At 41.6% G+C, this 144179-nt stretch overlaps 1 long non-coding RNA gene across 2 annotated transcripts; it reads right to left on the reverse strand.

Annotated features, from left to right (window-relative positions):
- Positions 1-58948: 58948 nt before the first annotated feature.
- On the reverse strand, positions 58949-63212 carry LOC140849402 (uncharacterized). Of its 2 annotated transcripts, none has more exons than XR_012131150.1 (3): positions 63149-63212; positions 61738-61832; positions 58949-59078 (listed from the first exon to the last, which is right to left on the reverse strand). It is a non-coding gene; the product is annotated as an uncharacterized lncRNA (long non-coding RNA). The 2 variants fall into 2 exon arrangements; XR_012131149.1 differs by lacking the exon at positions 58949-59078 and adding an exon at positions 59941-60054.
- Positions 63213-144179: the final 80967 nt, after the last annotated feature.

The raw sequence follows: 144179 nt of genomic DNA on the forward strand, positions 1-144179 counted from the left end.
TGCAGATACGTTTGAAAATCCACTGCAGTGTGCCTCCACATGGGTCTCTAATACCTCTCCGCTGAGCTAAACTTAGCTCCAAGCTGTAGTCTCACCCTTTGCAGTGGCAAAAACTGCCACAAGAAGCTCACAAAAAGCTCACTGTGGGCAGGCTAGGCTCTGAGAGGATGCTCAATTTCATCTGCAAATTCGTAATTCAGATCATTTGTTCCTGGGTTGGGTGATAGGGATGGGAAAGGCAAGGCCTGGTACACTAGGAGTCTTACCAGGGAAACATGAGACCAGGGGATGGGGATAACCTCTTTATGGGCAACTGGATTGGATGGAACTCTTTTGATTGAAGCTTTCAAGAAAAGATGAGTTTTGATACCTAAATGTCGTATGTATATTCAATTGTAGAACAACTGAACATTTTTGGTAGTTCCTTCCCACAAAGGGAATAGGGACATTTTGTCCTAAATATATGCAATTTAAAAATTCTGGGGGGGCGGGAGCCAAGATGGCGGCGTGAGTAGAGCAGTGGAAATCTCCTCCCAAAAACACATAGAGCTATGAAAATATAACAAAGAAAAATCTTCCTAAAATAGAGACCACAGGACACGGGACAACATCCAGACCACATCCACACCTGCAAGAACCCAGCGCCTTGTGAAGGGGGTAAGATACAAGCCCCAGCCCGGCGGGACCCGAGCGCCCCTCCCCCCGGCTCCCGGCGGGTGGAGAGAAACCGGAGCAGTTTTTTTTTTTTGGCAAGCGCTTTTTGGAAGCCTTGAAGGGACGGGGACCCCAGTGCTAGGGAGGCACGGTGGCGGGACTGGTGATCGGGTGGCTGGGACCGGCGCCTGAGGACAAAGAATATCCCCCGTTTTTCCCTGCGGGACCGGTGGGCGGGTGCCTGAGACCGGCACTTGAGGACAGAGGAAATCGCGCGTTTTTCCCCTTTTTTTTTTTCTCTTTTCTGCGAGTGCTTTTTGGAAGCCTAAAAGGGACAGGGACCCCGGTGCTAGGGAGGCAGGGCGGCGGGACTGGTGAGCGGGTGCCTGGGACCGGCACCTGAGGACAAAGAATATCCCGCATTTTTCCCTGTGGGACCGGTGGGTGGGTGCCTGAGACCAGCACCTGAGGACGGAAGAAATCGCGCGTTTTTCCCCTTTTTTTTTCTCTCTTTTTGCCAAGTGCTTTTTGGAAGCCTTGAAGGGACAGGGACCCCGGTGCTAGGGAGGCAGGGCGGCAGGACTGGTGAGCGGGTGCGTGGGACCAGTGCCTGAGGACCAAGAATATTGAGCGTTCCTTCCCTGCGGGACCGGTGGGTGGGTGCTTTTTGGAAGCCTTGAAAGGACAGGGACCCTGGTGCTAGGGAGACAGGGCAGCAGGACCAGTGCGCGGGTGCCTGGGACCGGCACCTGAGGAAAAAAAAAAAAAAAATCGCGTGTTTTTTCTTTTTTTTTTCCTTTCTGTTCCCTCTCTCATTGTTGCTGTTGTTGTTTTGGTTTGGAGAGTGCTTTTTGGAAATCTTAAAGGGGCAGGACAGGTCACTTAGACCAGAAGCAGGGAATCTGGGGATCTCTGGGCACTCTAACCCCCTGGGCAGCAGGGAGCACAGAGGCCCCTTACGGAGATAAATAGTCTCCTGGCTGCTCCCCCTCTAACGGGGCTCCACCATTTTGGAGGAACAGCCCCAGCCAGGCCAAGCCCACAGCAACAGTGGAGATAAACCCCAAAGCAACTGGGCAGGAAGCAGAAGCCCTGTCTGCGCACAGCTGCCCAGCACAAGCCACTAGAGGTCGCTATTCTCCCAGGAAAAGGCTACAAACCAACAAGAAGGGAAGCTCTTCCAGCGGTCACTTGTACCAGCTCTGCAGACTATCTCTATCACCATGAAAAGGCAAAACTACAGGCAGACAAAGATCACAGAGACAACACCTGAGAAGGAGACAGACCTAACTAGTCCTCCTGAAAAAGAATTCAAAATAAAAATCATGAACATGCTGACAGAGATGCAGAAAAAAATGCAAGAGCAATGGGATGAGATGCAGAGAAAAATGCAAGAGCAGTGGGATGAGATGCAGAGAAAAATGCAAGAGCAGTGGGATGAAGTCCGGAAGGAGATCACAGATGTCAGGAAAGAGATCACAGAAGTGAAACAATCCCTGGAAGGATTTATAAGCAGAATGGATAAGATGCAAGAGGCCATTGAAGGAATAGAAGCCAGAGAACAGGAACGTATAGAAGCTGACATAGAGAGAGATAAAAGGATCTCCAGGAATGAAACAACACTAAGAGAAATATGTGACCAATACAAAAGGAAAAACATTCGTATTATAGGGATACCAGAAGAGGAAGAAAGAGGAAAAGGGATAGAAAGTGTCTTTGAAGAAATAATTGCTGAAAACTTCCCCAAACTGGGGGAGGAAATAATCGAACAGACCATGGAATTATACAGAACCCCCAACAGAAAGGATCCAAGGAGGACAACACCAAGACACATAATAATTAAAATGGCAAGGATCAAGGACAAGGAAAGAGTTTTAAAGGCAGCTAGAGAGAAAAAGGTCACCTATAAAGGAAAACCAATCAGGCTAACATCAGACTTCTCAACAGAAACCCTACAGGCCAGAAGAGAATGGCATGATATACTTAATGCAATGAAACAGAAGGGCCTTGAACCAAGGATACTGTATCCAGCACGACTATCATTTAAATATGATGGTGGGATCAAACAATTCACAGATAAGCAAAAGCTGAGGGAATTTGCTTCCCACAAACCACCTCTACAGGGCATCCTACAGGGACTGCTCTAGATGGGAGCACCCCTAAAAAGAGCACAGAACAAAACACACAACATATGAAGAAGGGAGGAGGAGGAATAAGAAGGGAGAGAAGAAAAGACTCTCCAGACAGTGTATATAACAGCTCAATAAGCGAGCTAAGTTAGGCAGTAAGATACTAAAGAAGCTAACCTTGAACCTTTGGTAACCACGAATCTAAAGCCTGCAATGGCAATAAGTACATATCTTTCAATAGTCACCCTAAATGTAAATGGACTTAATGCACCAATCAAAAGACATAGAGTAATAGAATGGATAAAAAAGCAAGACCCATCTATATGCTGCTTACAAGAAACTCACCTTAAACCCAAAGATAAGCATAGACTAAAAGTCAAGGGATGGAAAAACATATTTCAGGCAAACAACAGTGAGAAGAAAGCAGGGGTTGCAGTACTAATATCAGACAAAATAGACTTCAAAACAAAGAAAGTAACAAGAGATAAAGAAGGCCACTACATAATGATAAAGGGCTTAGTCCAACAAGAGGATATAACCATTCTAAATATATATGCACCCAATACAGGAGCACCAGCATATGTGAAGCAAATACTAACAGAACTAAAGAGGGAAATAGACTGCAATGCATTCATTGTAGGAGACTTCAACACACCACTCACCCCAAAGGATAGATCCACCGGGCAGAAAATAAGTAAAGACACACAGGCACTGAACAACACACTAGAACAGATGGACCTAATAGACATCTATAGAACTTTACATCCAAAAGCAACAGGATATACATTCTTCTCAAGTGCACATGGAACATTCTCCAGAATAGACCACATACTAGCTCACAAAAAGAGCCTCAGTAAATTCCACAATATTGAAATTCTACCAACCAATTTTTCAGACCACAAAGGTATGAAGGTAGAAATAAATTCTACAAAGAAAACAAAAAGGCTCACAAACACATGGAGGCTTAACAACATGCTACTAAATAATCAATGGATCAATGAACAAATCAAAATAGAGATCAAGGAATATATAGAAACAAATGACAACAACAACACTAAGCCCCAACTTCTGTGGGATGCAGCGAAAGCAGTCTTAAGAGGAAAGTATATAGCAATCCAGGCACACTTGAAGAAGGAAGAACAATCCCAAATGAATAGTCTAACATCACAATTATTAAAACTGGAAAAAGAAGAACAAATGAGGCCTAAAGTCAGCAGAAGGAGGGACATAATAAAGATCAGAGAAGAAATAAACAAAATTGAGAAGAATAAAACAATAGCAAAAATCAACGAAACCAAGAGCTGGTTCTTTGAGAAAATAAACAAAATAGATAAGCCTCTAGCCCAACTTATTAAGAGAAAAAGAGAGTCAACACAAATCAACATAATCAGAAATGAGAATGGAAAAATCACGACAGACTCCACAGAAATACAAAGAATTATTAAAGACTACTATGAAAACCTATATGCCAACAAGCTGGAAAACCTAGAAGAAATGGACAACTTCCTAGAAAAATACAACCTCCCAAGACTGACCAAGGAAGAAACACAAAAGTTAAACAAACCAATTACAAGCAAAGAAATTGAAACAGTAATCAAAAAACTACCCAAGAACAAAACCCCGGGGCCGGACGGATTTACCTCGGAATTTTATCAGACACACAGAGAAGACATAATACCCATTCTCCTTAAAGTGTTCCACAAAATAGAAGAAGAGGGAATACTCCCAAACTCATTCTATGAAGCCAACATCACCCTAATACCAAAACCAGGCAAAGACCCCACCAAAAAAGAAAATTACAGACCAATATCCCTGATGAACGTAGATGCAAAAATACTCAATAAAATATTAGCAAACAGAATTCAACAGTATATCAAAAGGATCATACACCATGACCAAGTGGGGTTCATCCCAGGGATGCAAGGATGGTACAACATTCGAAAATCCATCAACATCATCCACCACATCAACAAAAAGAAAGACAAAAACCACATGATCATTTCCATAGATGCTGAAAAAGCATTTGACAAAATTCAACATCCATTCATGATAAAAACTCTCAGCAAAATGGGAATAGAGGGCAAGTACCTCAACATAATAAAGGCCATATATGATAAACCCACAGCCAGCATTATACTGAACAGCGAGAAGCTGAAAGCATTTCCACTGAGATCGGGAACCAGACAGGGATGCCCACTCTCCCCACTGTTATTTAACATAGTACTGGAGGTCCTAGCCACGGCAATCAGACAAAACAAAGAAATACAAGGAATCCAGATTGGTAAAGAAGAAGTTAAACTGTCACTATTTGCAGATGATATGATACTGTACATAAAAAACCCTAAAGACTCCACTCCAAAACTACTAGAACTGATATCGGAATACAGCAAAGTTGCAGGATACAAAATCAACACACAGAAATCTGTAGCTTTCCTATACACTAACAAAGAATCAATAGAAAGAGAAATCAGGAAAACAATTCCATTCACCATTGCATCAAAAAGAATAAAATACCTAGGAATAAACCTAACCAAGGAAGTGAAAGACTTATACTCTGAAAACTACAAGTCACTCTTAAGAGAAATTAAAGGGGACACTAATAAATGGAAACTCATCCCATGCTCATGGCTAGGAAGAATTAATATCGTCAAAATGGCCATCCTGCCGAAAGCAATATACAAATTTGATGCAATCCCTCTCAAATTACCAGCAACATTCTTCAATGAATTGGAACAAATAATTCAAAAATTCATATGGAAACACCAAAGACCCCGAATAGCCAAAGCAATCCTGAAAAAGAAGAATAAAGTAGGGGGGATCTCACTCCCCAACTTCAAGCTCTACTACAAAGCCATAGTAATCAAGACAATTTGGTACTGGCACAAGAACAGAGCCACAGACCAGTGGAACAGATTAGAGACCCCAGAAATTAACCCAAACATATATGGTCAATTAATATTTGATAAAGGAGCCATGGACATACAATGGCAAAATGACAGTCTCTTCAACAGATGGTGCTGGCAAAACTGGACAGCTACATGTAGGAGAATGAAACTGGACCATTGTCTAACCCCATATACAAAGGTAAACTCAAAATGGATCAAAGACCTGAATGTAAGTCATGAAACCATTAAACTCTTGGAAAAAAACATAGGCAAAAACCTCTTAGACATAAACATGAGTGATCTCTTCTTGAACATATCTCCCCGGGCAAGGAAAACAACAGCAAAAATGAGCAAGTGGGACTACATTAAGCTGAAAAGCTTCTGTACAGCGAAAGACACCATCAATAGAACAAAAAGGAACCCTACAGTATGGGAGAATATATTTGAAAATGACAGATCTGATAAAGGCTTGACGTCCAGAATATATAAAGAGCTCACACGCCTCAACAAACAAAAAACAAATAACCCAATTAAAAAATGGGCAGAGGAACTGAACAGAAAGTTCTCCAAAAAAGAAATACAGATGGCCAAGAGACACATGAAAAGATGCTCCACATCGCTAATTATCAGAGAAATGCAAATTAAAACTACAATGAGGTATCACCTCACACCAGTAAGGATAGCTGCCATCCAAAAGACAAACAACAACAAATGTTGGCGAGGCTGTGGAGAAAGGGGAACCCTCCTACACTGCTGGTGGGAATGTAAATTAGTTCAACCATTGTGGAAAGCAGTATGGAGGTGCATCAAAATGCTCAAAACAGACCTACCATTTGACCCAGGAATTCCACTCCTAGGAATTTACCCTAAGAACGCAGCAATCAAGTTTGAGAAAGACAGATGCACTCCTATGTTTATCGCAGCACTATTTACAATAGCCAAGAATTGGAAGCAACCTAAATGTCCATCTGTAGATGAATGGATAAAGAAGATGTGGTACATATACACAATGGAATACTACTCAGCCATAAGAAGTGGAAAAATCCAACCATTTGCAGCAACATGGATGGAGCTGGAGAGTATTATGCTCAGTGAAATAAGCCAAGCGGAGAAAGAGAAATACCAAATGATTTCACTCATCTGAGGAGTATAGGAACAAAGGAAAAACTGAAGGAACAAAACAGCAGCAGAATTACAGAACCCAAAAATGGACTAACAGGTACCAAAGGGAAAGGAACTGGGGAGGATGGGTGGGCAGGGAGGGATAAGGGGGGGGAAGAAGAAGGGGGGTATTAAGATTAGCATGCATGGGGGGGAGGGAGAAAGGGGAGGGTGGGCTGCACAACACAGAGAGGACAAGTAGTGACTCTACAACATTTTGCTAAGCTGATGGACAGTAACCGTAATGTGGTTGTTTGGGGGGACTTGATATAGGGGAGAGCATAGTAAACATAGTATTCTTCAGGTAAGTGTAGATTAAAAATTTAAAAAAAAAAAAAAAAAGAAAGAAAGAAAGAAAAGGGGGATTACTCCTTAACAGGATAAAACTATTGGTAAATCAAAGATCAACGCATGCTTTAAATATCCTTAATGTTGATCACTTAAAGGGTGTCAGATGATCAGCTATGGAGGTACTCTTTTCTGATAATATTCCTTTCTCTTAATTAAAAAAAAAAAAAAAAAAAAAAGCAGTTACTGTGTGCTGACCTCCAATGAGTTCTCCACAGTGGTATAGAGGGCATGTCAAAGTGTGGGCAAAGGGTCTGTTTGTTTCTACGCAGAAGATCAAGGCCTAGCTTGGATACCCAGAAAATGAACTAAGATACGATATGAGGAGGAGCTTCCGGCATCAGCACTCTCTGGAGGACTCGTGCCGGGGGATGATCATCAAAAAGCCTCCACAGGGATCCGGACGATGCTGCGGTTGTGGCTGCATCCAGCCCACCATCTCCTGGACTTGCCATAAGAAGGAGGAGGGAGATGTCTAGGCTGGCATGTGCATACAGTGAGACAACGAATTTGACTGGATCTGTACTGTTGGAACTCAACCAGGAGTTGGGAGGGGTGCAAGTTGTAGCACCCCAAAATCTCATGACTATAGACTATCTATGGTTAAAAGAACATATGGGATGTGAACAGATCCCAGAAATGGGCTGCTTTAATTTGTCTGATGGTTCAAGTACAGTTGGAAAATATCCATCATATCATAGATAAATTTTCACAAATGCCTAGGGTGCCTAAATGGTTTTCTTGGCTTCACTGGAGATGGCTGGTAATTATAGATTTGCTTTGTTTATGTCACCGTATTCCTATTATGTCAATATGTGTGTGCAAATTAGTTAGTAGTTTAAAACCTATACATACTTAAGGTACTATACAAGAAGATATGTCAAAGAAATAATCAATCCTCCCAAGTTTCCTTCATATGCTACATCTATAGCTTTTCTTCTTCCTTCCTAATTACAAACTTTAAATAGAATTCGTGCCTCATATCGAATTTACCGAGTATCATAATTCCTCCAGGTGGTAAAGATACCTCGAGACAAGTGCTGGGCATAGAAGCCACAGGGCATAAATCTGCAAAGAAGTAAAAAGCTAACCTTTGCAAACAATATGGCTTCTCTCTCACTTACCAACTTTACATTTCCCTGTATGGCCCCGGAAGATGACTGGTTAGCCAGAGACGGGTAAGATTCCTCAAGGGAGGAACAACCTAAGACAGGCACAGTCGCAGGGGGGCCATCAGGTGAGAATTTGGGGGTCAACAGAGGTGAGGCTCAGAACCTCACCCCCCCTGCTTTGAGAGAAATCTTCTGCATCCGTGGATGTCTTGCTGCCCTTGTCTAGCCTGGATTAATACTTAGTCCATAGGCACACACCTGATCATCTGTATCATCTACATTTGCCTTCTTACAGCACTAAACTATGTTTTCTACCTTTATCTTGCATCTACCTACCACTTCAGCATTTTATTAAAAATAAAAATAATAATAATAATAGGAGAAATGTGGGATCAACATATAAATCAAGTACAAAAATCAAATGAATATTCATATTTGACCTGATGGTTTAAAGGTCATATTGCATGATCAAAACCGAAAGTTTCTGTGATGACTGCCCTTGTACTGTTCACCATGTAAGAATTTATTCACTCTAAGAATTCGTTCACCATGTAAGAACTTGTTCATTATGCTTCAGAAGATTGGAGACTGACGAGAATTAGGCTTGAGATGGATTAATGATTGTACATTGAGCATTGACCCCCCTATACTGAATTTTATTGTTGTTAACAACCATTTGATCAATAAATATGAGAGATGCCCTCTCAAAAAAAAAAAAAAAAAAAAAAAAAAAATTCTGTCTATTTATTTCTTTTTCCTTCCCTTCAAACTAGCTTTTAAAAAATTTTAACAGTTATTATTGAGATACAATTCACATACCATCCATTCTGCCCATTTAAAGTGTATGATTCAGTGATATTTATATATTCACAGATGTGTGTAACCATCCCCACATTTACTTTTACAGCATTTCATCACCGTTAAAAGAAATTCTGTACACCTTAGATATCACCTCTCTGTCCTTCCATCTCCTCCAGTGCTAAGGAACAGATTATTTATTTATTTTTCTGTTGGTTTCACTGAACTTTCTCTGCTGGTTTTCTATTCTCTATTCCATTGATTTTCATATTAATCTTAATTATTTTCTTTCTTCTGTTTGATTAGGTTTGTTTTACTCTTTTCCAGTGCTGCAAGATGGAAGAGTAGGTTATTAATTTGAGGTCTTTCTCTCTTTTATATCTAGGCATTTACATCAATAAATTTCATTCTAAGCACTTCACTGGCAAAATTTTATAAGTTTGGAAGGGTGTGCCTTCATTTTAATTCATCTCAAAATATTTCCTAATTTCCCTTTTGATTTCTTCTTTGATTATTTAAGGAGTATGTTGTTTAATTTTCACATATTTGTGTATTTCTCGAATATCTTTCTGGTATTGATTTCTAATTTTATCTCATTGTAGTAGGAGTACATACTTTGCATTATTTCAATTTGTGTAATTTATTGTTTGTTTAATGGCCTAACATATGGTCTTTCTTGGAGAATGTCCCATGTACACATGAGAAAAATGTATATTCTGCTATTGTTGGATGAAATAGGCTAAAGATGTCAAGTCTAACTGGTTTGTCAATTTTATTTTGGGCTTGATATTTCTTATATTCCAATGAGACTAATGATTATTATTTTCACTTTTTTTGTGGGTGCTAGTGCCATGATGAATCTAATAGATACCCATTGTTTATTGGCCCAACTTCTTTTCCCCAATTCTGCTTGTAACATCACCTTGGTCAATCTTCCCTACTCTCAGTCATGGACCTCGGATAAAGTTTACTTCATCTTGATTCCAGGAGCGGGCATATGAACAGTTCTTTCCAATCAAAGCATTGCCTCCTCCAACACAGTCATTGGCTCAGGAATCTGCATGTGACCTGAGCCTAGCCAATCAGAGTCAATTCTAGACTGTTACTTAAAGCAGGGGAAAGGATGTATTCTCTTCCTGAAGGATTGGCACTGTGAAGTTGTAAGCCTGAAACTCCTAGGCATTATCATGACAGCAGGACCCAGCCAATAGGAAATGATCTAAGAGATAGAAAAATCTGGGGTCTAATGATATCCTTTGAAACCTTAGATCAAGCTAGATTTGAGGTCAACATTATACCTAGACTTTAAAATTATGTACACCAAGAAATCCTTTTTGCTTATGGTAGTATGGTTAGCTTTCTGTCACTTGCAACCAAAAGAGTTCTCAGTGATAAATGAATAGTGATCATGGTTAAAGATAGGTAAGTGGCCAAATTTGAAAGTAAATTAGAGTTTATAGACCAGTTTTAATTCTCTATTTTTAAATATTAAGTCACTTTTTCCTTTGTCTATTATCATTATGTCTCTGAAAGGACATTGGTAATCTACATTTATAGTGAAACACAAAATTATTTTTATTATAGTATTATCTTTTTCTGTACTCCTATTTCTCCTTCAGTACTGTCCATTTTGTTCTGGAATTGCAATCACCCAAACTGGAAACTGGAGCCTTTATTTATTCTTTTCTCTCTTCATGCTTCACATTCAACTGGTCACTGAATCTTACCAAGCCTAGTTCAGAAATGTCTCTCAGACCCACCTGCTCATCTCTGCTTCTACTCTCTCTTCACTAAAATCCATTCCCCTCACTGTTATCTGGGTTTCCTGATGTTATGTAACTTAGTCCTGCCCCTAACATTTGCAGAGCCCAAGGGAGAGTCAAAATGCAGGTTTCCAAGCCATTGCCCAGCCCCTCCTTTTCCTAACCCATTACTCTGTGCCACTGCAAAGGCTCTCACATACACACATGTAGATACCCTAGCTTATGTGTCCAAGCTCTTTCTCACATTCCCACTGTGGGGAAAATGGAAGTGCCTATGGCCAGGATCCTCACCTGACACTAATCTACCTGCCCACTGCACATGTACAATGATGTAATAGCTGGTCTCCTGTGCAGGCACATGCTTGCACATGTATTGGCAATGAGTCATTGTTTCTGTTGTTATATAAAGGCCTGACCCAGCACTCTCCCTGACTGTCAGAGACAGAGGCTGAGGTGACTTGCAGGTTGCAGATTTGCCAGGTGCGGACATGATTCTAGACTCAACCTGCTGCCACAAGAATAAAGCTTTGTGTAAGATCTTTTACTCCCAATACTTTGAGCTGAAATCCCCCTCCAATGTGACACCCACAAACAGCCATTCTTTGAGCCAGGTGGATGGACCTATGGAGGTTTGCACAATTTAGAAACCCTAAGAGCAGGCTTGGGATTCTTTGAGAGGAATTTCAATTCCTGAGCACCAAGATTGTGATCTAAGGTCGGGAGAGCAGACTCTGGGTGGACACATCCCATTGGCCCTGTGGACTCCTTGCCTTGTAGAAATTGGTGTGAGGGCCAATTTCTAGAGGATAGCCAGAGTGGGATCTCCCAAAGGGTAGGTTCTAGTGGAGGGCCCTCTTGTCTCCATCTAAGGGTGGTACTATGCCACCTCCCTGCATAAAATTCTCCTATACATCCTATCCTGTAGCCCACTGTATGTGTCTAAAGTCTTTAACTTAGTACAAAAGGCCTAGGACACCTCATTTCACTTGCAACCATAAGAAGTTTCTTTCACTTGCAACCAAAAGAGTCCGAAGTTTTTTAAAGCTGGTCTATAAACTCTAACTAATTTTCAAATTTGATTTCAGCCTATTTTCATATTTTTGCTCAGTCCTCCATCAACTCATCACCTCCCCTTTATAGTTCTCCCTACACCTTTAAGCAGAATTAATTGTTTTCTCATGCCCTGATGACCCTCAGCCTCACTCTCCAAAGTACTTCCTTTAAGGCACGTACAGCACTGCATGTTACTACTTGCTCGCACGACTGTCTCCCCTATGAACTAGTAATCTCCTTGAGGTAGATGGTTGGTCTTTTGTCTGTCCAGCAGCCATTCCTTATTCAGGGAATACTGCCTCCTTTTTTTAGGAAATTTCCTTCTTCTCTCTCTTTACAGAACACTCTATTCTTAATTGGAGATTCAAAAGGTAGCTCATGTGCAAACTCATCAAGTTATACACATGAAATATGTGCAGTTCTTTGCATATCAACTATACTTTAATAAAGCTGCTTTTAAAAAAAGGTAACTGGCCCTGCCCCTGTAGCCACAGTGACTGACAACAGGAGTCCTAGCCTAAGCCAATAGAATCCTTCCCCAGGATTTTGAACCTGCTACTATGTGAAGGAGTCTTTTCCTTTTGTGTGGTGAGTTAGGAACCTAGAGTTCCCGGTTGTTATTATGTCAGCTTCATGGGGAGAGTTGCTGAAACAGAAAGCAAACTGGGATAAGAGATGGGAAGAAAGCACCTGAAAGGCATTAGAGGCTCTGGTTCATGTTGCCCCAGCCATTTCTGCAGTTTGGATGTGTGAGTTGATGAACTTCCTTTTTCACTAGCTAATTTAAGTTTGGTTTTTTGTGATTTGCAACCCAAAGAGTCCTGTAGGGGTTTCCTCCAGGTTGGAGGTAAGGGATTTTTCATTTTTGTATCCTAGAATCTGGCCAGAGTAAGTACTCAATATGTTTGTATATTGCTTTGAAAAAAGTATAAATTGGCTGAGTTAATTTATTAAAAACTGTGCTGGCCAATCTAAAATGAAAAGAAAGTATCCAGTGTTACTTAGGTGTATTGTGAAAATAAAAGCTTGATAGTTTGTATAACTAAATGTGGAGGAAAAAAACAGTGAAAAAGTAAAACAGTTCCAGTGAAAGAATAAATCTGCTGCCAACTTTGCAAAGTGAACTATAGGAAGCTTGAAATATTTGTTTCCCTTCCCTCATCTTCAATAGTTTTCAAATGGAAACTTCCTTCTATAAAATAATTGCAATTTTGCTTATTAAAGATGGAAAATTTAGAGTTTAACCTCCCTTCCTGAGCCTTGTTGCATCTCACCACCCCAGTTTGTGCTTTTGAAAGCAGGGTAAGAGAATATAGTGAGGGTGGATAACTGGGATGTCCTTTACAAACTCACAAGTGCAATTATTCATTCCCAAACAGAATGGAACCTTCATTGTATCTACCCTCAGGCACTAAGCAAAAAGAAATGCTGGCTATAATAGTAGCAGAAAAATGCAACCATATCTTCACCAAGCAGGTCTGGCTGGTTTAGGAGTGTGTGTTCTGCCAACTCAAATGGTTGTAGCAACAATAAGGTCATTAAGAGTCCATTGGTTGTGAAAACCAAGTGTCATTTACTTCTGAAGCTATTAGGAACCTCAGAGTTCATCTGTTTCCACCACCATCTGCTGTTTGATCATCTCCACACTGCCCTTGAATTGATTTCCACTTCCTTCTTGAACACACTCACAAGGAAGACCTAGGTGCCCAGATAGCCCATTCCATCTTTGGACTATTAGAAAATGTGTTATGTAGGCTGGAAGCTGTTTTATGAAACTGTCTGCCATTGATCAAATATCCTTGCTTAAGTTATTGGAAAATAAATCTAGTCCTTCTCCCAATCCTTTAGATACTTGAGGCAGCTATCACATATTTCCAGGCAAAACATCCCACGGTCCTTTAGTAGTCCCTCCTGGGGCACTAGGGTTTTAATCCTTGTTAGGGTAGGCACTGGGTCATGCAAAGGGCCTGCAGCCAGATAAAACCAAATCATAATCCTTGTCCTCAGTGCACCTCAAGTCTGATATGTGACTTGTGTACATCACTTAACCTTTATTGACTTCAGTTTTATGATTTCTAAAAGAAAGAATCTTTCTGATCTCTAGTATTTTATTTGTAAAATGAAGGCAATAATAGCTACAGTATGGGTTGCCTCTAAGATCATGGGAGGTAATCTATATAAAATGGTTAACACAATGTCTGGAACACACAAAGAACATAATTGTTATTGTTATTATTATAATATTTTAATATTATATATAATGTAGTAGTCAAGTCAGGCTGCCATAACAAAATACTATAGACTGGGTGGCTTAAACAACAGAAGTTTATTTCTCAGTTTCAGCAGCTAGAAGTCTAAGATCAAGTTGACAGCAAGGCAGGTTTAATTCTGAGGCCTCTTCTCCTGGCTTGTAGGTGGCCACCATCTGTCCTGCTGTGTGCTCCATGACCACTTATTTGTGCATACATTGAGAAACAGAGAGAGAGAGAGAAAGAAAAAGGTATTGAGTTTTTCTTCTTATGAGGACACTAGTCCTATCAGATTAGGGCCGCACCCTTTGACCTCATTTAACCTTGATTACCTCCTCAAGGCTTTCTCTCCATATGAAGTCACACTGTAGTGTTAGAGCTTCACTATATGAATTTTTGGAGAACACAATTCAGTCTATATCACATAATATTAGTTTATACTTTCAGAATTGAAGAGAAGTATGCATCCCACCAAAGGGGTTCAGGGTCTATAGAGGTCATCAGGTGAAACACTGAATATAATCTGGTATAGCTGAGGCAGAGAACATAGGAGAAAGATAAAGTTTAAGAAGAAGCAGGGGTTAGACTGTGGTGGGACTGGTAGTTCATGTTAAGGAGTTTGCTTTTTTTCCCTAAGGACAATGGGAAGACTTTAAAGGGTTTTAAGCAGGAACATGACCTAGTAAGATGTGTGCTTTATTAGGATTATTTTATTTGCCATGCAGAAAATGGGGATTTAATCCTGTGAAAAACCTAACATGCACATATTAAAGGGTGTCCTCAGAGTGGGAAGAGGAAAGAAATATCAAGAACCTGGTCACAAATCCCAAGGATGGAATTTGAACTCAAACTTTAGTGGTTATTGTCCAGTCTTTCTAATAACTAGTAGCACCCCATGCCCGCCTTTCACCCCCCTCTTACAGCCTTTCTCTAATCTCCAATTTTCTCTGATGGTTGTGGAAGAGTGAATTCTGGGTGCTGTTACTAATTAGCATCATGTAAGATAAGCAGCAATTTGGTTGGAACATTTTAATAATAGTTATTTTCTCTTTGCCTGTATTTAAAAGTTCTAATTTAATGAATAAATTATCTTCAGAGATCTAAGTTATTTCTAGTTTTGTTGTTCCATCTGATATGTTAATTTCATCAACAGATTTATTTTAATAATGGAAGAAGAAACTTTAAAAAAAAGTCTTCCACCTTGTAGTCTAAAACAACTTATGTACCCCCAGGAAGTCTGGTGAAGTAATAATGTCTTTACCCAGAAGGGTTTGGGTGATGAATTTCACAGAGTATTTTCATACCCAAAGATAGGGCATTACTGGGTCAAAGTCACCTAATTTCTTTTGAACTATTTTCTTAAACTGCTCAGGATGAGATTGCTTTTCCTTTGAATAAACAGCCAGGAGGTATAAAAGAAATAACAGTGGACCAGAAGCTCTAAAACTGAGTCCCAGCTTTGGCCTCATTCTTAACTGGCTCTATGATGTGTACAAGTCAAGGTTTTTCTGGATGTCAGTTACTCTCAGAAAACAAGGGAGAGAGAATAGGTCATTTCTAAAACCTTTATAAGCATGTGCCTATTATGTCAGGCTCTGCTTAAGGAATGAGGGAATGAGAAAAAACATAAGATCCTTGATCCCACTGAGTGTTCATTCTCAGGGAGGAACAGAATTTATGAAACTTCCATATTCATTAAACAAATAGAACACATTCAGATAGGATAAGTTTAAGAAAATGAAATGGGATAATGGCATATAGAGAGACTGTGTTTGTTGGGAGCAACTATATAGGGTGGTTAGCCAGGCAAACTTCTCTCATGAGGTTCCCTCTTCTCTGAGACCTGAGAGATGAGAAATGGTTATCCATACAAAGATCCACAGTTAGAGCACTTAGGCAACAAGACTAAGTAGAGCAAGTCCCCCAGACAGGGAAGGAGCCTGGTGTACTCCAGGGGTAAGAGATCAGTGTGGCTGGAGTGCAGTGAATGCAGCAGAAAGTGATACGAAATGTGGTCTCAAAGATGGACAGTGGCCAGATCCTGAAAGGCCTGCTTGGCTATGGAAAGGGTTTGGATTTATTCTAGTAGTCAGGAGCAATTTTGACCAGTAGACAATTTTAGGCTCGGGAGTCATACGGTCTGTTTTTGTCTTGTTTTTCTTTTAGAGATCAAAGTGCTGCATGCAGATGAACTGTATTAATGAGTAAGAATGGAGCAAAAATACGAGGTAAGGGCCTGCTGAAGTAATCCAGCTCAGAGAAATGTAGCTGTAGAGGTGGCAGGAAAAACAGAACTGGGTTATGTCAGAGCTAGAGTCAAGAGTACTTGCTAAGGAGTGGAGGTTTATGACTTTTTGATCTATTGGTCTACAAGATTCCATTTTTCTATGTTCCTATCTGAATTCCTCTGTCTCCCCTCCAACATCAAGAAGGTGGTTGATTGGAGTGAGAAGAGTGGTTTGTGGTTATGGAGCCAATTCGTATTAGCTGCAGAGAGACCACAGACTGACCTTGCATCTGCTAGCATGATGCTTCACTTCAATGACTCAGTGGAATGTTCAATGGAAGAAATAGCTCTGAAAGGAAAGAGAGTAGCTGGAGGCATTGAGACAAACCTGAACCCTCTGACAAAGCAAAGACTCTTTTCTGCTTTCTTTCCCTTTCAGATTTGTTCCCAAGAACTTGGTATATTCAGCTTGGCTATAGTGGAGACAGCTGTTTCAAACAGAATTGAATCCAATTTCCCTGACATTTTGCACACATGCAGATCTTGGCATTCAAATGATTCATGAGTGCAATTAATAAATGGCATTATTTTGGAACAGTTAGAGCATTATATCTTCAGGAAATGCAATCTCCCTAACTTTTGATAACTTATACTCCACCTTCATTTCTACATAGTCATGACACTGTAGTTTTCGGCTACATATCCCTATGACATAATTATATGCCTTATCAATCTGAACAGTAAGATATAATTCTCTTCTTGCCATGACCCAAATAATGGGATCTGTCCATTTCTAGAGAACTAACATATCAAGCCCAAGATCCTAGAAATGCCATGGTCTTTCTGAACGTGTGCAGAATTTTGTCTGTGTCTTTGGGATCTGGTTTTGTCAATAATTTTCTTGCACAAGTGACTCTGCCCAGGATATCTGGGAGACCTAGAGACTGGATCCATTCATTTAGCAGATATTTGAGCCCCTTACTCCATACAAGGTACTGTGCTGGACACTGGGGGAATCACAAAACATAATGACATCTGTGCCCTCCATCTAGCTAACATCCACTTGGGAAAGTTGTGCAGGAAAGTTTAAATAATAACACAAGAATTAAAAAAATAATAATAATATAACACATTTCAAAACAGTAGGATATGATCAAGTGATAAATAATGGTTTATAACTGTCCTCAATCTGTTACATGTGTGCAAATCTCTCACGCACCTTGTTCTGATTCAGTAGGTTGTAGGGGAGAATAGTAGACTGGGAATAGATATGAGTAAGTTCTTAATTGATGCCAAAGCTGATGTCTCATGCTGAGGCACTCCAGGGAGCCACAGTGGATTTACAAGAGTACTATGGGACTTTTTAAATTTAAAACATACGTACACACACACACACACACACACACTTGAGTTCATCATTTGTGAGCTATAGTAGTTCATAGTTTCATCATTAGATCATGCTGCATTGATTTGAGCTTATATCTTTGCAAAGCCGGATGCTTGGCAGTAACTCTGATAAAAACACAAACAGTGTACAAAATCCATGTGAATGCCAAGGAGGGTGACAGTGTCCAATCTGATTTCAAAGTTTGAGAAATTGTGCCAATGGCACATACATCCATTAATAAGTAATTATGGTTATATAAGAATAAAATGTTAAACAGCAGTTTTCTTTCAGCTATGCACTATTTCTTCCCAACAGCTGCCGAGTCTTTAGGACATGATTTATGAAGTTGTTTGGACATAACTGCTATATGAGGAAGACTCTTTGGTATTTCTTTTGGCCAAGGGTCACCACGAAAAACAACTGGGGGACACTTTAGATGCTGTGAACAGCAAAAGTTGGGAAATCTCTGGGCTAGATAATAGGTATTACAAATTCAGAGAGGTTTGGAGTGGTCAGAGAAGGTCACATGGAGGTCATAGAATGTGAATCAGGTCTGCAGGAGACACAGCATGGCTGCACTCCCCAGACTTTGTGAAATGTCTGAACACGTGCTTAGATTTACTTATTGATTCAAAACCTCCACTTCCCTGTTTTTTGTTTTTGGGTTTTTTTTGGTACCAGGGAATGCACACAGGTTTCTACTCACTAGACTTCACTTGTGAAGGGCAATGCCACTTGCTGAGTAGCCAACTACCTCAAATCAGATTTACCTCCCATATCTTACAAGACATGTTCTAATCTGGAGAGCAGCTGGGTGCTCCGGGTTACGGGTTAGGTGCCAGTACAGTCTTCCCTGGGTGAGTAACACCAATGCCACCTGGCATTCTGAGTGTCTGCAGACTGCAGTATGTTTCTGTGAGTCAAATTTTTCAAAGAACGAATTTTTATTTCCATTGTGTTACAGGCATCAGATACTTCAGTGGATTTATTTTTTATGGCCCTCTTTTATTAGTTTTGTTTTGGGAACAAGTCTGTTTTTTCTCCACAGAATTATTTTACATATTTCTAAAAAGTACTTGAACATGAACATGTTAATAAAATTTGTATTTGATTTCACTAATCATTTTTCTCCCCAACCTAAATGGTGTTGAGTTCAGAGCAATAGGCACCAGAGCTGGTACAGACAGCGATGAGGTCAAACAAAGGATTATTTAGGAAGGACTGGAAGGAGGAAAGACCAGGGAAGCTGGTGGCAAAGCTCTACCTAGTGTGCGTGAAAGAGATGGCTACAGAAGAACAAGAAGGGGCTCTAGTGGCTGGCTGTGTATGAGGTGAGGCAGAAAGATCACGCTGAGGCCCCCGGAGGCCTGGGTGACTGGGAGACTGATGGAGAAATATAGGAGGCTCAGAAGAGAACAACCCCTTTTGGAAGGAACAGGTGAGTGTGGTTTTTGATACTGGATTTCAGGTGATGGTGGAAATATGTCATTGCAGTTAAAACCAGAGATATCGAAAGACAGGGAGCAGATTTGGTCAGGAAGGAAGTGAAGTACTGAGAATGGGTACATCCTCCGAGGAAAGGGTGGGGGAGTTTGAGGCCAGTCACTGCTGAATCTGGAGAAGCATCTAATCTGATAGGGCAGCAGGATAAAATGGAGCCAATGAATTAAACAAAGTAGGAACAGTCAGAAAGCTTTGAAGAGTGTAGTAACAGGAGCCTCTGGAAAGAGGCGTGTAAAGGTTCATTGAGTCAGTGCCTCACAGGTGCAAAGAATGAGCTTAGGTGCTAACTTGTTACAATGAAATACCTACAACACATTCTGAGATGGATATTATCATCCTCATTTTACGGGTGAGGAAAAGGATGGTCAGAAACACTGTGTAACTCGGTCAAGGTCACTCATTCCCTTAGTAAGTGGAAAGATTTGAATCCAAGTCCTTAGTTGGAACCCAAAGTGCTTGCTCTTCCCATAAACCTTTCCAGAATGGAAATGAAGATGATTAAGGCTGCTGTGACCTGTTAGAGCAAAGGTCTTAACGTTTGGTCTTTAGAGGCTCCCTGGATGCGCTTCAGAAAGCTTATGCATCCCTGAAGTTACATGAAAAGTTTTGTTGTAAAAAAATGACATTTCTTTTTTTGTCTTGATGAGATAGATGGTCTATAACTTCCACCAGGTTTTCAAAGAGATTTTTGAATCCTCCCCCAAATACAGGAACAGCTGTTCTGGACAGTAAGTTTAGTAGTGCCGTGACTGCAGAGAGGGTTGTGGCCTAAACCGGTAGTGAGGAAGGCGAAGTGGCGGGTGGTACGTGAGAAGTTTGGCTCTGAAAGAAGAAAAATGCTACTGTAGTTGGAAGAGGGAGAAGAGGAGGGTGAAATGTGTATGTTTTTTCTTTAGTTGGGGAGCTGTGAGCCTGTTTGGCACCAGACGGGCAGGATTCAATGAGAGGCACTGAGAACCTGGGGGCGCGGCAGCGGCGAGCGCCAACTGGGTAGGAAGTTCGCGGAGGCAGGGCGGGCACTCCGTCAGCTTCAGTGATACTCCAGGAGCGTTCTCGTTCAGAAATACTGTCCAAAAAAAACAATGAAGAAGAAAGGAAGAATGCAAGAAAGAAAGAAGACAGGAAGGGAGGAGGAAGGAGGAGGTGAGAAGGGGAGGAGGGAAAAATAAAGCTGGAAATGAGATATTCCTACACTCGTCTTCATTCCTAAGCATCAAGGCCAATTCTGTGACAACGCGCGTGTAACTCGTGTATCAGGAGGGGGTGGGGACTCCCAGGGATGAAATCCACACTCTAAGCTCTAACTGAAGAGCCCATGTGGGCTTCCAAGGACACTCATTTCGGAACTTGGAAGGAAGGGGAAGGGATCCAGCTAGCTGGTTTTTATTAGAAAATTCTTCATCTCTTTTTATCTCCTGGATTTCAGATGCATTTAATTATTCCCAAGTGCCATATTCTGCTTTTAATGAAAATCTTTTTTTTAAGCTTCTTGATACAGACGCAAATTAAATTTGGTGTTTTGTTTACATGAAGGAAAAGAAAAATAGTACCTTGTTTGATTATGGACTATGAGCACTGTGTTTTTGAGCTTGTTTTTAAACAAAAATAGGAATTTATCATTATCATTAGATGCTCATGGAACATCAAAAATCAAATTTAGCCCATGTTTGCAACATCTGGGTATTAAGGACTTCATTAAGGAATCCACAACTACAGAACTTCCTAATCAACACGTATATACATACATACATACATACATATGCATATACACACACATGCATGATTTTCATTAGCATGAAATATGTGTTTAGATTCCATGATATTCTAGGCATTGTGTTGTCCCTAATTCCAAGGAGCTCAGAATCAAATAAATGAAGATAAGCAAATTAATAATTACAATAAAAATCACATCTACTGAGCATTTACTACATGCCAGGCACTGTTCTAGTTTCTTTGCAAGTATTAACCCATTTAATCCTCACAATAAACCTACGTCATAGTCGCTATTATTGTCTTCATGTTATGTGTGAGGAATCTGAAGATAAAAGAGTTAACTTGCCCAAGGTCATACAACTAGCGAATGGTGGCTCTAGGCAGCCCACATTCTTACCACAAAGGCAGTTATAGAGACAGATGTCCAGGACAGAAGGGGATGAGAGGAAGGACAGATGGGGGATAGAGCTGTTCCTGGTGGAGGTGAGTTTTGAGCTGGGTTCTTGAGGATGAGTTGGGTGAATACAGGCAGGAAGACGTCCAAAACAGCAGGAAGAGTTCTGGAACTCAGGTAGGCTGGTGTTATGGACTCTGTTGTAGGAGGGGTAAAGATAGGGTAGAAAGAAATTAGACAGATGGTCAGAAGGCAGATCATCAAAGACTTTGAATGCTGTACCAAGAGGCTTAGACTTCATCCTGTGGCTTGTGAAAGACTTAAATGAAGACATGCCATAACCATGGGCAAAACACCGGAGCGGGGCACATGAGTGGCTTATTTTCTGAACTGCTCTGGATTCTTAGGTTCTTGTTTTTCTACCATACTAAAAAAAAAAAGGAAAGAAGAAAAATTCCCAATGCATATTAAAACAATATGTTATGGGAAATTTTAACTTACTGTTAACTCCTTGATTAGTAAATAGCATTCCTCTTTTGTAATCATTCAAACAAATAAAAGGTTAATAAGATTAATTAATAAGATTAATTAAGAATGGATAAGAATAAAACAACAGTGAGAGTAAAAAATCATTTATAATAAAGCTGATTGTCCTTCAGGCTTTGGGAAAGGGTTTATTTCTTGAGTGTTTATACAATAATTTACTTTATGATTTCATTTTAGATTCTGCCTCCAAACTCAATTTTAAGCTTTATCCCAGAGCCAAATTTCAGTCCTGTACATAGTGTATTATTTCCTGCCCATGTGCTTCCAGCCCTCCACCTTTCTAGGGACATGCTTTCTTTGAAAATACACTTTAAATAGTATGTGGCTCCATGCACTGTGGGAAACCACACCTTCTCTGAGACTGCCAAAGCTTCCCAGGGAGTCTCCCATTATCAGGGTCACCTCCTGTTTTGAATTCCAGCTCCTACTACATTTCTTTCATTTTCATGATACTTCTTAATTAGGTACCCTCTCCTGCCAAACAAAAAAAGGTGTTTTTTTCTTAAGAATTTTGCTTTCCTTTTGGGCCAACCAGTGCAAACTGCAAACAGCTTTTGAAGTAACAATGTTTTCTTTCTATTACAGTATACCTTACATTATTACATGTATTATATAATTCCATAGCACATTATAGCTTTCAAAACATTTTCACGATTGAGCAGGTATGAGTGTTCTCGTTTTAGAGGAGAATGGAGGCAGGAACTAACATTCATAGATTGCTTTTCATGAGCTAGGTGTATGCTTCTGGCTTTACATGATTTAGCTCATTAGCATATATAATCTAATGAAGAATATTTTCCCAATCATTCTTCACAACAATTTGGCAAGGTAGATATATTAGTTATCTATTGCTATATACAAATTATACCAAAACTTGGCAGCTTAAAACAACAGTATTTATGATCTCACAATTTTTGTGGATCAGAACTCCGTATGGCTCATCCAGGTACCTCTGAGTCAAGGTCTTCAGGACATTGCAGTTCTTCTGTTAGTCTGGGCTATGGTCTCATCTGAAGGAAAGGGTGGATCCACTTCCAAGCTCACTCACAGGGCTCTTGGAAGGCTTCAGTTCCTAACCTGGCTGGGGTCTCTCTCAGTTTATTGCCATAAATGGTGGCCTCTCCACACCAGGGTAGCTAGCATCCCTCGTAATGATTGAACAAGAAAGTAGAGAGAGGTCTCAAACTGGAAGCCATAGTCTCTTTGTGACCTAATTTCAGAAGTGATATCTCATTACTTTCACCACAATCTGTGTTAGAAGTGAATCCCTGGGTCCAGCCCACACTCAAGGGCAGTGAATTATACAAGGGTTCGAATACCGGTAAATGGGACCATCAGGGGCCATCTTAAAGCTTTTCTATGATTGCATTATAATCCCCACTTTGCTGTGGCAGAAAAAGAGAGGTTACAGAGATTGGGCAACTTGACCAAGGTCCTAGCCAATGGAGAAACCAGCAGTAAACTCTGATTTTAATGTTCTAAGTAGAAAACACATCTGTTGGCTCCAAACATATTTTTTTTTAAATAAGGAAAAAGAGGTAAATCATAAGGGAGCAAACCCATATTAACAGTTCATTAAAAACAAAACAGCCCTTCCTGTGACTTCCTGGGGCCTGTACAAATTCAGCCACATTCCTTACTCCAGGGGTTCCCAAAAGCTGGTCTACATCTAGGAAACAGTTTTGGCCAGTCTGCAGCAAACTAAGAAAAATAAGAACTGTGGAAACATTTTTCATAAAGATATGTATTCAATTAAAAGGGCTTTTCTTTTTTATTGTGATAAGAACACTTAACATGAGATCTACCCTCTGATAAATTTTTAAGAGTACAGTACAGTATCATTGATCAGAGGCACAATGGTGTACAGGAGAGGTCTAGAACTTGTTCATCTTGTATAATTGGCGTTTTATACTCACTGCACAACAACTCCCGATTTCCCCTTCCTCCAGCCCCTGGCAACCATCATTCTGCTTTCTGTTTCTAAAAGTCTATTTTTGATACCTCATGTAAGTGAAATCATGCAGCATTTCATCTTCTGCGACTGGCTTATTTTACTTAGCATAATGTCCGAAAGGTTCATCTATGTTGTTGCAGGTGACAGGATATAGAAAACCCTGAAGTTTCCAAAAAGTAAGAGGGCTTTATTCTTATTTTAATTCTTTCTATGTTGGGATGTTAAAATGATCATTCTCTTATAATGTGTTGGCAGTAATAGAACAGTCATTTTTCTAAGAAGGTATTGTTCTCATTTGACAAAATGAGTAATATGCAAGGCTCTGATAGATGCCTAGGTTTTATTTGAACTTTTACTGGTCTTTGAAATTCAAGAATTTAGATCGTTTGGCTTGACACCACACTTAAAGGGCCTGTAAAGAGGCCCTGATAGAATGATGACCCTAAGTTTGAGCTAACCTACTCAAATTTTACAGAAGATGTCGTGTTTTAGAGCATTTAATAAGGAAAGTGGAATTTTATTTACAGAGTCAGAAATAAAATATTCACCCAACTTTTTAAAAATAAACTTAAAATTATTATAGTATTCTTAGATTTCTAGAGTGTGAAAGTAGTACAGAGGGTTCTCTACATCCTCACCCAGTGTCCCCCCTTGTTAACCTCTTACACCGCTATGATTCATTTGTCACAACTAAGGAGTGAACATCGGCACATTACTAAGTTCCACTGCTCATTAAGATATCACTAGTTTTTCTCTGATGTCCTTTTCTGTTCCACAATCCTATCCAAGATACCACATTCCACACTCACTGTGACTTCTTAGCTTCCTCTAGTCTCTGACCGTTTTCTCAGACTTTTGTTTTTTATGACCTTGACAGTTTTGAGGAATATTGTCAAGTCTTTTGTAGAATTCCCCTCAGTTTGGGGTTGTCCAGTATTTTTCTCATGTAGATTCAGAACTCCAGGAACGTGAAACAGTTAACATTGAGACCAAACTCCATTTGTAAAAGATAAAGAATCTGATTTCCCTCATTTGTGGAGTATAACAACAAAGCAAAACTGACGAAACAAAACAGCAGCAGATTCACAAACTCCAAGAAGGGATTAGCAGTTACCAAAGGGGAGGGGTTGGGGGGTTTGGGTGGGGAGGGAGGGAGAAGGGGATTGAGGGGTATTATGATTAGTGCACATGGTATGTGGGGGGGATCATGGCAAAGACGGTATAGCAGGGAGAAGACAAGTAGTGACTGTGGCATCCCACTACACTGATGGACAGTGACTTCAGTGGGGTATGGGGAGACTCGATAATATGGGTGAATATAGTAACTACATCGTTTTTCATGTGAAACCTTCATAAGAGTGTATATCAATGATACCTTTAAAAAAAGATAGGGAGTCTGAGTTCTAGATCCTTAGGATTAATCTCTACAAATCTGAGTTCTGCAACAGTGTTCTTTCTAAAGCACAAATCTTGTGTCTCCACTCTCAGTTTCTTAAAATCGTTCAGTGACTCTCAGAGATCATAAGATTATAGTTATTTATTCAACAGTTACCTATCAAAATCCAGGGACTGTGTTATTCACTGGGGAATCAAAAAGATATACACTGTGTTTTGGATCTCAAGGGGCTTTCAGATCCTCCCTCTTCCTTTGACTTCTGGATCTGCTATGTTCCTTTGGCAGTGGTTCATTCCATTCCTCCTGCAAATCAATTTAGTGGCCTCCTTTATATTCTGTCAACTTCACAGCTCTACCCATTACCTTGACCAGCACAAAATAGCTTATAATACAAACATAGATAACTTTTAAGAAAACTGGATTTGTACATGGAGGTGGAGAGAGGAGGAGGGAAATCCTTAAGGTTGATCCTTGAATAGTTTTTGATGCTTGACTATTTTTATAGGGACAAAGAGAGTTACAGGCTGTAGGTGACAGAATATTGAATGGGGTATCAGAAGGATCACGAAAAGAGAGTAGCCAATTCTACCAGCAAGGGTTGGATCAGAACATCTTCTCTAAAGGTACCTTTAAGCTAAGTGTCTCTCTTTTTTCTTAAACAAAATTTACCATTTAACCATTCTAGGTGTACATATTTCAGCACCATTAAATACATTCACTTTGTTGTACAACTATCACTACTATCCATCTCCAGAACTTTCCATTGGCCCAAACTGAAATTGTGTCCATTAAGGAATAACTCCCTATACTCCTCTCCTCCTATATATATTTTTAATTCAAACCTAATTATTTAATCAAATTCTCAGAGTGTTAGTACTTAAAGCCCTTCTCTCTTTTTTTTAATTGAAGTATCATTGATATACAATCATACTGGTTTCAAGTACACAACATAGTAGTTCAACAGTTGCCCATATTATTAAATCTTCATCCCCACTAGTGCAGTTACTATCTGTCAACATAGAAATATGTTACAGCATCATTCTGTCATAATGTGCAAGTATATTCCAGACACCTGTTATGCAATTATAAGGGACTAAAAAGTTCATTTTTGGAAATGCAATTATAATTTTACTTACCAAATAAAGTAGATTTAGAAGGACAGATGGAAATTTAATTCATCAATATAGTATTTGTTCTCTACTGTGGTAGCAGTTGAGATTCAGTCTTTGGGCATAGTATGTAAAAACTAAAGATATGTATACTGAGAATTAAAGTATGCTGATATGTTACTTATAAAATGTTTTTGTTCATCTATTTTTTGAAAATGCTGTCTTTACTAATCAGTATTGAAAATGTATCCCCTATCACTTTAGGTAAAATAGGAGTTACTGAGGCTCAATTTAGAAAAACAGATTGAAAGTGTGTATATTCAGAATCTATAAAATCCTTAAATCTATATAGTTCTTAAGTTAATAAACTGAAAACACAGGAAAAGAAGTAACTGCCTTGGCCATCAGGATGTAGCTATAAGAGTGGAAAAAAGCAGTTTCAGAACCCAGGAGATGTCGGTATTTAAAAAATTGTATACAGGCCATAGTTTTGGGCATGATTAAGCTGAGTTTTGAAGATAGCTAAGTGCTTACCAGACAGAGGTTGCTGTGATTTAAACTGTGTTCCCTTAGAAGGAACCTTCTCTGAGGCCAACTTGATTTTGGACTTCTAGGCTTCAGGACTATGAAGCAATACATTTCTGCTGTTTTAAACCATGCAATTTGGTGGTAATTTGTTGCAGCAGCCTATGAAACTAATACAGATGGCCATGGAAGCAGAACATTGAAGAAGAATAGACAAAAGACAGCATAGTAAATAAAGGCCTGGGTTGTGAAATGGCCTGGGCAGCTGTTTATGGAAGATCCTCAGGAACATTACACAGGTGGGGTTTCAGACTCCTGGTCCTGCCATTAACAGGCCATCACTGCTGTCTATGGTTCTTAGGTAGAATACAGCTAGACTGTGTTCTAAAATACTGACTGCATATCTACAATAAAGGAGAACACTTTAGATCTGAAAGCACAGTATTACACGTACTTGCTTGTTTAATGCATTTCTCTAAAAATTAGGAAGAATTTGTCCTCTTACATTCCAAATATGGTAAAAGAGAGTTATAATTGGATTTCTGCCCTATGAAAAGTAATAAAAGGAACCCTTCTCCCTGCTCCCCTTGCTGCTGACTTGGCTTAGACTGATGGTAAATTCCTCTGCATCTATCCCTTGCCAAGGAGCTCATATAGTGCTGAGACCTAGGACAAGTGGGCTGAGTGGGAGGACAGTGAGTTACCCCCAGGGAGCAGCTGAAAGCCAGAGAGAGGAGAGGCTGCCTTCTAAAGAGAGCGGGCCTGACTGGCTGCTTTGATGAGTGAGATGTCTACACTGCACCAGTCATCTCTCTGAGCCTGTGAAAGGCTCCAATCTCCTCTCTATGAATATTGAACAAATTCTTAAAGAGTATTGGTTTTGAAGTGGCATCAGGTTATTCAGCTTTACTGAGGAGAAGCGGGGATAGGTAAGTACTTGCATGTCTCCACCTGTCCTCGTGGAGCCCCCCACTGGTGTAATTATAACAGCTATCATAAAGTGAGCTCTTCCTATGTGTCAGGCTCAGAACTAAGTAATTTATGAACAAGACTAGTTTTGGTCTTCAACCCTTGAAGATAGATACTAGTATTACTCTGTATTATAAATAGGGAAACTGTGGCTTTGAGGGGCTGAGAAATATGCCCGAAGGCACATCTCCATATAAGTGATGTAGCTAAAATTGATAACCAAGCTTCAAACATCACTAACTTTCAGAAGGTGACCTAACCAGTGGAGTGATGATGAAGGATAACTCAGGACAGGAGAATGGCATCAGATCTTAGCCTTGGCTATCCCAATAAAGAGTTTAGACTTCATAAATAACAAGATGTGGTATATATACACAGTGGAATATTACTCAGCCATAAAAAAGAATGAAATCTTGCCCTTTGTGACAGCATGGATAGATCTAGAGGGTATTATGCCAAGTGAAAAAATCAGACACAGAAAGACAAATACCATATGCTTCCATATATATGGAATCTAAAATCAAAACAAATCAAACCAACAAAGGAAAACCCAGAAACAGATTCATAAATACGAGAGAACAAAATAGTGGTTGCCAGTGGGGATGAGGGTAGCGAGGTAGATGAAGTAGGTGGAGAGGATTAAGAAGCACAAACTTTCAGTTGTTAAATAAATAAGTCACAAGGATGAAAAGTATATCATAGGGAATACATTCAATAATGTTGTAATAACTTTGTATGGTAACTATACTTATCATGGTGAACATTTCATAATGCAATAAATGTTGAATTGCTATGTTGTACACCTGAAACTAACTTAATATTCTATGTCAGCTATACTTCAATAAAAAAAAAAACAAGAACTCACTGAAAAATTTTGAGCAAAGGAGTCAAAGCAAGAGTTTAAGTACCCAGCATTTGGTAGGTCTTCAGAAATATCTGTTGATGAACACAGTCAGCTGTGGTTTACAAGCTATGGAGAAGGGATGGCAAGCATGCAGGACAGGAGCAATAGAGACCAGTTAGGAGGCTGGTAAATAACCAAGTGAAAAAGAGTTGAAATTTCTTGGCATGTCATACAGAGTCCCTATCAAACTTTTCCCTGCTCTCTTTTATTTAAAATATCTTGCAAACTTGAGCAACAATGTCTATGGAATGACCCCATGCTCTCCTGCATCTCCTACAACTCGTCCTAGAACATTTAAAATCCATCTTTCTAGCATCAATAACACAAATCCTAAAAGCAACCATTTCATCGTGAAAAAGTTACAGTCCACATTGGAGCCAGAGACCTGAGGTCAGATTCATGCCTTAGCTGGTGTACTGCCTTCTTTATACTCCATACGGTGCCCCTCAAAGCCTCACACCGGAGTGTCACCTCTCTGCTTTGCCAGGAACTCAGCCATTTTAAGCTTTGAAAGCAGTAAACTCAGCTCTTTGGCAGTCTTAATTTCCTTTCAAACCTCTCAATTTTGGACTTCAACTACTGGCATATAGGTGAACTCTAAACCAGCCCCTCAATGCCTTGCCCCAGTTTTTGCCTTTCCATATAATAGTTTCTTCTACCTGGAAGGTGATTTTTTTTCCCCTGATATAACTCATTGGTTTTTTTTTTTTCCACTTATCCTGAAGGATTTGGCTCATGTTTTACATTTTCTCTAGGGCCTTTTTTTGCCCTGCTTCCTCACCTTCCAAGACTGAGATAAATTCATTGTCTTCTTGGTGCTCATGTTGACATTTATTTAATTATACGGGTATGTATGGAGACTTTACACAATATCATGTCATTTCACTAGGCTTCTCACATGCCTGATCATGCTTTTGACAAACACTGATTGAAAATGTACCATGTGCCAGGCAGTGGATGCTGCAGGAATTTGCTTGTGGTATGAGAGCTCTCATCTTTACAAATCGACATGGTCTCATAAACATGTTTGTTTTATATTTGTGTAATGTTTTCATAAATATTAACAACTCTTTTACATAGCCTGCTTTAGGTTTGCAGATAGTAGAACCAAAGCAATGTCAGGAGCCCAGAAGTAAAATATTCATTCACCGTAACCCTGGACTAAAATGGCTCCATCATCCCTTTTTTTTTTTTTTTACATCATAGCTGACAAACTTCCCTTACAGCATCTTTATTTGTATAATCAGTTTATTTCAAAACAACATGGTAAGTGTGAATTAATTGGAAAGTCCAAAAACACATTTAAAAAATTAAAGTCACCCATAAGTGAAACACTCTGGAAGATTTCTGCTAATATTTTGGTATATTTTCATTCATATGTACATACATAGTTATATTTATGCATATGCATTATATTAAACAGAGTTGAATTTATACCACAAAACCAATTTTTGCATTCTATTTTCCCCCTTAACAATCTATGCACTTTCCATGCCACAAAAAAATTTTAGTAAACATAATAAATTTATTAAAAATAATTACAATATTTCAGTTGTATTATCATTACTTGTTTAACCAACCTTCGACTATTGGACATTTAAATCATTTTTGGTTTTTAACTATTACGAATAATATTGCAATGCACATTTTCATAAGAATGTCTATAATAGCTTTATTCATAATAGCTAAAAACTAAAAATAGCCCAATGTCTATCTGCAGAAGAGTAAATAAATTGTTGTGCATTCATACAATGGAACAGTGTTCAGCAATATAAACAAACCTCCAATACACAAAAAAACACAGATGAATCTAAATAATATTATGTTGAGTGAAAGAAAACAGATGCAAAAGAGAATATACCATATGATTCCATGTACATGAAGTTCTAGAATGGGTTAAATAGAACCATGTCATAGCAGTAGAGATTAGAACAGTGGTTACCTCTTGGCTATGCAACTGGCTAGGATGGACAGGATGGAACTTCTGGAAATGGTGGATACATTAGTCTGGGCTGCTGTAATGAAAATACCATAAAATGAGTGGCATATGAGCAATATTTATTTCTCATAGTTCTGGAGGGTGCAAAGTTCAAGATCATGGTGCTGGCTGATTCAGTGTCTGGTAAGAGCCCACTTTTTCATAGAATGCAACTTCTCCCTGTGTCCTCGTATGGTGGAAGGGACAAGCCAGCTCCTTGGGGCCTTGTTTAAAAGGGCACTAGTCCCTTTTATGCACAGACCTAATCCACAGGTCCCACATCCTAATATCATCATCTTGGGGGGTAGGATTTCAATGTATGAATTTTGGGGGACATAATTCAGACAATAACAATGGACATAGTCTATGCCTTCATGGGAATTGTGGCTACATGGGTGTATATATTTGCCAAAGTTCATTGAACTATACATTTAAAATTCATACACTTTATTATATGCAAATTATACCTTAATTTTTTAAAGTTCCAAAGACTGGAATTAAACAAGAGGGATTGTAAATTAGGAGACTTAAAAGACATATCACATACATTAAGAAATGGACAAGACTATAATGCTTAGGGATGTACACTAAAGTGATAAAATTACTGAAAAATGCATGGAAGCAATTATCATAAAAGTCAGTTACTTTAGCAGAAAGAGAGAGGGTTGTTCTAGGTATGGGGCAAATGGAGGGTGTCTGGGTAGCCGTCAAAGTTCTTTTTCTTGATTTGGATGGTGGTTGCAAAGGGGTTTGCCCATATAATGGTTCATTAAATAGCACATCTGTTTTGTGCTGTTTTTGTGTATCTCTGTGTTTTATGTGATAAGAAGAAGTTTTTTTCAAAAAAAAAATTAAAAGGAAACCCAGTGAATTTCTATAGATAGGATATTCAAGGAAGACCTCTCTGAGAATGTGAATTTAAGATGAGCCTAGAAGGATGAGAAGAATCCAGCAAGACAAAGAGTATGGGGAAGACCCAAGGTAGGAGGCAACCATAACAAATGCATATGTGAGAACTGGAGAGATCAGCGTAACCAGCATGGAGAGCATCGAGGAGATGGCATGAGATTTAGATGGAGAGAGAAGCATGCACCATTAATATATGCAAATGTGTGGAGAGAAAATATAGAGCTTGGACTTTATTCTATGAGGGACGCTTTGGTTAGCCTTGCTCTTTGCTTGTGGATACAAGTATAAACAATCAAGGACTCATGGATAAAACCCACAGAACTTCTGGATGCCCTTCTGCACAGCTGTGTCTTCTCTGTTGCCCTCTTGTTATGGATTGAATGTTTGTATCCTCCTAAAATTCCTATGTTGAAACCCTTATCCCCAAAATGATGGTATTTGGATGTGGGGCCTTTGGAAGGTAATTAGGGTTAGATGAAATTGGGAGGGTAGGTCCCTATGATGAGAAAAAGAATAGAGACCAGATCTTCCTCTCTCTGCACCACGTAGTGGGAAGGCAGCTGTCTGCAAGCCAGGAAGAGGGCTCTCACTGGAGCACAGAATTGTCTGGCCATTTGATCTTGGAATTCCCAGCTCCCAGAATTGGGAGAAATGAGTCCTTGTTGATTAAACAACTCAGTCTATGGTATTTTGCTATGACTGTCCAAGCTGACTAAGACACCTGTCCTACAGATTCCAGCCACTTCAGCTGCCCCCAAATCCCATCTCTGCCTCTTCAGCTCAGGGGGACTACTGCACTCTGCTTGAACTGTGGAGATGAGGTCTGGTCCTCTCTGTAATTCTTCTCAGTTGTCACTCCACCCTCTGAGCTTCTAGCTATAGTATTACTCCCACCCCAATCACCCAGAATCCTAAACTACCCCTGACATGGTGAGATAATCTAGGAAGATGTTTTCTCAAATGGACACATCGGACAGTAAAGAATGGTTGAGCTCAAGTAAAGAGAAAAACAGCAATTGTGGCATCATTAAAACCTGAGAGCCATATTCATGTAATACTTTACTCTAATTCAGTTGTGTATAAGAATCACCTGAAGAGCATTAAAACAATATAGAGTTCTAGCAAGTTTTCCTTCACCAAAGTACATTTAAAAGTACTTTGATGGATCTTCATTCAGTCAACCTAATCCTGAGTGTCAAATGTATACATTTAGGAACTTCACTGAGTCACTCCCCACTTGTTTCATCCCCCAGGTTCATTCTCTACCCTTTGCTGCCCTATCCTGGATCCTGGGAGGGTGACTCATGCATACTGCATCCTCTCTTCTCATGGATGCAGAGTTCTCTGGGCTCCCTGTTTAGAATCAGAAAGCCTGGTGTCTTTTTCCCAGGATGCCTTCCCAGGCTTCTGGTTTTGATAGTTGGTTTTCCCTGTACGGCTACAGCCAATACTTAGCTGTTGCTGGCTTGTTAAATTTTCAGTAACGTTGTCAGATAGTTGCTAAACATTTCCAGTATTTAAAAACAAAGCATATAAATTTACAATTAAATAAATTGCATTAGGAATAATAAATGCTCAAAACCCATCACTTCCTAATTATTTTACTGTCATATATGCTCTGGAGGTTACTTACATTTATTGTATATTTTCAGTGGAAATCAGAGAAAGGTAGACTACTTTGCACTTCTTCCCATCTCCACATTCACTGACTTCACATTGGTAGCTTGAAATTGGCCATGACAGAAGGATTTACTCCTTGAAAATCGGCAAATATTCCAAGTAGGCTTTTTTCTCCCCGAGGAACAGCATGTTAACATTCACTGCAGCTACCGGTGAGGGTGCCTGTCCACCTCTCTAGCCCTGCCCACCATGCAGTGACACGCACCCTCCCTGTGGGCCCTCAGACCTGGGCATAATGACAGCTTCTCATCATTGCTGACAGCTGGGCTCTCATCGGTTCTCTTACCTCTGACCTCACGTCTGGGAACAGTCCGCCATTAAACTCCCACCAGTCAGACCCTTTGAGTGCATCATTTGTTTCTTACTGGATCCCTGACCGATTTGGGAACCATTGCCAGAGACCAGGATTTCTGAAAGTGCAACAGACAGAGGAGGAATACTGCAAAGTGGGGATAATTTTTACATTTAAAAAGATTCATCGGTTGAGTAAGTTTAGGAAAGAAGGGATCTAACAAAATCAGAATGTTTCTTTACTGTGGGACTTCTCGGAGACTTAAATATGTATTTGAATATGTATGTATTATGTATTATGATGATATGTATTATGAATAAGCTTTATACTGTTTTGGCTATATTTTTGCCCTAAAAAGTATCTTTTATAAACAATTTTCCAAGAAGGACTCCCTTGGAGTCATTTTAGAGATGCAGTATTTCACCTTACATTGGAAATTGATCTACAAAGGAAGATTCTGTAACAGCTCTCAGAGTATGTTTTTGTTTTTTGAACTGGTACATGCTGCCATTTATATAAATAGTTACTAATACCACTTTTATCCACTGGCATTGAAGAATAAGTCCTATACATATAAGTACAAAATTTAAATGTCTAAAGATTATCCCTATAAGCAATGGAAATCAATTTAAGCCGTTTTGGATGGAAAGCATTTTTAAATATATGACAGCTCTGATGGTGTCTGTGTGATGGCTGCTTAGAGACTCCTCGATATGATTCGGGGGTGTGTAGTTGTTGAGGTGCTACTACATTTAATGACTCCAAACTACTGGTTTTGTGTCTTTATGCAGGTGCTTTAGGTATTTCTTATTATTTCACTCTCTGTCAGGTTGTCAGCCATCATTGCTTCCAATCATCAGTGTGCATGAGGGTAGCTTCCCTTTTGCTTCTCTACCGTGGGAATATGATATCCGAGCTGGTTAGAACTGTGCATACAGTGATGGGAGATGTTTATTCCCTATATTCTCATTTGATAAGGTTACCAGATAAATGGCTTCCACAGAAGAGACATACTAGATCAAACAGCCCAAATTTAAGCTAAACTAAAACTAAGTTGAATCTGTTCCATTGTCATAAATATGTATAACAGACTTTAAATATAGAATGAAGAAACTCCAGTAAACAGAATATATTTTGAGGAAATTGACTGTTTAGCCTAATGTTTTCACTTTCAGAAGACACTTTCTTGAAGTATGGAAAATTCTTCATTATTTGGTGAACGAAGTCTATTTTCTTGACAAGCATTTTGTGAGTTTCATGTCAGACAAATTAATTCTGAAGGGAAAAATAAATGTTCACTTTCTGCTCTTTTTTTCTTGGACTGGATTTTCAATCCAGGATTGAAATCATCTCTGTAGGATGGCAGCTAGAGAACCCAAACATCTGAAGGAGAGAGAACACAAAAATCACAGGAGAAACCCCCAGGAGCTCTGAAAAGGCACGGGCCTGAGGCAGAGCCCACTTATACAAGCTTCCATCATGCATGAAATTACTGAGGATCTTTGCAATGGCTCATGGGAGACCTTTTTACATGGCTTTTGTTACAGAGGCTAACCTCACTTTGAGTCAGATCGAGGGGTGTCTGATGTTAAATAAATAAATAAATAAAAATGCTCTCATGAAAAAATATCTCTTCCAGGCAGAAGCAGTCATTGGTGTGACTCATGACCCTGAAGCTGTTTTGGACCTGAGAGAGAACAGTCATCAGCCCAGCTTAAGGGCTGATCATGGCCATTGATTTCTAGAAATGTGTCATTTTTTGTTAATGTTGGGAATGTGCAGTTAGGCATAAATGCAGACACACGCATACACACACACTCAAATGTTTATTTTGTTTTCTTCCTATATACTATGGGAAGAATTTTGAAAGAGCTTCAGTTGGTTAAAGGAGATTGCTTCCTTAAAAGTTGATATTCACCTTCTGGGTGAAAGGAATCTAATTTAGGTTAAACCCACAGAAAATTGAGTAAAGATGGCTAGGATGGTAATAATAATGATAATGACCCTTACCATTTATCAGATTTCTATTAGGAGCACTGTACTAAGTAGTTTATATTCATTCATGTTAATAATTTTCAGCACAATCATAAGGTAGCCCCATTTTACAGATATACAAAGTAACACTTACAGAACTCAATCAACTTACCCAAGTTTACACATCAGGGAAGAAAGGTTGGTTTTAAAACATCAAAGCCGTTTGACTCATTTGTCCCTTTAAATTGCTTAATCAGCCACCCTCTCTGTCTGTCACACTGTAGGCAAGTGGTTTCAAGCAGTTAACACCTCAGGTCTAGATTTTAGCCATAGTCCCTCACCCGGCTGCCTGTGACTGGCCTTCCCACCTGTGAACTGATGGCCATATTGTACCTATTCTTTTCTCTCTGGAATCCAATTCTCCTTCATGAAAACCCTGTCATCCTCGGACAGAGATCGACACTCAGGATTCCAGGACTCGGCTCCAACTATTTTCTTGTCTTCACTTCCGGTCACTTCCTATCACATTCTTGTGCTTCAGCTATTCTGAAGCATTTGACTTCTCTGTTCACTTTAGACTCATCCTATTGGTAACATTTTCCCTACCTACAATGTCTTCTGCCATGTCTATGTATCTAATTTTTTTCCCCTTCCTGGTCTAGCTGCAGGACATGAAACTTTCCCTGATCCCCCAGCTGGGAAGGATTCTTACCTCCTTTGAATGCCTGTGACAATTTGCATATATGTCTTTTATGGGCCTTGTCACTTACTACCTAGAGCACTAATTTTAGTGACCAATTCTCATCTTGATATACCACAGGGGACCAAGACTGTCTTGTTCACCACAGAATCCTAATTCTCATATTAAGCATAGAATAGGCAGTTAATACATAACTGTAACATGGATGAAAGATTTTTTTACTGCTAACATAGCACCTCTTTTTATTGGAATATAGCATACATACAGAAAAAAAAGAAAATGGTATGCAGAACAATTAATTATTACAAGGTGAACATACCCACTAAACTATGACCAAGGTCAAGAAATTGAGCATTAAATGCACCCCCATAAGTTCTCTATCCTTTCTCCTCCTGATTATTTACTTCTTCTTCCACAAAGTTAGCCACTAGTATGGCTTATACTACCACAGATTACTTTGAGTGTTTTTATATTTCATATAATATAAATACACATATGTGTCCTTTGGTATCTGGTTTCCTTAGCTCAATATTATGTTTGTAAGATTTATCCAAGTTGTTGCATGTGGCTGTAGTTTGTTTATTTTCATTGCCGAATAGTATTCCACTGTATACCTATAGCTTGGTTTATTTATTTGTTCTACTCTTGATAGACATTTGAGTTGAGGCATTGTGTCTTGATGGACATTCCAGTTTTGGAATATTACAAATAATGCTGCTTACGAACATTCTTCTGTTTGCATTTTAGTAATGATTATGGTATTGAGTTTAACACAATCCAAGTTGATTTCATGATAAATTGTAATATATATGAGTGGTTAAAATGTTCCAATTTTGTGATAGACAGTGAACAGTATTAGTATAAGTAAAAAGATTACTGAAATAGGAATTCAACATCCAATCAACAGAATTTGAAATACCAAAGCATCTGGGAATTAGCATAAACCTATGCATGAATGCCTGCAAGGTAATGAGGGTAATAAATAGAACCACATAGTTGTCTGAAATCCATGTTCTCTGCAGCCAACTACACACCTGCATACCATTCAGTGCACGCATCAAACCGAAAGCCTTCTCAAAGCCAAATCACAGATTGTTTTAATCGCCTCCTAGTCACCTCACTGGAGAGAGAGGGACTCCTGCCCTGGAGTTATGGGGATGCTGAAACAAAACACCCAACACTGGAAAGATGAAATCAATAGGAGGTTATTAAGTACATACATTCGCAGCTCCGGGGAAGATACTCACACCCAGCAGGACACACAGGATTGCATTCACGAATTGAGCAAATAATCAGGGGCTGTGAGTAGGTTTTGTAGTATCAAGAGGGTGGGGAGAGCCCTGGTTCCTATAGGAGGATGTGACTGGTGTGCTTCAATAACTCTGTGGGCTGAAAGGGAACTGAAGCCCACTCCTCATGGATGAGTGGGAGCTGTGCCTGGTCCCCTTGATAAGGAAGGCTGTTTGACTAGGGAACCTTATTCATGGGAGCAGTGGGGAGGGGAACTTGCAGGTAGACCATTCAAACCCTTCTTATTGTTTCAGATGTCAGGGAAGCATACGATATTGGGCCTTAGTGTTAAGCTTAATACCACCTATATGTACGAAGAACAGAGGTTCCATCAAAAATGAGGACAGGACACAAAATATGACTAAGTTCAGCAGAAATGGACAACAGGAGAGTACTCCTCTGAAGATCCCAGAGAAGGACTTTTTGAGGGTAATTTAAATTAGAAATAATTTTCCAGTGCTTTTCATTCTTGCCCTTCAAGGTGTATTCAGACAATTTGCTTCCTCCCTTCTACCTCTAGGTAAATGTTATAAGACCAAATACAACTCACTTTAAGATCTCAGAATTGGAACCACAAGTCGGTGTACCTGTATGTGAGAGAATTTATTATGTATAGTTTAAGTTGACTACCATGGATTTGGTATACATCCTGTGCCCTCGTTACAGGGGCTTTTTCACATAATAATTATATGGCTCTGGGTTTGCTCTTAGAATGGCCAGTAAGCTTACTGAGGACAAAAATAAAATCTGCTTCATCTTCTAATTTTCCCAGAACCTCAGAGTGTTTCTGGCTTGGAAAGGAATGTCAGCTCAGCATCAAGATCAGAGCTAGTATAGGTAAACACTTAGCAAATGACAACAGCAGTGATAGAACCGCCGAGTGTGGCCCTTGGGTCAGCATCACTGGAGCTTGTTACAGACCTACTGAATCATAAGATCCTCAGGTGATTCATATTCTCATCAAACTTGGAGAAGTGCTTATGTGCAAGACGATCCTCCAGTGTGCGGAGTAGTGCTGTCATCAGGACGGCTTCCATGGTGACCCGGGAAGTTTACTGAAAACAAGAAAGTCCTGATGAAGTGGACATGTCATCCCTCATGCCTTCCACCCCACTCGGGGGTAATTTAAAAAGAATTGGACAAGATCCAAAGATTTCATGGGTGTATTGAATTTCTTCCTGTAAACAAAAAAAAAAAAAAGAGAGAGAGAGAGAGAAAGGGACAATGACTTGGGAAAGAGAAGCAGAGAAATGAGGACACATGAAGAAATCCTTAGGTCCTCGTGGGCTGGGATGCAATCCTGCCTTATTTTGCCCCCATGCCTGGGATTTGATCCTTGTAAAGTTAGGAAATCTTGACAGATTCACTTCTCATTTCCACTTGCTTTCTTCTTCATGCCTCCTTTTTATTGTTTTTCCTAGTGTCTGGCTCCAAGATGTTTGGTGTCTGATTAGAAAGTTTCTAACCAGAGATTTGCTGGTAAAACAAAATTATATGAGGGCAGAATTAAGAAAACAAGAGCTTGGAGCCTTTCCCTTTGGGACAGGGAGGATATGCTCAGGAAGCTACTCACGGGCTGCCTTTTCTTTTGCCCAAAACTTCGTCTCCCAAAGCAAGAGTGTATCTACAATTCATTTTGCTCTGATAAGGTCATTCCTTATAAAAGTACTAGATCATGGTATGAAGATCCTGGAAAAAGCCTCAGGAACCTATGCTCCAGCAAGCCCTCAAATTTAGTTATTTGAGAAACAATTTTATATATATATATATATATATATGGTCATACCATCATACCATTTTTACTATCACCTAATACTTTTCTTTACATCAACTAACTTTTAAATAAATAAACCTAAATATAAACCTAAATATGATTCATGTACATTTGGATTTATTTATCAAATGCATTTAATTTAAAAGGGCACTTTTATTAGAGCCACGAATAGAAATTCAGTATCACTTGTTCTAAATGAAAAAAATAATATAAATGAAAACTAAATGTCATTAAATTCTAGTTGGATGGTATTGCCTGCCAAAGGATCTGAGCCTAAAGTTCACTCTATCTTTGTCCAGAGAGTGGGCTGGTGCCCACCCTCATGGGTTTCACATTTCAGTGAGGAAGGGAGACAGGCAGTAACACACACAGAATGCATGTGAGAATGTCGGGCAGCGACAAATCCTCAGAAGGAATAAGGAGACAAGGCGTGCAAAATGCCTAGCGCAGTGCCTGGCTCAAATAGATGCTCAGTAGTGTTTCCTACAGTGTCACTGGGGCTTTAAATATCTCCTGCAATTCCGAATAACTCTGGAATATGGTTATTATTATGCTCACTTTATAGAAATTAAAATTGAGGCCCTGAGGAGTTAAATAATTTGACCTAACAAGGGTCAAAGTTAGTATTTGAATACAACTTAGAGAACCTTCTCTTGGATCCATCTTTTCCAAATATTCAGTTATTCATATTCACAGTCACTTCCACGGCCATGGGCCTCTGAGAAGCTGTAACTCCCAGGGGAAAATCCCAAGGCAAAATACCTTAGAAACCAAAATCAGTCAAAGGGAGAAATGAAGTGGGAGAAACCCATTTATTTCTTACAAGCAGTCCACTTCTGCTCTCCTGTCTCTCACAACCCGGCTGCAGAAGAAGAAGCCCCCACTCAACCTCCTGAGTCCAGATAAGCCCTCAGCTGGCCCCTGTAATTACCTATTGATGTAGAGATGGACTACTTCTTTCCAGCCCCTGGAAACACCTATTGATATGGAGATGCACTAAGGCCAGGCAAGAGATTCTGGAAATACTGCAATTTTACCCACAGGCCACCCCTCCAGAAATCTTGCCTCACAACCTACTCTTCCACAATAGCCCATGTATGAGAAAACTGAAGCACTGTAACTGGATTAATAACATAAAATCATGATAATCCTCAAGCCAGAGGAGTCAGCTATGTTCAAAGTCCTATGCAGATTAAGTCCATAGCTCGCCCACTCCACGGGCAGTCAATAGCTGAACAGGTAGGGAGTTCAGAGCAATCATCATGCAGCAGCTGTAACCAGGGGGTGCATCCAGGCCACAGGGATTGTAGAAGAAATAAACTTTAAGGGCAATAAGATATATGTTTTAATGATACCAGCATAGGCAAATCTTGTCCAACAGGTAGGATACATGCAAGAGCGTGGTCCTGTGATAGGAGAGTGGCAGGAATGGGATCTCATCCTGGTCTAGCAGACCAGACTTTCACCCCACTCCCTGTGGGAGTTACAGATAGGTTAATATATAGGGTTATGGGAGGGACATGCACTGGCCATAAAGATGAAACAAAACCTCCCCATAAGATGCTCTTACCTCCTGGGCATTTTGGTACACTACCATGATCTTTGAGGGCCACTCTGCCATTACTCCAGGAACACACAGGAGGCCAACTTCCAGGCCTTTTCCTCAAGGTGCCAGAAGGGCAAGCCATCACTGGTCCATGTGTCTAAATGTCTAGGGCCACATCCACTCAAGAGTTTCTCCAGGGTTAATGCAGTTGGGGCTGGCAGCAGGATGTTACTCTGCTGGCCACATCCTGGCTTCACTAACTCCTCTTTGGTGTGCACATACAATTGTATAGGAGAGGCAGCAATGTGTGTTAGCTTATCCAAAGGGCTCAAGGCTCCTTTTTGGGCTTCTCATTCATACACTGTAGAACTGTCCGTAAGCAAGCTGATGAGCCCTGTAGACTATTGGTGTCCGACTTTAGGCCAGATTTCAACAAACCATTGTGCCTCTTTGTCATGCCTGCCCCAGTAGGGTTATATGGTACATGAAACTTAGACTTTATTCCTAATTGCTGCACCCATCCTTGTAATGCATGTCCAGTAAAGTGGGTGACTTAATCGCTCTCAATCACCTGTGGCTGACCACAGGCTGCAAAGAGATGCTCTGGGCCCCTCTTGGTGGTTTGCTGATCTGCATGATGTACAGGAAAAGCAACCAATAGTCCAGTAGCTGTGTCCACACAAGTCATGGCACATCGATATCCTTCTGATATGGGCACAGGCCCAATATTATCTAATCACCACCTGACAAGAGGTATTGACCCTTTGCTCTTGTCCCATGTTGCTGCAGGACTTGGTGTAAGTGCATTGGCTGGAAGGAGTCCATATTGTCTCAGCCTTAGGGTGGAAAGCCACAGCCCTCCACTTCAGGGGCTGCCCACAACTGGAGCTGTCTGTATACCAACCATCTTCAGGTAGGCTTTCCTTCTAGCCAGTGCACCTGGGCCAAAGTGTCTGCTTCATCATTCCCTGGGGATGCCAAAGGCAAATGGCCAGTCACATGATACACGGTAACTTAGTCTGACCAGAGGCCCATAGGTCTTGCTACAACTCTTGCCCCAGAGGGGCCGGTGACCAACCATCCAGCTGACATGGTACCATGTCAGTAGCCACAGGGTCAGACCCCGATAGGTGGCCCAGCTGTCAGTGCAGACAACTATCGGGGAGAGCTTGTGGGTGATCATGAGCCATACTGCCTACAACTCAGTCCATTGGTTGCTCTTCCCATCTCCATCCTCCATCCACATTGTCTCAGTCTCAGGATGGAAAGCCACAGCCCTCCACCTCAGGGGCTGCCCACAACTGGAGCCATCTGTGTACCAAGCATCCTCAGATATAGGGGCATTTCCCTCTTGATAAGGACTGTGGGCTACCAATGGTTCAAAAGCAAGTTCTTCCTGCTTTCCACTGGTATATGAGTTCTCCACTTAAGGGGTTAGTAGAGAGGGCACTGCACTGCTGTAAATATGTGTCCCATTTGGCCAGTGCCACCCCACCCCATGGCCTTTGGGTCCAGTCTCACACCCACTCCACAATGGGATAAGTGGTTATTACCTTAGTCAGAGATGTTCTGGTGATGGGCCAGTGTAGGCATCTGTGTAGGCATCTGTGCCACACCACCCTGTGGCCTTTGGGTCCAGTCTCACACCCACCCCTCAATGGGATAAGTGGTTATTACCTTGGTCGGAGCTGTTCTGGTGATGGGCTCCGTAGCCAGCAAGGCATGGTACACAGCAGCCAGTTGCTTCTCTGTCAAGGTGTACCGGACTTCTGCTCCTTTCCATAGTTGTGATCAGAATCCAATAGGTTGGCATGTCCTTTCAAGCTGCTGCCAAACACCCCATTCATAACCATCCTTGGTTACATGAACATCTAGCTCACAAAGCCTTGATGAGTCAATTACACTCAAGGCCTGCACGGCCTTTACTGCTTGCTTAGTGGCAGTAAAAGCAGCTGCACATGTCTCATCCTAGTCCCACCTGATGCCCTTTTGTAGCAACTAATATAAGGGCTTCAGAATTTGTGCCAAGTGTGGGATAAACACTCTCCATAGCCCCCAAAACTCAAAAATTCTTGTAAGGCTGCCACAGTGGTAGGAGTAGGGAAAGCCTGGACCTTGTCTATGACTGCTTCAGGAATAACTTAAGTTTTACCCAACCAGGCAAGCCCCAAGAATTTTACAGACAAAACAGGTCCCTGAACCTTGGTGCTGTTCTCAGCCCATGCTTTCTCTTGCAGACGTTGCAACAGTCTAGGAACTGTTCCTTCTAATTCTGCAAGAGAATCAGATGTGAGCATATCATCGATGTAGTGATACAGCCACACTGTTTGTGGCTTCTTCCATGTGGCCAAGTCCTGGGCTATAAGTCTGTGACTGATGGTGGGACTGTGGAGGTATCCCTGTGGAAGGACAGTGAATGTCCACTGCAGGCCTTCCCACATGAAGGCAAACTGTTCCTGACTTTCCTGTGCTGTGTCAATAGAGAAGAAAGCATTATCGAGGTCCACAACATAATGATATGTCCCTATATGACTAAGTGGGTCCATAATGGCTGCTATAGAGGGGATAGCAGCATGCAAAGAGGGTGTGACTTTATTCAATTGCCTATAGTCCATGGTTACACCAGGAACAGTTTGGCTTTTTCGCTGGCCACACTGGGGAATTAAAAGGACTATGACGGCAAAGTCAGTCAATCAAGAAGGACCTGATTCCCTTAAATGTGACGGGCACTTTGCAACTACTACAGGAGGGAAGGGTGAGTCATCAGGGAAACCAGTCTACTCATTTCAGAACCATACATAACAATGTTTTCCATCCCCATATCCCAGAAATACAAAAAGCATGTAGGCAGAGGTTCCAATGGTGTCTGCTTATAGCAGATGCTCATGTCCACCAGCTCAACCTGGGTGTAGGGGGGGAGCATGGAGTGCTCCACAACCTGCGGAGGGGGCGGCTCCTCCTCCTGAGGAGCCTGGTTGTTGGGTCTTTATTTTCTTAATTATAACTGGGTGGGCCTTTAATACAGGAGAGGCTGTTGCCTCCAACAGTGGCCCTCGGCTATACCCCCTCATCCTCTCCCGACACATCCTCTACCATCTCCAGGGTGAAGGCACCTCTCTTTCCTCCTCCTCCCCCATGGCCTCCTGCAACGTGGCTTCTCCTGCCACCTCTGCCCTTGCCACTGCTAAGGAGTCTTCCAGGAGTGCAACCCATCTTCTAAATAACTGTCTCTCTTCCTTAGGGGCATCCCATAGGTCATCGCCCAGCTCCTCCAAGCGATGCTGAAGTCTGTCTCCTCTTGATAACCTTTCCAGTCTCTTGACAAAAGGAGATCCTACAACCCAGATGCTACACAGCCACTCAGGGCCTCTAAGCAGTCTTCTGTTTCATGGGGGCTAATTCCACAGCCTCTGGTGTCTCCACCCTTCCCCAATTCTGGGGAAGGCCCCACCCCTCTAGGAGGTGCTTTACCCTAGACCAATTACTCACTAAGGGCTCTGCAACTGGAAGCCCCACAGATAAGGGGCTCCCAGGTGAAGCTGAACCTTCTACTGCTGCAGCCACTGGGGCCTCTTCACTATCTAAAGGGGTTTCTGGGCATCTCCCCACCATCTCTAGGAGTAGCCCGTCCAAGGGTCATACCCATTGTAGACAGTTTTCGTGTTCAGAGGTCCTGTCAACTACCTCCAGATGTAACTCTGGGGGGAAATCCCGGGGCAAAACACCTTTGAAACCAAAATCAGTCAAAGGGAGAAATAAAGTGGGAGAAACCTGTGTATGTCTTACAAGCAGTCCACTTCTGCTCTCCTGTGTCTCTCACAACCCAGCTGCAGAAGAAGTCCCCACCCAACCTCTCTGGTCCCGATAAGCCCTCAGCTGGCCCTTGTGATGACCTACTGATATGCAGATGGACTATTCCTCTTCACCCCCTGGAAACACTTATTGTATGGAGATGCATTTTATTCTGTTGTCTTTGTTTCCATTCTCCATGGGAACCTGTGCTAGTGGGAAATCCTGGGGTATTTGCTTCCATCTGTCACAGCCTTGAGCACCAGGAAGTTTTTTCTTGTTTTTAATATTAATGATAGTAAACTTTAGCTTAATAACTTATAAGAGTTGCCATTATTATCTTTTCAAGTGACACTGTATCTAAATAATCCATTCAAGCTGTTCAGTGAGAAAATAAATCAAACCTGTCCTACCTCCACCAGGAGCACCCTTTGTACTGGGCCTTGCTTTAGGGAATTATGAAGAATTTGTGTGCTGAGGGACCTGAAAAGTCTGTCTTCCTGGAAAAGAGGTTTAGAGTCAAAATCAAGTGGTTCCAAGGAACTTTGCATATTTCTTCATTCATTCATTCATTCAATGCCGGAATCAGCAAACCCCCAGGCTAAATCCAGGCCTGTTTATACCTGTTTTTTTCGTAAATAGAAGTTTTATTGGAACATAGCCATGCCCATTTGGCTTTGTATTATCTATGGCTGATTTCAGGCTACCATGGCAGGGCTGAGTTGTTGCCCAGGGGCCTTATGTCCCCCCCAAGCCAAAAATATTTGCTCTCTGGCTCTTTCCAGAACACATTTGCTGATCCCTGATTAAAGTAATCACTCAGCAAACCTGAGTACTCACCATGAACCACACATCACACTAGATAATGACAACACTGAGATGTGTCAGAGACACTTCTTGCCTGTGAAGTTCATGGTCAAGGCAGTGTCTAGTATTAATTACAGGAAAAAAACTCTACTTTGTGAAAAAGGTGAAGCTTGAGAGAAAGGAGCAGCAGGGTCATGGGGCATGGCAGGGCTTACGGCCCGTAAGAATGTTGGGTCTATGTCGGTGATGAGGAGCCGCTGAAGTATTTTAAGCATATGGGTCAGATGCGCATTTTGGGTGGGTGAAGCATGGTGGCCCCATGTGAGGGAATTGTTTCACCTGTTGTGTGAGTTTTTACATAACTACATAATATTTGTATGAAATCGAAGTGTTTGAACCATATACAGTCACAGAGATTTCTTAGGTAAATAAGCTTAGCCCAAACCACTCCTCTCACAGTTTATGCCTTCTGTGGACTAGCACACTCCTGCGGGTATGCTTGCTACCTTCCTACTGTTCGCTGGGCTGAGTCATGGTGTCAGCCAGGAAACTGTCCTAGGGCCCCTCAACTAAACCTCTTTGTCCACCTCTGTTTGCAACATTTTCATTCTCTACTCTCTGGCCCCTGAGAAGACGGGGACCACCAGAGGTTGTGGCCTGCTTATCTACCACCTACCCAAGGCACTTTTATCACTAAACCAGGCTGCTATACTAGGAAAAAAGGAGCATATTAATTTTTGCTGATGCTAACATTCTAACTGGGGGATTTCTGTATTGCCAGAGAGCCTCTTACTATCCCCATGACTCCTCTTTAATTTAGACCAGAGTCCAAGTTTGCTGGCTGCTCTCTGGGTCTGTAACCCCTGTCCCAGTCCATGGCAAGATCAGAAACAAGGAGACCAATTAGGAGTCTATTGCAATAGTCTGAGTTGCTGAGAAATTCTGAGGTTCTGTACTAAGGCAGAGGTCAGGTGAACAGGAGAAGTGTGACTCACAAAATAAATAAGGTGTAGAGTTGGCAGGCGTTGGTGGGTAGTTGGGTCTGAAGGGTGAGAGACAAGTTTTACATTGCTAACTTGAGTGCTGAGAAAGGTGGTACCACTCCAAGAAACAGAAAATACAGAAATAAAATCAGGTCTTAGGGGAAGATAATGTGTTGAACTTTGAATATGTTCTTTGAGATATCTATGCATATCCAAGTGAAGATCCAGTTAGATACATGATCCAGAATCTAGTGAGAGGTTGTGGCTTGAAATACACATTTGGTACTTGCAATTCATAAGAGGTAGTTAAATTATGAAGTGAGTGAGAACACCCCTGGGGACAGGCAGAGGGAAACAGTCGGAGAATGAGGAGAGGCCCTTGTGAACCAAAAGGTCTGGTGAACACGGGATGAAGTGCTCGTAAAAGACTAAAAAGGAATCGTCCCCAAATGAGGACAGCTAGGATGGTTTATACAAATGTTAAACACTGCATGATAATACTCCTATTAACTTACAGGCTTGAGATGCATGAAATGGAAAAGTAGTTTGTAAAGTATTCTGAAGATATAGGATATTATTACAAGCTTGTGTGTGCAGTATTTTATATTTATATATGTGCATATATACTCACACATTTATTTGCTAGTGATATATATAATGAGTTGAAGGCACTGAAATTGAACAAAAACAGGCAGAATTTGGAGGGGCTTCAATCCTTAAAGGAAAGGGAACTCCAATAGGTGAGATCTACATTTACTTGCTTGTTCCTCTGAGGGTGCTCTGCATTCTCCAAACTGCAGGCTGGCTCAAAGTCAGGCAGAAAAACAATCTTATTGGCTTGAGGTATCAGAAGGCACAGTTTGGGGCAAGAGGGATTAGAAACTAAGGGGGCAAAGCCTGAAAAGGAGGTGGCTGCTGAGAGGATCTGTTAGCCCTACATAAAACTCCCTTTAAGTCTATGGATGACATGGATGCATGGGGGAGGCCAGGAAGCTGAGGAAATCTCAGTAACTAAAAACTGTAAAAGCCGAGCAGAGTTTCAGCTCTTCAGCACAGAGAAGGCCGACTTCGGAGTTTATATCCCACCAAATTGGAGAAACTTGATTAAAACCTCAGGGTTTCCTTTTTTTTCTTCTAAATTTTTTACTTTGAAATAATGATAGTTCACAGGGAGTTGCAAAGATAGGTCCCATGGATGCTTTACTCAGTTTCTCCTCTAATGAGTCAAAAACATGTCCACAAAAAAAAAAAACCCTGTGCACTGATGTTTGTTGCAGCTTAATTTGCATTTGCTGAAATTTGGAAGCAATCAAGATGTCCCTTTGTAGGTAAGTGGATAAATGAACTTTGGTTTATTCAGACAATGGAATACTATTCAGTGCTATAAAGCCATAGAAAGGTATGGAGGAACCATAAAATGCGTATTAGTAAGTGAAAGAAGGTAATGTGAAAAGGGTGCATACTGTATGACTCCATCTATATGACATTGTTGAAAAGGCAAAACTAGTGAGATAGTAAAACACCGGTGGGTGCCAGAGTTCTGGGGGGTGGGGAGATGGGTGAATAGTTGGAGCACAAATGAATTTTAGGGCAGTGAACATACTCTGTATGAAGCCATAATGATGCATACCTGTCACTGTATATTTTCCCAAACCCCAAAGAGTGTCAACACCAAGAGTGAATTGTATTGTAAACTATAGACTTGAGATAATTATGATGTGTCAATATAGGTTCATCAGTTGTAAAAAATGCACTGCTCCAAAGGGGGATGTTGATAATAAGGAAGGCTATGCATGTGTGGGGGCAGGAAGTAGATGGGAAATTTCTGTACCTTCCTCTCAATTTTGCTGTGAACACTAAACTTTCCTAAAGCAAAGTCTTAGTAAAAAGAAAATTTTTTGAAGAGCTAACTGTGGGCTGGCTATACAGTATAGTGGTTAAAGTATGGACTGCCTTGAATTCTATTCTAGCTCTACTACTTCCTTCTTGCTGTGACTTTGGGCAAAATGCTCAACTCCTTATGTTTTCTCTGTAAGATCAGGATCTTTAAAGTAGCGATGATATGATGAGTACTGACATCTGTTTTCTTATGAGAAATGAGATAATAATATATCTAAAGTTCTTGGGAAAATCCCTAGACTCAGTAAATGACTTGGTAGTGTAAAGGAGTGCAGAGAGCATTAAGAGTCAGGAAAAAGAACTAATAAAACTTAGCTAAACCTTAACAGCAGACCATTCCGGAATAGTAAGAGATTCAATGTCTAAACTTAGAGAGAGGCCAGATCAAAGGAAGAGAGAGCGAGAGGCCAGCCAAGGGCTATTTGAATCCTAGTTTACTAAATCCCCATGGTTTACAACCCTGACATCCACCCTGGCAGGGCCCTTGCTTATTTTTATACTGCTTCTCACTTTAGGTCCCTGTATCTTAGTATCTTAAACCGGCTAATAGCCTTTGTTAGGGAAAGAGTGAGTGCTGTTCAGGTGCTAATGCTGAGACCGCAGTATCATTCACTCACACAGCAGGAAGAAACAAACATTCCATGATTGGAATGGTCAAAGGAAAGTGGGGAAATGTAGAATCTAAGCATTAGTAAGATTAGTAAATTAGCATAAGCATAGCCATCTTAGAAACCTAGAAACCATTTTCTGAGAGTGTGACTCAGAGGAAAAAAAAAAACAAAACAAAAAAAACCTGGGCTTGGGTAAGGCCTTGAAAAACAAGTTAATCATGAGCACCGGGTGGTGGGCAGCTGTGACCCTTGGTCAGCTAACCTTGGTCAGTTAATCTTACATACCAAGCTTATCGTGCAGAACCTCCCTAACCATTGAGGAGTAGTCTTACCCTGCCCTTGCTTAACCCCAGGATATATGTCTTGCAAGAATAATGTATAGTTATAGAAAATTACTATGAGTTAAGAGCTTTGAAATTGCTATATAAACCCTTGGCTCTGAGTGCTCGGGGTCCTTGTTGAGACCCGCTGCGTCGGGCTGACTTGGACCCCAGCTAGCTGGCTGAATAAAGACTTTGCTTGAATTTACATCTCTATGCCTGTGTAGTTTGTTCTCTGGAGAAGCCTCGGAAGCCTGGACCCTAACATTTGGGGGCTCGTCCGGGATACGAGCGGCTTCCCTGAGAACAAAGGACAGCTGGAGGCAAGGTCTAATTGTCCGGACGGGGCAGTGTAATTCGAGGGTCGCCCCCTCGTGTCTGCATAAATCCATTATAAAGCGGGAGTCGCCATCCTGTGTATGGTCTTGGGTTAGTGGTCCTGAGTGAGGAAGTCCGGGCTGGTAGTCCCGGCCCCCAGGTTAGCGACCCTGGGTAAAAGTCCAGGTAACCAATCCTGGCCCTAGGGTCCGAGTGACCCAGCCTTAGGAAGGCAAATCCAATCGGCAGAAAACTGGTGCCCAAGGAGGAAAAGATCGAGCTCGTCACCCTGCGGCAGTCCGAGTGGACACCCTTTGGGAGAATTACGAGAGTTTTTGAGGACCCTGAAAGTGGTGAGTGTGGTGCGCACCAGAGTGAGAGAAGGACCGGTCCGAACGAGTGTGATCAGATGTGGTGTGTGTGTTTGGTGTTATCATTGATTGTTTTACTGTGTTTTAGTTTTGGTTTATATTTCTTTTTGCACTTCTCATTTTAAGTTTCCTTGTTCTAAGGTTCTCCTGCTCTCTCCGTTCCTCCTTTCTGCCACTACATCATTCCCTGCGGGCATGGGTCGGGCAATTAAGAGCCATTAGGGCGCCCGCCGCTAGAAGACTCCCGTGACAGGATAAGGGGGTCACAGCCGCGAATCCCAGATAAATTCGCGTCCCCCGCGGAAGAAAAACTGTGCAATGACAGGCACTCGTTCACAAGCACATACAACAGTCATTTTGTTTGAAGTGGCATCTTCATCCTTCGCCTTTGTCTCCCTCATATTCTTTTTCCTTCTTCTTTCTCACCATGGGTCAGACTCAGGCTACTCCTAAGAGTCTGATCCTCTCCCATTTCCCCAAGGTCAAGGAACAGGCCTTAAGTATGAGCCTTGGCATCAAGAAGGGTAAGCTCGACACCTTTTGCTCAGTCGAGTGGCCTTCCTTCAGAGTAGGCTGGCCGGCCCAGGGGTCTCTTTCTTTGGACCTTATTGGCAAGATCAAAGCCATTATCTCCCGGCCAGGTCCTGAGGGCCACCCTGACCAACTTCCCTATATTCTTGTCTGGGAAAATTTGGCCGAGAATCCCCCTTCCTGGTTGGAGCCCTTTTTGGTGGAGAAACCTCATACTGACCCACAAAAGACCTCCGTCCTAGTTGCCCAGGAAAAATCAAAGCCCTCTGATCGCAGGGCCAGAAATCCTGTGTGCCCAAGTGCGCCGCCTGTCCTCCCTGACAGTTCTCCTCTTTACCCCCTCCCGCCGATTGAGCAGCCACCCCCGTATGCAGAGGAGAGGGGTGAAGCTGCCAGGGGGATAGAAAATGTGGCTAGGGAACCCAGCAGGAACCAGGCGGCTGCAGCTTCCCCAGATTCTTCAGCAGAGGAGGGCGGGAGGCTGGAAAGAGCTTCCTCACACTCCCCCGCCCTGGCCCCACGCTGGGCGCCAGGTAGAACTGGAGGAATGCAGCTAAGGTCTCGAGAGGCCAGGGAACAAGAAGGGAGGCTCCCTCCTCCACCTCAGAAGGAGCAGTGCCGGTTCTGCCTGTGCGTGCCATCGGTACCGGCATTGCTCAGCAATATCAATATTGGCCCTTTTCATCTAGTGACCTTTATAATTGGAGGACTCAGAATCCTCCCTTCTCAGAGGACCCCAAGTGTCTTATAGGTTTAGTGGAGTCCATTATGTTTACCCATCGTCCCACATGGGACGACTGCCAGCAATTACTCCGCAGTCTCTTCACAATAGAAGAACGAGAGCGTATCCTCAATGAAGCCAGGAAAAATGTCCTCGGAGAAAATGGAAGACCCACTACCCTCCAGCCCATCATCGACGAAGTGTTCCCACTTACGCGCCCAGATTGGGACTTCGGAACTGCAGAAGGTAGGGAGCGTCTCCGGGTCTACCGCCAGACTCTGATGACCGGTCTCTGGGCAGCCGCCAGACGGCCCACTAACTTGGCTAAGGTAAAAACTATTGTTCAGGGAGAAATGGAAAGCCCAGCCGCGTATCTGGAAAGGCTGTTTGATGCTTACCGGCAGTATACTCCCATAAACCCAGAAGCAGAGGAACATAGGTCAGCTGTAGTCCTCTCATTCATCAACCAGGCAGCCCCCGATATCCGGAGAAAACTCCACAAGCGGGAGGACCTAGGGGAGATCTCTATTAGGGAACTGCTGCAGCAGGCGGAGAAAGTCTTCAATGCTAGAGAAACTCTGGAAGATAGAGAAGAAAGGCTGAGGAAAGAGAAATGGGTAATGCAGGAGAAAAATAGGAAGGAAGACAGAGAATTTCAGAAAAGGGAGAACAAGAAGCAGAGGGAGGAGATGGCCAGGATATTCCTGGCCGGGGTGAAGGAGGGCCCTAGGCCACCTCGAGGAACAGGACCCCGTCAATCCCAACTAGGACAAGATCAGTGCGCCCTGTGTAAGAAATATGGACATTGGAAGAGGGAGTGCCCCCAAAGGAGGGAACAAGGGAGAGGGAACCCTGTTAAGACCCTGCACCTAGGAGAGGAGGATTGACGGGGACGGGGCTTGGCACCCCTCCCCGAGTCCTGGGTAACCCTGTGCGTGGAGGGGACTCCCATTGGGTTTATGGTAGATACTGGGGCACAGTATTCAGTTCTCAACCAGGCCCACAGCCCCCTAAACCCAGGATGCACAAGTATAGTCCAGGGAGCAACAGGGTCCAGGAAATGTGCCTGGACTACTAACAGAAAAGTGGACCTAGGAAGGCATCAGGTCTCTCACTCATTCCTGGTCGTACCCGAAAGCCCCGCACCATTGCTGGGCAGAGACTTATTAACCAAGGTCGCGGCTCGCATTCATTTTGAACCCGAAGGGATAAAAATCATGGACAAAGAAGGGCAGCCCCTACAACCGGCGCATGTGTTAACTCTTTCCCTGGCCGATGAACATTGTCTGTTTCAGGCGGATCAAGAAAAGGGGGGCCGGGGAGAGATAGACTCTTGGGTAAAGAAGTTCCCTTCCGCATGGGCCGAGACCGGAGGAATTGGTCTCGCTAAACACCTATCCCCGGTCGTTGTTCAACTCAAAGCCGCAGCTCTACCCATCCGGGTCTGGCAATATCCAATGCCAGAAGAGGCTAGGAAAGAGATAGCACCCCATATCCATAGACTATTAGAGACAGGAATCCTTAAGACCTGCCAATCTGCATGGAATACGCCTCTGCTTCCAGTGAGGAAGCCTGGCAGTAAAGATTATAGGCCAGTGCAAGACTTGCAGAAAGTCAATGAGAGGGTAGAAGACATCCATCCTATAGTGCCTAACCCTTACACCTTACTCAGCCACCTGCCACCCACGCATGTGTGGTATACTACTCTAGACCTGAAAGATGCCTTCTTTAGTATTCCACTCTCTGAAGTTAGTCAGCCTTTGTTTGCCTTTGAGTGGCAAGAGCCAGGGGGAGGAAGAAAAGAGCAGCTTACCTGGACTAGACTGCCTCAGGGCTTCAAGAACTCTCCCACCTTATTCAATGAAGCCCTAAGCCAAGACTTGGAGCCCTTTCGCAGGAGCCACCCCCACGTGACGTTGTTGCAGTATGTAGATGACCTGTTGCTGGCCACAGAAACCCGTGAAGAGTGCGAAGAAGCCACGGGGAACTTGCTGGCTGAACTAGGTGAACTGGGATATCGAGCCAGCGCCAAGAAAGCCCACATCTGTCAGAGGTCAGTAGTCTACTTGGGGTACAAAATATCTAATGGGGCCAGGTGGCTAACACAGGCCATGAAGCAAACTGTCCTGGCTATCCCCATCCCTTCCTCACTCCGGGGAGTGAGAGAATTTCTTGGCTCAGCCAGGTTTTGCAGGCTCTGGATTCCAGGGTATGCAGAAATAGCCCGACCGCTATATGAAGCAACCAAAGAAGGGCCGGGCTGGCAATGGACGCAGGAACAACAAGAAGCACTTGACAGACTAAAAGAAGCTCTCCTCCGGGCCCCTGCCCTATCTCTGCCAGACCCAGAAAAACCCTTTATCCTGTTTGTAGATGAAAAGAAGGGAGTAGCTAAAGGAGTTCTGGCTCAGCAGCTGGGCCCGTGGAAGAGACCTGTGGCTTATTTGTCCAAGCGGCTAGACCCAGTGGCCTCCGGGTGGCCCCCTTGTCTGCGTATCCTAGCAGCCATCGCTCTACTGGTAAAAGAGGCAGACAAGCTGACTTTTGGCCAAAATCTGAGAATAACAGCCCCACATACCGTGGAGGGGATCCTCAAGCATCCTCCGGGAAAATGGATGATGAACGCAAGACTCACCCACTATCAGGGGCTCCTACTAGATTCTCCCTGAATCGCCTTCTCTGACCCGGTAACCCTAAATCCTGCCACCCTTCTGCCAGACCCAGATCTGACGACCCCCATCCATGACTGTAGAGATATCCTTTCCGAAATTATCCAGGTGCGAGCAGACCTGAAAGACACACCGTTACTGAACTGTGAGCTAAATTGGTTTACGGATGGTAGCAGCTTTGTGCAGGAGGGGGTCAGGAGAGCAGGGGCAGCAGTAGTAACCCACAACGGGGAAGTTGTCTGGAGCACAGCTCTGCCCCCTGGCACCTCAGCACAGAAGGTGGAACTTATTGCTCTTGCTGAGGCCCTGGAAAGAGCAGAAGGAAAGTGGGCCAACGTTTACATAGATAGCAGATACGCCTTTGGCACTGTCCATGTCCATGGTGCCATCTACTGAGAAAGAGGATTCCGTTCCGCGGAAGGGAAGGGACTGAGGAATCTGCAAGAAGTCCAAAGACTATTAGCTGCTGTTGAAAAACCTAAAGCGGTAGCAGTTATACATGTACTGGGCCACCAATCAAAGAAGACACCCGAGGCCATCGGCAACAGCCATGCAGATGCAGAAGCTAAGAGGTTAGCCCTCTCGGACTCTCTTGTGCTTGCGGCCCTCGAAATACCCATACCTGAACTGCCCGCACTGCCGCCCAAACCTGAGTATTCCCCTCAAGATCTTGAGCGGATTAGGAAACAAGTCCCGGGGGAAGTGTTTGGAGAGGGACATTGGGGTAGGGACCAGGAGGGTAGATTGATCTTGCCAGAAGCATTAGGACAGTACCTGCTTGCTAATCTGCATAAGTCCACCCATCTAAGTGGAAAAAAACTGCTCAGCCTTTTCCAGTCTGCGCAGTTAGTGTTTCCCCACCAGAATGAGGTGACTCGCCACATCATGAAAGAATGCAGTAGCTGTGCAATGCTAAGACCAGCCCCAAGAGGGCTGCACCCAGCAGGTACCCGGGAAAGGGGGAGGGCTCCAGGGAGGAATTGGGAAATAGACTTCACCGAAATAAAACCAGGGAAGTATGGATACAGGTATTTGCTAGTTATGGTAGATACTTTCTCTGGGTGAGTGGAGGCCTTTCCAACCAAGCATGAGACTAGCCAGGTAGTAGCAAAAAGATTAATTGAAGAAATCATCCCCAGATATGGGGTCCCTGAAGCAATAGGTTCCGATAACAGCCTGGCTTTCGTTAGCAAAGTCCTGCAAGGACTAGCCCTAGCTTTGGGAGTAGATTGGAAGTTACATTGTGCTTATAACCCACAAAGCTCTGGGCAGGTAGAGAGAATGAGTCGGACCTTGAAAGAGACCCTTTCTAAATTGGTATTAGAGACTGGTGGGGACTGGGTGACTCTCCTTCCCTTAGCCATCTTCCGCGCTCGGAATTCCCCCTATGTACATGGTTTAACTCCATTTGAGATAATGTATGGGGCCCCTCCACCTATAACTCGACGAGTGCAGCTTCCCGATGCAGAGGACCCGGCCCCTGACTATCTGAATGTCTTGCAAGTTCTTGCTAAAGTGCAGCAAGAAATCTGGCCCCTGATCAGAGCATATTATGAGGGCGGGAAAATTCCGAGCCCGGAACATGGCATAGTCCCAGGGGATATAGTATGGGTCAAAAGACATCAAGTGAAGACTCTCGAGCCCAGGTGGAAAGGACCTTATGTTGTATTGTTTACCACCCCCACTGCTCTCAAGGTTGATGGTATCGCTCCCTGGGTACACCACACCCACGTTCGGAAAGTCCTGCCTCATAAAGACCCAGGGGCCCGTAAGGAAAAGTGGAAGGTGCAGCAGCATCCTGCCAATCCCCTAAAACTACACTTAAGCCGAAGATGAAAGAGATCCTGCTAATAAGCTCCTTAGTATGGATCTTCACGGGAGCCACATCTGTGGGGATCAGAGGCACCAACCCCCATCAACCAAGGAACCTGACCTGGATGCTGATTGATAGTGACAATGGGGAAGTCATCAACTCCACACAACACAGTGCGCCAATCGGAACCTGGTGGCCTGACCTGTATTTCTGCTTTCGACAGATCAACCCCGTTTACCGATCCATCCCTCCAAATTTGGCTCGCTCCCATGGGTTTTATGCTTGTTCAGGAACAAGTAAAGGAAGGCACTGTGGGGGGTGGGGCATGACTTCTTTTGTGCCAGCTGAGACTGTGTAACCTTGAACGATGGAGATTAGAGATGGACAATTACAAAAATCGATTCTGTCAAATTTACTTATGTCAACAAGGGCATCCCTCGTCACCAGCCTATGACCCTTTACAAAACCAAGGCTTGTGACAAAATGGACCAGGATTGGGTAAGAGTTCAATTCACCGAGATGGGCAAAAACACTGAGGTATCGCGCTGGATAAATGAACTAGCGTGGGGAATAGTGTATTATAAATATGGGGGGCATGCTGGCTCGACCCTCATCATTAAATTAACTGTGTCAACTCCCACCGCTGCCGTAGGTCCCAACTCGGTTATAAATCCCCAGAAACCTTCAATCCAGGACAAGGGCCTGAGCAAAAAGGATGAGAAAATGCCGACCAGAACGCTTGCTCCAGAGCCCACGAGAGGACCGAGTCCATCGACCTCTGAGTTATGGGCCCAGCACACCCCCTCCGGGTTAGATAATCCCATGTGGGAAATGGTGCAGGCAGTTGTAGAGACTCTTAACCACACCACTTCCTCCCTCACCAATCCCTGTTGGCTATGCTACCCAGGTTCACCCCCCTTCTATGAGGCAATCGAGATAAATGGCTCCTACACTATCAACAACTCCCATCCCACTTACTGGGACGAGAGACCGTGGGGACTTACAATCGTTCAAGTCTCAGTCATTGGTACGTGTGCAGGCACAGTCCCGACGACCCAGAGCCAGTTATGCACCTCCTATAATAACACTACGTGGGAGCAGGGAAAGTGGATTATACCCTCCTCGGGCTGGTAGCTCTGCTCAAAGACAGGCCTCACTCCGGCCCTATCCACCTCTGTGTTCAATGCTAACAGTGAGTTTTGTGTGCTGGTAGCCCTTCTACCTCGCCTAATGTATCATTCTCATGAATCTCTCCTTTCTTATTGGGAAGAAAGGCTGAGCCCCCACCGGAGCAAGAGGGAGGTTGTTACCGCCCTGACCATTGGGACCCTCTTCACCCTAGGGATGGCAGGGGCAAGCACGGGGATTGCAGCCCTTGTAACTCGAGAAAAGGGGCTCACAGCCCTGAGGCTGGCAATCGACAAAGACCTAGAACAACTCCGACAGACAATATCAGACCTAGAGCAATCCCTCACCTCCTTGTCCGAGGTGGTCCTACAGAACCAAAGAGGCCTGGACCTCTTGTTCTTAAAGGAAAGTAGATTATGCGCAGCCTTAAGAGAAGAGTGCTGTTTCTATGTAGACAAAACAGGTGCAGTCAGAGATTCCTTGGCCAAACTAAAAAAAGATTGAGAGAAGAGGCGTAAAGAATATGAAAGTAGCGAAGGCTGGTTTGAGTCTTGGTTCAAATACAAGCCTTGGTTTGCTACCCTTCTCTCGGCCGTTGCGGGGCCGCTCGTCATCCTGCTGTTGCTGTTTACGATTGGCCCGTGCATAATTAACAGGCTTGTTAAGTTTGTGCAGGAAAGAATTGACACTGTCCAACTCTTAGTCCTTCGTCAAAGGTATCAGGACCCAGATGCCGCTGTGGAAGATTCCACAGTCTAATCAAGAAAAGGGGGGAAATGTAAAGGAGTGCAGAGAGCATTAAGAGTCAGGAAAAAGAACTAATAAAACTTAGCTAAACCTTAACAGCAGACCATTCCGGAATAGTAAGAGATTCAATGTCTAAACTTAGAGAGAGACCAGATCAAAGGAAGAGAGAGCGAGAGGCCAGCCAAGGGCTATTTGAATCCTAGTTTACTAAATCCCCATGGTTTACAACCCTGATATCCACCCTGGCAGGGCCCTTGCTTATTTTTATACTGCTTCTCACTTTAGGTCCCTGTATCTTAAACCGGCTAATAGCCTTTGTTAGGGAAAGAGTGAGTGCTGTTCAGGTGCTAATGCTGAGACCCGCAGTATCATTCACTCACACAGCAGGAAGAAACAAACATTCCATGATTGGAATGGTCAAAGGAAAGTGGGGAAATGTAGAATCTAAGCATTAGTAAGATTAGTAAATTAGCATAAGCATAGCCATCTTAGAAACCTAGAAACCATTTTCTGAGAGTGTGACTCAGAGGAAAAAAAAAAACAAAAAAAAACCCTGGGCCTGGGTAAGGCCTTGAAAAACAAGTTAATCATGAGCACCGGGTGGTGGGCAGCTGTGACCCTTGGTCAGCTAACCTTGGTCAGTTAATCTTACATACCAAGCTTATCGTGCAGAACCTCCCTAACCATTGAGGAGTAGTCTTACCCTGCCCTTGCTTAACCCCAGGATATATGTCTTGCAAGAATAATGTATAGTTATAGAAAATTACTATGAGTTAAGTGCTTTGAAATTGCTATATAAACCCTTGGCTCTGAGTGCTTGGGGTCCTTGTTGAGACCCACTGCGTCGGGCTGACTTGGACCCCAGCTAGCTGGCTGAATAAAGACTTTGCTTGAATTTACATCTCTATGCCTGTGTAGTTTGTTCTCTGGAGAAGCCTCAGAAGCCTGGACCCTAACAGTAGGTATTGGAGGCTTCGTGGACCCGCCCTTCAGTCTATTCGGCATGACGGACACAGAGGAATGTCATGGCCTCAGATGAACTGACTTCTAAGTGGCTATGGGAAGAGGAGACTCAGACATTTATATTCATCTGATTGATTTTTTCTATTTTTTTTGTTATCACAGACTCTAGGCCCTAGTTGAAAGTACCCATAAGTTTGTTACATTATAATTTGTGGTTAGATGCCTCCTGTGACATACCTTGTGCTGGTAGCCTGTGAGTGAGATAAGTAGGGGCACTGAGTGAAAAGCTATGCCTCTGTATCAGTCAGGGAGTAGCAGTTATGCTTTGGCAACAAATTAATCCCCAAGCCATAGAGGCTTAATATAACAAGTGTTTATTCTTGTTCACATTACATACCCTCCATGGGCCACTGGGAGGGGCTCTGCTCCACAGTTACTCAGCGACCCCAGGTTGACAGATGCTCCTCCATGTTGAATCTGTGTCATCTGAAATATGCAGACGAGACCCTGGTCACTGTGGCAAGGAATGAGAGCCTGAAGACTCATGCCTGGGCCTCTCACTACCTCAGCCTGCAAGGGACTAATATCACCTCTGCTCGTGTTGTTTTGGCCAGAACCAGCCAAGTGGTACTATTCAACGGCAAGGGGGTTGAGAAGTACAGGCTTCCAAGTTCCTGGAAGGAGAGGAGAACTGGACATGGGTACCTCCGGTAACGTCTGCCACACCTCCTCACAACTTCCTCCTTTCTCCCAATGACTCCACCTCTGTATCAGTTGAAAAGCAAGGTTCACAGAGGCACACATGCAGCACAGTTAATCCATACCAAAGAGGCTATGCATGTCCTCAATAGCATTTCTCAGGTCAGAAATTTGGCTCAATATTTTTTCAAAATCTCCCAAGTTCCCTATTCTTCACCTTTGTTAAGTCATTTAAACACAAATTCTAATCTTATGCTAACAGTTCAGTGACTATGTAAACATACAGAGCCTCAAATTCACAGGGCTCAGCTTATATAGGCAGCTGTTGCTTAGGAATTCAGTATTTGGGTGGAACAATGCATCTCCCATCATGTTGAATTCTATGTACTCTTCTTTCATTTCTCAGTCTTTTAATGGCCCTTCCCAGTGTGTCAAGATACAGAAAGAATCTATACCAATTCCACTTTACTAATGGGGACAGTGGTCCAAGATACTGGCTTCCAGCTGCACAAAGCAAATGGAAACTGTAGAAATTCAAAGAAAATGAAATTTTGTGACCTGGAGAAGACCATTTGGCTATTCAAATAGGTCACCACAAAAATGGTATTTGTCTGATTCTGGGATGGCCAAAGTGTGTTCCACTGACATTTGTTTCCCAAGATGCTTCTGGAAAAGGTGGTTCAAAAGTTCAGAATTCCTTCATATTGTATCCTCTTCTTAGAGACTGTTGGTGTAAGGGCCCAATAAGTGTCCTGAAAAGTGGCTAGAATAAAACAAAATAGCATTCTTTGACTCAATGATCTGAGAACTTCTTTGACCAAAGAACTCTGTACTTTTGGCTTAAAAGCTATTAAGACACTGTGGAAAAATGTTATTTGACATATTCTAGAAAAGGTCAACCTGAATAAATTCACTATGATGATGATGATTCCAGGGTCTTACTTGACAACCCAGCTGGAGTAGATAGTCTTATATATCTGTAACCAAGACATTTATAAATATCAGTTTAAATGATTTGTTTGAGATTTGCTGGGGCAGTAGGTTAGCAAGGTAGGGGTGTCTATGATCACATAAATAAAACAAGAGTGACTGTTAATAGGTGATGACTTGTTTTAGATGGGTAGTGAGTACCTGAGGCATCTTTCTACTATTCTCCGCTTTTGTTTTTGTTTGAGATTTTCCTTAAAATTTTTCTTGGGGAAATATTTAAACCAGAATGCCTACTGATCTATAGTAGTAGTAATAACAAGAGTAAAAGTAGCATGTTCTGAACACTTTATATGCAGTATGTCACTTAATCATCCTAACCCATGAATGAGAAAGACATGCTCATTATTATTATTGCCCTCATTTTATGGTTGGAAAAAAAAAAACAAACCCAGAGGCTCAGAAATGTAGACAAGTGCTCAGGATCACACAGCTGGTAAAAAAGCAAAGGCAGCATGTGAACCCAGGTCTCTCTGACTCTTGGGCCTATACTCTTAATGAACATATTAACATTAGTTGCAGAGAGGACCTCACACTCATGTGTTCTGGCCAGCACAACTTCTCCTTACAGACAAATTATAGTCAAGGTTGCTTGTCATGTGTGGAGAAAGAAAATAGAACCATGGGCTCTCAAAACTGGGAGGGGCATTAGCTTGTCCACCCAGTGCAAACTCTATCCTTTCCTGCACATGGGAGAATCAACCAAGAGTTTCTTGCCCCCTCTTTTTTTAACATAGTAAGTGCCTTTCCAAGACATGGAAACCAAACTTAGGATCAAAATACTGCTCCAAACCTGTTAACTAGTTTTAAAATCTTTTGACCTCAAGTTTGGCACAATGGTGAACATACAACTTGCTTGTAAGTACAGGAGCTCCTCTACCTATGAATCTTTAAGTTAATTGGATGAATCGGAACAAAGGTTTTCTCTATACAAAAATAGTGTCTCTATTTTGCTTGCCACTGAAAATGGCAATAACAATCACGTTCAGTCACTTTAACCTATGACCCTTTGCTGATTTCTGCTTAGTTTATGAGGCATTTCTCCAAAGATTATTAACCCCATCATGTTCATCAAGGACAAAAGCAGTGAATATAAAAGGTCTACTGAAAGCAGTTGTGCTCTTACAATTTTCATTTTCAGTTGAAAATGGAGGAAAAATGACTAATGCTGCTTGCATAGTAGCATTGTGGATTTACTAATAAATGCACCCACAGTTTTTCATAACCCAAACTGTGTGTAAGGGCAGTTGCTTCTATGTTCCAAAGAAAGGGATGTTTTCAAGGTGGTTTATGATCAACAGCAGATGTTCTGAGAAAAATAAATAAGCACAGTTTGTGTGCAAGTTTCATGAAGTTAAATAATGTGCATTTGGATGGGAGCGTGGAGTTTATTTTTATTTTAAAGTGACTCTTACTGTTTTATCTTTTCAACCCTTGTGGCATTACCAGGAGGCCTTACCTGAGTCAAGTTTCCTTATAAGCAACATTCTAACCAAATCAGTCATTGAGAATGAGGAGCTATTTGTTAATGCACATCCATTTTCAATTGGGATTCTGTTTGTGAAAAGAGAAAGGTAAGTATTATATTAACCAAATGTTTTATTGCAAGAGAGCAGAGAGAGCTGCAATACAAATACAAATCAAGAATCTCTAAATGTCAACACTTGTAACATGCTTGTTCCTGAGCCAATCACCCTGAAAAGGATTTTAAAATACTGCGACTGACCCAGCCTGCACCAGGGGCCCTTTCCTGGAGGAAAGGCGGGAGGGAAACTCTACCCAAACCATGCAGACTAGGCACAATTGTTATGAAACAGGGAGGAGTCATTCTCCACAGAAAAGGATGCTGGGAAGACAGATCATGTGTCATTATGGAGCCCAACCAACCACCAAAAAAAACCAGTCCTGCATGTATATAGTAGATGCTCTGGGGGAATCGAAACTAAAGTTCCAGAATTTGTAATCACAAAACAGCCAAGCCGTGTTCTCACTGCTGCTTTGAAAGGGTATATTCTTAATCCCAAAATACCTACACTGGGCAAAACCGTTTAAGGAAAAGTTTTAATGAAATGGAGAGTGGGCAGGAGCACAGGGATGATTGGAACGGGGAAGACTGAGCACATAGGGGTCTTCTGGTTGCAGTGGGTGGGAGAGGAGGGAACTCATATATTTCCCACTTCTCAGTGTTGCCCAGAAAATACTTCTTGTCTTTTTGTCAGATGACGAGACTGAGTTCTTTAAAAAAAGATTTGGCCTCTTGTTGCATTTCAGCTGTTCCAGACCCACTTCAGTCACAGGCTGGCCTTGGTATTCAAGAGGCCTGCTTGCAACAGGGCAAAGCAAAGGCCAGGTAAGCAGTTTGAATACAAAGAAAATTGGGAATATGGGACTTCTTGCCTTTTCAAGTTTGAGGATAAAATGGACTTTGTTTGCTTTCAAAATTTACTCCCATATCCTAGACAGGCTTCTGTAAAGAAGCTAATTCCCCCTACCTCCTACCAAAAGTACGGCAAAGCATTCTTTCAAGTGCTGCTTGCAACTTAAGGCAGAGCCATATTTCATATTTTTCCCATGCTTTTCCACTTGACCTTGGGTCTTTCTTTCCCTAGAGAAAAATCTGAGGTTCCTGAAGAAGCATGGTGAGTCTGCTGTAGTAATTATTCTGCAGTCCCTACTTCTTGCCTTTAACCTTTCAGTTTAGCCCTTTACCTTTTCAAATAAAATGTGCTTCTGAGAGGTCCTCACTGGAAAGCCTTCAAGAATTTCTTTGTGTGTCCTGTGTATGTATGTATCATGTTCTTATAAGCAAAGCAATATTAATGAAGACAACTCTTTCTCAGCTGGGGTAAAACCCCAAGCGTCTTCCTTACCTGTAACTCAGAAGAGGCAATCCCTGCACACTTTAATTCTTGCCTTGCTCCATACTAATGGCTGATGGTACAAACAACATGCTCAGAAATTCAGGTCATGGCATGACATCCTAACTGTGGGAGATGACATATGCACTTGGGTATGAATAAAATGTAGCCGTCAGTGCAGTGGTATCTGCTGGGCCCCTGTGATTTGGAGATCATATTATGTGCAGATATCATTACCTCCTGGTACTATTTGCATCTTTTCCTGGTGCTTGGCCTAATACCTAGTTTCATAGGTTGCCATTCAGAAACAGACAGGGCAGCGTCCGGAGTGGAAAGGGCTTCCTACGCAAGTGTAAAGGGCAATGGCTGTTCATAATTAGACCTGACTGTTATTACAGTTTGCCTTTATGGAGAAGAATTATGGGGCTGCTAGAGATGCCAAGATATTATGACACCTATGGTGAATCTCCCCAGTAAGACTGCAGCTTGACTTTATAAATGTTGCAATGGGAATTCAGAATCCCAGGGCTCCTGAGAAAAACTGCAGTGTTTTAGTCTAAGCACCTCAGATTGGTAGCAGTTAAGGTGGTCATATGGTCCACCCACATGAAATATTTCAATGACTTCTCATTGCTTTTAGGAAAAAGAAAAAAAAAGGTCTTTAACCTGCTCTGTCCCTATGTTGTCCTGACTCCCTAAATATTTCCCCAGCCTCATCTCATACCACTCTGCACCTGATCTGAATTACATTTCAACCCCTCTTTGCCTGTCATATTCTACCTTCCACAGGGCCTCTGTTTGCTGCTTACTCCGCCCCAAATTCTCTTCCCTCCTTATTAACTCCTGCTCACCCACATCTCAGCTCAAGGAAAGCTTCCTCCAAAGAGCCTGCCTTGGCAACTGAAGGGGTCAAATCTCTTTTAATATTTATATTTCTAAAGATGGCCATATAGGAAATGGAAATGGCTTTCCCCCTTCTCCAATTGGGAAACTCCTACTTAAACTTCAGCTCAAATGTCTCCTTTGCTATGGAGTTATTTCTGATTCCTCTAGCACTCTCTGTGGTTCATGACTTGTTATCTCTTCTATATCACTTACAGATGGTTTGGTTATTTATATGCTCACAATTCTCTTTGTCCGCTTAACTTGTGGCTCTTGAGGGTTAAGAACTTTGTCTTATTCATCCCCAGTTCCTAGTCCCTATTGACTCAATAAATACTGATTGACTGAATGAATGATTGAGGGAATATGTAGAAAAAAATGAAGAAAGTTTAGGAGAAAACAAGATGGTTGCTGCACCATGAGGCTTTGCATCTGTATTTCAGTCAGGAAGAATGGGAAAGATGGAAGCACAAATCAGTGAAGGAATATGCCAGCTAAATATATACCTTTACAAGCTTTCTCAAGAGTCAAACAAAATGGCTTAAGTTTCATTGGCTATAATTGTCACATGACCAGCCCGGACTGCAAAGGAAGTGGGGAAATTTAATAGTTTAGCTAGGCATTGCTGATCAAGACGAAATTAGGATTCTTTCAGTAAATAAAGAATAATGTAGATTGGGATCAAGATCTAGAAATATATCCCATATATACTCATCATCCTAATCAGCCAAGGAAGAACCATGTTTGAATCCCTTTTCCTTTGGGCATGTTCTTAAATTATGAGAAAAGGCTTACTCAGGACTTGGATATATGTACTGTCGCCCTCTGTAAAGCCAGAGTCATAACACCCAGATACCATTTGGGGTCTCCTTGCCCTAGTGTTAGAGTTTACCATAGAAACAGAATCAATAGGAGATAGATAAGGTAGGTAGATGATGGATAGATGAAAGATAGATAGATGATTGATAAGCTTATGCCCTATTTATGAGGATCTATCTATTTATATATCTGCTTCTCTGTCTGTCTACCTATCTAGAGAGAGATTTTAAGGAATTGCCTCATGTGATTGTAGGGGCTGAGAGTCTGAAATCCATAGGGCAAGCTGGCAGTCTGGAAATTCAGTTAAGTACTGATGTTGCAGTCTTGAATTCAAAATTCACAGGGCAGGCCATTAAACAGGAAACTCAGGCAAGGTATATCTATGTTGCAATCTTTAGGCAAAATTTCTTTTTTGGAAAACTCTCTGTCTTTGCTCCTAATGCCTTCAACTGACTGGATGAGGCCCACCCACAATATGGAGAATAATCGGCTTTACTCAGTCAACTGATTGTTAAATGTTAATTACATCTAAAAGTACCTTTACAATGACATCTAGACTGGAATTTGACCAAATAATGGGGTACCATCTCCTAGCCAGGTGCACACAAAAAATTAATCAGCACACACTTCAAGATCTAGCTCAAAACCATAACCTTGGGAATGCAAAGCTTTTCTAAAGAGGACTGCACATTCCCTGGGGCTTACATTTTTAGGGAAATCTCAGGTGCCCCAACACATTCTGCTGTGCAGCTTCCATCTTACACCTGAGTTCAAGTCCACCCTAAAATTCAAAACTATTCTCAGTATCCCAACATAAAAATGTCAGTTGTACACAGCATTTATGGATTTTATATTTTCCTCATGATTCACAGAGTTGGGATATCCTTCCACCATTTCCTGTATCCTTCTCCTGTCCCTTCTCAACAACTCTCTTTTGAACTGAGTCCACACCCAACACTCATTTTTTTTCTCCCCAGTTATATAAAATTTTATCTCCTCCTCTTATATTTAAAATCATACATTCTTGGGTGTGTAGGTCTACTCCAAGGCTTTATCAACATATTTTTTCCAACAAAGACATTAGTTTCTTCAATTGGAATTCTGGTGCCATTGTTCAGATGATAATATTTTTTACCTCTTTACACCTAGGAGTGTGAGACCAGTCAACCACGCTTTTGAGAAAGCTCAAGTTTTCCGGACAAAGCAGAGTAATAAAGGCATATAAGTAGAGAGATCCCAGAATGACATTATAACCCAGAACAGTCACCGTGTTACCCTGCTAGTGAGCCCAAACTCTTTATAATGGTGCACAAAGTCCTTGCCACTTACCCACTTTTCTCAGGCCATCTACCCTCAAACTGTGTGCTACAGTCATGTAAAACTACAGGCTATGCCCTGTCTGTCCATGCTGTTGCTTCTGTCTGTAATGTTCCCTCTGTCTCTTTTTCTTGTTCTTTCCCTTTCTCCCCTCACCCCACTCTCTCTCTCTCTGCCAGCCATCCTGGAAAATTCCTCCTTCGGAGAAGCTTTCCCTGACTCCTCGAGGGAAAATGTTCCCATTGTTTCTTGTGCAGTAATTCCTTCCCAAGAGGACCAGGAACTTTAGTACTCCCTATTCCCTAGTGTCTGCTATAGCATCACAACCACAGTGCAATAAATTCCTGTTGACTTGAATTGGATTCAAATGAACTGGCACATGATGTATTTCATTCTTGGAGATTTTCCACCCGCAGTCATTATAAAGCCAAGGAAAATTTAATTTCTGGGTCCTACATTTTATTTTTATTAAGTTATCATTGATATACACTCTTACGAAGGTTTCACATGACAAACAATGTGGTTACTACATTCACCCCTATTATCAAGTCTCCCCCATGCCCCATTGAAATCATTGTCCATCAGTGTACTAAGATGCCAGAGTCACTACTTGTCTTCTCTGTGCTACACTGTCTTCCCCATGACTCCCCTGACACCATGTGTGCTAATCATAATACCCCTCAACCCACTTCTCCCTCCCTCCCCACCCACCCTCCCCCACCCTTCCCCTTTGGTAACTGCTAGCCTCTGAGTTCTGTATTTTAAACTACTATTACCTTTTAATGCATCAAAACAGTGTTTTTCACTTTTATAGGGGAAAAAATGATCCTAGGAAATTTATTTGAAGATTCCTTAATATTTCTGAAGATCACATCTAGAGAGACACTGACATAAAAAATCAAGTTTTATTCCATGGAAGAGGAATTTCAAATGGGAATTATTACTCCATAAGAAAATTGTCTTTACAACTGATAGAACTGTTGTTTTGGATCATTATTAAAACAAAACTTCAAAGGAAAAATGTCTAGAATTCCTAAATATTACTCAGACCCCAGTTTCAGAAACACAGGTCGCCACTTGTGGGGCAGGCTTTGAGACAATGTGTGGGCAAGACCCTGAGGCAGAGACCCTCATAGCAAAGTAATAATGATCTCCATCTCACAGGTGCATATTCAGCAAAGCCAAGGGCAAGTCTGCTTGGGAGTGTGTGGGCAAGCAGGTGTGCACATGCCCTAGACAGGAAAGTTGCCAGTCAACCGTGGCTGAGACTGTGTGTGTGTGGCCATTCTCCCAGGCAGGGCCGGCCCACAGGACTCCGGGCTGTTGCCCTGACCCCCAAAGATCCCTTTTACTCTTCCTTTTGGTCCTGCTATTGTGCCTGAGAAGAGAACACATGGGCTGAGAAGTGTACCCAAGCCTCAAAACATCAAGGCAGACTGGCCCTGTAAGCTCAGTCCATCATCTGCTCAAGTTCCACCCCTTCTCCAACTCAGCAAGCTGCTCTCTTCCAGAGGTCTTAGAAAAACATTTGGAAATTAAAAACTGGATTTCCTATCACCATAGGATGCCACACATTAGTCTAAAACCTCCCATCTACCTAGATGGGGCTCACAGCACCACTTACAGTGGAATCCCTTTGGAATTATGTTCAGAATGCAGATTCTTGGGCCCCACTCTGGGATCTTGTCCAGGTGCCTCTGCGTGCCTCAAGGAGCTGCTCCCGAGCCTTCTTTCCACCTGGGTTCACTCTGTTAGCTCCTGGTGTCCTGCAGCTTTCACAGGCAATCTGCAAGTCCTGCCCTCACCACGGGTCTGGCTCCAGGACTGTCCCCCAGGGCCACAGCAATGGATTATTTCTGTGTGTGCGCACCACTCACCCTGGATGCCCAGACGTAGGTTCTGGCTGATGAGCTCCGTGATCCTAATCTTACCGGAAGACAGCCTGCTGGGCAAAGGCAGGCTGCTGTCCCCTCGGCTGCCAGGGCTCTTTCACTCTTCAGTGATTTTTCTGACTCTGAGGGGCCCTTAGGTTTACACCAAGACCAGAAAGTGAGGCCCAAACGTTTTCCCCTTCACCGGGTCCTTCCCCATCTCTAGCTGCTTCTGAGGACCGTCTGTGAGAGGCACCAGCTCTGTGAGTCCGTGCCTCACCTCAGCTTATTTCCCTGTGTCCATCTGCTCTCGGGCTTCCTTTTCCCATGGCTGGGGCAGGCTGCAGATGAGTGAGCGCCTTGGGATCTGGTGCTCGCCAGCCCCCGCTGGAGTGTGCCTTCTCCCCAAGTCTGCCTGCCCAGAACAGTGCCAGTGCTCTTCCCAGGCCCAGCAGCTGCAGACCAGTCCCACCTCCCTGTCATCCCTTTGCTGCCCTGACTCCTAGACCTGGGAGGGGAATTTACAGCACCCAATTAGGGCCCTGGATGGAAAACCATGTTCACAGGACTATATAACCCAAAGATGGCGGGTTTTTTTCATTTTTTACTCATTGTGTACCACTAAGATAAAATGCTTTATTAGTGCAAAGGAATAATGATAGATTTTTAAAGAGAGAAAGAAAAGGGTGAGCCATGTCCTAACTGATGTGAAGTTATTACAGGGACATTAGGGGCTCAGGTTAGCACAGGAAGTCACTTTATTGACCTTATTGGTTATGTGGTCATGCTGGCTCCCAGAAATTTCAACAATAGCATGTGCCTGAGCTTTCGAGAATAGTGACAGTAGTCCTGTCTGAAACGACAGGCTCTCATGGTGCTCACCTGCCACCGATGTTTTCGGAAGAGAAGGTTTGATCGGGTCAGCCAGAATGATGCGCCTCCATGGGGCAGAGTTCAGGGAAAGCCTCAGAGAAGAGGGCCTCCCAGGAGAAACAAATGGTCGCCTTCAGCTTATGAACCTCTGCTTTGCCCTGTGGATGGTGACGGGGGCAGCGGGTTGGATTCATCCACAAGGCTCGTGTGATCACTTCCATAAGAGCAATCAACAGGGAGGCAACCCCCACCCCCGGCAGTGGGTGTGTATGTGGCTGGCATATGTGGCCTCAGGAATTGCTGCTCAGCTCTTCCGGAAGACCTGCCAAGAGGAGGGAGAGCGCTGGCTGGGAATATGAGTGAGATAGACCCACAGAGGCTTAAGTCCTCACGCTGTACCACCACCAGTCACCCACAAAGGGAAGTGGCCAACAATTAGATTTCTCATCTCTGCTAACATGATGGAAAATCGTGGGTTGAGATGTTGCCATGATCCTGACCTCTGTTTGCTCTGCTCTCCATTCGATCTTTGGGCAGGTTCCTCTGACCCGCCTGCAATAGGTGATGATGGGTGATCAGTCATTGCAGCGAACGCTGGACCATTTGTGTGTGTGATTGCCTCTGTTTCAGCTCTGTCATCATTGACACAGCGCATGTCATGATGCCCCTTGCCTAGATGTCAGGTACACTGACCTGCCAGCAGGCAAGACCTTTGTTTACATGGGGCTTCAGCCTGGTATTCTCAAAATGCTAGTAACCCTCCTTCCTCACCCTACTCTTAATGGGTCAATTCTAGAAAACAAGTATCATCTTCAGAAACAACTACTGAAATATTTACCTATCGCTTTTCTGTGTCAAGAAATTTCACCAAAAAGGTCTTGGGAAAGCCTAGAAATAAAGATTCCCACAAGGCACCTATCCAGGAAGCAGAAATTTCCAACACTATGCAGACCTCTTTATATCTTTATATGAACAAAACATATTGGCAGACCACTGTTCTTCCCTCTCTTCCCCATATTATGCTAAAAGTGCTTTGAGGAGCAGTTGATTGGGAGAATATGTAATCATAAAGTGAATTCAGTATCTCTTTTTAATTGAATGTACATTTTACAGATCACAAGATCTGCATACATTTCTAAAAATAGCCCTACACACCTGGGAACAGAGTATTCTTCAGCAGTTTACAGATATTGCAGATATCACAGACCTCTTGCAGGAATTCTGGATTGGAACTAGTGTCAGAAAATAGTTCTCTGGTGCTCCTGCTCTGGTCTCGGGATTTGTTTTTCTCCAAATTCTGATCTGTTCTGGAGTAAGAATGTGGTATCTGATCAAAGCTAGCTGTTTAAGCCACAGAGGTTATCCAAATGGCTTGCTTTTCACCAACCATAAGAGCCCTCTAAATCTACACCACAGCCAGGTTGGACCAAAGGTCTGTGAGCTCTGCTTCTATTTTACAGCCATGGTGTATGAAGTTAGTCAGGAGTTCCAACTTTGCTACTTAGAGACGGGCCTAGGGTCTCATTGGTAGTGATTAATGATAGATGGCAGGTGGGATGGTCCTTCTTGGCCTTCTCATGTCTGGGTGGGGCCAAGTGATGAGTTTATGGCTAGTGAATTTTGAGATGTGGTCATTTCTAAGCTAAGTCATTTAGTTGCCATTCTGAGACCCCCAAGGGCTTTCTGTCCCTCTGGCATTTGCCCCGTGGCATTGGAGATGGCTGTCCCTCAACCTGGGTCTCGGAAGGCTGCTACGAGCGGAGCCTGCCTGCTGAACTATGGACGCAGTGTCTTGGGAAACAAACCTCTGGTGGGTTAGGCCTCTGTGCCTTTGGAGTCACGTGTTACTGTAGTGCAACCTAACCCTACCTGACCAGACAGACTAGGGTGCACCACATTAGTACAACTACATGGAAAGGCCAAATGAATATTCTTGCTTTTTATATTAAGCAGAGGCCCCCTCTGGCACCTCCCTCTGATGTAACTGGAATTGAGTTGGTTTTGAGGCGTGGAGAGCTGGGGAAAGGCAGCCTTGTCAAGGTTTTTATTTGTTGGTACACTTCTGGCCAGGCTTCTTCCAAAACAGCACTTTTTCTCTGTCCCTTCAGAATGAGCCCCACGGGCAAGGCAAAGAAGGGCAGGCCCTCTCTGAAGCTGAGAAAACACAGGCTTCAAGCCTTTGTGCCTTAATGGTTGCTTGTCAGTCTAGCTCCTTTCGCAGGCACAGCCCTTCTTGTGCTTGACTTTAAATGGCATTTTGAATCTTGGCCAACTTGAATCATTTTAGCCCTGTGCACTGATCCTCCCTGGGACTCTTGAATGCACTTGGGTTTGTGTTTGGACAGTTGTGATGATGTATTTCAAACCCAGTGTTTAGCGGCATGCTTTAATGACTGGCACGAGGTAATTGGGCAGTTTGGCACGTGTCAGGTTCTAAATGTAGGGATGAAGGGTCTAATGGTAACAGAGGGAGAAACAGATTGTCCTGAACTTGGCAGCAGTGACACTGCTGCCAAGCTCAGCCAGCCTAATGCTTGGACACTTCCAGACCCATGATTTTCTAAAAAATTGGAAAAGTACCTAGAACCACCAATGAAATAGGAAAACAAAATCTTTGCAGCACCCTTTACAGATATCAGTGATTTGGGCATGACCCTGCTGGGTGAAGGCTTTTTAAAAAGCATGATATTTAAACTTGGTCCAGTATTATTGTTTCCCCATTGCCATTTCCCTTCCTTTGATAGACATCTCATTATTAAGCATCATATTATTAGCACAAATGCTTTCTGTAGAAACATAAAGGCAAGGATGCTTATTAATCAGAAACCAAATTTTCTATTCAGGCTCATAATCAGGGATCTTGGAAAATGTGAATATGCTTATTTGGTTGGAGCGACTGAGTGCAGCTTCCTCCTCTGGTACTCGATCTGCCAGGATAATGGTGTCTTGGAGAAGGTGTACTGTGAGGCATAGGAGACTACTTGAAGCAGAGCAGCCCTGGGGTGCCTACCAGGGAAACAGCACCAGAGACAGAATTCCTCATCACATAAGGAACAGGGCCAAGAAGAGGCTGCTCCTATCTTTCTCCAGTTTCTGAGGTTAGAGTCACAAAATTGTGCTCCTGTCTCAGAAATGGCTCGGTCCTCTGTCCTATGCAAACCGCTAAACAAATGAAATGGGAGATTTAAAGTTCATGCTGACCTTTTCTGGTGTCTGGACAATGCAATTACTTCAGTTTGTAATGGAAACTCTCCGCCTGGCTTGTTTTGTAGGGAGCTGCTCTCTTCCCATTTTTAATGCCCTAGAATCTTTGCTCAGACTCCTTTTTGGTAAAGCCCGTGAGGGAAGGCAGGTTATTTGTACCTGCATTTGGGCTTTGCTTCCTTCCCAAAGCAAGTCACCAAGTTTCTGTTTGAGTACAGTCTCCCATTTTCTGTGATTCCTTTGTTCACATCATAAAAGGTCATGTTCACTAGCTATCAATCACTGAAACCAGGACAACAGACCTAGAAAAAGAAACAATATAAACTTTTTGAAGAAGACATTTTTCTGAGCCTGGAGTCCTTCTGTGATGACTTTTCTGGAGGTTGGCTGGTTTGGTTTCATGGTTGTGTTTTCTTTCCTGCTACTGCAGGTTGACGGAGTCTCTGAATACCAGCCCATTTAACCCTTCTAAAATGGCATTTTGTGTTTTCTTCCCCCAAACTCTTTACTGGGTCAGAACAGGGTAAACAGGATCTTCTCAAGGAACTGCCTACCCAGCAGACTTTTTCTTGGCTATGAAAACAAAGAGGAAAATACTAAATAAACATAAGTCTTTGCATTACTGGGTTTTGTGAAAGGAAAGAGCAACATATTTACTTAATGGACTCACCCCTGGAAAAGCCTCAGAGTGTCCACGTGCATATGATTAGTGCTGTCTGAGGGAAGGAAGCCCTCCTACAACTCTCATTTTCTTTCTTTCTTCTCCCAAATCTGCAAATAAACTTGTGAGTAGAGTAAATTTATAGTTTTCCTCAATTCAAATGGGACTTCCCAGGGTGCACAGCCAGAAACATCTCCAAGTGAGGGCAGCTGTTGGGCATCCACCTTTATGAACTCATTCCCTTCAGTCCTTTTCAGAGGGATCATGGGATTTGAGCTTCATGGCTACACAAGTAGGGTGTACTTCTAAATTTGACTATTAATAATTTGTTTTATGTTTAATTTGGAAAATTGGAGCTTTGTCCAGATTTTACAATGGCATCACCTTTCATTGAAATATATACCAGATAAGAAGCTAAGAATTCTACAGACATTAATTAGTTCATTTAATTCTCTGGACAGTCCTATGAGGTAGGTATTATTACCCCATGTTACAGATGAGAAAACTAAAGCACAGAGAAGTTAAGTAACATGCTTAAGGTCACACAGCTGGTAAGTGACAGAGCCAGAATCCTAACTCTTGTTTTGATTCAAAGGTCCAGTCTCTCAGTTGCTATTGCCAGTGTGCTTCATGAGTTGGCACTTAACAGGTACTCTTGCACGGTGGCTTTGAAACAAATAGTTTTGTTGAATAAATTAAAAAGCAAACAAATGAGTTGATCCTTGTAACATCCCTATCATAGAAGTCAATATCTGTAGTATTGAAACTAAATTAAGTTAGCTGTGGTAGGAAACAACCCTTACTTAATCTCAGTGGCTTAACACAGTAGAAGTGTGTTTCTCACTCATGTCACAGTGCAGTACGGTTAGTAAAGGTGTAGTGGGAGAGGTCTGCTCCTGCAGTCATCTGGGACCCAGGCTCCTTCAGGACTGTGGCTCTGCTATTCTTGGTGCTTTTCCCTCAAGGTTGCCCTGAGCATTGCTGCCTCCAGGTCTGCATTGTCATCCACTGTGGCAGATGGTAGATGAGAGAGTGGAGAACAGTTCTTGGAGTTTTAGGGCTACGTCTGGAATTGTCATGCACTCAGTCACATGAGTGCAAAGGAAGCTGGGAAATGAAGCTCGGCTGTGTGCCCAAGAAGAACCTGAAATGGGCTTGGCAAGCACACAGCTTTTGTTCTTGCCACAGACCTATACACTTAGGGATGGAAACCTACAAATTTGTACTGTATTTCCTTGGTGAAGTCCCTTGCTCCTATGTGAATGGGAATTTCCAACATTTGAGTTTGATGGCAAACATAGGAGCTCTGCCTGCCTAAAGCCAGATGTAAAGTGGGCAAACTCTTCCTAGGACCATCATCACTAGTCTTCTTTTTTTAGCACAGAACAGATTTGTTAACAATATTAGAATGCTCTAGAGTTTGTTGGGACATTTTAATAAGGGGGAGCTCAGTGAAAATCTCTGGGTGTCGAGGATAGATGAAGCGATCAAAGAATATGGCTTGGTGGGAGAATGCCTGCTTTAGAGAGAAAATATATGTGTGTGGTTAAAAACTTCATAAGATTATTTATCTATGAAGAAATTAATTATCTCCTTCAAGATGACAAAGAGAATCAGTCATTAAACCAGATCAGAAATATACTCATCTCTTTATTTATCTCAAACTTGACTCAACTGGGTGACCTCCTTTTGAGGGAGTTTCTTTTTACTGAGAAGTGTGTTTTAAGTTTATCTAAGTGACAACTGACAACATCCTCCTCATATTTAAAATTATAGCCCATTAAAGGCAGGCTTCTGTTTTCTCTCCAAAGCACTGGGGTGCTCAAGTTTCGAATTTCTAATGATAGGCTGAATTATTCATAAAAGACATTTATCTATCTTACTCCAGTTATTAATCTCTTGATGCTATTGGCGGTCTCAAGGCTGTGCCGTGAAAGCTTAATGCATTTTGCATCAGAGTTTTCACACTCACTGGAGCTAATCTCTGGCTTGACACGAAGAGGTTAAAACAATAAGACTTGGGGTGGTGCCAGACAATTAGGTAATTACAAAGCACTTTTTGTACATTAAAGTCATCTTCTAAGCATTTATTCCTAAAGTCATGGTTACCAACTTTTGCTTTCTTAATTGTGTACTAGGGTTTTCAATGCCATCATCAAGTTCCAAGATTAAAAAATAAGATCATTTTCTATGTTTAAAGCATACTGTGATTTTTTTTTCTCAATAACTTCTCTTTACTGGTATGAAAATATTTCCAAATAAATAATGGTCATAGTTGCCAACACTGACTGAGGGTTCACACTGTGTGAGGTTGTCTGCTAAACACTGTGCGTGTGCTTTAGCATTTCGCTTTCTCAACCACTCTGTGCAGTAGGTAGTAATAAACAGCTAAGGCTCAGGTACAGTTTCCTAGGCTCGAGGGACTCATTTAATATCATTACAATCCTTTGAGATTTATACTCTAAGTTTCATTGAACTAAGAAGCCATCGATGGCAAGGAACCATTATCGGCTGAATTGCGTTCCCCCCAAAATCATTATTGAAGTCCTAACCTCCAGTACCTCAAAATGAACTGTATTTGGAGATAAGGTCCTTAAAGAGGTAATTAAGTTAAAATGAGGCCATTAGGGTGGGCCCTAATCCAATATGACTGGTGTCCTTGTAATAAGAGGAGATTAAGACACGGATATGGAAAGAATACTGTGGTACCAGGAGGAGGCAGCCATTTGCAAGTGAAGGAGAGAGGCTCAGAAGAAATCAACCTTGCTGACACTTTGATGGTTGACTTCCAGCCTCCAGAACATTAAGAAAACAAATTTCTGTTATTTAAGCTGCCTGGTTTGTGGCGCTTTGTTAGGGCAGCCCTAGCAAACTAATACAGGCACTATTATTTATGTACCACTGAGAAAATAGGAAATTAAATTATGACCAAGGCTTTGGATTTTTATTTTGGACATATTAAGAGAATCCTTGTTTAGACACAAACTTTCACCAGATATAACTCTTACACATACATAAAGAGAAATCATAAGTGAAATATATGAGATAAGGTATCCCCAAAACATCTTCATGGAAAGAGTATCACTTTTCTAAAATGCTTTTCTATTCAGTCGTTAGAATCTACAATTTTCCACACAAAATTATCTTCTATACCATCAAGAGTGTTAATGATGCAGCGTTTCTTAAAGGAAGGCTCTACTGCATTCTCTAGGATGTTCTTCAAGGCGCAGACACCCACCCTGCATGTTTTGATGCTGACTTACTTTTGATCCTGCTGGTGGATTTCATCTCTGTATATACAGTACATTTTGTGTCAATACTAAATCACGATGCAACATTTTTACACCCAATAATGACAATAATTTTACACACAAGGAAGGGGAAGAAGGAGGAATCTGAAGTGGGAGAATGGCCAAGACTGGGGGGCACCTTGACACAGGAGACAGAAAGGACCCTCCCACCCAGTATAAACAGCCTACCTGACAGTTTCACCATTGTCTATTTTCATATTTATCCATGTCCTGGTTGGCATACAAATGTGTCATGCTTTCTTGTCAGGGGACAGAGTGTATTCTGTGTGTCACTGAGGCAAGTGGGGTACGTAGGGCTGAAATAAACCCCAAGAGGACATCATAGGAAGAAGGCCAGAGGAGGACATTCAATCCAGGTTTTATGTGTGCAAAGAACTTCAAATTAAGATTTGGGATTTTTTTTCATTTTTAAAAACATTCTAGTTACCCCCAAATATAGAAATGACTCAGGTCTTCCTTGATTTCTGAAAGGCCATGATCCTAAATATGAACTTCAAATGTCATCCATCTTCACAACAGATATGAATCGAGTGGCTCCTGTGATTTGTGCTAGAAGCAGAGCGGGTATGCACAGAAGCTTAGGGGGTTGGTGCATGACCTCCTGTTTCAGAGGACCCGCTATCTTACAGCAAAGCAGGTCTGTGAACTTGCAGGTCCCCTGGTTTAGTGAATGGTTTGTTGGCAGTGTGGAAAGGAGGAGAAAATGAAATCTGACTAAAGAGTCAAAACCTCATGAGAGAAAGTTTCATATAAGGAAGAGAGGCAACAATCTGTTCCTTGTTGGAAGAATAAGCAGTTTGGCCCAGATTTGGGTGGGGAATTCCTTACGGCAGTAAAAATGGGTAAGTGCAAACATAAGACCAGGATCTGGGGTGCGTCTAGTGGAAGGGAGGAGATGTAATGGGAAAAGAAGAGGGACCACCTTGCATAGCAGTGGTTTTCAGTACTGGCTGCACATTGGAATCACTGGGACAATTTAAAGAAAAACAGATGCTTGTGCCTCAGGACATATGAATTAACTCCAATCAGAATCTCTAGAGATAGGATTTTAGTATGCAGCCAGGGTTAGGAAATACTAATGTATATATTTTTTAATGTGAGTGGACTTTATCTTGAAGTCAGGTGTTCTGAACATTCTGATCTACCCCTTCATACCCTTTTCTACGCTTGAGAAAAGGAGCCTATTCCCAGCATTATGACACTATTTCTCATGGATATACAACCACTGTGGAAGCATCATAGTTTTGGAGAAAATAGTCCTGAGCAATTAATTTGAAAAAGCTTGCATCCCTCCCAGATGATTTTAATGTAACTAAGCTTATGTGACAGAGATATCTAGTCTGTTATCTGGAGTTTTACATTACCTGGCTATAAGGTAAGACAGACTGGCAATGTCCAGAGGACCAGTTGAAATGTTCTCTTCTTATATAAATAGTCTGACCCAATTTGGAGGCAGAGGCATTGACCTGTGTTTTGTGAAGAGCAGGACTGTTGCTTGGCTCTGACCTTGGCAGTCACCATCATGACTTTGGGTTTGCCTCAATCAGCTGCCACCTCTTGGGATTGTAAATATTGACACTCACCCTTAGAGAAATCAATATCTGCATATTAGCCTCCAATTGCATGTATCGATGTGCAGATCTGAGGGCCTCGGGTGAATACGAGATGACTTCAGCATTTGAGAATGCTGCTTCGGAGTTGAGACGCCTGTGGATTTGCATTTCCCTCAGTGATGCTTGGCTTCATGACTTCCATCGCTATTATCTCTCTGCAGTGTATCTGTATGCAAAATTTTGGGGCAGTACCATTTTAAAGCAAGCAGACAAAAAAGGATCTGCTTTCTCAGAGCCCAAAATTAACTTCTTCAAATTCCATAGATCAATTCTCTGAAATAACTCCCCAAATTAAAAAAAAAATAACCCTTTGTTTGAAAATGTGCTTTGAATGGGACTTCCATTTATCTTTGTGTACATTGAGGGATCAGGGTATCTGGGATAGCTTTTCCATCCCCAGTCTCAATTCGAGTGCTCAGTCAATCAGATTAAAAGTAAGTATTTCAAACAGTACTATCATCAGGATATAACTGTGATACACAATCAGTCTGGCTGGTTTATTTTCCTGTAGAGGTGACTGATGTTTTGACAGTGTCTGCACAATACCCAAAACAACTTGGACATTTGGCCAACTCTGTCAGGCACTGTGTAGATGAGACTCCTGGAAGTGAGGGGTGGGGGGGATGTGGTTGTTTTGGTCAAATGGACATAGGCCTTGACTGAGAATTGCCCTCTGTTTCATAAACTTGAGTAAGACTCTGTAAGAGGTAACCAACCACCTAAATTCCAGCTCACTCACCTGTGAGACTGCCTAGAAAAGGTAGAAAGAGCCAAAGGGTGTATCTATCTAAAAATTACTGACAAGCCCCTCAGCCCTCACTCCGGGAGTCCCATATTGTTGTTCCCTTAGGCTAAGGTGGCGAAGATTCGGTGCAGGCAGGTAGGAGAAAGCACTTCACTAATATCTGTCCTTGATTTGAAGTCCCGCGAGATCAGCACTGTCTCAGCAGGCGGCCTGAGTCTGCCAGCTGGGACAGGGAGGCAGGCGGCAGGGCACAGCGCTGAGGTTCAAGGATGGCTCTGCTCTGCTCTGGGAGGTCTGCTGGAGTGGCAACTTGCCCGGCCACCCTGCTCTGACAATCAGAATTTGCCTACTCTTTAAACTAAGCTCACCTCATTTTCCACCTCCCCTCATCCACATGTAAGTTAGGATTCTTGATTTTCAAAAAGTTTTAAATAAAAATATCTGTATATGTTTTTTAAAATTACAGACGTTATTAAGTCCTCATTATAGAAATTATGGAAAACAAAAAACTGTACAAAGAAAAAAAGTGCCATCTACCCATAGTCACCAAAGACAACCACTGCTTATATGTGGGTTTGTTTGCTGTTAGTCATTATTGTGTGTGTGCATGTGTGTGTGTGTGTGTGTGTGTGTGTGTGTGTGTGTGTGTGTGTGTGTGTGTGTGTGTGCATGTACAAATGCAAGCATGTGTATGTGTGTATTTCAACTTGAAAGAACAAAATGAAACAAAGTTTGCACCCGGCTAAAGCCATGGTGGGTGACACTCAGCTACACATATTTGCAGTAAGACCAAGGACTCCAGGGGCCTTCCTGGGCCACGCGAGGCCGCTCGGGAGCCGTTAGAGTTGTAACTTATAGTCTGGCCCTGCCAGGCAGCCTGATGACAAGCACAGCTCGCTTACTTGTCTTTGATGCACGCCAGGTGCACTGTGGTCAGGCAATCTTTCCGTGGCCGGCTTAGCACCTTGAATCCACAGAGCCAGCGTGAGGCTCTCCCCTGGGCAGGGCCCAGGTCTCACAATGGGTGTCCACAACAGGAGGATGATCACGGTGGCAGCTGCACCTGTCGAAGACAAAGAAACACGTAGGCAAAGAGGAAAGAGGAGGAAAGCTTGGGAGGGCTCAGGAGATGCCGCCAGCAGGGAGGCGGGGCAGGCTGCCTAGCTGTTCTGTGGTTGCAGGTTTGCTCCAAGAAACTGAGCCTCGGTGTACCTTTTCAGTAGGTGACCTGTATTGCTTCCAGGAATGAGCACAGATGATCTGCTGAGTTCTGACATTCATTTCCCCTTTGTGAGAGCTGTCAGCTTGCAGGCAGTATCCGCTTGTGGGAGAGTTTGGTGCCGGCTGCAAAATTGAAGGCAAGAAATAACCACAAATAAGAGAGCACTAGTGGCCAAATATTTCTGTGTCCTGGCAGGGGCTGTGGAAGGCCATGTGCGTTTGCACCCTCCCTGCAGCTGGAGCTGAGAAGAGGCATCCGGAATGATAGTATCTGGAGGCCTCAAGAGGCAGGGCCTGCTAGGGACCAAGGCTGTGAGGTGGCAGGAGGCGCTCTGCCAGAAGGTCTACGAGGCCCTTTTTGAAGCTAGTGAAGCATGCTGTGTTACCCAGGGTTTTCTCACAGCTGCTCTGGACTAGCCACTGGAGGGATGGGCTGGAGGGCCCTGGCTTAGTCATGTTTGTCCTCCCCTGTTTTGGCTGGTTGTGGGCTGGAATGTGACAGGTTGTTTTCTTTCCTAATAAGGTCATACTTTTTAAAAGCTAGAGATTTTCTTCCCTTAAAGAACCAGGTCTTCTTATCAAACTAGAGGAAATGGTGTCATGCCTTTGGTAGTGACATAGGAGAAGATCTGTGTTCTGAGAAGCCAGAAAAAAAAATTGGGGCTCAGTACCCACTGCTCAAGAGAACTGTGCTCCACCAAGGAGGACACATTTCATCAAGGTCCCCAGAGGCAAATACTAGACCTATGTGATAGATCAGTTCAGACCCAGTGTGACAGAGATCCAGGCAGAGCTCAGTCTAGCAGCCTAGGGAAAGGGGGCCCAATCTCCTTGAATATGTGAATTTCCTTTTCAAATTTCAAAATCATTCAGACACCCAGCCCCAGAGTGTCAGTAGCTATAGACTGTGAAACTGACAGGTGATTAAAAATAAACATTTAAAAGCATATCACTTGACCATCGAGTTATTTAATAGCATGTAATTAAAACCAAAGTTGTAAAGGAACTAGCACAATAATTTCTATAATCAGGCAAATATTCAGTACATGCCCTCATGCCCATTCATCCCAGACTCCTTGTAGTGTGTCTTATCAGTATGTGGAACAGCTGCCATGGTGAATTCCTTCTTTTCCTGAGGATTATGAGATTCTTAATGTATCACCACAACATGTTAATGGTGTGATGATCTGGGTGGCCACCACTATTTCAAAATTAAGTCAGTATTTAAACAGGAAACTCTTCCTCAGTGCCCTGGAATATATTAATAAAAAAGTTTTGGACTGTATGATGGAAGTGAGGGGGAGCTTTATCCTTCTCAAAAATAAGGTTTCCAAAGACTTTCTGATGCTGTGGGAAACCCTTCAGCATATTCTGACTCCTGACACTAGGTTTACACACACACATACTCACACAATGGCCTACAGCCCCACATGTGTGATAGAGCACAAAAGGCATTAACTATTGGAGAACCCCTTACATGTTCAATCACCATGTGTTGGTATTTGGTGCCTATATGTGAATGCTATGGAGCTTAACTTCTTGGTTAAATGAATGTGGCCTGATCACTGAATTTGACACATATTGGCAAAGTCAACTCATCTTCCACATGAGTCTAAAAATGACAGCTCGAGTTTTATCATTTTTCATTATGTGCCTCCATCAGGGCCTGCAGAGGGTACAAAATGGTTTCATCTTCCATCATTTATGGAGAAGGCGCCAGATCATGGTCTGAGGAATACTACTCTCAGCCAGCCCTCTTTACTGATTTCTTGGGAATGTGCTAAATGAGACAAAAATAATTTTCAGTTTTCTCAAGATACGTGAAGTGTAAGAGCAACTACAAGTCAGTGCTTACTACATGTAATACTTATTTCTCTCAATGTGTTCAATTCCTTTTGATTCATTCCATATATACTAGCTCAGAAGTAGAAGTGTTCAGTAATGGTTTTGAATTAATTATTTCACTAATCACCAAATCATCTAAATACACCATATAATAGTTAGACACATATATGTGGCGTACCACAATAAGGTGTCACTTCATAAGGTGGCATGCCTTTTTATATTCATCTCAATCAACCTTCAGAACAACCTGGTAAGATAGGAATCATGATCTACATTTTATGGACAAAGAAACTGAGGCTTAGAGAAACAAAGACACTTGATCAAGGTCTTGCAAAGAGCGTGTTGTAGAACTGGGACTCCATCTCAGGCCTGGCTAAACCCACAGCCCTTCTCTCAGTCCCAAACCATGTTGCCTTCTCAAGTAAAGAAAGGCCTCTACTTTCTTAAAATAATATTATGCTGTTATTCTCTTTTCCTGATATATAAAATTAAAGGTTTTAAATTTTGAATTTTTGTTGTTGTTGTATTAAGTCAGATTGTGTGAAATTGCCGATACTTGACTATTTCTGACCTATGGTTCAACCTATGCAGGAAGGAAAGAAGGAAGGAAGGGAAAAATGAAATGCAGAAAAACAGAATGCAATAGACAAAAAAAAAAAAAAGGCAAGGAGGAAGGAAGGAAATAAGGGAAGGAAGAAGGGGTAAGAAGAAATTAGCAATTACCAGCAAAGCTCTGTCACTCTCCTAAATCTTGCAGCCCTACAGCCTCTCCCCCAGCCCCAATATTGGTTTTTATTGTGCATTGCCTTTGATCAGGATGTTCACAGTCACCAGACTCCTTAAGTAATCAACAGAGACCAACTGTATCATATTGTCTTTCACTCTTTACTTTTTTAAACAAGGATTGCACAGATTTCTAGTCACCACCCCGAGGGGATAGGAAGAAAGAAAAGATGAGCAGAACAAAGTCTTGCATTTATTAGGAGTGTATAAATACAACTTTCTCTTCCCAGGGGGAAAAACACTGGACCAAAACGAAATGCCCTCAGTGTATGAATTTATAGAAATGTAAAGTTAGCACACATTGAAGTTTCAGATGAGAGACATGACCTCGATGTTGAAAGAAGAGAGCTGAGAAAATGAAATATGAAAGAAATCTTTTTTATTAAATAATTAGCTTGGAGATGATGTGAAGTGTTTTCTAAATGAATCCATTTATAAGAAGAAATAATAACATTTGAACAGTTTGATTAACACATATGAAAAACAAATGATAAAGTCAGCGAGCTGTGGAAGCCCTGGAATTGAAGTCTTTAAAGGACAAATGTTCTCAGCCCCTATTGCTATCTTGGAATCTAAGTATATTCAGCAAGAGCTGGTAGGAGAGAAATGCTCTCTAACATGACTGTTATGATATTGATGTTACCCAGCTCCACCAACATGTAGAATCACATGTGGCTCCAGCCCAATAGGATGTGAAACAAAGAGGGCTTTCTTTCCTTATAAATGTTAACAATTAAACTGGATCAGGATGGCGAAGTTAGGAGCCAGAGCCCCGAGTTTTCTTTAGAAAGGTCTTCCCAGATGGCATTCCCTTGGACAGCACTGCATCTTTGGCTGCCCACAGAGGAGGACAATGGTGAGAACAGCCCCAGGGCATAATGCTGGTTACCTCTGTGCCAAGGCCCATTATTGAAAGTGTCTTTGTAAGGAGGAATTTGCCAGACTTCTTCCCACAGCACATGGCCACTTTTGTTATCTTTGAAATTCTCCAAAGGAAATGGCCTGAAAAGATCTAGGGCATATGTTATTGCTAATGTCAGCATTAACTATTATTATTTAAGGCTTTATTAATTTGTTAAGGCCACCATAACAAAGCACTACAAAGTCATAGACTGGGTGTTCAAGTAACAAAAATTAATTTTCTTGGAGCTCTGGAGGCTAAACGTCCAAGATGGAGGTGCTGGCAGAACTGGTTTCTCCTCAGGTCTCTCCTAGGCATTCCTCCCTGCGTGCTCACATGGTCTTGCCTCTGTGCCCAAGCAGCCCCAGTGTCTCTGTTTGTGTCCATATTTCCTCTTCTCTTAAGGACATTAGTCCTGGTAGATAAGAGCCCACTCTAATAATTTCATTTTAACTTAACCACCTTTTAATAAATCCTACCTCCAGATACAGACTCATCCTGAGGTACTTGGGGTAGACTTCAACATATGAACTTTGGAGAGGCACAATTTAACCTGTAACAAAGGCCTCTGAGGCTATTTTTGAATTGGAATTGCACTGTTTTGCTCTCCATTGAAATCTTCCATCACCTGAGAATGTTCTGGCTCTGTTCTTTTTCCCCAGTAACACTTTCAGTCTCTCCAGTATTTGTATGTTTTAGAGATGTGTCTTGTGAACTGCAGATGGCTGGAGTTTTAAAAACCTGTAAGCTGAAAATGCATCTTTTCTATGCGGAGTTGAACCTGTTTTACTTTATTGTGATTACAGATATATTTAGTCATATGGGTCACACCTAGTCTATTAGTCATCCTAGGCTGTTACGAATGTCATTCTGTTTTCCCACATCTTTTATCTTAAATCATACACTCACCAGAGGCCTTATTTGCCTTTCAAGGTAGCATAGCCAACTGTTTTCTTATTGATTTCACAACTGCATAATATGGTTCATCATCTTTTGAGCCTCCATTAACAATTTCTCAGCCACCCACTTCAAATTCTGAGAGTCAATACTTTATATTGCAATATGGGGCTTGTTTTGTTTATTTGCTTGTTTGTCCTGTTATTGTGATGGGAGAACTTTATTTCTAAGTATTAATTTCTATATCACTCATCCTAGGTTAAATCACGCTGCAGTAATGAACAACTCCCAAATCTAAGTGGCTTTAATGTGGGTTTATTTCTCATTCATATTATATGTCCATTTCAGAACTGGCTCTTTGTTCTTGGTCTCAGGATGAAGGAGCAGTCCCTCCTGAAGTATTATTAAGGATGTGGCTGAAGGAAAAGAGTAATAATAGAACTTCATGATGGCTTGGAAAACCTCTGCTCAGAAAGTGACATGCTTCATGAATGATTCATATGATAAGGGGTTTACATCCAAAACATATAAAGCACTCTATACCTCAACATCAAAAAAACGAATAACCTGATTTAAAAAATGGGTGCAGAACCTGGACAGACATTTCTCTAAAATAGAAATACAGATGGCAAACAGGCATATGAAAAGATGCTCCACATCACTAATCTTTAGGGAAATGCAGGTCAAAACCAAAATGAGATATCACCTCACACCTATTAGAATGGCCACTATCCAAAAGACCAACAAGTGTTGGCAAGGATGTGGAGAAATGGGAACCCTCCTACACTGTTGGTGGGTATGTAAATTGGTGCAGCCACTGTGGAAAGCAGTATGGAACTTCCTCACAAAACTAAAAAAAAATTCCATATGACTCAGTAATTCCATTTCTGGGAATTTATCTGAAGAAAACAAAATCCCTGATTGAGAAGATATATGCACCCCCATGTTTATCACTGCATTATTTATTTACAATAGCTAAGATATGGAAGCAACCAAAGTGTTCATCAAAGGATAAAGAAGATGTGGTATAGATACATAATAGAATATTATTCAGCCATAAACAAAGAAATCCTGCCATTTGCAACAACATAGACAGACAGGATATCATGCTAAGTGAAATAAGTTATGTGGAGAGAAAAAATTCATATGATTTCACTTATTTTCGGCATGTAAAAACAAAATGAACAAAATAGCAGTAGACTCATAGTCACTGAGAAGTAACTGGTGGTTACCATGAGGCCAAAGTTGGGGTTGGGGGAAGGGGAATAAAGGGGCACGAAAATCCTCAATCTTAATATGTTGATCACAGAAATAGTAGTTCAGCATGGAGAATATAGTCAATGATTCTGTAACATTTTCCTATACTGACAGATAGTAACTGCACTAAGTGGAGGTGAGGATTTAATAATATGGTAACTGGTGAACCACTGTGTTGTATACTTGAAACCGATATAAGATTGTATATCAATGGTACTTCAATTTAAAAAAAGGGACATACTTTAATTCCACTGGCAATTTACTGGCTAAGCAAGTCACATGGCCAAGGACATCATGAGGGTTTAGAAGTATAGTTCTCCCAAAGGAAGGGCACCGCAAATGACATGACCAAATCTGATGTCAGCAGAGTGGAGAGGTATGATCCTCCCATGAGGAGAGGCTGTCTACATTTGAGGATAAAAATGCAATCCACCACACCTCAATCACCACAGCCTCAAAGGTTGGAAAATGGGCATGTGGTCAGCTAAAAACTGTGATTTTATTATTACATAAGAAAGTGACAATGGAGAAAAGGGACAGCTTGCCGCTTTCTCTTAGAGGCTACTCTGGATATTTTAACATACTCAATCAGTACCTTATCTTCCTCCCAAGCATTACATACATGACCTCATAATCCTTACCATGTTCTCTACAACTCAAATGCTATCCTTTTAAATATTTCAGTTAACCTTTCATTTAATTACACAATTTACACATCAGTTTATTATTTTATCCAGTCAAATTATTTAGATTTACCCAATATTTACCACCATCTGGATATTTTTTACCTGAAGTAAAACTTTTAGAATTATCTTTGGCAAAGAGCTATTGGTGGTAAAACTCTCAATTTCTGTTTATCTAAAAAAAAGGTATTTTGTCCAAACTCATTCTATGAGGCCAGCATCACTCTAACACAAAAACTGGGAAAGACCACAAAAAAGAAACTTATAGACCAATATCCCTGATGAACATAGATGCAAAAATACTCAACAAAATATTAAAAAACTGAATTCAAAAATATATTAAAAAGATCATCTATCATGATTAAGTAGGATTTATTCCAGCGATGCAAGGATGGTACAGTATTTGAAAATCTATTAACATCATCCGCCACATCAACAAAAAGAAGGACAAAAAACACATGATCATCTCCATAGATGCTGAAAAAGCATTTGACAAAATTCAACATCCATTCATGATAAAAACTCTCAACAAAATGGGTATAGAGGGCAAGTACCTCAACATAATAAAGGCCATATGACAAGCCCACAGCCAACATCATACTTAACAGTGAGAAGCTGAAAGCTTTTCCTTTAGATTGGGAACAAGACAAGGATGTCCACTCTTCCCACTTTTATTCAACATAGTACTGGAGGTCCTAGCCATGGCAATCAGACAACACAAAGAAATAAAAGGCATCCAGATTGGTAAAGAGGTTAAACATTCACTATTTGCAGATGACATGATATTGTACATAAAAAACCCTAAAGAATCCACTCCAAAACTACTAATCTAATATCTGAATTCAGCAAAGTTGCAGAATACAAAATTAATACACAGAAATCTGTTACATTCCTATACACTAATGATGAACTAGCAGAAAGAGAAATCAGGAAAACAATTCCATTCACAATGGCATCCAAAAGAATAAAATACCTAGTAATAAACCTAACGAAGGAAATGAAAGACCTATATCCTGAAAACTACAAGACATTCATGAGAGAAATTCAAGAAGATACCAATAAATGGAAATACATCCCGTGCTCATGGACAGGAAGAATTAATACTGTCAAAATGGCCATCTTGCCTAAAGCAATCTACAGATTCAATGCAATCCCTATCAAAATACCAAAACCATTCTTCAACAAACTGTAACAAATAGTTCTAAAATTCATATGGAACCACAAAAGACCCCGAATAGCCAAAAGCAATCCTGAGAAGGAAGAATAAAGCAGGAGGGATTATGCTCCCCAACTTCAAGCTCTACTACAGAGACAGAGTAATCAAGAAAATTTGGTACTGGCACAAGAACAGACCCATAGACCAATGGAACAGACTAGAGAGCCCTGATATAAACCCAAGCATATATGGTCAATTAATATACAAAAAAGGAGCCATGGATATACAATGGGGAAATGACAGCCTCTTCAACAACTGGTGCTGGCAAAACTGGACAGCTACATGTAAGAGAATGAAACTGGATTACTGTCTAACCCCATACACAAAAGTAAACTCAAAATGGATCAAAAAACTGCATGTAAGTCATGAAACTATAAGACTCTTAGAAGACAATATAGGCAAAAATCTCCTGAATATAAACACTAACAACTTTTTCCTGAATGCATCTCCTCGAGCAAAGGAAACAAAAGCAAAAATGAACAAATGGGACTACATCAAACTAAAAAGCTTCTGCACAGCACAAGACACCATCAGCAGAACAAAAAGGCATCCTACAGCATGGGAGAATATATTTGTAAATGACATGTCCGACAAGGGGTTAACATCTAAAATATATTAAGAACTTACACACCTCAACACCCAAAAAGCAAATAACCCGATTAAAAAATGGACAGAGGATATGAACAGACACTTCTCCAAAGAAGAAATTCAGATGGCCAACAAGCACATGAAAAGATGCTCCATTATCACTAATAATCAGAGAAATGCAAATTAAAACCACAATGAGATATCACCTCATGCCAGTTAGGATGGCCAGCATCAAAAAGACTAAGAACAACAAATGCTGATGAGGATGCAGAGAAAGGGGAACCCTCCTACACTGATGGTGGGAATGTAAACTAGTTCAACCATTGTGGAGAGCAATATGGAGGTTTCTCAAAAAACTGAAAATAGAAATATGATTTGACCCAGGAATTCCACTCCTAGGAATTTACCTGAAGAATACAAATTCTCAGATTCAAAAAGATATATGCACCCCTATGTTTATTGCAGCACTATTTACAATAGCCAAGATATGGAAGCAACCTAAGTGTCCATCAGTAGATGAATGAATAAAGAAGAGGTGGTACATATACACAATGGAATACTATTCAGCCATAAGAAAGAAACAAACCCTACCATTTGCAAGACCATGGATGGAGCTGGTAGATATTACGCTCAGTGAAATAAGCCAGGCAGGGAAAGACAAGTACCAAATGATTTCCCTTATTTGTGGAGTATAACAACAAAGCAAAACTGAAGGAACAAAACAGCAGCAGACTCACAGACTCCAAGAAGGGGCTAGCGGTTACCAAAGGGAGGGTTGGAGGAGGTTGGGTGGGGAGGGAGGGAGAAGGGGAATGAGAGGTATTATGATTGGCACACATGGTGTGAGGGGGATCTTGGGGAAGACAATGTAGCACAGAGAAGAAAGTAATTCTGTGGCACCTTACTACACTGATGGACAGTAACTACAATGGGGTATGGGAGGGGGGAACTCGATAATGTGGGTGAATGTAGTAACCACATTGTTTTTCATGTAAAACCTTCATAAGAGTGTATATCAATAATGCCTTAATAAAAAATTAAAATATTAAATAGTTAACCATTATTTTTAAAAAGTTATATTGCTTTGATTTTTGAATTTAATTTTTGCTTTCTCTTTTACACTAATAATGATTATTTTCCTTCAGCATTTGCATATTTAGTCTGGGCTTTTTGTCTTTTATTACTACTGTTGAGGAGTTAGCTGTCTGTCTAATTGCCATCACTTTGGAGATGACTTTTTTCTGGCTGCTTTTAAGACCTTCTCTTTACTTAAGCATTCCACAGTTTTACTACAAAATGCCTAGGTGTGAATTTCCTTGTATTTGTTCTTCTTGGAACTTTTTGGGCTTCCTGTTTCTGAGGTTTGGATTCTTGTAACAAACATTTCTGAAAAATTCTGTTATTCTCCTTTCAAATATTCCTCTTCTCATTGTCCTTTATCTCTTTCTGGAACTATGGACCATCTCATATTACCTCTCTGTATTTTAGCTTATCTTCAAACGCTCATCTCTCTGTTATATCCTGTAATTTAATGAGATCTACTTTCCATTTCACTAATTTACTAGTAGCTCTGTCAAATCTTCTGTTTAGCATAGCCAGTTAGTATTTTTATTGAAAGGAAATTCACACAAGATAAATGTAACCATTTTAAAGTGTACAGTTCAATGGCTCTTATTACATTCACAGTCATGTGCATTCACCACTTGTATCTTATTTCATCAAAACATTTTCATCAACACAAAAGAAAACCCTGTACTCACTAAGTAGTCATTCCCAACTACCCTCTCCTCTTAGCCCCTGGAAACACCAATATAGTTCTGTCTTTATGGATTTACCTATTCTATATACTCTATATAAACAGGATTATACAATATGTCACCTTTTATGTCTGGCTTCTTTCACTTAGCATAACTTTTCAAGGTCCATCCATGTTGCAGCATGTATCAGTACTTCATTCTTTTTTATGGATGAGTAATATTTGTTTGTATGTATACTCCCACTTTGCTTATCCATTCATCCATTGATGGGTATTTGGGTGTTTTTCAGATTTTAGCTGCTATAAGTCCTGTTTTTCAGGCAGGAAAACTGAGACACAGAGCAGTTAAGTAACTTGCCATAGTCACACATCGATAGGGTGACAGTGCTGGAGTTCATTTCTAAGCAGTCTAGTTCCAGAGTCCATCTTCTCAAGCATCCTCTCTTTCAATAAATATTTATTGAGTACCTATTATATTCCAGATACCATAAAGTCTTTTCCAGCTCCCCAGACAAAGCTAATTTTTTCCTTCTCGATGCTCCCAAGGCATTGTGTATTTGAGATTCACTGCCTTATAGAACTTACACATCATTCCCAGGTACTAACTTTCCTTTGATGTGAGTTTTTGCTCTGGTTTTCTCAAACTTGAGCAAGATAAAGGAATGAAGACTTTAAACTGAGACTTTGTATTTACAAGATCAGATTCTTTCATTTTTTCTTCATAATGATCCTGTAAGGAAAGTATTATTATTTTACAATGCAGTGTCAACACTAATATAATTTAACAAAACTAAAAACCAGTAAAATGGAATTAGAAAATTTTAAAAGTAATGCTCAAATTGTACCTCACCAGGAAAATGCAAACTGCAAAGACAATGAGATACCACTATGTACCTGTTAGAATGGCCAACATCCAAAATACTGACAAAACCAAATACTGGTGAGGATGTGGAGCAATAGGACTCTCAGTCACTGCTACTGAGAATAGAAAATGGTACTACCACTTAAGACAGTTTGGCAGTTTCTTACAAACCTTACCGTATCATACAGCAGTTGTGTCCTTGGCAGATACCCAAATGAATTGAAAACTTATTCCCACACAAAACCTGCACATGGATGATTGTAGCAGCTTTACTCATATTTATTGGAAGCAACCAAGATATTGTCAAATACGTTAAAGGATTAAAAAAATACTGATACATCCAGACTACTCTTAAGCACTAAAAAGAAATGAGCTATCAAGCCATGAAAAGACATGGAAGAACATTAATGCATATTACTGAAGTGAAAGAAACCAGTCAGAAAAGGTTACATATAGTGTGATTCCAACTATATGACATTCTAGAGAAGAAAAAGCTATGGAGACAGCAAAAGTATCAGTGATTGGCAGGGGTTAGAGAGAAAGGAGGGATGAATAGATAGAGCATGGAGGATCTTTAGGGCAATAAAACTATTATGTTGTGATACTTAACTGTTGGATACATGTCATTACACATTTGTTGAAACCCATTGAATGTACAACACCAGGAGTGTATCCTAATACAAACTATGGATTTGGAGTATTAATGACGTCATAATGCAGGGTCATCCCCTCTGTGGCAGGGGATGTTGATAATGGAGGAGGCCATGCATATGTAGAGTGGGGGCTTATAGGAACTCTCTGCACCTTCTGATCAATTTTGCTATAAACCTAAAATTGCTCTTAAAAATAAAGCCCATTTAAGAAAATTAAAATATGAAATCTCCCAAGAAGTCTGCTGCCTGAGGAAGCTCAGATTACAGTGGAGGAGACAGAGGGGAGAAACTTCTGAGCAGATACTGAAAGCACTTCTGGACTCGTTTAGGAATTTGAAGTGGAGATATCTGGTGAGTTGCCAAGTGAATAATACATATGAGTGAATAAAAGTAGGTAGGAATTATTTTCTTCAGTTTGCAGACAAAGTGATAAGACATGGAGAGCCAAAGAAACCTGTCCATGGTCATTCCTAGCAAGAAGAAGCCCGGACATCCAAAGCTCCATCTGCTTCATGCTGCACTCGAATGCCCACCCAGAGGAATACCAGGGAAAGTGGGAAAGGTTCACTTAACAAAAACTTGTCAAAATGTTTCCAGAAGACTAACATAATTGAAATGCTGTTGACAAATATCGATCAAGAAAGATTAATGCAATTAAAAGTGACCTATTGAAATCATGAAAGTTGATCATATTTGTATTCATATTTACATTAAAAAATTAAGAATAAAAAAGTAATATAAGTGTAATGATATAAGAACAAGGATAATATTTTTCCAATTCCTTTCCCTTCTAAAAAGGTGAAAATGTAGATGTCCATCAATAAGGGAATAGCTAAAAAATGGGGTGTATGCGTGTATATGCACACATATGTTAGAATAATATATAGCTACATAAAAGGATGAAAATGGTTTCTATGTACTGACAGAGACAGTTTTCCATGAAAAGAAATACAGTTGAATGAAAAAAGTAGCACTACAGCATGAGCCTAATGGGATCTCATATTTATAAACAGAATTATATAAACTTTTATCTACCAATGTATCTTCTTTCTTCCCAAACAAGAATATAAGACCCCCAGGAGCTAGGACCATATCTGCTACATAGTAGGTGCTCAATAGACATTTGTTAAAAGATAGAATATCTAATTCCAACTCAAAATAGTAGAAAATTAATATGAAAGATTAGTAATCAATGAAGAGCAGAAAGTAACATTTGGGGACATGTGCTGTATTTCAAGTGCTTGATTAGTTGCTTCATTCTAGTCATTCTATTTAACACCCTTAAAATCTCTATGAGATTGAGAAAATGAAGGCTCAGAGAGATTAAATAATTTATTCAAGGTCACACATTTAGCCTAAGATTCAAAAGGAGGCCCTCTTAGCTCCACAGCCTTGAGCACATTTTCAGGTGTAGGAAGTAATGCAATTCCTGAGCCTTCTCAGTGGTACCTTGAATGCTATCTTTGATATCTTGTCTATAGTATATTATGAACACATTAATAAAAGGAAAGCTGGAAGTATAAAGCTTGGGTCCCTAAGAAATCTTGTAGAGAAAACAAAGGAGGAAAGTTTTTAATCGACTCTCTAAGCTTGTATAAGGCAGTGTGATTGGCATTTCCACATCAGTCCTTCAAAACACACTGGTAGGTAGGGCTTACTCTCCCCATTTTGGGAGATGAGGAAGCTGAGGCTCCAAAGGTTTAAGCCACCTGTCTCCAAAGTCACATAAATGTTGAATGTGCAAACTGAGGCTCCCTGGATTTGTCTGCTTCTAGAACTCCTGCTCTTTCCAAATTCCTCTTTGCCTTTCCCATCAAAGAGTCAAGTCAGGTAAAGGATTCAAGGATGCAGCCCTCCTAAATGCTGGGCCTCCTGCTCTCAAAGGCTCAGGTCTGACCTGGTGAAGAAGAGGGAGAGGCTGGGCTAGACTTGCTAAGCTTTGACTGTGTCATTTTTGGTTAATAACCCTTGAAGATCAAGTGTACCGGAAAACATGAATCCCCAGATGACTGCAGATAGTCTAACAAGACCCACTGCTGAGTAAGCCTCCTGTTCTCTGTCCTCATCCAATACAATCCATCAGTAAAGAGCCATCAGCTTCTTCCAGATTTGCTGTATTATGTGTGTGTTGCAGGGCTACCAATTAGTTTGAGCAAGTGCTAGAAATAAATAAAAGATGAGGAGCCTTCTATTTTCATCCAGGATCATTAGGGCCTGCATTTGGGGTGTTAAGGTGGAATGAGGGTAGGGGAGTGTGAGGAAACATTAAGGATGACAGGTAGTTTTTGAACTCTGTTCAGTGAAACCAACCATCTGCCCTGTAGCTTCTGTTTACAAATGGACCCATTGCCCCAGCTGGGCCCCCTTCCTTGGGTCTGGGGCTGATGCGTGGGCAAAGGCAGTTATACAGTGCTCATGATTTTATTCTTTCTTAAGATCCTCTTATATAACCGATTTGTTGTGCAATCAAGCAGTTGGTGGTTCAAGGAAGCTGGTCCGTACCTTAGATAAGAAGTTGAATTATTCCAGGGGACATTTGGAGTCAGGCAGCCTGGGGGACAGTGAGGAGTGAGTGGGGCCTCCCACAGAGGACACAGTATTTTAGCTGAGAAGTTCCCTATATGTGAGCCACATGAGTCCCCCATTTCCTGAGCATCTGTATTTGGTGAGCACTGGAAACCTTTTGCTTTCCCACTGAATGCCCGTTGTTTCCTCTTGGTAAAGTCAAAAACATGACCCAGTTGCAACAGAGGCTCAAAATAGCAGTTTGGGAGGAGGAGGGAGGCAAGGGGCAAGAAGGCTCCATGATTAAAACGATCTCAGAGAATCACAAGTGCATTAATAGACAACTTCATGATGACATGCATGCACAGATGTGCACGCTCACACACATGTGCGCTCACTGACAACCCCACCAGGGCCATCGCTGGGGGTGGCAGATGTGAGTTAGAGGACAAAGGGGAGAAGGGGGACTCAGAATACATCAAACTAAGAAGCCAAATAACCTACAAATTGTGAGGGTTTACTTTTCACAGAAAATTTGGGACAAATCTTAAAATACTACATTAGGATATTTATTTCCTTGTGTACTTGCTTCTCAATCATATTAGGATGACAGTGGCCTCGGTACTACATCTCCCGCCATTCCACAGCCTTGTGGGCCAAAGTCCCAGAGCCCAGATCTCCCTGAGGGACCAGTGCAGGAACCTGCCACCTATTCAGGGCTTTTTCAAAATCAAACATAATGACAGAGAAAATGAATATACCAATCTCTCCTGCAACTATCACCTTACTTTTACTGTTTTCCATTTTCAAATCCAGGGAGTGCTTATGGCAGAATAAATGCATTCTGTGTACATGCATTTTGATTAAAAGTAGATAAGACCATGCCATACGATCCTGTACCCCAAGGGGTCCTAGTGACTGATGGATACTTTAATCTCCACACTTGTAGTCCCAATCCACCTTGGGTAATAAAGGTGTTAGAATATCCTGACTTAAACATTCTCTCTGTTCAGAACTGGGTGTTCCTATTTATAGACCCCAGCCGCTTCCAAATCAAAACTTCCTAGGACCTAGGAAAGGCCGTGAGGGCAGCTCCGTCCTCCCCCCAGCCTTGACGAGAAGAGAGGTGTTAGAGCTCAGGCTGAGTCAAGGCATCCCTGTTCCTCTACACTGCTCCTGGCTGAAGACCTAGTGTGCCCCTGAGCCCCAATCCTACTCCTAAGCCTTTGGGAAATAAAAAGGATGGGGACTGATGGTTAGGACAAAGGGGGAAGGGAAAAGCAGAAGGGTGTAAAGGAGTGGTGTGGAGGTGAGAAAGAGAACGGATGGAAGGGCAGGCTGGAGACAGGGTAAAGGAGGTGGGTGCCTTGGCACTTAGGAATGAAGCCACATCAGGCAGAAGGAACACTCAAATAACCCCACAGGCACACTACCCCTGGGAATGGCTCACCACCAGGACTTTGGTTTGCTGAGGGAGGCGTGTAAGCTCAGAAGGAGGACGTAAGTGCCCCATCAATGGCAGATTATGGTCTTTATCTAGGGGCTTTTCAGAGATTTGTGGGGAGAAAGGTGAGAAGAAGTGGAACAACCAGGAAGGAGAGGAGGAGAGACTTAGATGTTAAAGGGGATGTTTAGGACGTTTTCTCCAAGAAAATCCACACTGACCCCAGTGCTCTGGAGCTGATTAGCCTTTGCATGGGTGGGAAGAGAGGCTAAGTCTGGACTCAGGATGGAGTCTGCTGAAGCAGAGAAGTCACCCACAGTAGGCCCACTCTGCCCGTATCCAGATTTCTATCTGAAGACTGTTAGATGAGTGCTCAGTGGAGAAGGATCATCTTATATCATCTCCTCTTGGTTTCCTAACTTCAGCAAATATTTAATTTGTCCTGAGACAAATTAATTATGTAATCTGTCATCAAATTTCTAAGTGTTTCTAGGAGCCTGCTGCACACCTAGAACTGGACAAGGTCATTTGGAGGCTATAAAACAAGCAGAAAAGATGGTCAATGGCCTCAAGTTGATTATAGTCTCCTTGTCTCCAAGGAGAGAGGTGGCCCAGGAAAAAAAGTAAGGCAGTGCAAATATGTATCATTTTTCCAGTATAATAGGAATTTAGAAAATGGAAACAGATAGAATTTCATTCGCCACTTATTGAGAGTGACAAGGTCCTGTACATACAGCACACTCCATGTTTGTATACATAGCAATATTTTCAGTTTTCATAACAATCCTAGTAATATTGTTGTACCTATTTTTCTGATATGAAATTGAGGTTTTAAGAGGTTAGGTAAGTTTCCCAAGTTCTCAACCCAAGAAGGTATATGAGATAGAACTTAAAACTTAACTATCTGACTTAAAGTATGGCATCTTAACCATAATCGTTGCACTACATTCCATGGAGGAAAAAGGAAGGGAGGGAAAGGAAAAAAGCCATGTGCTGGTTATACCTACTTTCCTTTTATCAGGAAAACAATAGCTTACCCAGAATTTTTACCAAGGAGCAGTGCTCATGGGTAGAATTAGGTCATCCTCCTGTAGAAACATGGGAACAGAGGAGATATTTTTACCTATGTGCCTACTGCAACCCTCCAAATAGTTGGAACCCTTTAAATAAGGGAGTAAGGGAAAACAGATAGTTAATAGTTGACCAGCAGCATCTGCTGTAATGTTCATCTTCCATATGTGATGGCAGGAGGCTGGTGTGAGGTGCTAGAGTGTGGACTAGGATGTGGGAAGTAGGAATTAGGAGAAAATCTAAATCTCCAAGAAATATCTTAAAAATAAAATAACTCACTTGTAAATAGATTGGATAGAGGTCCTAAAAGTGAAGGGTGACTGAAAGATGATTTCAAGGGAAATCAGAACAGGTGAACAATACATGGGACTGAAGGCACACGTGGTTTTGTACATACTGAGCCTGAAGTAATGGTGGAACATCCACATGGACACTCTCTCTGAGTGGGTGCCAGTCAAGTCCTGAGGATGAAGGGTCAGCCAGGGCTGGAGGTGTCACTTCAAAATCACACTGCTGGATTGAGTTTCTCAAAGCAGACAGCAACGCAGAAAAACAGGAGGTCCAAGGAGCTTTGAGAAGCATCCCCACTTAGACAAGAGGAAGGAAGTGAGATGATCAAGTGAACAAAAACTTTGCCAGGAGTTCAGAGGAGAATCAGCAAAGTGGACCTTCATAGAAGACTGGGTTAGAGTAAGTTCAAGGAGGAGGTTAACTGTCAAACAGCTGAAAAGTTAAAGAGGAAGAGAACTAAGGAAGACTCCTAATTTGGCAAAAGGAGATAATTATTATCTGGAGGCAGCAGAGTGGAAAAGAATGGAGAGGACAGTTTTTGTTCTCAGCAGGGGCCCAGAGGGGCTTTAAGAAGTGCATTTGAATAACCAACAGTTTCATTATGTCCCCTAATGATATGTTATTTTATGATACTGATTCTTTAAAATTTTCTACTCTTATGTAGCAGGTATGGTGGCAACTTTTTAATAAGACTGACTATTAATTACTTATGTCATTGCCATTTCCCAGCCTGTGCAGAACACTTGTGTTTTTTAAGATAACATGGATTAGATAATAAGCAGACAGATAAGGAATACTTTCATACTTTGAATTTTTATTTTATCCATAGTCTACTTATGTTAAAAATCATCCACCTGTCCCAGCCCTGAAAAGCATTCCCACATGCTCCATGCCCCACTTCAAAGGCTTGGTGCTCCCCAAGGTCCAGTTATCTTCGAAGTCTGTGAAGTGTCTGTGAGAGAAAGTGGAGTATTTGAGAGAAAAACTGCCTTAGGTCATCTGCCTGCCAAGTCTCCATCACCACCTCTTGAGACTAAAGACTATTTTTATGTGGTGGAAAAAGAAGTGCCATCCTGAGCTACTGATGCTACAAGGACAGGGCCCAGGGCAGCAGTAAAGCTGTAGTCTATGATTTGTCGGGATGTGGCTCACTCACAGGGTTTTAAAATTCCATTCAAATAATTTCCCATCAAGATGAAAACACTGAGTCATTTAAAAAAACACCCAGAAACACCTTAAAGTTGCCCCCTTATTCAGGCCCTGGAACCTAAGGCATTCAGCAACATTTTCAAAGGGTGGAAAGGCTCTCAAAGTGTTATTTTGTAAGATGATTTTAGGTGATACAGGAATGAACATTTGATTTGTCAGCTTAGGTTAAGCTAGGCAATAGTAACAAATGACCTGTAGGAAAAATCTTTGTGGTTTCCAGTAAGAAGCATTTATTTCTCACTCACATACATGTAAATTGCCCACTGGTTTCAGCTCTGCCTCATGTGTTCTTTATTTCATGATCAAGTAAAAGCACAGTTCCTATCTCAGTCCTGAGGCAGGAAGAAAGAATCATGGCACGCCCAGAAAATACCTTGTGAATCTGCTCAAGAGCATCACACATCACTGAGCCAAGCCAGTCACGTGGCCAAGCCTGACGTCAGTAGGGCTGGAAATGGAATCCTTCTGAGCAGAGGTGGAGCTCAATAGGGTAAAGTAGGGAACATCACGAGCAAAGAATTTTAATTATAATATGTCTATTTTAATGTATATTATAAAAAATAATCAAATTTATGATTTCACAGATTTTTTTCTGAAATATTTAAGTGTAAACATGAATCTAAAGAGATTCAAGTAAGCAATGAAAACATTTTTAGCAAACAATGGTACCTTTGGTATAAAGATATGACAAAAATTATGACAGTGACATGCAAATGACTGGAGTTTGGAAAAGAACACATTAAAATGTCAGGAGGTGTCTTTTTCCCTGTCTTGTAAACAGTACATTAAATACCACTGATTCTTTATTCATTAGCTGAGAAGTAGACCATGACTCAGGATCCTCATCATGCACATGGGGATTGTCTATCTGCACTTTAGATAGGTACAGATAGAGATCAAGGAGAATGTTGGAGGATTTAATTGTGTGTCACGAAAATTCCTACGTTAAACTCTAACCCCCATTGTGACTATATGTGGAGATAGAGCCTTATAGATGTAACCAAGATTAAATGGAGTCCTAAGGGTGGGGCCCTAATCTGACAGGGCTGGTGCCCTTATAAGAGGAGGAAGAGACACCAGAGCTCATTCTGTCTCTGCAAGCACAGAGGAGAGGTCATGTTAGGACACAGAGAGAAAGTAGACATCTATGAGACAGGAGAAGAGGCCTCACCAGAAACTGAATTTTTTGACACCTTGATCTTGATCTTTTACCCTTCAGAACCATGAGAACATAGACTTCTGTTGCTGAAGCCATCCTGTCTGTGGTTGGCATTTTGTTACCGCAGTCCTTACATGACTAATACGGAGCATATTAAACAAGCATTTGTAAAGCACCAACTTTGTGCAAAAGTATTACTGCAGCCTAGAGAGGATGCAGAGATAAATCATATGGGTGCCCTATCCTCAAGAGAAATTAAAGCATGCACCGAAATAAGGATGGTACAAGTAGAGACACTAGGACCAGGTAAAATTTAGTGGGAGTTCAGAGTGAGAACTGGCAGAACTATGGGAAGTGTTGGAGCAGAGATGGCACTTTATGTTTGGGTAGGGTATGATAAGCGAAGTAAAGAAAAGGTCATTGTAGAAGGAGGGAATAGAAGATACAGAGGCACAGAGGCGGAGAAGCCTGGGGCAGGATGGGGTGAAGTGACCATCAGCCCCCAAAGCTTCCAACTGATGTGGTGTCATCAGGTATAGTTAATCATGGAGCAAGGATTCACCATGGCCTCTCTGGCTGCTAGTTGTTGTCAGTTCCAGCTGCACATCAGAATCACATTGGGACCTAGGAATAAAAAATAAGGTGTTAAGGCCCCATTCTGGACTAATTGAAACAAACTTCTGCAGCTGGGTCTTAGGCATTTGTTTTTGTCCAATCATTCCAGGTAATTCCGATACACAGTCAGTGTGAGAAAACCGAGCTAAACTCCATATGGGCTGAATGACAACCGTACACTTTGTGGGTTGATGGTCTGGAGTGAGTCCTGCCCGTTCTTTATGGGGTCACCCATCATACCTCTGCATTCAGTGAATTTGGAGTTTTTTGTTTTCTGCTTTTTTTAAGTTAAGGAAAATAAGTATTTTTGCATAGAATACATATATATCTATGTATTTGGAAAAAAATACAACAGAATCTTAAGAGTATTCATTTTGGTGTAGTAAATTATAGGCAATTTTTACCTTTTTGTTTGTATGTTACATCGTCTCTAGGTTGTTTGACTGAATCTTACACTTTCTATAGTAACCATATATGTCTAAGCAAAAGTTAAGTATGTATTTACTATTGTAGGTCTTCGTCAATTTATGGTGAGGTTACATCCAATAAACCCATTGTAAGTTGAAAATATTTTAAGTTGAAAATGAATCTAATATACCATCCCACCAGTTACTAGCTGAGCTCAGCCTACCTTAAATGTGCTCAGAACCCTTACAGTTGGGCAAAGTTATCTAACACAACACAAAACTTATTTTATGTAACATGTTGACCATCTCACATAATTTATTGAATACTATACTGAAAGTGAAAAACACAGTGGCTTGTATGGGGACAAAATGGTTAAGTGCATCGTGATGGTGTGGCTGACTGGGGGCTGCAGCTCACCGCTGCTGCCTGGCATCATGAGAGAGTGTCTATCATGTATTGCTAGTCTGGGAAAAGATCAAAATTCAAAGTACAGTTTCTACTGAATGTGTATCACTTTCACATCATTGTAAAGTCAAAAAATCCTAAGTCGAACCATCCTAAGTCAGCGACTATCTATATTTAGGAAAATGTTCCAGGAATAATTTCTGACATGAATGTGCAGGAAGCCCCAGAATTTGGTTATGTTCTAAGGAGAAGCCCCTGCTAGAAAGAAATTCTTGAGGCTGTATCAGGTGCAATTGGCTGAAATTGAGGAAAACAAAGAAGGAAATAAAAGAAGACAGAGGGACAAAGCTTAAAAATGGAAACAATAATAGAAACCCAGGCAGTCCAGAAGAGTAGGCAAGGGTGGGTGCAAAAGAAGGAAGACAGAGTTTTAAGGGCCAATAACTTGAAAACACGGGGCTCTCAGGACCAAGAGTTTCTCCTCCTGTGATGGTTTTTGAACCAGAGGTCAGTGGATGGTTTGACAACCACAAGATATGTTTGGAGTCCTAAACTGAACACTGAACACGGAAAGTGAATTAATCTAAATCCTCAAAGAGAATAGCCCATTTATCTCAAATGCTTTCTTCAATCAAAAAAAACCAAACTGATGAAAAATAAAGTTCAGCACTGGTGAGAGGATTTGTTAAAGCCAAACTGAAGAGAACATTTGAAATTAGGAAAGGCGTTTAAGGGTAAATAGAACATGAATGATGGGCAGAGAAGAATGTTTTTGAAATCTGCTGGCCATTATTGCACTCTTTAATTATCCCATGGGTATCTGGCATATGCCTGGTTTGAGTAAAAATTTTCCACTCTTAGAGAAGAAAAGCTAATGCTGACAGCTTTATCCTTTGAAATTTAAATCTAAGCTATCAACCATCCACAATCATTGCTCTGTCCAGTGGCTGATACCTTTTGCGAAGCTTTGTCCTTTTGACATGAGTGGCACCAACACAGCTTTCAACCCAGTGAGAGCAGCTCTCTAGATGGCATTTTGTGTCCCTGCACAGAGGGAACATTTGCTGAAAGCTGACACTTCACCTCCTGGTAAAACGTTTGCAGTTCTTGGGCACCCTCGTCCCCCGGGACTCTCTCCCTGTCACTCTCTCCCTGTCACTGGAGCTAAGGAGCTCTCCCTGGCTCTGCTGCCTATCTCAGAGGAAAAAAAAAATGCTAAGTTCCCAAATATAATCCCTCTGTAGAGGACACTTCCCTTTCCCTGCCCTCCCCTATGCCAAGGAGCACCATTTCCCTCAGGGCTGAGGGCTACCAACCCCTCTCAATGTCTGTCAGTCCTGACATCTCCCTATATGAATGCACAGAAGGAGAAAAGATAAGATCTATTTTTTTAAATCAGTACTTCGTAGAAAACACTTGGGGGTGGAGGGAACCAGCTTATGCCTAGTATTATTTTCTTGTTTAACTTTTATCTAACATGGGGTTTCCTCATTGCTACATATCATTAGAGAAATGAGATGTGATTACACTCTGTCTATGGTCTTCTGTGGAAATGAAGGGAATTCCAGGCTGTAGGACTAGAAAGGACGTTGAACATCGGCTAGTTTGACCTCCCCTGTGCTGCTTAAACCATTTAAGATTTTCCCAACTGTCTGATAATCCAGCCTCTATTTAAATATCTTCATTAATGACAAGCTTGTTATTTTCCAATACGATCCATTTTGGACAGCTGTGGACATAGGAGAATCCCTCCTTCCCGGTGCCTCCAATCTGGGTAAGGTGCCCTCATCTCAGTTCTGGTATCACCTGTGTGACCATGTCCTGAAATTCACCACTCTTTGCCTTGTATTGTTCATTAGCTCTCTCTTCTTGGGCTCTCCCTCTTCCTCTCCATGCTGCAAACTCCGCCAAGACAAGTACCACATCCCTCTTAAACAACTTGGCATACTTGGCATATAAAGCAAAACACTTACTAGGTAATCAGGAACCAGTTGTTGAATGGCTAAGTAAATGAATGAATAATGTGCACAGGTCAGCATCCTTGTGCTCACCAGATAAGGCTGGAAGAGAGAGTGTTAATGACAGCTGTTTCAATAATACACAGCAAATGTATGAGCAGCTGTTAGGTGCCTTCTGCTTCTGGTGTCTCCATTTTCTAGTCTACAAAAGGGAGGGTCGGACTCCACTGTTTGTCATCAGGGGCAGTACTAACCCTTCCTAGAGGATGTGTGGAAATATGGGAGTGGAGAGCGGCTTTTGGGCTGCCACAAGGTTTTTTACCTGGATGCAGGGACCAGGATTCAAAGTGTTCTACAATATGTGGGACAGTCTAGCACAATGAAGACTTGCTCACTGCCACCCCCATCCCCACTAAGTATCAATAATGCCCCAATGGGAACCACTGTGACTGCATACAGACTTTGAGTCAGGGTACTAGGAGTCTAGCCCTGACTCTGCCAACCACTAGCTGTGTGGCCTTGAGCACACTGATTCACCTCTCTGTGCATCAGCTTCCTCATCTGTCCCAAATTGCTTGATGTTTTTATCACCCAGGAAAAAAACAAATAATCATGGTGAATATCCTGCAGAAAAACATATAAGTCCACAATGGGACCAGCATTCCTCAGAGTAGGAGGGGTTATCCATAGTGTGCTGCCTAGAGTGGCATCTGTTAGGTCCCTAACTTGGTATACTGACCCTGACCTCAGGCATTTCACCGCATTGCTGTGACAGGAAAGAGAGGAGGGAGGAGCAGAGGGAGGGCCTGCGGACCTGAGCAGGTGCACTCCTGGAAGGGGCACACTCTTCCTCTGCCTGGGGCTGCCTTCTTCCGGACTTCTGCTGGCTAACTCCTGCTGCATTCATCTCTGAATCATCTTTGACAGCTGGAAATCAGACAACACTGGTTTAAACTCCACTGTAGCTTCCCGCCACACCGAGGGTATTGTTCTTCATGGCTTGCAAAGCAGAGACCTTCCTCTAGGACTTCACTCCAAGCCATCGCCTCCCTCTGTCACTGCTCTCCAGCCACACTGGTGTCTAACTGGTTTCTTAAACTTTGCTTTATTGTGATAATGATTAGACCCAGACAGTTCTTTCCTTAGAGCCTTTGGCATTTCCTCTGTCAAGTGTTCTACCTCTAGATCTCTGCATGGTTTGTCTCCATCCCATTATTCTGGTCTGGCCTCGGGGTTTCTTTCACCAGGAAACTCATCTAAAATAGTGTCCTCCAGCTCCACACCCCCCCCACCTCCATCACTCCTCCTTTTCTTAGCATTAGCATTGCTGTCTGAACTTATTTCTATGTTTGTTTACTTATTTATCTTCTGTCTCCTTTCAGCAGGATGTAATCTCCACGAGCAGGGACTGTCTATTTGTCACTATCCTAACACTACTTATAGCAATGTTTGGTGCATAGTAAAAACATAATATGTATCTGCTGAATAAATGGATGGATGGATGGATGGATGGATGGATGGATGGATGGATGGATGGATGGATGGATGGGTAGGTGGATGGGTGGGTATGTGGATACATGGATGGATGGATGGATGGGTGGGTGGGTGGGGGGATGGGTGGATGGATGGATGGATGGATGGATGGATAGATGGATGGATGGATGGGTGGATGGGTGGATGGATGAATGGGTGGGTGGATGGATGGGTGGGTGAGTGAGTGGATGGACAGATGGGTTCTACTAGATTTAGCTCAAGTATCACCTCCTCCAGAAAGTTGTTTCTGACTCTTTCAGGCCCATGATGCTCCATGTTCACATGCCAAACACAGAGTTGGCCAGGTCACACAAAATTCTCCATTTATCCATCAGTCTCCTCATCTACCTGTGAGCCCTAAGGGCAGGAATCACATTTCCTTCATGTCTGCACTTTCAGTTCCTTGAGCATTGCCTTGCCCATGATCATGGAACTGAACAATGGCCCTATGCAACCCACGTTTTCTTCTTAGTGATATGCAATGAGGGCTGGAAGGGATGGTCTGCTCACCTTATAGTGAGCAAACTCCATAGCCCCAAAAGTCTTTGGCAGGAATTAGCAAACACAGATAGCTGATGCCAAGTTGTTCCCATGGCAACTACCCAGAAAATGAGAATAGGATTTCAGATACTTTTGGTATTTTTTGTAGACTTTCAGTATTTTTTTTATTCTAATTAACAGATATGTTCTTAGAGAAATACATATGAATTAAGATTTTGCCCTTTTACATGGAAAATTATTTAAAATTCAAATTCAGAATTAACTCCAAAAAATTTAATCTTTCAGATTAACAGATTGAAAATATTTTCCATATCTATTTTGTGCCAGACACTATTCTAGATATTTTGAAATTTGTTACTTCACAACAGCCTAAAACATAACTACTGAGTATGCCCAGAGGATAAGACTGAGGTTCAGAGTGGTTAAGCAGCTTGTCCAAGGTCTCACAGCTGATGTGTAGCAGAATCTGGATTAAGGCCTATAACACCTACATGTAAATTCTGTGTTTCCTGAACAACACCACAGGAACACAGCAGGAAATCACCCTGAATTTACCTGCTTTGTTGGTTAGAACTCTTGTATATTGGGCTTTCTTAAAGAGACGCTCTCTACAATTCCTTATGTCCCACTCCTGTGGCTCTCCATCTACCCAATCAGCTCCTTTAGCTGCTAGCAGGGATTTAGCCCCATGAACTATACTGACTAGATCTGACATACGGGTATTCCCACTTGAATGACAGATCATTAATGTAGCAACTCCCTTTATAATAAAAATGTGGTACTTGGGAAGATTGAAAGCAATGTGGGTTTAAGTCATTGTTGCCTTTGTGGGCCACAAAGAATCAGCAAATAGATAAACATCTGCCTTCCTTAAGAATTGTGAAAAAAATATTATCACTGGGTAAAAATCACACCTCCACAAGATGGAATATTTTGGCTGCAAATCCCTACACCAATAACCACATTGTCTGCAAGGTCTAGCCATACATTATTAATGCATTTTCAGAGAGTTTTAATAAATGAAGGTTTTGTGGATTTGAACTTCAAGCAGAAATACTTAAGTGATGCTTTCACTAAAGCTGAGTTTCTTCTTTGGATGCGTTTTAGTAAATGAGAGGTAGAAGGATAGGTAGGATTGAGGAGATTAGCTCCAGGAGAAATTCACATTATTTTGGGGGAATGCTTGTATTAATACAATCATGTGGACTCTAACAGAAACATCATATTCTCTTCAAGCTAATTCTAGACCCTTCCTATTATTCCTCTTCAGCAGTCCCTGTTCTGAACTTGTGAAACATTCAAAGTGGTAAGGAGAAGGCTGTAGGGAAATTGAGTGCTGGGCTCACCTGGGCACACCTTGCTGTAAAGGAAGTGCTGTGTCCTAATCTTGGCTCCACCCTTTATTAGTTACATGACCTTGGGCAAGTTGCCTACCTCTCTGAGACTCAGTTTTCTTAACTGTAAAATGAAGATAATAGGGCCTACTTCAGAATGTTATTGAAAGGTTAAATAAGTTAATATATGTGAAAGTGCCTAGAATGGATATGAGGCCTTGGGGGTACCCCTTGCTTTGCCAATCATGGGATAGAAAGTAATGGTACATGGACAGCTGATAAACTTTTTGACAAATTAGTTTGTCAGACTCATGGAAGACCAATCTTTGGTATGTATGTATATGTGTATGCGTCTACATCTGCATGCTCTCTGGGAGAGAGATTAAATTGTGATACATGGAGACCACCTATATAATGATTTAGAGCATGAGTTCTATAGACAGACTATATTGGTCTACCTCCTTGCTCTGCCTCACCTGCTGTGTGACCTTAGGCAAGTTTCCTAAGCTCCCTGTGCCACAGTTTCCTCCTCTTTAGAAAGGAGGAAATAACAGGATTTTTGTGAAGATTAACTGAGTTAATACATATAAAATGTACTATATTAATATATATTATATACATTTAATATATATATATATATGTAAAGTACTTACTATCAGCTGTTTTTATTTAAGCCTGTATTTGTGATGAACTGGAAACAGAGCTTTTTTTGGCTTTTTTAGCCCCCAAGTCAATAGCTATGTTCTACATTTCTAGGACCAGCAGGACACAGCAGAGGAGAAAACTAGCGATGAAAGTGACAGAAATTCCAGGGACTCTTGTGCTCAAGGAGGTGAGAGGGCAATGATCTGTGATCTGCACAGGCAGCAGACAGAAGCCAAGAGCTTGGAGGGCACAATAAGAGCAGGGGAAGGGGGCTGCGGTATAGGGCGGAACCCAGGGCCCAGGAGGCTGTGGACACAGAAACACTCCCTCGGCCTCCTGCTGATGACTCCTGTGTTGAAGGGAGGATTTGAGATTTGAGGTTTGGGAATGCTGCAGGCTTCCAGGGTCACCCCATATAGAGATGCCAGTTAGGCAATGAGGAAGAAGCTACAGCTTCAGTTTGGCATCAGCAGAAGTGGTTAGGCCTCTTCCTGTAACATTGTATTAAGGGTGCAGGCTAGTGAGGGGGCCAGAGTGTTCAAGGGGGTCCATTTCCCTGGGGAGCTGGAGCACAAAGCAACCAGGGCCCTTGATGGTGACATGGCCTCCAGTATAATGAACAGGTGACAACTAGGGATTAAGCCAAAAGAGAGGATAATCACATAAAACTGCCCCCCAAAGCTCAAATCTGTGGTTATGGACTTAATGTAAGTCAGACAAATTAAGGTACAGAGTTCTGGGAACTGGGGGTTTATTGTTAAGATAAATTTATTATCAATGGTAACATGGAATGGAGAGCAGTGCACTGCCAATAGTCACTGAATAGACTCAGGAGTCAGACTTCCTGGGTTTGAAGCCGATCTCTACTACTTCCTAACTGCGTGATTTGGGGAAAGCTACTTAGCTTTTCTTTCATTCAGTTTCCTCATTGTTATGGGCCAAATTGTGTTCCTCAAAATTCAGATGCTGTCATTCTAACCACTAGTATCTCAAAATATGACTGCATCTGGAGATAGGTCCTTTAAAGAGGTTCAGAGAGAATGAGGCTATGAGAACAGCCCTAATCCAATCTGACTGGTACCCTCATAGGAGTAGGAAATTTAGACACAAAAAGAAACACCAGATATGCCCAGGCACAGAGGAAAGACCACTGAAAGGCAACAGAGGAAGGCTGTCTGCAAGCCAGGGAGAGAAGCCCCAGAGGGCACCAACATGGTCAGCACCTTGATCTTGGGCTTCCAGCTGACAGAACTGTGAGAAGACTCATTTCTACTGTTGACACCACCCAGTTTGCAATATTTAGTTATGGCAGTTCCAGCAAATATATACACTCTATAAAATGAAGGTTAAAAATAGAACATCTTGTGAGGTTGTTAAGATGTTTAAAGGAGATATTCTACATAAAGCACTTGTTACCTTGGCTTGGCCATAGTTAACACTCAATAAATATGAGAATTGTAGAAGGTGAAACTGCAAGTTCTGCTATATTGTGGGGGCTGGGTGGGGTGAAGAGAAGTTCTTCAAAATACAGAGGTGATGACTTAAGTAACAACTATCATGTGTTAAATGCTTATTATGTGTGGGTCTTATTTAGGATTAGAATTGGCTGCAACAGAAAAAGCATATAATACTTAAGAAAAAATGTATTTCTCCCCTACCAATATCTGAAGACAGAGAGTCCAGGACAATTATTGTACTCTGTTGTGTTAGGGACTTAAGCTTTTTCTAGTTTATTAAATTGTCAAATGTGGATTTCATTTCCTAAGTCTCCTCATTGTCAGATATGGCTCCAATAGCTCCCACCATTGTATCCCAATTCTACCCAAGGCAAAGGAGTATAAACCCTCATTTTAAATACACTTCCAAGAAATTTTACCCACCTCTTCCACTTTTATTTCTTTGTCCAGGACTTAATGCCATGGCCACACTTAGATGCCAGGAAGACTGGGAAATAAAATCTTTCTTCCATACAGTTAGGAACCCAGCTAAAACTCCAAGATTCTGTTATCAAGAATAAAAGGGAGAAGAGATGCCTACTAATAACAATTAATCTGTCACAATGTGTAGTGTGTGTACTTATGAAACTGGCACCATTATGATGTTACTTTTTTCAGATGGGGAAACTGAGGTCTGGTTCCTTCTTTAAGGGTCATATAGTGAGGAGGTGGCAAGGGTTTGATCTGACCTCCAGTCCGTGTCTGATGCTACCATCTGTCCTTCTAACAAGGAAGGCCAGCTGCTTCTCACACAATCACCACAGCTGCTTCTCACCACAATATGGTGGCGACAAGCTCCTCAGCTCCCCGTTGCCGTCAGGCACAAGACTAGCAAGTTAGACAGCAGTTCAGCCAGACACCAAGGCCGTTTCACATCTTACCACAGTGGTGCTGGAAATAGGTCTTGAGAAGTACACCATCACCTTGCCATTCCTGGGAGGTGCCTGGAGACAGGCAAGACAGAACTGCCAGGCCCTTGGGGGTCTCCTCTTCTTGGAAGGTAGACCTCTGGTGAATCTGTGATCAGAAGTAAAGGGGCTTATATATGTGAAGGAAAAAATAATGATTGCTGTATCTGGTTAGCTTAAAGTGTTCCACGGAGGAAAGAAGTCTGACAGAAAAGGTGAAGGAGTGAATGTTAGACTGAAATAGAAAAAAAAGCTTTCACCAATATGTTAGGGGAAGAGAAATGATGGAAAGTGAGGCCATTAAAAAGTGAGCACAGGATAAAGCTGGCGGCAGTTCCTAAAGGGGGGAGCTGAGCTACATTTTCATATCTTTCTCTTTTTTGCTCAGCTCTTGTATAGTGCCCATTACAGAACATCTAATCTCTTAACAGGCTCAATTGAAAATATTAAAGAAGTCTCACTCTGCTGAATTAGGCCAAGTCTGTAGCTTGAAGTCCAGGAAACTGAGGGGTGGTGTTGGGAGTGAGAGTCTCAGAAAAAGAAAATCTTCCCAACCAAAAAAGCAATCAATTCCCAAACCTGTACTGATGCCCTGGACTAAGGTGAGGATGGTGAGCGACGGAATCCCGACTCCATCAGGTAGATGGACAAGAAAGGATGGCCTAAATCTTGCTGAAAGCGAAGATCTTTGGCAGATCTTTGTTTATAGGGGTCCTTTAAAAGGACCCTGACTGGAGTTGTCCCTTAGTAGCCCAGAGGAGAGAAAACAGAGAGAAGCCTCTCTGGATGCCGTTCCTCAAATGGCATGAGCCCTCCCAGGAGCCGCCTGTGCCGGGACAAGCTGGCTACCCTGATGCGGCCTGGGGATACAGAGCTGCCGTCTCCACACGCATGTCCCTGGCCCTGCCCTCACAGGTGAATGCCTCCGTGTGCTAGCCCCCCGCTGGGGTAAGGTGGTGCCCATCCTAGCACCTGTTGGAAGGCAAGGGTTCCCTGGTAGGGCAGCCCATGTGCCCTGCAGGGCATAGAGCGTTATGTGTTTCTTGATTAGAGGGCCAGGAAGGCCTGAAGTTGGACATTAGAGCAGAGGAGAGAAGAGGAGAGCAGGGGAGGAAGGGGGAAGGGAAAAGCGGGGCCACTTGAGATGAGAGAGGTGGGCTGACGGTGGATCAGTTGCAGATGAGAGGATGTGTGGCCTCTCGAAGGTTCACTCTTTCTCCCACACGAGCTCTACCAGGTGATCCTGTTCTTACTGAGGCTCTTACCCTCTCTCAGGCCCACTGCTGAATTCGCCCTGGAGTACAGGCCTGGAGAGGTGATACCTCGCTTTCTTTTCATTATTAAAACAATCAAATAATGGCACTACTTCTTGGGAGAGAGGACATAAGCAACTCTTCTGAGAAACTGATGAAAACTAGGCTTCCATTTCTCAACAAAAGTGCAGTTTATGCACAGCCAGACAAAACGTTATATATTTTCACTTGATTTATAGACACTGTGGGAGCCCATCTTTGGATCCCCTAAGAAGCAATGTCTCCTGGTTTAAAAGCTCTGATTTATTTCTTAATAACCCTAATACAGAGATTTTATTTTTGTGCATTTTTTCTGTCTTCCATATGCATGTGAAATTTTTATCGCACAATCATAATCTACATACAATTTGTGTTCTGCTTTATAAAATCTAACATTGTCTTGTAAACATTTTTCTGTGTTGCTATATAGTTCTCATAATTATAAATTTGAATGAATGCATAATATTACATGGAGTTTTTGCAGTGTAATTTTCTTAACTGTTCCTCAATAATTAGGTGTTTAAATGGCTTCTAATTTTGTAGGAGAGATAATGCTGCTTTGAATATCTTTACACATTCATCTTGCTTCTGTTGAATGTTTCCTTCAGACAAATTTCCAGGAGTGATTTTACTGAATCAAAGAGTAAAAACTTTTTTATGGCTCTTGTAATATGATGTCATATTGGTTTCCAAAGGGGTTATAATTTTGCTACTGCCAAAGACATAGAAGTGTTCCAGTTTCACCACACTTTTCCCTGTAATGATATTATCACTGAAAATATTTTTTTCTAATTCAAGAGTTGTCATAGCATCAAGGGGCCAATCTGACGTTGGGTTACCAGAGGGTGAAATGCAGAATGAGAAGAGTGTGTGGGGAGACTGGGAAAGTCTGTCTGTAGAGGGAGTGAGTAACACTTCTCTGCTTTTGCATAGCAGCTGGAACAGGCAGGAGATGTGCCTTAAGGAGAGCACCCATTGATTTAGGAAGGCGTACACTCCCATCATTTGTTCAGTCCCTTCCCAAGCCTTCATTTGTGAATTCCAGCAGTCAAAATGGGAACTGGGAGCTGGAGTTCACCCAGGACCAGTAAAGGTTCCGGGGCCCCTCATAAAGCCACTAGCTTATAGTTTGAATATCTTTACACATTCATCTTGCTTTTGTTGAACGTTTCCTTCAGACAACTTTTCGGGAATGGTGTTACTGAATCAAAGAGCTAAGAACTTTTTTACGGTCTTGTAATATGATGTCATATTGGTTTCCAAAGGGGTTATATTTTGCTACTGCCAAAAATATAGAAGGGTCTATCCCCATCAGCATGTTATTCTCTCAAGTAGCTGCCTTGTGCTCAAGAACAATGCCACCCGATAGAAGAATAATGCAAGCCGCATATGTTCTTTTCAATGTTCTTGTCACCACATTAGTAAAAAGTGAAAGCCACAAATGTAATAAAAGGCAACAGGAAAAGTTAGCTTTGGTAATGTATTTTCTTTAACCCATCCTGTCCAAAATACTATCATTTCAATATGTAATGAATACAAAAATTTTTAATTAGACATGTTACTGTCCTTCTTTTCATACTAAATCTTTGAAACCTGACCCTATCTCATACTTGCAGTCCATCCCTGTCCCAACAAGCCGGATTTAAGTTCTCGCTGGCTGCGTGGGTCCTGGCCTCCGCTCAGACTGTGCAGCTCTAGTACCAGCGCATCAAAGGGGGAGGGGCCCCACCGGGAGGGGCCCCACCTCCCAATGCTTTGAGCTCCTGGGAAGCCAGAATCATGTTCTTTATCAGGAAAGAACATTTTATTAAAAATATAAAATATCCTGGGTCATATGGTTCACTGTGTTTGTATGGGAGACACCAGGAAACACTAAATGTGCTGGGGTAGATCCATAGATCCAAAGAGATCACTCTCAGGCCTCACTTCAGACACACTGAACAGGATGTATGGAGGGAAATCTGTACTTCCAAAACACATTTTTAATTATGTGTTTAATTTAAAAAACATTTTAATATGATAATAAATGGTACCTGCTCTTAATAGGAGGAAATTGAGTCCCATGGAGAGTAAGTGGCAAACTCATGCTCGTTAGGGGTCAGCCAGCCCCAGGCCCTCGACCTGACCCCCTAGGCTCCTTCCCAGAGCACCGCCCTCACTGCCAGCTGCTCTCCAGCACACTTTCTGTCCTTCCAGAGCTCCTGCTGCTGAGGACCCATGTCACTGTGCTTCAGGAACTGTTAGGAAAACTTCCTGGGAAGGTGAAATACATTCACCCAGTTAACCCAAAGAAGAGGAGGAAGAATGAATTTCTTCCTCTAATCTGCCTTTGTTCCAGGTTGAGGTTGCTCTCTTGTCCAAACAGTAAGAAACTAATCATGTGATAAGATTAGTGGGCCAAAAATCACACTCTTGGCCTATCTTTAACAAAATATATAGCCCTGGTCCCCCTTCTTGTTATCACTGTGGAAATAAACAGGTATATGCTTAGATAGGAAGGTTTGAAACAGAAGCCTTCGAGAAGTTACAGCAACAGAGGAAAGCTAGCCAAATGGCCTGCATCAGCCAGGGCTTTGTGGCATAATGCCCTTCAGCCCCGAGCATCATCATGCCACAAGAAGAGCGAGGACAGCAGGCCTGTGAACACCCTGATGACAATGGGAACAAACAGCTGGGCTGCAACCAAATCGGGTCAGGCAAATGTGCTTGTGCTTTTGATTCAAGTGCAAAAGATGAACGGATGCAGGGGAGGGGACAGCTGCAACACAGCTGGACTCAGGAGGCATGTGATGGCGCGGCTTGCAAATCATGCTTGAAAAATTCATTCTACTGAGCTTGGGCACGAACACAATCACATGGGCCCCCAATCAGCATGCACACTACAGCCAAGGGAGAGACAGATATGCAACTGGGCTAATGAGAAGCATTAGCCCCACTTCTGGTTGGACATGGCTGTCTTTCAGGGAAGGCATTGCACAGGAAATGCACTATATTTGGAAATGACCCTAAATTTAGAGCTATTTGAATGATGGACTGGCTTGAGCAGAGAGAGAGTTTGACTGAGAGGTGCTTAAGTGTTTTCTATAAGCATGTAAGACTTTCTTTAGGATCTTTCCCATAGTGTCTGACATGAATGGTTAGTCTGACTCCTATTGGTCTAGCACTTTGGATTTACAAAGAGCTTTACATTGACTTTTGCATCACAATGGGTAAATGAGGCTCAGAAAAATTAAGTAAACATTGGACATGCATATGTGTGCGCACACTATATTATAGTACATTCTATGGATATCACATATATTTGTACATCCTATAATACCATATACAATGTAGATATATATGTCTATGAATACAGTAGTATTGCTATTCATTCAACAAATATTTATTGAGCATAGGTACTAGTACTGTGTAGGTACTGTATCAACAAAGGTAAGGGATACAGGTATGACCCCAGCTCTCATGGAACTTACAGCCTAGTTGGGAACAAAACATTGAATAAATAATCACAGCATTAATATATTATTGGAGTCGGAAATATGTAGCACCAAGGCAAAGCACAGGGAATCATGGGATTGTAGAGAGGGGTCTGGCCTGGCCTGAGGAAGAGGCCTTTGAGCTGAGCTATCAAGAGGAGTAGGTGCTAACTCCAGTCTGTATGCTTTGTCTGAGGAGCAGCTAGAAGTTAACACCCCAGGCATTGGAGCTTTCACCATGTATGGATGAGGCAGGAGGTTCCCTCCAAAGCAGCAGTTTCACAAAGGTAAATCATAATTCTCATTCCAAATCGAAAGGCAAGATTTCATGGAAGCTGAAGTTAAAGACCAGTCAATTTACTGAACACTAAGAACATAGCATGCTATAGAAATGGAAATGTGAGTGCTGGAGAGCTCTCCAGTCTGGTTTGGGCCCTTTAAGTTTGGAAAAAGATACTAGCAAGAGTGCAAGACTTATTCTGGCTCGCAGAGTTCTCCTAGTTTTGATTTTTTCTTTTCTCTCTTCTCTCTTTCCCTTCATTTCTTTCTTCACTATCTCTGTGTCTCTTCTCTCTACTTTTACAGGTCAGTGTCAGCTACTCTACTAATCTGGACCATAAATTTCCATTTTTTCATGTTAAATGTTTATCAGTTCTCTTCTAGGTCCCCAAATTTTTTAATGTATACATGACATGAAAGACTTTTACTGTACACAAAAGAACTCTTGTATTTATATTTACACACACACACACACACACAGCCACACACACAATACAAAGGGCTATTGGTGTAGGCTAGAATCAAACAGTTTTCTAGTGTTCAATCTTTTAGGTCATACAAATTCTAGTAAGTTTAGCCTGCTTCTATATGGTTATACAAATTAGCCTTGAGCGTCTGTTAAGCTGTTTCCTCAAAAACAAAGAGTTTGGACTCTTGTGGTAGCCACTCCTAAATAAGGGAGAGACCCACTGCCTCTGGCCACTCAAATTCCACGGTTTCCAGGAGGCAAGGGCACCAGCAATTTGGCAGAGGCAGAGGAAAACACAGCCAGTGGAACCCAAGTGAGGTCTCCACACAGTGGTTGTCGTGGAGCCCATTGGGAGGATGTCTTGCTCTTGTTTCTCCAGCATTTCCTTGCTTGAGGAGATGTGTACTCCAGTTCTGGCCCAGTTCCAATTCCAGTAAAACAACGATGAGATGCCCCGTAGGGTTGAAGGCAAGGCCATGGGTGCAAGCAGGGCCAAATCCCATCATGGGAACGTGATGGGATTATACATAGTTTGAGTGTCTACTGTTTTCCACTTGCCAACAGTGGGATGTTTGTTCTCATTGTTAAATAATTAAATAGGCAGTTTGTATTTATTTAACATACAGACTCTAGCCAATTCCTGCTGACAGCTCCCAAAATAACCCCCCATTTCCTAGCTCTGAACTGCTTAGAAGACTGTCCCCTGACTGCAGGGGCATTGCCACCAAGCAAAGCTCTCCTCCAAGTCTCCAACACCTTTTCTCATCACTTCAAACAATAAATCAATTCACAGCATGTGATCCAAAAACAACAGCCCAGTTTTATTGGACGAAGTTCCATTCTCTGGGGTGCTTCCCTCTACCAGCGCTGAGCTGTCTTGAAACTCGGCTGGCTGTGGATGGAGAAAAAGCCTGCAAGTTTCCTCACTTGCACTTGTCCAGGAAAGAAAGTGAATTTTGATCTCATGATTTAAAAAGAGAGAAAAGATGATAACTTGGAGCAGAAATTGGAGCATTTTGGAGAAGCAGGGCAGTTGAGGAGTCAGGGAAGGAAAAAATATAAATGCTGAGAGCTGGGTCATCTTTGGGACTTTAGAATGATCTAGGATAAAGCAAATGCCTTAACTGGTCCCCTGAGGTGGTCAAGGGAGGGAGACAAGACTGAACTGCCAAAGACAACATCCTCTTAATCTGGAGGGTGGGGCTAAGAGAGATACTAGGAATATTTATATATGATTATGGGGAAAATGGAAGTTCCTATGGCCGGCATCCTCACCTGACCCTAAACTACTTGGTGATGTAATTGGCTTTTGCCTATTACATGTGAGGAACATGTTATCAGAGAAGATGAAGACCAGACTCCTCTTCAGGTTTTCTGCAGCTCATACTGTTTGGGGTATTTAGAGAATACATGCTAAAGAGGGAACTTTCATGGGAACTGAAGTGGGAGAAGGAAGCCATTTGCCCTGCCTACTTGGCCACCCACCAGCCAGCAGCAGGACGGTGTGTGGGTACCACTGCACTGCACCATCTTCCTCCTGAAGCTCCACTGACACGGGCTCTAAAGGACCATCCAGGAGGAAGCACCAACCAAAGGTGTGAAGCTGGAGGAAGGACCCAGAGGGAGGAGAATCTTTTCCTTCTCACCATTCTACCCTCACCCCTTGCCTGGTTCTTGAATGGTCCGTCTACTGTGCAATTTTCCTGTTGAGTGAATCTACCAATGATGGACCGCATGAAGGTCTCTTGGTTGTTAGCACTAAAACTAAGCATCAGTGAGTCAAAATAGCTCCACTTTGAACTGTTGAACTTGAGCAGCACCACAGAGGTTGCGACTAAGGTAAAGAAAACCCTTTACACAAGTTAAGGGGATAGCATGTTAGAGTGGCACAAGCATTTCATCTGGAATAGTGTCTGAAGCAGATCTCTCTCTCTCTGTTTTCTCTGCACTTTAAACAGTCTGTACTCAGTTTCCTCATCTGTGAAATGGGTCTGCCCCACTTGTCCTTGTTGTGGTATTGTTCTGAGGATTAGAAAGGATAATGGAAATGAAAGCATTCTGTGCTCCATTATTCATCCTAGTCCTGTTCTGTTAATCAACCCTGAGACACCACAGAGCTCATTCCTACCTCTTCTGGAGATGGGAAACTATGGATCTAACCTCAGAAGTAGATTTTGTTTTAAGTTGTTGCTCTGCCCCTAGTTTTTGCATTTGTAAAAGAAGTTTCTGTAAGATCCTCTAGATTTCTTCCAACACTTAAAAAAAATAGGCAAGCAGTCCACTCAAGAATGTCAGTCATGGAGTCTTGACCTACTCTGGAATGAGAAGCAATGCCTAAGTAAACCTCAGCTTAATCTCTACTAGCTCAGCCATGGAAGCAGATATTCTGGGCTTGCATGTATCAGGAACTGGGACAGAGAACTTGGCATGTATCTAAAGCATAATAAAATGGGTGTGGGTACCAGGGAAGTGTGTCATACTTGCTTATTATCTGGGACTATATTCCTAGTAGATTAATTCAACTATTTACTGCCAAGAACATTTCTTATCACAGCCCCAAATCTCCCACGGGAAGCCTACTTCTGGCATGTCCCCTTTGCTGCTGCAATGCCTTCAGTTCTCTGGACCATGAATCAGGGGACAAGTGCTAAAAGCCATCAAATTGGTTATTGTGAGTTTTCTGGAAAGGTACCACCTCTCTCTGCACCTTATTTCTTCTCTTCTCCCCTTCCTGCCCCACCCACTGGGACCCTCCGTATTCTTCTCCATCATCCTTTCTCTCCCCTTCATTCTTTCCTTCCTCAGCACCTCAGCCGATGGCAGTTACTGTTTCTGTATTTGTAAGTTTCCATCAGGATCAACACAGCCAGCTTGACTTACATTTCACTTCCCCTCTTCCTTCTCTGTCCCGTTTCAATTCCTCCCCCAGAAGACAAGAAGACTATGTGCACAATGGGACTGAATAAAATCAACAAGGAGCCTCATGGTCCAACCCCCATTCAACAGCACCCCATTCCAGTAGGATGGTCAGCAGATCATAGTGCCAAATATCAAGCCCTTATTAGGATGGAACATATTTGTTCCCTGAAGAGACTTAACCTCTGTTAATTAAATCCCTTGACATCCATAATACAGAACTGGATAATGGGCAAAGTAAAAAAAAAAGATCACAGGGTGGAGGTTATGGAAAAGAAGGCAGTGGTAGAAACCAAGTTATTTTCAATACTGAGTGAGAGACAAAAAGCGAAATGAGATGGGGAAGCATGTTGTGCAGAGGGGAATGTTAGTGAATGGGGAATGCAGAGTTATGTGGGAGGCAAGAGACCTGGGGAGAGAAAAAAGGAGGTAGGAAAAGGGTTGTTGGGCTATAAATTTGATCCTCATAACCTTTTTAAAAAGAGATACAACCTAGAGGCTGGATTCTTACTTGATTACTTTTGGCTATTTGATCTATAAAGTATGTGTCTCTAGAAACTGAGCCATGTGGGGCAGGGAGGCACACAGGTTACACTCTGGAATGTAGGTAAGTATAGGAACTTCTGAGTTGTCTTTGGATTAAGCTCAGACCACTGAGGTTTAGGAAGGCTGATAATTTCAGGAATTTCCCTTACAGTAGTCTCTGATCAGATAGATTTTCAGTCATTTCAGCAGAATTGAAAAGAGATAAATGGTATCCCTGGGCATTTGATGTTTGGTACATCCTTTCTCCAGTGAGAAGTTAACACTTTAGTTTCAGGCTTACCTGAAGCCATGAGGCGACTAGCAAAGCTGTAAAACTCCTGTGCTGTGCTGAAAGTAAGTGGGTTTTAGAGGTAGTAGGACTGTTTCTCTCTGCAGTTCAAATGGCATTCAAAAATCCAATTAATGGTTGGTTATTAAAGCAGAACCTGTAATTGTGTTCAATACTGCCAACTGTTTTGTTTGATAGTAAAACAGGCTACTCTAAAGATGGCTTACAGTCATTAGGGAAAGCCTAGCTCTGTAGGATAAACTTTCTCTTTGGAATAATAATCATTTTGTTTTTATAATTTCTTTCATCTAAGAATTTCAAAGCATTTTTAAACAGTTTAGAGTAATGGAAAATGTAATGTTTCATAAGTTAAGCTACATATGTTAATATTTTGCCTCGGACAAAAATTAATTATTTCATGGAAGTGATGTTGGTACCTAATTTTATTCCACTTACACTGTAAAAGTGTCATTATTAATAATTATAATAGCTATTATTTATTGAAAGCAGTATTCTCTTAGGTATTATGTTAAATGCTTTATATGTCTTAATTAATCTTGATGTGAACTCTAATTCCAAAGGTAATGTCATTCTAGTATGATTCTTTGATAAAGGTACTACTTTTATCCTCCATTCACAGATGATGTAAATCAGATTCAGAGAGGTTAAGTAACTTGTCCATTATAACATATCTAGTAAAAGTGGTACAGTGTCCCTTGTTGGGTGAGGACCAGTTAGTACAAGTTCTGGTGGCCAGTTTCCTTTCCAAATGTCATTTAAATGGCATTTTATGCAGCCTCATAGATCATGAAGAGGTGGTCTGCTTAACCCTGGAACTGTGTGGCTGGAACCTTTGACAATTCTTGAATATGCCAAGGGTTCCATTGTCCCTTGACAACTAGTAAGTAGAGAAAACGTAAAGGTGATTTTAAAATATAGCAAAGGACAGCCTTTCTCAAGCGTCAGCCAGTTCTCTAGAATCACAACTCTAGCACATACTGCAGCCCCAAATTCCAGGATTTGGAGATACAGGGTTATCGTCTTTCTCCTGGATTGTTGCAATACCTCCTCCTAATTGGTCTCCCTGTTTCTATTCTTGCCCACTATAATCTAATATTAACTGAGCATCTAGAATGATCATCTTAATATGTAAAACCAGGTCAACTTTCCTGCTTAAAATCCCCCAATGGTTTCTCATCACATTTAGAATAAAACCCACAGCTAAATGCTCTACATGACCTAGCCAAGGCTACCAATATTGTGACCTCATATTATGCCACTCTTTTCTTGGCCCACTCCAGCCCAACTCACTCAGCGTTTCTCAGATCTTTAAACACACCAAGTTCATCCTTTATACTTACTGTCAACTTCTTCAGAAACCTCTTATCCTTATTCTTTCAATTCCTTCCCCCTATTACTCACATACATATCAAATGTTATCATCAGTCTTCAGTGATGAAATCACACACACACATGTACTGCATGTAACTGATGTCTTTGCTAACACTGTGTTTTCCTTCATTGCTCTTATCCATATTTCACTTACACTGCATTTCTATTATTATGACCCTCCACCTGGACTGTAAACCCTACTGTTATCTCTTTGGTCACCATTGTATTCCCAGCACCTGAGACCTTGTCTGACCATGTTAGGCACCAATGAAATATTTGATAAAGTGAATGACTCTAAGTTTGATTCCTTATAACCATCTAATTGCTATGTGACCTTTGGAAATATATTTTCTAAGCCTCAATCTTTTTGCTTGTTAATGGAGCTCATAGTAACTATGTCATGGAATCTATATGGAGAAGACAAATGATAGTGTATGTCAAATGCTTCATCAACCACTAAACTTTGTATTATCAAATTTCAAGTTTTAGTTTAAGCATCACCCCTCTGAAGCACAGGGCATTTCCTCCAGTCAACTAGGCTAACCTTGCAGAAGGAGCAGACTTTGGACAGCACATAGGGAGCTTTCACAAGACTTTAAATCCGGCTCCAGGGCAATCAGAGCCTCAGAAAGGAGTGAAATAGGCCCAGCTCATTCCCTGAGGGGTATGCCAGTCCCTCAGCTGGTCTACATGCTCATATTGCTTATTCAGGTTTCATAAACTCAGCTGCCTCTTGCTGGCCTCTTATCCTCTTTCCTAACTCACTTCTCCCACAAAGCACAAAGCCAAGGGGAAACCCACAAGGGCATGTGTATCAACAGAGCACATGCCCTTGGTTTGTGATTATTTTAAGTGACAAAAAAGAAAAGAATATCTCTACAGGCACAACACATTGGGCTCTTACCTATAATACACAAAGTACACATTGCTCTCTTAGCTGCTTATCAGTGTTTGGGGGAAAAGGCTGTGTCTCATGCAGCCTAAAACTTTCCCAGGAGTTTTGATGAAAGTCCTCTTCCTTCGTGTTGATCTAGTTTTGAAAAGGCAGTAGATATAACAGTGACTATGTTAGGGGAAAGGCCAGAATGACTAGAGGTAGGGGAACTGCTAGAGGAACAATCAGAGTAGGAAGAGGTCACCTGTGGACACCAAGGTCTAGAATATATGTTCTCCTTTAACTTTCTTCCTCCCACCAGCAGGCAGACTGATGTGGGCATCAGCAGTCTTGGAACCTCCTGGAACTTCCCTAATCCTTCCAGTATTTTGAGCTGAACAGACTGCCTCAGAGCAGAATACAGATCTATTGACTTACAATGGAGTTATATCCCAATAAACTCATCATAAACTGAAAATAACAAGTTGAAAATGCATTTAATATACCTAGTCCACTGAACAACATAGCTTAGCCTTCTTTAAGCATGCTCAGAACACTTATATGAGCCTACTGTTGGGCAAAATTGTCTAACACAAAGCCCATTTTATAATAAAATGTTGACTAGCTCATATAATTTATCGAATACTGTACTAGGAGTGAAAACCAGAATGGCTGCATGGGTACGGAATGGTTCAATGTCAGCTGTATACCTCATGATTGTGTGGCTGACTAGGAGCTGCGGTTTGCTGACACTTGCCAGCATCACAAGAGAGTATCTATCACATATTGCGGGCCTGGAAAAAGATCCACATTCAAAATTTGAAGAATGGTTTCTACTGCATATGTATTGCTTTCATACCATCCTGTAGATTGTTAGCTTTCCATTTTCCATGAGCTGGCCTATGAAACAGATGAAATTAATCCACATTAAGAGTGGTATTCCAAATACTGTATCTGGTGGGAGACATCTTTCCAAGCTTGCAAAAGAGCCCCAGGGTCTGCTGGACACTGAGAATCTATCGCCTGTTTTCTACCACCATGAAACCACACTCTAAAACCACTCCCAAAACAGACCCCCACTGCAATAGACTCCTAAGTGGACTCCCAAACTCTGGTCTGGCCCTGCTTCTCCACACCCCAGTCCATTCTCCACACTTCACCCAGAACAACAAATCCAATCACACAACACTCCTGCTTAAACTGCTTCCATTGTTTCCCATTGTTTTCAAGCTAAAGTCCACAACGTAACCTGGCCTAAGGACCAACCTACCCCACCAGCATCATCCTTCCCTACTCTCATCCTCACCCATGCCCACCTCTATTCTGCAACAAATCTACTCCACCGGCAGAGCCTAAATGGGCTGGGTTCTCTCTCCTGGACCTCTAGGCCTTTATATACACTATTGTCCATGAATTATTGAGTCCCCACAATATTTCCCTTGAAATTCTACACTGTGTCTAACAGTGTGCTTGGTAATAAAGAAGGCAAAATTCCTGCCTTAAGATCACAATCCAGTAGGGCAGACAGATGGGTAAATGAATAATTACTGCTTAAAAGGTATAGAGGAGAATAGGTACACGTATGCTAGGAGCCCAAAGGAAAGGGCACCTGAGTTGGCCAGTAAGAAGTCAAGGAAAGCTTCATAAGGAAAGGAGAATACAAACGATAATAGCCTGCATTTATTCAAGATTTACTTAACTCTGTGCTGACTGCTTTATGAACATTATCTTAGCAAATTCACAAAACAACCCTATGAGATGGATGCAATCAGAAGTTAGGAGAACCTATGGTTCAAACCCTTTCTCTTGTCACTTAAAAGGTTGGTGGCTCTGAGCAAATTATTTAACTCCCAAGGCATTTCCATCATCTTTAAAACAGAGATGATCATTTTTAAATAAATCAATGTTTTTTTGTGCATGTTAAGGTAGAAAAATGTATGTAAAGAGCATGGCGTCTACCACTTACCAACCGTCTACTAAAAAGTTGGCTACTACTAATATTCTTCTTCTTGGTTTATAGAGTTTAAGTAATTTTCCCCAAGGTCACACAGCTAGTAAATAAATGTCAGAGCCAAGATTCAAACCCAAAAGTGTCAAACTCCAGAGCCCAGGCTGTTTCTCCTGAGTCTGAACGAGAAGTAAACTTTGGGCTGAGTATTTGAAAATACTTCTCAAAGCAGGAATCATAAAGGAAAAGTAAAATGGTGTTGACATGGCATGAGGTTGGAAACAGATACTTGGAACTGAAATCTGAAAGATGGCACACCCTGCCTAGAGAAGATGTGCTGAGCTGACTGAGCGCAGGTTGGTGGTGCACACCTGCTGAGGAGGCAGCATCAGTTCACACTGTGCCCTAGGCTCACTGAGGAAGCTGGGGTGGCCCCAGAAGCATGGGCCCGACTCTACCTCCCTCCTTCCTGCCACCCAGGTTGCTGCTGCTGGATTCTATCTTGAATGCAAAACAGCTCCCTCCTTGCCCCTTCCTGAGTCTGACTAGCTGTAACAGGAGCTGGAGGGATGCATTCAGCAAACTTTAATTGCTCCATAGAAGTGGTTATGCTGTTTCTACATAAAAGTCCCTAATTTTCTGTTAACCCAATAAAACAAATTCCAAAGGGTCCACAAAGACCTTTTAACCAAATGTGTAATTTGTAATTACAAATCATCCATTAGGCTATCAATAGATGTTTTCAGCCTAGAGAAGGTTTATACACTTCCATGAGAGATGGTGCTCCTGAGGCTTGGTATGGTTTGTTTTTAAACTGAAATATACATAAAAAGTTGATCATGGGAATAATCTACTCACTGTTCATCAAGATGGAATATCTGAACTCTGATCTGATACAGACTATGACATTGAGAACAGTTCCTAAATTGTACTAAAGGCAATGGACTTGGGCCTTGAATCAGAAATTAAGTGTATGCTAATAAAAGGCTGGTCTCAATTGAAGAGCTAGCAGCTTTCCGTGTGCCTCAGCCATTAAACCAGAGCAGGCGGTCTAGGCAAACTGATCCTGGCTCTTGCACTGAAGCCCCTGTGGGGTGGCTTCACCCACATGTTTATTCATTTGGCCAACAAATGCATGTATTGCATTCACACTCTATGCCAGACACTTTGTTATGCAAGGAAGATTGATTGACAAGGTCCTGCTCCCAGGGAGCTCATATTTGGATGTTGGTAAGAAATAAGTAAACGGGTAAGATAACTTCAAAGAATAGGTTACTACCAAGAAACTTAAAAGTGGCAATGGATAGTGAGTGTCCAGTAGAAGGCTGGAGAGAGACTGATTTACACTGACTAGAAGGCCACTCTGAGAATGAGTATTTCACTGAAGCCTAATTGATGAGAAGGATCCTGTAACATCAAGATCAGCAGTGAGTGAGAAACACACAAAAGGCCAAGGGGCTGGAGGGTGTGAACAAAGCGGTGACAGAAGATGTCCTGCTCAGCTGGGGACTTGTCATGGTAAGGAGTTCGTGATTCATTTTAAGTGCAGTGGGAAACTATAGGAGTGTGCAGGTAGAGGGATGACATGACAGCACACATTTGCAAAAGAACATCCTGGCCGCTGAGTGGATCAAGGATTGTAAGAATGTGAGCAGCCAGGGAGACAGCTAGGATGGACGATGGAGGTGCTCTCAGAAAGGGGAAGATAAATGAGGAAGAAGCTTCAGGAGAGGGAGCTGCAGGAACTGGCGGTCCTCTTTTGGACATGAGTTGGATCTGCCTGTTGGATGTCTAAATGACCATGTCCAACTGTCCCTGAAGGACTCTGAGCTCAGAGGAGAGGTCAGGGTTGGAGAGTCAGCATATTGAAAAGTACCCGCATTTCAAGAAAACTGAGGATTAGAAAGGCCATATAGCTCATAGGTGTAAACTCCACAGGGCCCCCTGGTGTGGTCCCCGACCCCTCAAGTGTATCCATGACACCCCTGCCCTTCTTACTGAATCTCCAGCCATATGGACTTTCACTCCACTTCTCAAAGGTGCAGGGCCCCTTCCTGCCTCTGAGGCTGACACCCCATCTACCTTCTGCCTGCACATTCTTTGGTTTTCATCTACATGACACTACATAATGTCACTCAAAAGGAAAGCTTTTCCTGACCCCCAGGGGTAGATCCTATATCTCTACAATATGCATCTGTGATTTCTTTTATGTGTTACATATAATAATCAAATTTGAATATATGTGATTAGTTTATTAACTTCTGCTCAGCCACAGAATAGGAGCTTCATGAATGGTCTCTTATTATTGTATACCCAGGATCTGAGCAATCAGGAAATATATGTTGAAACTGGTAATTGATAAATAGGGATAATCAGTAAATACATTGAAAGAATGAATCCATTAAAAAAGTTAATTGGTGACTAGATAAATAGATGGATGGTTTTATTACCTGGATAATGTTGGAGAAGTTACTTAAGTTTTCTCATCTTGTATCAGATGTATAAAATTGAAATTAAAACATCCTTTTTATCCTTTTACAGGTGTTAAAAGGCTAAAGATAAAGGTTTTGCTAGTTTAAAAATAAGACTCACATGGGTATTTTTAAATCCAGAGGAAATACAAAAGCACCATTTACTTAATAGTCACTCCACTTTACCAAAACGTTTCTTACAGTTAACAAATCCATTTCAAGAGTTTCCCATTTCCCCTCCCTTCTCATCCTTTGTTCACTCACTTTTAGAAGGTAGAAACACTTTTAGAAGTGAGAGGGGCCAGGAGTGTCCCCACTAATCTTCTAATAACCACAAAATTTGTCTCCAAGCAGGAGTTAGAAAAGCTGACTGCACTGTTTTCCCCTGCTGCCTTTCTCATTGATGGCCGAGAGACCTGGAGGCCAATAAAGTCTTCAGAGGGCATCTGTGGGCCACAGGAAATAAAGCACCATGTGCACTTGAGCCAGTGTAAGAATTCCAGCTACTCTGCTGGACAGACTATGTGCAGGGGGAGAGGTCCTGGGACCACATGGAACAGAGAACAGCCCAGTGATTCCAGCATCTCAGCAGAGCCCAGTCTTCCTGCCAACCCCACCAAGGTCCCAGAGCTGGCCAGTCAGCCCACAGACTCATGAGAAACAATAAGCTGTTGTTGCTTTAACCTTCTAACGTGTAGTGACTTGAGCAGCATTGATAAATAACAGAAATAGAAATTGCTGCACAGAATGGGATGTCGAAGTCTACAGTATATGGCATGGAAACCAAATGCAGGCAGGTACTGGGGACTTGAGAATACTTTCAGTAAAGGCTGGATAGACACTAAGAACATTTTTATTGGTGCCTGGAGAAAAGAAGACCTGTGTTACGTAGTTGCCCAAAGTTTGGCAAAACTGTCATCTGCAGACAGAAATGGTATTGACTTCAGTGGCAGTTGGCTAAAGAAATTTCTGGGCAGAATGTTAAACGTGTTCACTTGGCCGGTCAACCTGCCTATGCTAACATAAGACAGAGAGTTTAGCTAAGGAACTGTTCAATTTTCATGCAGAATTTAGAGTAAATCTAGAGCCCCCCAAAACAGTTTTTTCAGCCTGAAAAAGATTCTGAGGAATTAAGAAATGTTCTCAAGCAAAAATCAAATCCAAGTCACTGCCAGTTAAAAATGGCTTCAGGGTAAATTCAACTGTGTAATTCAGGGTAAGATCAACTGTGTGGTAAGACTTTTTGTTCAGATCCTGGGGAAGATGTAAGGTAGTGCCATACAGATCCTCCCCACTGGACAAACACAGACCTCTATTCTTCAAGCACTAGGAAACTAAGGCAAATTTTTGAGTATGTAAGTGGTGAGAAGAAAGAGAAGCTTGGCAGTAGAATGCCAATGCCACATGGAAATCCCTGAGAAATGAGACCAAATAAAGACTGTCCACCTCGGTGCCAGGGATTTTCCTTGAGGAGACTCAACAGCTGCATTCTGCTTATAACCTTGGAAGAATAGAGAAGATTCAGGACCTACCATAGTGTAATACATGGTAGATACGCAAGAAATATTTGTTAAATGAATTAATATACAAGTGATTTGAAAATACGTCACAATATTAACTACCAAGGGTAAATGGGAACAGAGCAGCTCTCACAAGACCCACTTTCAGTCAGCTCATTGTGTTAAGGTGATGCAACCTTATGATAACTGTCTGCAGAAGCAAAAGCAAACCTTCAAAATTTATCAAGGAAAATTTGATCCATATAAAAGAGAAAACAGAAAAATTCAAAACTTCTGGGAGATTTTTACACATCTCTCTTAGTTGTTGATAAAATAAGCAGACAAAATGTAAATACAGATATAAATGATTTGAACACTACCAATAAAATGGAAATAATTTATAAATATAGACATAACTATATAAATAGATGTAAAGTGACCTCATATACATTAAATCTATATGTATATACATGTATGTACACTATATCCAAAAATTGTAGAATTTATGTACATTTCAAATGGCACCTATTTTTTGAAAGTGTCCAAGTGCTGGGTGACAAAGCAAATTTCAAAAATTTCAAAGGAACGAAGGGATATAGAGTATGGTCTCTGACCTCTTAAGAATTAAATTAAAGACCAATAACAAAAATGTCTCCAAATGATGAAAATTAAGTAAACAACCTGATTAGAAAACGAAAAGCAAATTAAAACTCAAGAAAGTAGAAAGAAGGGAATAATAAAGAGCAGAAATAAATAAAAGAAAAAACAATGTACAACATAAAGAATTAAAAGTTGAATCTCTGAAAAGACTAAAAAAAAAACTCACAGGCTTTTTGACAACCTGATTAAGAAAAAAGGAGACAATGCTCAAATAACCAATATCAAGAATGAAAAAATGACTGTCACTCTATATATTACAGACACAGAAAATAAAAAGATACTATAATAGATCAAATATTGGATTAAAGATGGTACGGTGAGAGGTAAGGAAGAGCCTTCCTCCTAAAACTGCATATAATTTGATAATATAATTAATACAACTAATCCTGAAAGAGCAACAGGAAAGAGAGCTGCACCAGACTGCATACACCTGGGGAAAAGAACAGGGTAACGTAAAGCTGTGGCCCAGTGGGACCCAAGCCCTTCCCCCACCCCAGCTCACCAGCGGGAGGAAGAGAAATGGAGCAGGGAGGGCATGGAGGCCTGGGACTGCTGAACACCTAGCTCTGGAGATCTGCTCTGGGAGCACAAACCTATATTTCATGATGCTTTTATGGTACTCTTGTGATTAGGGGGTTGGAAAGCTAAGACAGGCAGAATACCTGGAGAGACTGAGGTTCCAGCTGCTTGTGGAAAACAGGGATCCATATCCAGCCACTCTGGGATAAGAAAGGCAGGCAGTCTGAGAGACTTCCTAACAGCAAGAGGGCTGCTAAAGGGGCAAGGATTGCACAGAGCTTATTGCTCAGGAGAAAGGACAGGTAGACAAAATTTTCTGGATGCACTCTGCCTTGCAGGTTGGGAACTTTCACCATCTTAAGGCACTCCAGTCCCCTGGCTGGCTATGCAGCTAAAGGCCCCCCTCTGTGATACAGAGTCTGCTGTGACTTCCTCCCTCCTGGCCAGCTCCACCTGGCTACTAAACCAGCAAACCCTACCCTGGCATTAGGCCAGCCAGAGGGAAGCCCTGCCTACAGCAGCCACAAAAGCAAAGCATAGAGACTTATACCTGTGTGCTTGGCCCACTGTTTATGGCAGTGAAGACAGAAATAGCATCCGGGAAGCAGGAAACAGCTCTTTCCTCCCCCCTGGCATGAACACCGCTCCCCTACAACCCCTGACATTGCTCTAGGGGCTGAGCAGCTCCAGAGAGTAGAGCTTCTGGGCACTAGAGGGCACCACATACAAATAAGAAACATCAAAGGAACCTGTTCCAAAGCAAAATTATGAATAAAACACCAGAGAAAAATTCAAATGAAATAGACCTCATGAATTTTCCTGAAAGAGATTTCAAAATAGAAGTCATAAACGTGCTCATGGAGGTACAGAAAAATATTCAAGAACTCAGAAATGAATGCTGGTCAGAGATGCAATCATTATGGAACACAGTATCAGAAATGAAGCATACAATGGAAGGTTTTAAAAGCAGAATAGATACACTGGAGGAGACAATAAATGAAATAGAAATTAGAGAAGAGGAATACAAAGAAGCTGAGGCATAGAGACAAAAAAGGATCTCTAAGAATGAAAGAATACTGAAAGAACTGTGTGACCAATCCAAATGGAACAATATTCGCATTATAGGGGTACCAGAAGAAGAAGAGAGAGAAAAAGGGATAGAAAGTGTATTTGAGGAGGTAACTGCTGAAAACTTCCCCAGTCTGGGGAAGGAGATAGTCCCTCAGGCCATGGTGGTACACAGATCTCCCAACACAAGGGACCCATGGAAGACAACACCAAGATGTATAGTAATTAAAATGGCAAAGATCAAGGGTAAGGACAGACTATTAAAAGCAGCCAGAGGGAGAAATAAGAAAACATACAAAGGAAAGCCCATCAGTCTATCATCAGGCTTCTCAGCAGAAATCTTACAAGCCAGAGGGAGTGGCATGATGTATTTAATGCAATGAAGCAGAAGGGCCATGAACCAAGAATACTTTATTTGGCAAGATTATCATTTAAATTGGAAGGAGGGATTAAATAATTTCCAGATAAGCACAAGCTGAGAGAATTTACCTCCCACAAACTATCTCTACAGTGTATTTTGGAGGAACTGCTATAGATGGAAGTGTTCTTAAGGTTTAGTAGCCATCACCAGAGATAATAAAACCCCAGTGAAGAAAGTAGAACAGCTAATTACTAAGCAAATACAAATTAAATCAACTACCCTAAAAGTCAATCAAGGGATAGACAAAGAGTACAGAATATGATACCTAATATGTAAAGAATAGAGGAAGAAGAAAAAGGAGTAGAAAAAAGAACCTTTAGATTATGTTTGTAATAGCATACTAAATGAGTTAAGTTAGACTCTTAGATAGTAAGGAAGTTAACCTTGAACCTTTGTTAACCACAAATCTGAAGCCTGCATTGGCAATAAGTACATACCAATCGATAATCACCATAAATGTAAATGGTCTGAATGCACCAGTCAAAAGACACAGAGTCACCGAATGGATAAAAAAAAGAATATCTATCTATACACTACCTACAAGAGACTCACTATAAAACCAAACACATACACAGAATAAAAGGGAAGGGCTGGGAAAAGATATTTCATGCAACTAATAGGAAGAAAAAAGCAGGAGTTGCAGTACTTGTATCAGACAAAATAGACTTCAAAACAAAGAAAATCACAAGAGACAAAAAAAGACATTATATAATGATAAAGAGGTCAATCCAACAAGAAAATATAACCATTATAAATATCTATGCACCCAACACAGGAGCAACTACATATGTGAAACAAATACCAACAGAATTAAAAGGGGAAATAGAATGCAAAGCATTCTTTCTAGGAGACTTCAATACTCCACTGACTCCAAAGGACAGATCAACCAGACAGAAAATAAGTAAGGAGACACAGGCACTGAACAACACATTAGAATAGATGGACCTAATAGACATGTACAGAACTCTGCACCCAAAAGCAGTAGAATATACATTCTTCTTAAGTGCACATGGAAAATTTTCAAGAATAGATCATATACTAGGCCACAAAAAGAGCCTCAGTAAATTCAAAAAGAATGAAATTGTACCAATCATTTTCTCAGACCACAAAGGTATGAAACTAGAAATAAATTACACAAAGAAAATGAAAAATCCCACAAATACATGGAGGCTTCACAACATGCTCCTAAATAACCAATGGATCAATGACAAAGTAAAAACAGAGATCAAGCAATATATGGAGACAAATGACAACAATAATTCAACACCACAAAATCTGTGGGACGCAGACAAGGCTGTGCTAAGGGGGAAATATATTGCAATACAGGCATACCTCAAGAAAGAAGAACAATCCCATATGTACAATCTTAACTCACAATTAATGAAACTAGAAAAAGAACAACAAATGAGGCCCAAAGTCAGTAGAAGGGGGGACATAATAAAGATTAGAGCAGAAATAAATAAAATCGAGAAGAATAAAACAATAGAAAGAATCAATGAAAACAAGAGCTAGTTCTTTGAGAAAATAAATAAAATAGATAAACCCCTAGGTAGACTTATTAAGAAAAAAAGAGAATCTACACACATAAACAGAATCAGAAATGAGAAAGGAAAAATCGTGACAGACACCACAGAAATACAAAGAATTATTAGAGAATACTATGAAAAATTACATGGCAACAAACTGGATAACTTAGACAAAATGGACATCTTTCTAGAGAAATACCCTTCCAAGGCTGACCCAGAAAGAAACAGAAAATCTAAACAGACTAATTACCAGCAATGAAATTGAACTGGTAATCAAAAAACTACCTAAGAACAAAACCCCTGGACCAGATGGCTTCACCACTGAATTTTATCAAACATTTAGTGAAGAACTAATACCCATCCTCCTTAAAGTTTTCCAAAGAGTAGAAGAAGAGGGACTACTTCCAAACTCATTCTATGAGGCCAGCATAACTCTAACACAAAAACCAGGCAAAGACACCACAAAAAAAGAAAATTACAGACCAATATGCCTGATGAACATAGATGCAAAAATACTCAACAAAATATTAACAAACTGAATTCAAAAATATATCAAAAAGATCATCCATCATGATCAAGTAGGATTTATTCCAGAGATGAGAGATGATGGTACAAGATTCGAAAATCCATCAACATCATCCACCACATCAACAAAAAGAAGGACAAAAACCACATGATCATTTCCATAGATGCTGAAAAAGCATTTGACAAAATTCAACATCCATTCATGATAAAAACTCTCAACAAAATGGGCATAGAGGGCAAGTACCTCAACATAATAAAGGCCATATACGACAAACCCACAGCCAACATCATACTTAACAGTGAGAGGCTGAAAGCTTTTCCTTTAAGATCAGCAACAGGACAAGGATGCCCACTCTCCCCACTTTTATTCAACATAATTTTGGAGGTCCTAACCATGGTAATCAAACAACACAAAGAAATAAAAGGCATTCAGATTGGTAAAGAAGTTAAACCATCACTGTTTGCAGATGACATGATATTGTACATAAAAAACCCTAAAGAATCAACTCTAAAACTACTAGATCTAATATCTGAATGCAGCCAACTTGCAGAATACAAAATTAATACACAGAAATCTGTTGCATTCCTATACACTAATGATGAAGTAGCAGAAAGAGAAATCAGGAAAACAATTCCATTCACAATTGCATCAAAAAGAATAAAATACTTAGGAATAAACCTAACCAAGGAAGTGAAAGACCTATACTCTGAAAACTACAAGACACTCATGAGAGAAATTAAAGAAGATACCAATAAATGGAAATATATCCCATGCTCATGGATAGGAAGAATTAATATCGTTAAAATGGCCATCCTGCCCAAAGCAATATACAGATTCAATGCAATTCCTATCAAAATACCAACAGCATTCTTCAATGAACTAGAGAAAATCGTTCTAAAATTCATACGGAACCACAAAAGACTCTGAGTAGCCAAGGCAATCCTGAGAAGAAAGAATAAAGCTGGGGGGACTACACTCCCCAACTTCAACCTCTACTACAGAGCCACAGTAATAAAGACAATTTGCTACTGGCACAAGAACAGAACCATAGACCAATGGAACAGACTAGGGAGCCCAGATATAAACCTAAATATATGTGGTCAATTAATATACAATAAAGGAGCCATGGACATACAATGGGGAAATGACAGCCTCTTCAACAACTTGTGTTGGCAAAACTGGACAGCTACTTGCAAGAGAATGAAAGTAGATTATTGTTTAATCCTATACAAAAAAGTAAAAGTAAACTCAAAATGGACAAAAGACCTGAATGTAATTCATGAGACCATGAAACTCTGAGAAGACAAGATAGGCAAAAATCTCCTGAATATAATCATGAGCAACTTCTTCATGAACATATCTCCCCGGGCAAGGGAAACAAAAGCAAAAATGAACACATGGGACTACATCAAACTAAAAAGCTTCTGTACAGCAAAGGGCACCATCCGTAGAACAAAAAGACATTCTATAGTATGAGAGAATATATTCATAAGTGACATATCTGATAAGGGGTTGACATCCAAATTATATAAGAACTCACACACCTCAACAAACCAAAAGCAAATAAGCCAGTTAGAAAATGGGCAGAGGAGCTGAACAGGCACTTCTTCAAAGAAGAAATTCAGATGGCCAACAGGCACATGAAAAGATGCTCCATATTGCTAATCATCAGAGAAATGTAAATTAAAACCACAATGAGATATCACCTCACACCAGTAAGGATGGCCAGCATCGAAAAGACTAAGAACAACAAATGCTGGCAAAGATGCAGAGAAAGGGGAACCCTCCTTCACTGCTGGTGTGAATGTAAGCTAGTTCAACCATTGTGGAAGGCAACATGGAGGTTTGTCAAAATACTAAAAATAGAAATACCATTTGACCCGGGAATCCCACTCCTTGGAATTTACGCAAAGAATACAACTTCTCAGACTCGAAAAGACATATGCACCCCTGTGAAAAGATATTTATCACAGCACTATTGACAATAGCCAAGATATGGAAGATGGAAGCAACCTAAGTGTCCATCAGTAGATGAATGGATAAAGAAGAGGTGGTACATGTATGCAATGGAATACTATTCAGGCATTAGAAAGAAACAAACCCTACCATTTGCAACAACATGGATGGAGTTAGAGGATATTATGCTCAGTGAAATAAGCCAGGCAGAGAAAAACAAGTGCCAAATGATTTCCCTCATTTGTGGAGTATGACAACAAAGCAAACCTGAAGGAACAAAATAGCAGCAGGTTCACAGACTCCAAGAAGGGGCTAGCAGTTACCAAAGGGGAGGGGTGTGGGAGGGCAGGTGGGGACCGATGGAGACGGGGATTGAGGGGTATTATGTTTAGTACACAAGGTATGAGGGGTCTCGGGGAAAGTAGTGTAGCACAGAGAAGGCAAATAGTGAATCTGTGGCATTTTACTACACTGATGGACAGTGACTGCATTGGGGTATGGGTGGGGACTTGATAATATGGGTAAATGTAGAAACCACATTGTTTTTTCATGTATTTCATTGATATACATAAGAGTGTATATCAATAATACCTTAATAAAAAATTTTTTAAAATGATACTATGATCAATTTTGCCAATAAGTTAAAAATTTGGATGAATTGGATAAATAGCTAGAAAAACAAAACTTACCAAAACTGATTTGGAATAAATAGAAAATGCAAGCAACTCTATATCTGTTAAAGAAATTGAATCTGTAGTAAAAACCTTCCTGCAAACAAAACTCAGACCCAGATGGCTTTATCTGTGAATTCTTCCAAATATTTAAGATACTTAAAGGAACATCCATCTTATACAATCTCTTCCTGAGATAGAAAAAGAGGAAATACTTAACCAACTTGTTTTATTAAACCAATAAAACTTTGATTTTGATAGTAAATCCTAACAAGCACATTACAGTGCAGGCCAGAGTGTCTCATAAACATAGATGCAAAATGCCAGGAATATTATTAGCAAATTGACTGTAAGAAAGAAAACACATCAGGACCGGCTGGGTTTATTCCAAGAATGCAAAGATGTTTTAAAATGTGAAAATCAGTAGATGAGATTCACCACATTAACAGAATAAAGGAAGAAATAATATATACCATCTGAATAGAAGCAGGAAAAACATTTCCCAAATTTAACACCCATACATAATAAAACTCTTGCAAACTAGAAATAGAAATTCACATCTTTAATCTGGTGAAGTGTATCTACAAAAATCCTGGAGAATACTGTCCCTTGAGATCACATGCTAGAGAAAAATGCTTTTATTATTGCTTCCATCCAATATTATATGGGAAGTCCTAACCATCATAATGCAATAAGTGCAACAATGTAATAAAAATAAACAAAAGGTCAAATGTTTGGAAGTCAAGAAAGAAAACTGTCAATATTTACAGATAATGTGATTCATATCCATACCTAAGAAATCCACATATAAATTATTACAAATAATAAGTTAATTTAGTAAGATTGCCAAATATGAGATCAACTAAAAGATTATTTCTATTTTTATAAAGAAGTTAGGATCAGCAAATAACTTTTTTCAAATATCATTAATAATAGCATCACAACAATCAAGTACCTAGGACTAAACAAGTTGCTCAAGACCTACATACAGAAAATTATAAAATGTTACTGAGAGAAATTAAAGAAATCCTAAATAAATTGAAAGATATGCCAATTTCCATGAACAAGATCAATATTATAAAAATATCAGTCTCCTCAAATTGATCTATATGACTAAATGCAATGTCAATTGAAATCCCAGGAGGTAACTTTATTAAAAATTGACAAGGCAATTCTAAATTTTATATGAAAATATGTGTGATCAAGAATGGCTTCCCTCCAAAGAGAAAATTGTGAAGAGGTTCAAATTTAGAGAATTTAGATTACCAGACATCCAGACATTATAAAACCCTGGTAATAAAGACAGTGTGATGTTCATACAAATAAACACAGGAACATAACTGAGAGCACAGAAATAGATCTACATGTATATGGATATTTTGTTAACGATAAAAGTGGCAAAGCAAGGCAGAAGAGAAGCATGCTCTTTTCAATGAACAGAGACATGTCGCTTGAATATCCACATGGAAAACATGCTACTTGACTCTTACCTCATACCACATACAAAAATCAATTCCATGTGGATTGGAGTTTTAATGGGAAAGGTAAAACACTAAAGCTTCTGGAATATAAAATATGAAAATTTCTTCATGGCCTTGAAAGAGAAAAATATTTCTTAAATAGAACATAAAGAGTAAAAATTAAATGGAAAACTGTTAAAATTTAGAGTGTATTAAATCTCTGATTCATTAAAGATATCATGAAGAGAGTGAAGAGGCAAGCAACAGAGTAGGAAAAGACATGTGCAATACATCAAACCAAGAACCAATCTAGAGTATTTAAATACTTTCTATAAGTCAATAAGAAAATCTCAGAAAAAACCAATAGAATAATACACAAACGACTTGAACAGAAACTTTACAAAAGTGGATGACCAAATGGCCAATATGCCTTTAAAAAGGTCCTCAATAAGGAAAATGCATACTGAAACAACGAGATTGTTCCAAATATACCACATTGACTAAATCTGAAAAAATCAGTTAAGTATTAGAGAGACGTACAGCAATAGGGAACTCTCATACATTTCCCATGTGAGTGAAAATTACCATAAGCACTTTGCAAAAATGTTCGGCAGTACCTATTAAAGCTGAACACATGCATAGTCTCTGACCTAGAAATTGCACTCCTAGGAATATACCCAACAGAAATGTACACATGTGTTTAACATATGTACAGATCTGTTCACAGCAGTACTATTCTTAATAGCCCCAAAGTACCAACTCAAACGTCAATCAGTTGTAAAATGGATGTATTGTGGTATATTTTTGAAAAGAATATTATACAGCAGTGAGGATAAATGAAACTTCCAAACAAAATGTTGAGCTAAAGAAGTCAAACACACCAAAATGTACATATATATGAGTCCCTTTCTAAAAGTTCAAAAATAGGCAAAACTGATGTATGATATTAGAAATCAGACTAGAGATTACCTTCAGGGAAGGGGGAGAGGGGAAGGAGTGGCTGAGAGGAGACACAGGTGGGCTCTGGTGGCTGCTGATGCTCAGTTACAGACTGGGTGGTGATTATAAGGCTGTGAATCACTTTGAGATAACTAACATAGCTGTCCACTTATTATTCATGCCCTTTTCTGTGTGTATAGTATACTTCAATAAAATTGTTATTAAACAATTACTTCACCAGCATGGGACAGATGGCCCTCCTTTGCCTTCAGATGTGAGTAAGAGTACAGCCTGGAAGCAGAAACTGAATTTAAACATTGGGACACATCACTCAAACCTCAAATAAGAAAAATCCATTTAAAAGGGGAGGGAAGACTATATTCTTCAAAAATGTCAGTGTCATGAAAACAAAGAAGGGCTGTGGAAACATTCCAGATCACAGGAGGCTAAAGAGACACAATGCCTAAATGCCTCACCTGATTCTACGTGTGTGTGTGTGTGTGTGTGTTTGCAGACACACACACACACACAACAGGTGAGTCTGGGTAAAGGATATTAGTTGTGTTTTATATACTATTCTTATTCTAGCATTTTTTTCTCTTTAAGTTATTTCCAAATAAAAAGATTTTCAAATTGCATTGGTTTATTGGACAACGTGACTGTACTGACATTAGTTGACATGGTGTCTGAGTTTATAAGTGTTACAAACAAATGAATAAATGATTGAATAGTCCACACAGCCCACTGTGTGTGGTTATTGAGAAGTATTCCAATTTCAGCCATATAGCTGGATTTAATGAAAAGAGTGTCCCCAGTAACCCTGTCAAACTCCTGCCAGTAGCAATGACTTGCAAGTCATTTTTGAAACCCCTTAAGTCTGGGAAAATATCATGTCTGTGACACTTGCATAGCTTTTCTCATCATTTATCAATTCAATCATTGTGCACCTACTATGTGCCGAGCCCTGTTTTAGGAACTGAGGGTAGTGCTAAAAAGTGGAGAGGCTACTGGAATTACACAAGGGAACATAAGAAAGTAACAATATAATTCAACCAATATTTATTTTACAAGTGTTTATTGACTGAATTCCAACATGATGCATAAAGCTCTAAATGACAAACACAAAAACAATAAAGCTAGAAGAGTCCTGTCTTCTTAATGCTTAAGCATCCAGAATTACTGTGCTAAGGAAGCGTGTGTGTTTTTGCCTTCTACCAATATATTCAGAAAGACCCATCACAATAGCATCCTGTGGAGTCCGTACCAAAGAGAATAAAATGAATTTTTTGATAAATTATTGCATACCAGGCATTTAAAATTTTACCCCTTTTTATAGGGGTAAAATTTTAAATGTTTCAACATATCTTTTGAATTGTGTCTCCTCAAAAGATATGTTGGACAACTAACCCCTGGTACCTGTGAATGTCACCCTATTTAGAATAGAATATTTGCAGATGTAATCAAGTTAGAATGGAGTCACACTGAAGTAGGGTGACCCCACTCAGTTACTGTTGCCTTTATAAGAGCAAGGAGAAGGAGTTTGAACATGGGGATACAGAGGCACAGAGACATACAGAAAGAGGGGAAGAGAGTGCCACTTGGTGTCAGAGGCAGAGACTTGGAGCTACAGGCCCAAGAATGCCAAGGATTACCTGGAGCCACCAGAAGCTAGAAGGAAGCAAGGAAGGATTCTTCCCTAGAGCCTTCAGAGGGAGCCTGGCCTTGCCTACAACTTAATTTTAAACATCTAGACCCTAGAAGTCTGAGAGACTAAATTTCTGTGGTTTACAGCCACCCAGTTTGTGGTACTTTGTTATGAGCCCTAAGAAATTAATACAACCTTCTTTAGAATTAAGGACACTGGAGCTCAAAAATGTTGCACAACTCACTGAAGTTCACACAGCTAGTGATTAGCAGAACCAAAAGTCAAAGGAATGCTCTCTGCCTCCGAAGACCATCCTGCCAATTTGTCTCCAACCTTCACCTCCTTCCTAAGTCATACTTACAATACCAAATGTCTGCTTCACATTGTCACTTGAGTGACTGACAGGCAACTCTACCATGTCAAAATTACATGCCAAAAATGAACTCTGGATTCTTATCCTCTTTTTCCCCCCCGATTCCCCATCCCATTAATTTATATCACCATGCACCATTATTTTTCATTGAAAAACTGGAGTCACCTCTGCCTCCCCCCATTCCCTAATCCCTTACCCACAATCCATCAGCAAGTCCTGTTCATTTCACCTCCAAACTGAACCCTGAATCTAACCATCTCTCACCACCTCCACTGCAACCACCCTAGTCAAGTCACCATTACTTCTCAGCATTACTCCCGCACCCTCTCATTCCCTCTTGTTTCCTTACCATCCATCTCCACCTAGCAACCACGGTGATCTTTTAAAAATGTAAGTCAGCTCATATCACTTCCTGTTTAAAGTCCCCCAATGACTCCCTATTGCACTTAAATAAAAAGCTCACTCCTGCCATGATAGAGTAGATATCTGTCATTTCTTTGGCTATCCAGAATCTTAACCCACTTTATACATTTGGGGGATTCCATGACTTTTGAGCTTTGGTGGGTGGTAGATTCTGCTCCCACTCTAGAATATGTCAGATACACACTTTCCAGGCTTTTCTGTCCCCAAGAAGTGAGCGAGTGACTGCTGAGCCAGTTTGCAGCACTTGCCCTGTGTGATGGTTAATTTTAGGTGTCATATGTACTGGGCCACCAGGTGCCCAGATATTTGGTTAAACATTATTCTGGGTGTGTCTATGAAGTAGTTTCTCAATGAGATTAGCACTGAATTGGTAAACTGAGTAAAACGCTATCCCCACAGTATGGGTGGGCCTCATGCCGTCACTAAAAGCCCGAATAAAGTGAAAAGCTGAGTGAGGGAGAATTCTCCCTCTTTACCTGACTATCTGTGAGCCAGACATCAGCCTTCTGCCTTCCGATTTGGACTCAGGGACTGAAACTTACACCATTGGCTCTCCTGGTCTCCAGCATGCCCACGACAGACTTTGGCACTTCTCAGTCTCCATATTCATGTGAGCCAATCCCTTATAATAAATCTCTTTATGTACACATGCACACATACAGCCTCCATTCCACTGGTTCTGTTTCTCTGGAGAACCCTAGTATACCTACCACTGAATCAAGTTTCGGTGGCTCAGGGAATCGGTCTGGGTGGTGGTTGGAGCAGCGCTGGCTGCCACCAGTGCAGGTGCCCGGTGTGCAGTGCTGGAGGGCTGGTAGCATAGCACTAGCATTGTCAGTGTCCAGCTGCTGCTCCCTTTCACTTGTTCCTTTTCCACATCTGTTGCTGGCAATCCTGTGGGCTACCTAATCTCCTTCCAATTAATTCCTTTTCTGATACCATCATCCCATCAGTCTCTGACTTCCATGAATACTTATAAATATGGCATACAGGCTTGACAAGTCCTGCCTCCCTCCCACCTTCATCGTATGCCTCCCAGCGCCCGTGTCCCTACACTCCATCCCTCTGTGCATTTTCTCCCACGTCCTTCCACCTGGGTCTTTGGCACCTGCCCTTCCTGGAGTCTTTATGCTGCAGCTCTTCTGCTATTGAGGATTCAGCTCAAAGGGTTCCTCTCAGAGAGGACTTTGCTGACTGTGTGACTGAAGCAAACCCTTCTACCAAGATACCTTTATTACCCTAATTTTTGTTTTTATAGCACTGCAACTATCTAGAAGTATGTTGTTCATACTGTTACTTGTTCATGGCCTCTCTGTCCCATGAGGAGTTATCCCAGGAGAGCAGGGACCCTTTCTGCTTTACCAACCCCAGAACCTTCAAAGCTGTCTGGCACATAGTTGATGTCCAGGAGTCATTTGCAGAATAGAAAAAAATGCAGGCCCTTCTCAGGAGGTACCCAAGCCTGAGGTCTTCTGCCCTGCTTCAGGGCTCACTCTTCATGCCTGAGCATTAATTTCTGATGCGGCGAACTCATGAGTCATCCTTCTGAGGATCTAGGTTTTGTCCCCCTCAGGGTGTCAGCAGGGGTGGTTCTGTCCATGCCGATTACTGCCATTTAAACCCTGAAAACCGCTAGAGTGTGTGACAGTGAAAAGTTAGAAGACTGAAAGTCAATCACCCCAGGCTACAAATGTCACCAGGAGGGCACCGGCTGTGCTGGCAGCAGAGGGCGCCCACAGGCACTTCCCACTGAGGGGCAACAATGACAGACAGAGATTTACTTCCTTGTTCTGGCATCCTAATCCTATTGCTATTCTTCTTGGGAAGGAGAGGGGCACAGAGAAGAGGGGGGCCTGGTTTTTCTGGCTTTGGAGAGAGATTTATAAGGCCAGCTTGGTCGGGGTGGGCAAGGGGAGGAGCAGCAGACAAGGGGAATCGGAGTGGAAGTAAGAAGAAGAAAACAAAGGGCCTCCCAGAGGGCTGCAGAGGGCTGGAGGGGAGGCAGTGGAGCCGAGAGGAGAGAGGTGGAGGGAGGGGAAGAGAAGGCACCAAAGGAGAAGGGCAGAACGGAGAGGAAAGGGCAGGATGGCAGAGAAAGGGGCTTGAGACATGGCAAGAGGTGAAGGCACGTGCAGGGAACTGTGGCTCCCATACCGCCATTTTTTTTTAAATTCCAGTAACAGCAGGTTCCCTCTGGGAGTTACTGAAAGTGAGGCAGGAGGTAGCCAGTGGAATAGGTAGAACAGGACATTTTGCTCCAATAGAGATCGGCCAAGTGGGACACTGACAGCAGGCACTGTGGTCAGCCAGCCAAGTGGAATGCATAAGAAACCATTCTCCAGAATGGCCAGCCTGAGAAACAACAGGGGTTTCTTATTCCAGCCCAGCACAAGTCCTAGGCAACCATGTGGGTTCCCCATTCTGGGCCTTGCAACAAGTCCTGGGCAACCAGTGGACTTCGTCCTTTCCAGGGTTTATAATACCCTAGACACTGCTACCCAAATGGCTTCTTCCCTTGGAGCCCCTCCCAGTTAGTGGGATCTCTCTTCTTTTCACTCATTAAAAGCTTTGCTGGTTTCTCTGTACTCTTGTCTCTTGACTTCATACTTCGTTGCCTCCAAGACATGATCCTGGGAAGAACAGCATCTCAGCCAGGAACATCCTTTGGAGACTAGTCCGGGATCTGACTTTGAAGGGTGAGTACTGGCTGCAACCAGCATCTTACCTTTGCTTTTCTTTTAAGAAGCCGTGCCAACTGCTGCACACAAGCTCAGGCACCCATCAGCCATCTAAGAGGGACTAGCCTGGCTGCCAATCTTAAGACATAGATGAGAGTTTCCTCTGCTTTCTCCTCAGTTAATCCCCTGTCTCTCTTGGGATTCAGGAGTGTTGGCTGAGTGAGGGTCAGAATTCTCTTTCGAAGTTCTCCTTGGATGTGAGGGACTGAGGAGGACGGGAGGACAACTGTGAGGCCCAGGCCTAGCTCACTCCTCGGTGGACATGCTGAGGTCTCCTGTTGAAGCCTAGACCCCAGCTGCGCAACCGGGTGTTCATGTGGAGTTGCTTCCTCTTTCCTGACTTGCTCTCCTAGTAGGTGTGGGGACAGCTGGGGGGAGGCTTCCCTGTGTGTCCTCTCTTCTCAGAGTGACGTGGACGATCTCCTCCAAACCCCTGTGGAAGCCCCTTATGTGGATTGAATGATTCTTTTCTATTCTTTCTTCAGCTTCTATAACAGAATTATGTTCCCTGTCTGGGGTCCCTCTAGCCCCTCCTTCCTCCCCATCCTCCTTATTTGAGATTTGGGAGAACTAGGCATCTATCAATTTGGTCAGATCCTGGGCACAGGCTCCTGGTGTTCCATGGGGGTGTTTCAGCAGACGTGTGGGCAGCTCCTACATAGAGAAAAGAAATTAACCCTTGGACACCTGCCTCAGCCCTCAGGTCAAGAGCAAATAGAGAGAGGTCCTCCCTTGACTATGAGAGAGAGAGAATATTCCTATGTCACCATCTGCTGAAGTGTCAGTGGAACTCGAGGGTAGGAGAGTGGGTCAGGCCCCACTGAGACCAGAGTCAGGACACCTTGGGCCCCGCTCCTAAGCTGTGCGCACAAAGAATATTACAATCTCTGTCTGTTTGATCCAAAAGACTATCTTGACTCCACCTCAGGCATCAAGAGAAATCTCCTTAGCTCCCAGTGTCCCTCCCTAACACAAGTAGTCCTGAGCCAGAAAGGCCTCTTTAGGAGACATAATTATGACCGAGTGAGCCCAGGACCAGTTCCCAAATGGTTCCCCAATACTGTAGTCCGGCTACACTGGCAGGCTTGGGGAACATGCTTCTTTTGATGTTGCTGCAGACATGGGAGCAATGGGCAGACCTCCCAAGTAAGGCAGGAGGGGACTAGCCACAGGACGCCTTGGCTCCCAGATACCAGCAATAGAAAAGGGGACACCCTTCTCTTCCCTGGTGCCTTCCAGAAGAAATCAGAATGCAAAACCACCTCAGTCACCACCCCTCTGGGGTGTCTCTCTGAAAACTAGGAGGTTTGTTAACTAGACTTCCTGAGACAGAATAAATTAATCTTCTGCAATACAGCCTGGCCCCTAAATGGCATTCTAGACTACTCACTCTTAGGGTGTATAAAAACAAAGAGCTTAAAAGAAGCTGATTTCCTTCTGTAATGCCACTTGGTCTCAATACAAACTGCCAGGCAGAGAAAAATGAGACCCTTGATTACAACACCATTTTGCAATTAGATATTAATAACTAGAGAGTCTTTGTATCAGTTAATAACCATCAGGTTGGAGACCCTATGATCACAGAAATGTGGATTAAAACCTCATTGCTGGGTCCTGCCAGGCTGCCGTCAGCCCTCGTGGGAGTTGCAACCTGGAATGACTGTGGGGGGGGGGGGAAGGAGAGGTTTTACTCTGTTTGATGTTTAATGAAGGTTTTGCAGGTAATTTAGCATGGTTGTTAATAACAAGTGAACTAAATGGATAAGTATTGTTTCACGGTGACCTATGATCTTATTTACGCAAATGCCTTAAAAGCTTTCTTTTTGATAACTTCCCAAAATCAAATTCAGAAAGGTGCTTTTACCTCCAGTTAACTCTGAGATTTTCCAGAGGGCCTCTGGAACATGTCAGAGGATTTTCTCTTTATAAAGGAGAAATATTTAGGTAATTTGGTCTATTTACTTGATGTGAAATTACCTGGGAACACTGTCAAATCAATGATGCTAAACTTTAGATTATTGAACTGCTGCATGTTTCAGAAATAACCAAATTTCCTTGTCAATTGCCTTATGATGAACTCCCATCAGATCTTCAACCATTGCCATGTCTAAGTCTTTGTCATTTATAGGTAAGTACTGTTTACTCCAAAGCTAGTAAAAAAAAAAGTCTGTTTTTAAACCTTTTCTCTTAAGCTGACTTACAAGAGTTTAGTAAATAATTATCCCTTTATAAGCAGAACTGCAACATTTATCTTTCTCTCTCTACCTGACCCCTCCAGAAATTAGAAACTTTCAGTGAGTACTTTTATATTTTATGGCAATATATTTATTTGCATAAGTTCAATAAGAACTTTCTCCTTGTAATAGGACCAATTAAAAACACTGGTTATATCACCAAGGCTTTGACTGGAATGTCCTATTTAAGAGACATACATAACTCAGATATGACCAGACAGCTTTAAAGAACTAAAGTTGACTTCATAGAGCGAATAAAGCCCCTTGGAAGAATTGGTCTATACCTTGCTTACTGCGTTCCCAGCAGCCTTACCAGGTGAGTAAGGAAGGTCACTTCCTGGCAGGTGCAGAAACCTCAGAGTATCTTAGAGGACCTCGAGAAGAGAGGAATTCACCAAAATCTACAGGTACTGTAGGCAAAACCTGATGGTAAGTCTAGCTTGGCTTTCCTGACTTCAAGAAGCCTTTAAAAGTTCAATCTGGAATTCCTTATGAAAAGTTCTAGCAAAGCACATTTAAAAGAGCCTATATGATCAATTGCTGTTCTTGCTGCATTTATGTAAATAATCAAGCCAAGTGTTTTGAAGCTAAACTTATTTTACAGATTAGTCTTAATATGGTTACCTCTAATAAAAATGAGGTTGATTTTAGAAAGAAAAGAATTATGCTTCTGTAGGGCAGCCTTTAGATTCTAATACTAGTCATTGCAAAACAGACTGGATCCTGAATTCTGGTTTCCTCAAAATATCTGGCTATGATTCTCTAAACATTTCCAATTTTCTTCCATTGTTTCAGTTGGGGTCTTACTGTTCCTAGTTCTCATATTCAGCCATGCTTACTTAATTTTCTAACCAAATTTATTTCTTATCACCTAGAATCCATAAAGCTCCAAATGGTGGTGCAGATGGAACCCCTTATGTCAGTTCCTCATGAATTCTGCTATGGGCCACTAGAGAGGCCACTCAGGGAGTGAAGCCAGACTCCGTTCCCCAGCCATCACCCATTGCCAGCAGGAAG

This window comes from Manis javanica, chromosome 5 (genome assembly GCF_040802235.1).
Source record: "Manis javanica isolate MJ-LG chromosome 5, MJ_LKY, whole genome shotgun sequence".
NCBI lineage: Eukaryota > Metazoa > Chordata > Mammalia > Pholidota > Manidae > Manis > Manis javanica.